General features: G+C 38.9%; 1 protein-coding gene and 2 pseudogenes across 3 annotated transcripts; 2 read left to right on the top strand and 1 right to left on the bottom strand.

The window, feature by feature from the left end:
- Window positions 1-15,993: 15,993 nt before the first annotated feature.
- On the top strand, window positions 15,994-108,061 carry Tnpo1 (transportin 1). Of its 3 annotated transcripts, none has more exons than XM_090331810.1 (25): window positions 15,996-16,120; window positions 47,633-47,746; window positions 50,488-50,563; window positions 52,710-52,859; window positions 58,383-58,489; window positions 62,577-62,710; window positions 68,637-68,718; window positions 70,970-71,092; window positions 72,968-73,086; window positions 77,162-77,222; window positions 78,163-78,331; window positions 80,731-80,883; window positions 81,864-82,089; window positions 84,045-84,216; window positions 86,462-86,548; window positions 87,619-87,726; window positions 88,057-88,215; window positions 88,296-88,383; window positions 92,375-92,473; window positions 92,655-92,750; window positions 95,490-95,565; window positions 96,417-96,516; window positions 98,908-98,982; window positions 100,056-100,198; window positions 102,533-108,061. In XM_090331810.1, the coding sequence occupies exons 1-24, from the start codon at window positions 16,106-16,108 to the stop codon at window positions 100,161-100,163; spliced, it is 2,697 nt and encodes an 898-aa protein (XP_090187936.1). In that variant the 5' UTR covers window positions 15,996-16,105; the 3' UTR covers window positions 100,164-100,198; window positions 102,533-108,061. The 3 variants fall into 3 exon arrangements, with proteins under 3 accessions (XP_090187939.1, XP_090187936.1, XP_090187937.1); XM_090331811.1 differs by lacking the exon at window positions 15,996-16,120 and adding an exon at window positions 47,458-47,519; XM_090331813.1 differs by lacking the exons at window positions 95,490-95,565; window positions 98,908-98,982; window positions 100,056-100,198; window positions 102,533-108,061 and having other exon boundaries at window positions 15,994-16,120; window positions 96,417-96,511.
- On the top strand, window positions 103,993-121,148 carry LOC150064383 (peptide chain release factor 1-like, mitochondrial; annotated as a pseudogene).
- A 2,530-nt stretch (window positions 121,149-123,678) lies between these two features.
- On the bottom strand, window positions 123,679-124,127 carry LOC150064384 (ORM1-like protein 2 pseudogene; annotated as a pseudogene).
- Window positions 124,128-134,325: the final 10,198 nt, after the last annotated feature.

The raw sequence follows: 134,325 nt of genomic DNA on the forward strand, positions 1-134,325 counted from the left end.
TATTTAAAAACATATTTCTTTTTCACTGGGAAAAAATGCAAACTTGAAGAAAAGTGCAGCTGAGTGATAAGATCATATGAATTCAGTGAAAAAAAGATATATAGCTGCGTGTGGTGGTGTATATATTTAATCCCAGCATTCAGTAGGTTGATGCAGAAGGATTAAGAATCAAAGAGGCAAGGTTTCAAAAGCTTCAACAGACTTTAAATTTTCTTGGTGCTCAAGCTATTTCTTGAATCCTTAACATATCAATTATTATTAGAAAATAGAATTGGTTACTGTTTGCTATTTTGTCACCTAATTATTAAGACCTTCTTCTCAAAGACATTTAGTTAAAGATTTGGATAGTTTTAAGAAAACAGACTTCATGAAGGCTTTCAGGTTGGTCCCTAGACTGATACTTTTTAGGTATATATGTATATATTATTGGTACATATATATTATTGCTTAATAAAGTTGGTATGCACAGGGGTCGTAGACTAATACTTTTTTTTATTGTTTTTGGTGTGTTGTTTTTTTTGAACAATCGACTACTGATCACACCATTAGTCCTCAAGGCTAGCTTCATGGGCTTAGAACTTATCAGGTCTTTGCTTCCACATGTCCTGAACGGAACACTCCTTACTTGTGCAATAAAAGTGTGCAGCTAAGGAATAAATGAAATAAGGCCTTATACATAAAAACTAACAGCAGCAAAAGTAAGGGCAAGAAAGGAGAAAATAGGCAGGCTAAAAGCTCAAAAAGTATCAAATGGCTTACTTCTGAAATAAATGATCTAGCGGCCTTTTTCAAAGATTTAGATCTACTTATTTACCATACAGTATATCTTTTTGTTATTGTTGTCCATGGGGCTTAAACTCTGGGCCTGGGCACTGTCCCTGAGTCTTTTTGTTCTCAAGGCTAACAGCCTACTACTTCAGCCACAGCACCACTCCTGGTTTTTGAGTGGTTAATTGGAGATAAGAGTCTCACAGGGCCTTTCTGCCCTGGCTGGCTTGGAATTGCAATCCTCTGATCCCAGCTTCCCGAGTGGCTAGAATTATAGGCGTGAGCCACCACCGGCACCCAGCTAATATCTTTAAACCAAAAGGTCCAATTGTTTTATACAAAACCTAAATCTATACAAACACTTATTTGGCTACAAGTCCTAGAATAACATATTCAGCAATAAGAATCCAGTGAAAGTAGCAGAGATCAGATTATTATTGAGCCAACTCCACCGGATGGTGTACTAAAAGGTAAACAGAATTCTGGGACAAAGTGCCAGTGAGTGCACCTGTTGACCTAATGGCTCCCTGGCATACTGCCAACTGAAAGCCTTCAAAACAACCTTAGTGGAACTTTTATAACTGTCACAAGACAAAGAGACCATTATTCAGTATCTTAAATAAAAAGGCAACAGTAAGTTGTTGTTTGTTCTAGAAAGAGATGCAACTCAGACAAAATCTTTTCAAGCAGAACAAACAGCTGAGCTTACATTGTGCTTCAGGGAAACCTGGAGTTGGCTCTCATAAATATAAGTGGGATGACATCATCTCTAGAAGTAAGGTTACTCAGGTGAGACCATTGCTTCCTGGAGTGAGTCTGTCCCTGACCGGTTGCCTTTTAGAAGTGAGAGGTTGACATTGATTGGCTGCCTTGTAAAATTGTGTTTACTGAAGCGAGTTGTTGTTTGATTTGAGCAGGTTTAAAATCGGTGATATTGGCTACTTGTTGTCATGGCTTCAGAATAATCTTTTCCTATGTCTGTAGAGTTTTTGTAACTCTCAATCTCAGGAATAAGGAAAAAATAGGAAAGATTAGAAGATAGTCATGGCAGAGCATAGAGAAGGTCTGTGAAATATGTTCCAGCTTACCATTCTGGAACAGTGCTCACCTTTGAGTTAGATGGTAAAATCTTCAGCCTGAATGACTGGCCTGAGTGGAAGGTTGTGCTTATATGATTGAGCCATTAGAAGGAAAAAGGGGACCTTTTAAGAAAATCTGTAGCTGAAATCATTACATATTTAAGTATTTTTAACCTTTTATTCCCTTCTGGCATTAATGCTTATTATATATAATATCCCCTCTTAAGGAAATGCTTGTCAAACATAGAATTTTATTAAGAGGGTGTTCTGGGCCTAGAGTTTGGCCTAGTGGTAAGAGTGTTTACCTGGCATGCACAAAGACTCGGGTTCGATTCTTTGGTACAATATATATAGAAAAGGGCTGGAAGTGTTGCAGCGGCTCCAGTGGTAGAGCACTAGCCTTGAGAAAGCCCAAGGACAGTGTTCAGGCCCTGAGCTCAAGACCCAGGACTGGCAAAACAAAACAAAACAAAGAATCCACAAATCTCTCATACAGCAAAGCTCAATTCTTCTGATGAGGTTGTGCATGCTGACACAGGCAGTACAGGAAAGTACGGTGACATGTCCATTTTGGGGCAGGATTGCCTAATCCTTATAAATGAATCAAATATGTAAGAAGGTAGAGAGGAATGCAAAAAAGACAACAAGACAACACTTTGGTGAAGCATCCGGACCTTACCACTGCTAATGAGAAGACAAAATTTCTGAATAGCTCTGGTTGAATAATTGCCAATGGTATGAATAAACAATACATTCAGCATGTCCTCCAATGGAATATGCCATCCCCCCATATTTCTTTATGTTTACATTATAAATTATGAGGTCTCCTGCATTTTTATGCAGAGAACATTCCCTTCCTCTGAAGCAGCCTCGTACAATGAGACTAACATTTAAAAGATCAACATGCACAAGACTAACATTCAAAATTCAATTATGTTGTCAGGTTGACAAGTAATTCCTTGTCTCTTGTTTTCCTCTTTATCTTTTTTTTTTTTTTGCCAATCATGGGGCTTGAACTCAGGGCCTGAGCACTGTCCTTGGGCTTTTTTTTCTCAAGGCTGGAGCTCTACCACTTAAGCCACAGCACTACTTTCAGCTTTTTTCTATCTATGTGGTACCGAGGAATTGAACCGGGTCTTCATGCATGCTAAGCAAGCACTCTACCACTAGGCCAAACTCCTGGCCCTTCTTTACCTTCTTTTTATGTTTTTCACTCTGAGGCTAGTTAGCTTCAAATTCCAGCTCTGACACTGGCCAACCATGTCAAAATAATAAGCAATAGTATTTGATCTTTGTGTACCTCAGTCTGAACTTCATATACTATGAAGATTAAATATGTTCATATATATAAATATATGTAGGAATGTGTTCATTGCATTAGAAAGTACCTGACTTGAGGAACGCATTATAAGAACTACTATGGCAACCCCTCTATACATCAACCTGACATAAAATAAAATTTAATAAAATAAGAATTACTATGGTGAGAAATTTTGATTCAGAAAATATCCTCAGTTGCAAAATGTACATTTGTTTTTATGCTCTTAATATTTAATGATAAGAATACTTTTAAAGATTATTGTATTGCATTCATTTACACTGACAGTAGCAGTACCTGGGTGTTTTTCTTTCCACAGCATCGAAGTTTCATATTTTTAAATTTATTAGATGTGAGATAGTACCTTACTGTTGTTTTAAGGTGGATTTGATTGCTATTGAAGGTAATTGTGCGTGTGTGTGTGTGTGTGTGTGAGAGAGCGCGTGCACGCGTGGGCGTGCACACACAGTCCTGAAGCTTGAACTTAGAGCCTAGGTACTGTTCCTGAACTTATTCATTCAAAGCCAGTGCTCCACCACTTGAGTCACAGTTCCACTTTGACTTTTTGGTCGTGAATTGGGGATAAAAGTGACATGACTTTCCTGTGGCCTGGCTTCCAGCCATGATCCTCAAATCTCACCCTCCTGAGTAGCCAAGATTACAGGTGTGAGCTATCAACCCTCAACTTTGTTGGGAAATTTTAAAGTTAATTGTTTCCCTAGTTGTGTATATTATCATCCTTTATTCTTTGTGATTGGTGTTAGGCTTTTGCTTTAACTAAAGACTGACATTCAAAATGTCATTATTTCAGCTGGGAGTTTGGCCTAGTGGTAGAGTGCTTGCCTAGCATGCACTAAGATTCGGTTCAATTCCTCAGTACCACATACATAGAAAAATCTGAAAGTGATGCTGTGGCTCAAGTGGTAGAGCTCTAGTCTTGAGAAAGCCCAAGGACAGTGCTCAGGCCCCGAGTTCAAGCCACAGGACTGGCAGAAAAAAAAATTCATTATTTCTTCTTACTACAAATAATTCAATTTCTCGATTGCTTTTTTTAGCCTTCTTTTACTGTTTTTCACTAATAAACATTTTAAGTGTCATACTTTAAGACAAGTAACCATTTCCCTTTTTTTCCATTTCCTTTTGCTTTCCTCCCTTTTGTTATTTTCCTACCATTGCATTTGTTAATATTTAACTTTGTATAGTTTTCTCCTAAAGGGAAAAGACCTAGTCATCACTTTATCTATGTGTCCAGCCCTGTACCAGCTGTAAGGAACAGCCAATAAATATTTCAGGCATGAATGAATCAGTGAAGGAATGAGTGAATGAGCTCACACAAATATGGGATGACCTAATTAAGTCACTTTTTCCTTTAATTATTGCATTACAAAAACTTTGAGCCTGAAAACTCATTCTCCCATTGGATTACCCTCCCACAAGCTAATTCTTGTTCTACTAAATGAGTCTTCATGATCATTGGTCATCAGTGCTTGAGTCAGTGAGTCCCTCTTACCATCTCCTAACTGCTTCTCCAAAATGCCATTCTGCCCTGAGCATTTCTATGCAAGCTTGGGCTCAGATCCCTTCCTTAGTTTTCCAAAATGCAGCTAAGAAAAGAATAAAAACGCTCACCAACAATGCACTGCAGATTTGGTGCTGAAAGAACAAAGATTCCCACAGCTGTTGGTAGAAGTTACTTTTGGAACATCTGATGGGGTACTACCCAGTTCATCTCCACCAACAGAAAATCACTTCCACTAGCAATGTAGAACTTAGGCCTGTGGGGAAAGAGACACAGTGGGAATATAAAACCTCCATGAAGGCAAGTACAGTCTGGTACCCAAGGCTCAGAAATTATAAACATCATTTTTTCATTTCCTTTTGCTCTCTGGGAAATACGAAGCATCACATTTTCTAGGTCTAAGTTATTATATCTTAAATTACAATATGAGAAGACACCAGTGGTCTAGTCCAAGCTATATTGAACCAAGCCAGGTCCTTTCAATTTCTGTTTACATGTTTATCTCCAGCATAAAGAGCTTAGATCTATGGTTTTCTTGCCCTGTCCCACCCAGTGTGGCAATCTCCTATAAGCAATTATTTATTTTCTCCCTTTCTCCTTCCCCCTCTTCCTTTCTCCTAACACCCAAAGTAAATAAGCTGTACTTGGGAAGGACAATTCAGCCTAAATCTATATTCCAGACATATACAGATTTATCTATCTATCTACCTACATTGGAGATATTTGGACATAGATTATATACATACATAGGTATATTTCCACACACACATATATATATATACACATATATTTCCCCCTATAATTCCCCCTATAATATAGCTGCCAATAATAATATAGAAAAATACAGAAAAATAATATAGCAGCCAATAAATAATATAGCAAATATATAGATATATTGGTATGTCAATATATGTATATACATATATGTATATATGAATACATTTTTACATGTATACAGAAATATAGAAAAAATAACAGCCACTTCCAAATAAAACATGTCAACTGTATTGGAAGCTTCCATTTCCTCATGAAGTAATAAGTCAATACTTGCTTTACACTTACGTAATTACAAAGATCCTTTCTGGGGACTTTTTCAAAACAAAATAAAACAAAAATGTCATCTTCAAAGATGAACTGATGATCTCTACAGAAAGAAACCAGCTGGCAACATTTAATTTATTGAATAATTTCATGCCAGCTTAAAAAAAAAAAAAAAGGAAAGTCCTGATGGATAGCTTCTTGCAGAATAGAAATGTTCTGGGAGGTAAAGATCTGAGATTGTTTTTCCCCACATGAGCTTCTGTCTTTCATAAATGGTCATTCTTTTTATTGTCATTCATGCTTGCTAGATAGGCTCACTACCACCAAGCCACAACTCCAGCTCTATTTTATGCTGGATATTTTTTAGATAAGGCCTTACTTTCTGCCAGGGAAGGCACCTGGGCCCTATCTACCTATATTACACTTTCTGTCATTGTTGGGACAACTAGTATGCTTCATTACACTCAGCTTCTATGGTTAAGACTAGTCTCTCACAGTCCTCTCCTCTCCTTACCCTGTGGCCAGGCCGAGGATCATGACCCTTCCAAACAAGACATCAGCACCAGATAAGAAATAACACTTGGGGGGCCGGGAGTTTGTCCTAGTGGTTAAAGTGCTTGCCTAGCATGCGTGAAGACCCGGGTTCGATTCCTCGGTACCACATACATACAAAAAAGCTGGAAGTGGTGCTGAGGCTCAAGTGGTAGAGCTCTAGCCTTGAGAAGGTCCAAGAACAGTGCTCAGGCCCTGAGCTCAAGCCCAGGACTGGCAAAAAAAAAAAAAAGAAAAAAAAAGAAATAACACTTGGGGCCAGGAATTTGGCCTAGCGGTAGATTGCTTGCCTAGCATGCACAAAGACCCAGGTTCGATTCCTCAGTACCACATACATAGAAAAAGCTGGGCGTAGTGCTGTGGCTCAAGTGGTAGAACGTTAGCCTTGAGGAAAGCCCAAGGACAATATTGAGGCTGAGTTCAAGCTCCAGGACTGGCCAAAAAAAACAAAAACAAAAACAAAACCCCCAGTTAGGGGGGTGGCAAGATTATTTACCCTCTATGGTCTTCTTTTCTAAGATGATTAAATTTATTGATGTCTTCTAGCTGAAATTCACAATGAATAATTAGAAAATACATATAATTAATAAACTACTCTCTAATATATAAATTGTAAAATAAACTCTGGTAAATTTTTAGAAACTTATACCTCATAAAACTATCATGGGATAGTGGGGTTTTGTATTCAGACATTAAATCATCTATTCTAATTAATTTTTTTTGTCAGTCATGGGGCTTGAACTCTGGGACTGGGTATCCTTGAGCTCTTCAGCTCAAGACTACCATTCTACCCCTGGAGCCACAGCCCCACTTCTTATTTTCTAGTGATTAATTGGAGATAAGAGTCTCAGGGTCTTTTGTGCCCAGGCTGGTTTTGAACCACAAACCTCAGATCTCAACCTACTGAGTAGCTAGGATGGCAGGCGTAAGACGCTGCACCGGACTTCTAACTAAATCTTATGAATCCAATAATTTGAAGAAATACTTCTGCAATAGAAATTTCTCCTTATCTCCTCAGTTGCTCTGCCTCTGCTTAAATAGGAACCTGTGTGTGTGTGTGTGTGTGTGTGTGTGTGTGTGTGTGTGTGTGTGTCGGTCTGTCTGTCTGTCTGTCTCTCTGCCTGTCTGTCCCTGGTTCTCTAAGTCTCTGTGTAGGTCTGTCTATATCTCTTTCTGTATCCTCTTGCTCCTTTTTCTTTTTCTCCTCCTTCTGAAATGCGCTATAATGTGACCCTTTCTTTTAGACATTTTGAGGTCCATGAGTGGGTACCTCAACAGAGGTACCATCCACTCCCAGGAAACGGACTCTCAGGATAGAAAGGTAGAAAGTGAGTTGGTCCCTAATGCCTGAAGTTAGAAGATGCAGACCTTGGGCACACAAGGCAGTGTGTACCCATGGAAAGATTGTCCATAGAAATAAGAGGTAAACAAAGGTTCTGGCATTGCTGATTCCGAGTTAAAGTGCATCTCTATCTCTAGAGTAGGCCATTCAATACTGAGAAATATTTTCAGTAAAGTCTTCTTTTCTTTCAGTAATTGCAGTCCTTTTTTGCTATGCTTTCTTGCCTTCTCCTCTCCTGAACTCCAAAGATATCTAAAGTAATATAACTTGTATCTGAATAAAGTAAACCTGTTCTTTTGGATGATCTCCCCACTAGGAAAATTAGCTTTGAGTTATCTGATCACATTGCTCCTTTCTTTCAAATCAAAAATTTCCTATTAGCATAACTAGTGTAAGATAAACTCTCTGTGGCTAAAGTTGACAAGTTGGGCCAGTCTTTTTCAGATTCTTCTGCACAGGGTGCTCTCGTTTCCCACAAAAGAAAATTCAACCAGTCTACAATCTATGTACAGATTTTGGTTGTACCTATCAAATGAGCCAGAATTGCATCTACTCGGGTCTTGGAATGAGAGAAAAAAAGAACTGAGACAGCTTGTAAGAAACAGTCTTTTTCAACAAACATCTTAAGATATGTAAGAAACATAGCAATTTCTCAGTAGTAATATGGTTCCTGCTTCCTCCACAGCAGACTTCCATTATCACTGGGACTATGCACTTCATATTGAAGAAATTATTTTCGAGAAATCACATTTGAGAAAAATGAGCAAAAACATCACTAGTTTGGAGAAACAAGTTATAAGGAATTTGGGGAAGTGTTAAAGGAGCTATTCTGTAACAATGGGTAGTATTTTCCTTTGTCTTGATTTTTTAACTGTCCCATGGGCCTATATACTCTTCATAACAAAACTACCTCGTGCTTTATCTCTCTAATTTATGTGAATATGTATGCATGCAGAAAATTCATTTCAAGACTAGAGAGCTTTCTTTCCCAGCCCCAAGGGATTCCGAAGTATGTTTTCCCTCGAAGGCAACACAAGCCTGTGAAGTGGAGGCAGTGTCAATGTCTCAAATTTACTTTCTGACAAGTATCACTAGCCTAAGCAAAGGAAACCCAAATTGTTACTTCCACTCAGGCCAACTAGAGAAAGGATAGCTCTCATTTTAAGTATTCTTTAAGTCTTCTCTGACAGAAGTGCTGAGGAATGCATCCATCTGAAATCATAAACTGGTCTATGACAAACTGCCATTCTATTGACTCTAAAAGGAGGAATAGCAGTGAATTCTAAGAGCAGAACTAAAGAAGAGCTGAGAAGCACAGTTGAAAATGTGGGCTGAAAGATGAAGAAAAAAGAAATTAGAAAAAGGAGCCAGGGCAGCTTACACATGTAACTTCAGAGCGCGGAGGAATCTTTTTTTTTTTTTTTTTTGCCGGTCCTGGACTTGAGCTCAGGGCCTGAGCACTGTCCTTGGACTTTCTCAAGGCTAGAGCTCTACCACTTGAGCCTCAGCACCACTTCTAGCTTTTTTCTATGTATGTGGTACCGAGGAATTGAACCCAGGTCTTCGTGCATGCTAGGCAAGCACTCTACCACTAGGCCAAACTCGCAGCCCCTAAAGGAATCTTTTATTACTTTGAATAAATATACATTGATTTATATATAGCAGAAGAGCCCATGGTTTGGTGAAATGAATGGGATGCTACAATATTGAAACCCCAGAATTTCTGGCACAGAGTAAAATTTAAAAACACAACCTTCCTAAAATCTTTGTCTTCTATCTTCAGGCTTTATCTATTTTAAATAATAGTAATAACTGTAGACATCTGTCAAGAACTTTACAACTATAGGCTTATCTAATCCACTGTTATTCTTATCATACTAATAAGGAAACTAAGGCTTTCCAAAGCTTCATTGACATTTCCAAAACGTGAAGGAAGGATTTGAACCTACAGGAACCTGGCATTAAAGCTTTGGGTAAAGGGAATCCAAGTTTTATTGTGAGGATACAAGATAAAGTTTATCAAATGGTAAACTGGTAATATGTGTCCCTTGAAAGATGAGTTCCTCAAAAGTTTTCTGCATTAAAATTAAACTTATAGAGGGATTAGAGGTGTTCTAGACAGAAACTCATGCAAGATGTTGACTTTGATAAGAATCCATGGTTGGACTAATGATATTTAACTACTTTTTTTTGTATCCTTACTGATCATATGTCTTCTCTGGAGAATTTTTTGCCTATATTTTATTAGATTAACGTGAATGTGTATATATGCTCGTCCTGAGCTTTAACCTCAGGGCCTAGGCACTGTCCTTGAACTTTTTTGCTCAAGTTTAGCACTCTAATCACTTGACCCAGAGCTCCAATTCAGACTTTTTGGTGGTTAAAAGGAGATAAAAGCCCTTCATGGCAGTGGCTCATGCCTGTAATCCTGTAATCTCAGGGGATCTAAGGATCAAGGTTCAAAGCAAGGAATCGAACCCAGGTCTATCATGCATGCTAGGCAAGCACTTTAACCACTAGGCCAAACTCCCAGCCCAAGGTCCTGAGACTCTTATCTTCAATTAACCTCTACAAAATGGTAAGTGGGGCTTGGCTCAGGGTAGGGTGGCAGTCTAGAGCTGAAGAGCTCAGGGACAGTACCCAGGCCAAGTTCAAGCCCCATGACCACCAAAAAAAAAAAAAAATGGGGATAAAAACATGAGAAAGGGTATCACTGTTTGTTTGTGAAGTAATGCACCTCCTATCTGGCGAATATAATATAACCCTTTTATTAATTACAATAAAAATATATTTGAAAAAAAGAAATAAAAATAAAAATATATTAAAAAAGAAAATAAAAGGAGATAATAGTCTCCAGAACTTTCCTGCTAGCACTGGCTTCCAATGGCAATCCTTAGATCTCAGCCTCTTTCATTAGCTAGGATTTACAGGTGCCCAGCTTTTCATTTTCTTAATGGTACTCTTTGAAGCACAAAGTTTCTAATTTTTAATGAGGTCCAATTTTCTTAGTTTTTCTTTTGTTGCTGTGGTTTTTGGTGTCACATCTAAGGAGTCTTCTCATAATTCAAGGTCACAAAAATTTACGTCCACATTTATCCTTATCAAAGTGATTCATATAAGAAAATGAGTTCAAAGTATAAATACTTTGCATATAGTGTGAGATACATATAAAACTTCATTCTGCATGTACTCAGTTGTTAGTGTTGAAAATAACTATTTTTTTAAGCCTTTGTTGAAAATGTATGCAGTTTTGGCATCCCATTACCAGGGACCGCCTATTCTACTAGTTTGGCAAAGAAGCCCGAATTCCCTATTTGGCCATCTTTGATACCCAAGATGGGAGGCCCCTCATCATCATCTAAGTATGATGAGATCTTGGACGTCTACCTTTTTTGACATACTGGAGGAAACAAATTTGGGGTGACTGGGCATACAACTGTGGCCTACTGGTAAGAGTGCTTGCCTGACATGCACAAAGCCCTGGGTTCGGTTCCTCAGTACAGCATACACTGAAAAAAGTTGTGGTGCTGTGGCTCAAGTAGGAGAGCAACAGCCTTGAGAAAGCTCAAGAACAGTGACCAGGCCCTAAGTTAAAGCCCCAGGACTGGCACAAAAATAAAATTGGGAGTGATTTGTTACAGATTAGTGAGGGTAGAGATCTAAGCTCTCCTCCAAAAGCACTTTGCTAGCTAGAGTGGGTTAGGATCACTTTTTTTTCTTTTTGCTTTTTAGCTGGTGTAAACATTTATTATCTAAAAGTTTTCTGTCTGTTATACTGTCTCTTTTGTGGGCCTTTTGCTGGAGATATCCTTGTTGGTTTGTTGAGGTTTTTTTGCTGGTCCTGGGACTTGAACTCAGAGCCTAGGTGCTATTTCTTTTTTTTTTTTTTTTTGCCAGTCCTGGGCTTGAGCTCAGGGCCTGAGCACTGTCCTTGGACTTTCTCAAGGCTAGAGCTCTACCACTTGAGCCTCAGCACCACTTCTGGCTTTTTTTTTTCTATGTATGTGGTACCGAGGAATCGACCCCGGGTCTTCATGCATGCTAGGCAAGCACTTTAACCACTAGGCCAAACTCCCGGCCCCCTAGGTGCTATTTCTTAGATGTGTTTGCTCAAAGCTAGTGCTCCACCACTTGAGTCTCATCGCCACTTCATCTGAGTAGTTTATTGGACATGAGAGTCTTCTGGATTCTTCTTCCCTGGACTGGCTTTTAACCACAAACCTCAGGTGTCAGCCTCTTGAATAGTAGGATTATAGACATGAGCAATTGATGCCCAGCTAAGATCCTTAGGGTTTTGTTTTGTTTTGCTTTGTTGTTGTTGTTGTTTGTTTGTTTGTTTTATGCTAGTCCTGGGGACTGAACTCAGAACCTGGGCATTGTTCTTGAGTTTTTTCTCAAGCCTAGTACTTACCCTTGAGCCACAGCTCCGCTTCCTGACCTTTTCTGTGCATGTGGTACTGAGGAATTGAACCCAGGCTTTGTGCATGCCAGGCAAGCACTCTACCACTAGGCCGTGCACCCTAGCCCCTGAGATGCTTGTTTTGTTGGAGACTTTTTTCTGTACCAGTGCTATTTCTAGGTTGCTGGTTAAGTTTGGTATCTTTTGAGATAGGACAGAATATGAGACCAGAAAAAGAAACCTCAGGAAATTAACTATCCTGTTGTTCATTTGGTTCCAGGGTCCTAACTGGTATGTTTCTTCTCTACGTCCTGGCATCTTCCTAGGCCTGTTTTACATGTAGTGTTAGGACTTAAAGCCGTACTTATTGAGAAGAACAGGAAGAGTCCTGTCTATTCCTGCTTTCTACAAGTGGAAGTCTGAGTAGATCCTTTTATAAATAGAATCATATGTTAATCACTAGGAGGTATTAATAGTAAAAGAAAACTTTGAAATTAATCTTCTCCTGGTTAATAATAACACCTTGATTTATCACTTTATAAATAGATGTAATCAAAGGAGAAATATCTATAGATTAATTACACACTTTGGGATATTGACTATGCCTATCATGTTTCAATATTTGAATTAAAATTCTTCTAAATAATTACTTCAAAAATATTTTTTCCTTAATGGCAACCTAAAGATGTTTCCAAGGTAAGGCAATTACTTAAAGTGTCCAGTCTTAAAACTAAAATTTCTGTCATTCCAGAAGTACACATGGAAACAATACTTTTGAGAACTATTCTATCCTAACAGCTTGCCAATATCTAAAGAAATTATTTCACTTACCGAGTTTCTATATCTCACTTGTAACTGCCTATTATGAATATTTTATTTGACTTGATTTCTTCTGGTCCTGAAGAACCAATCAAATTTCTTGCCAACTGAATTTCTCTTGTCACCTCCCAAATTAAAGAGGACTTTCAGCACAAAGCAGATATAGAAGATGTACCATTGACCTTTTAAGATTAAAGGAGACCATGGGCATTTGGGGGGGGGACAAGACAGATTAAGAGACAGGAAAGTTACATTATTTTTAATAAATATTAAAATGACCAGACTCAGAAGCTAAAAATCAGGAAAACAACTGAAAAATCAGATCAGCTCCTAGCATGATTGGGCAAGCACTTTATAACTAGACCACACTCCCAGCCCTGAAATTTTTCAAAAGAATATTTATTCAGGGCTGAGAATGTGGCTTAGTGGTAGACAAAGGACTGGTAGGAAAAAAAATTCAATAAATTCTTAACTTCCAAACTTGGGGGAGAAGGGAAGTCAATACTAGGATTTGAACTTGTCCCTTGAGCTTGTAAAGCAAGTTCTTTTACCATTCAAGTCACATCTTATCCCCTTTTAGTGTCAGGTATTTTTCTTTTTTTCAATTTTTCAATTTTTATTTTTTTGCCAGTCCTGGGCTTGAACTCAGGGCCTGAACACTGTCCTTGGACTTTTTCAAGTCTAGAGCTCTACCACTTGAGCTTCAACACCACTTCCAGCTTATTTCTATGTATGTGGTACCTAGAAATCAAACCCTGGTCTTCGTGCATGCTAGGCAAGCACTCTACCACTAGGCCAAACTCCTGGCCCCTCTTTTCTTTTTCTTTTTTCTTTTTTTTCCTTTTGATAGTCTCTGAGCACTTTTGCTCGATGCTAGTGCTCTACCACTTTGAGCCACAGCTGCACTTCTAGTTTTTCCTGGGTTTAATAGGAAATAAAAGTGCCAGGGACTTTTTTTTACCTGGGCTAGCTTTGAATCTTGATCCTCACACCTCAGCCATCCTGAGTAGCTAAAATTACAGGTGTGAGCCACCAATGTCTGGTTATGGCAGCTATTTTTTTCTAAAACTCTTTTGTTTGTTTGTTTATGTGGTACTAAGGAATCGAACCCAAGGCCTCATGCATGCTAGGCAAGTATTCTACCACTAAGCCGTATTCCCAGCCTTTCTGTCAGCGTTTTTTTTATTTTTGGCCAGTCCTGGAACTTGAACTTAGGGCCTGGGCATTGTCCCTGAGCATGCTTTGCTCCAGGTTACTATTCTACCACTTGAGCCACAATACCACTTCCAGCCTTTTCTCTGCTTTTGTGGTACTGAGGAATAGAACCCAGGGCTTCACGCATGCTAGGAAGCCCTCTACCACTAAGCCACATTTCTAGACCTTGCGTCAGCTATTTTTAGAGTACAGTTTTGCTTTATTCCTGAGCTGACCCTGATCTATTCAACCCAAAACTATTTTATATTAGCATTCCCAATCACTTTCATTTAGGTTTATAAAAGAATAAGTTTATTTGCCTAGTCTCAATTTTATGAAAATCAACATTTCTTTTAAAAAATTTGCTTGAGCTAAATAATTTTTTGACCAATTCATTTGAACTGTTTCCAAATTATTATTAATTCAGATTACTTTATTAGGGGAATTTCTTTTTTTTTTTTTTTTCGCCAGTCCTGGGCTTGAGCTCAAGGCTTGAGCACTGTCCTTGGACTTTCTCAAGGCCAGAGCTCTACCACTTGAGCCTCAGCACCACTTTTTTCTGTGTATGTAGTACCGAGGAATCAAACCTGGGTCTTTGTGCAAGCTAGGCAAGCGCTCTACCATTAGACCAAACTCTCGGCCTATTAAGTGAATTTCGTACTAATTGGTTAGCAGCCCTTTACATCTGCCATTACTTGCTGTTTCTGGAGGTTCTGTAAATATTTCTTTTACAAAATGTGTGTGTGTGTGTGTGTGTAAAACACGAAGTTGTGCTTGGGACAAGGGTAGGGCGGTAGCCTTGAGCTGAAGAGCTCAGGGATAGCACCCAGGCCAAGTTCAAGCCCCATGACCCACACACACACAAAAAAAAAGATAATGAAACTATATTTATATAAAATATTTTATTTTACGTGTTTAATGGATTAATATGGTCATTTAGTTTCAAATTTTAAACTAAATAAACCAGATGCTTCTGCAAAATGATTGCTATTACAAATATAACTATTAACAAATAAGCTCTTTGTAAAAGCTTAACAGCACTTTGAAATAGTGTCTTGTAATCTAGAAAGTATGAGAAGGCAACATTTCCAAAATGAGTGCACTTTAAAAAAGATAGTTGAATAGCGGTCATTTTTACACAAATTATTTTATGTGAGGAATATGCTCACGTCATCTTAGGAAATGACCACGTTGCTACGCAAACTAAATAGTCATGTACAGTAAACTTTTATAAGAATAATCGGGAAGCTGATATGAACTCAGGAGCATCCTCCGACTTAGGTATAAAATGTCTACCGCTCTCCCATTTTGTGTTATTTTGTTTGAAATTAGAATCTCACTTTTCCCACTACGGCTGGTTAAGGAGATAAAGACACTAGTTTATATAAGACACATACCTGACAATGTAGTTTTGTAAGTCGTTTGATTTTAACTATGTAGCTGTTTTCTGCTAGATACACCATCCTTGCCCTAAGCGGCCAGCTGTCCTCCCCACGGCCATCTCCGCTGCCATTTCTGTTCTCCCCGACACCTCCCGCCCAAGTTGCAATTGAGTGACCTGCGATCGGCGGCGTGCTCGCTACTGAACCGGCTCCCAGGGCCGGCTGTCACCCGGGGTCGCGGCCCGGCGGTCCCTACGCGATCGCACTCGCGGACCACTTGGCTCGGGTGTGAGGCCCACTGCGGCGGGGCCGGGCTGGAAGCCATAGGCTCGGGGCCGGGGTGCCGCCCGCAGGAGGCGCGAGCCTCCGAAAGCCCAGCTCAGGGTCGAGGCCCGCCGCGGCAAGCCGGCTGGGAAACCGCTGCCGCGCGCCGCCTCACGCCCGACGCACACCCGCAGGCCCGGGCCAACCCAGGCCGCGGTTTCCCCCAGCCCGAGCCCTCGCTCAGCTCCGGCCCCGCCGCCGTCGCCAAGGCGACCGCCGCCGAATGTTCCCGCGGCGGGCTCCGCCCCCTGGCCAATCGGACCGACGCTTGCCCGAGCCCAGATTCTCTTTGTTCCGCAGCCATTTCAGGCCCCGGACTGGAGGCAGCGACGCTACGGCGGAAGGCCCGAGCGCCGGAGGCCTCTGGGATGGTGTGGGACCGGGTAGGTGGCGTGAGGGTGCGCAGCCGGGGCCTGCAGGGGCGGGAGCGGAGGCTGGGGAGTTCCAAAGCCGCCGGAGGAGTAGCGCCGGCCCGGCCCGGCCTCCCGGGGCCCGCCCGGCCGTTTGGAGCCCGGCGGCGGCTGCGGCGCGGTTCGAAGCCCAACAGCTGCCGCTCCGGGCGCCCCTGCGGGGCCCGGTAGGGACCGCATCGGGTCCTTCGGGTGCGCTGGGTCGGCGCCCAGAGCCCGTTAGGGGCGACGGGAAGGAAAGGCCGCCGCTCGAGCGGGCTGGCCTGGCCCCCACGCCCGCCGGGGAGCCGCGGCGGACGGCCTCTGGGTCCCGGCCTGCTGCCGGCGGTGCGCCGGGCTTTGACCCGTCGCGGCTTGGCCTGTCTACGCCGGCCTCGCCCCCGTGGGGCCTGCGGGCCACACGCCGTGTTTCCATGACAGTTCGTGTGTGTGGTCTGTGTGTGTGTGTGGATGTGGATGTGGTTGTTCGTGTCGAGGGCCGTGCTCTTCCCCCGCTCCGAGCGCCGCCCGTCGCCCGGAACCGCGGCGGGGCCGTCAGTCGCCGCCGCCGCCGCCGCCGCCGCCCCCTCCGCCGCTGTTCTTCAGATTCGCTATGGGAATGGCTTTTCTCCTTTGCAGAACGATCTCGGGTTGTTTACTGATTTAGACAGCAACAGCAACAAAAATGGACGGCTTAAATAATTGTGTGATGGGAGTCACCGATCAGGCTAGGCCGTCCAACTGGAGGTTGGAGGAGGCCCAGGAATTGGCCGGCCGCGTAGCCCGGTTTTCTAGCAGCGATGACTTCACTGATGAGTACCCTCAAAGAAGGGGCACATTGCGACCGCTAGACGTTTAGTGGGACCGACACCTGGAAAGAACCTGAGTGTAAATCAGCCTGCCTGCCTGCCACGCTCGTTGTGTTTTTCCCAAGGATAGCACACGACCCTGACAGGTTTAATTTTTTCATATCGGGTCAAAACCTTGCCGTTTAGAGCTGTAAGGAAATGTAGTGAACTCGAGGATTCAGTCTGGAGAAGGATTCTCTCCCCACCTCCACTTTTCCCCCTTATCTTCATCCCCAGTCGTTACTAGAGAAGGGCTGACTCAAGTTAAAAAACTTGCTCTTTTGCAAGAGAGAAAATGGTGTAGATCTCGTTCCCCTACCCCTCTCTTTCTAAGTGGCGTATGCAGTTCATGCGTTGCATCACGTTATATAAATAAACGTGTAAATTGTTGAGCAGTAGGGTTTTTATTTCTGTGTCTTCACAAGCCTGTTGAAGTGTTAGTGCTCCATTTTCTTTTCCCTAAAAGAGGCTTCCACCTTGGATTAGATTTAGTTGCATCATCCTAGTCAGGATATTTTTTTTTTAAATTGTACTTCTTCCACTAGTGCCAAAAGCCATTTTCTATTGTATAAAATATGAATGGAGTAAGAAGTGAAATTACGATATCCTGGCTGTAATGTTTTTCCAGTGTCAGCACTTATTTACTCGTTTTTAATGGATGTGGTTTTTTTCTTACATGTACAGTGTTAAAGCCGTTGTATGAACAGGTTTTCTAAAAGCTGCAAATAAATTACATTAAAATGTAAAAACTTATATTTAGAAGAATTTCTTGCATTTGTTAGCCATGTTGGATTCTGCAAACTATTTTTTTTCTTTTTAAGAAATCTGGTTATAATAAGAAACCAAAACCAAGCTACATATGTAAGAGATAAATTTATTAAATACAAACTGAAGAGAAAAGCACAGCAGTAGACAGAAGTTATTTTTACTGACTGGTGTAAAAAATTATGAATATTTCTTCCTGTGATTGACATTTGAATACCTCTTTCAAAAGGATCCTGTTACCCCCAAAACAGTTTGAAAAGAAAAAAAAAACTTAAAGCGATTAACTGATGAGGTTTTTGGAAACAATAAAAAGCAATGCCAAAACATTAGAGAGTGAACTTCTCCATGTTGGAAATCTTTCTTGGTCCAGTCATTGAATTGGTAGATATCTGGTGAATGGCAGATGAGGAAAACTCTTGAGTTATAGAGAGGATGAATGTTACCATGCAGACCTATGTTGGTTAAGAGTGGCAACTGTTACTATGTTAAGTACAGGAGGGGATTAATAAGGAAAAATTCTAAAGGCCAGGTTTGGTTGGGTTGTTCTCAGAGTTCCATCCTAGGTAGGGCTTTCTGAAGTTCTGTCAGTTTGTGTAATAAATCAGGATGTTAGCATGTAAAAGTCAGTAGCCTAGGGCCGGGAGTTTGGCCTAGTGGTAGAGAGCTTGCCTAGCATGCACGAAGACCCAGGTTCAATTCCTCGGTACCCCACATACATAGCAAAAAGCCGGAAGTGGTGCTGAGGCTCAAGTGGTAGAGCTCTAGCCTTGAGAAAGTCCAAGGACTGTGCTCAGGCCCTGAGCTCAAGCCCAGGACTGGCAAAAAAAAAAAAAAAAAAAAAAGTCAGTAGCCTGCTGGATGTCCATGGCTGTCCTGTTGGATGTCCTGTAATCCTAACTACTCGGGAAGCTGAGAAGGATCAAAGTTTGAGCCCAGCCTGGGTAAAAAAGCCTGTGAAATGTGTGTGTGTGTGTGTGTGTATTTTGAAAGTCCTGGGAGTTGAACTTAGGGCCTGGGTACTGTTCTTGGACACTTTTTGGTAAAGGCTAGTGCTCTGCCACTTGAGTCACAGAGCCATTTCTGGCTTTTGCTGTGTATATGGTACCAAGGAACTGAACCCAGGGCTTTGTGCATGCTAGGCTAGGCTCCTGGCCCTGTGAAACTCTTATCTCCGATTTACCACCAAAAAGCTGGAAGTAGACCTGTGACTCAAGTAGTAAAGAACTAGCCTTGAGCAAAAAGCTGAGGGACAGTGCCTAGGACCTGAACTGTAGTCCTAGAACACACACACCCACAAACACACACACACACATTAATGGCCAAATGAAATACTGGTATAGGAACTAGTGATGGAAGTTTGCCTTGCAACATTCTCTTATTCCCAAAAGGCAGTCAGTGACAGAGCAGATTTTAAACTGGTAACTTAGAAGACCACAGGGTTTAGATGGATAGATTTTTAATGATTTACTTCATAAATAAAAGCAAACCTTTTCAGTGAAGAGATTAGGAGTTCTAAATAAAGAGTACTGAGATTGAAATTTTCACACCATCTGTAATTATCTGTGTGACCTTGGGCAAGGTGCTTAATCAGACTACCCCAATTTTTTTTAAATCTCATAATATTTAAGGATTAAATAAGATAATTCAGTAATCTCTTAGAACTCTGGCTTGTGTAGTAAAAACTCCATAAATAATAACTTAGAGGGGCCGGGAGTTTGGCCTAGTGGTTAAAGTGCTTGCCTAGCATGCATAAAGACCTGGGTTCAATTCTTCGGTACCACATACATAGAAAAAAAAGCCGGAAGTGGCGCTGAGGCTCAAGTGATAGAGCTGTAGCCTTGAGAAAGTCCAAGGACAGTGCTCAGACCCTGAGCTCAAGCCCAGGACTGGCAAAAAAAAAAAAAAATAATAATAATAACTTAGATTCTCTTCAATGGTATTATCAGGGTTCATTATTTTAGAAAACTATAGGAAGTTTACTATCAATACAATGTAAAAATCTATGAGAGCTGTACAGTAATTACTCAAACCCTTTGGTACATTTCATCCAATATTTTTTTCCTGAGTGTATTTGATTTTTATGCTGTTGAGACTTATGTGAATAACTATATTCTGCTTTTTCTTTTTTAGCCTACTGCCATAATCTTTTATTCTACTATTGAATTTTTTTTGTTTTTTGTCAGTTGTGGACTTGAACTCTAGGCCTCAGCATTGTCCCTGAGCTCTTCAGCTCAAAGCTACCACTCTTCCCCTTGAACTACCGTACCACTTGCAATTTTCTGGTAGTTAATTGGAGATAATAGTCTCAGTGACTTTAGTGCCTGGGCTGGCTTTGAACTTCGGTCCTCAGATCTCAACCTGAGTAGCTAGAATTACATGCGTGAGCCACCACGAACGGCTTTTATTATTAAATTATTTTGTAAAGTACTTTTAATAATTATATGATGCTTATATGAATTTCTCTTGAAAAGTTTCTATTATATTTTCATAGCCAAACTCTACAGTCTCAATATCCTTGTTGAGACAATTTCTGTCTTACATTATTTTCTTAAGATAGAGTTTCCTTGGATGAATGTATTGGATAAAGTATCTGATCATACAAAGCTCACTGTCTAAGTTGTCAAGTTGCCTAAGGGAAGGTTTTTCTTGGTGTTTGGTTTTGTTTGTTTGGTTTTCATGAGATAGTGTCCCAGGCTGCTTTCAGACCTTGATTCTCCTATCTCAGTCTTGCAATTTCTGCTCTGCCCCTCTGGGCTTACTTAAGGGAATTTAACAATAGTGTTAAAATAAATTGCAGCAAGGTAATATTTATTATCCCCTTTGATTGAGATAAAAAGGAAGAAAAAAACAAACATGTTTCTCTTGTAATGTGACAGGCATTATTTGTAGGATATATTACTTTGTAATATACATTTAATATACATAAAATACACTTAATATACATAATAGAAGAGCAACACAGAATGTGTAAATAGAATACACATTTAAAATATATATATGCTTCTATAAATATTTTCATTTATTAACAGTCTTGGGTTATACATGGAAACTAATCCAGTCAGAAACCACATTATTAAGGTGATTAACTGACCTAGAAATAATGAACTAGTAAATTACAAAATGTAGCCATGTAGAGCTTGACTTTCCACATACATTTTTGAAAAGAAAAAAAATATTTATCTGGATGAGGTGTGATTGGTAATGAATGTATAAAGCTGGATTCTAAAGTGAGTGCAGCAAGTTTATGTGATGCAACATTTTTAGTTGCAACACAAATGGGAAGGGAAAAGAAATCCACAAATTTGATTAAATTTTGTAACTAAGAAATTTAAAGGCTCAATAAGTAATTAAACTAAGAAATACACTTGGTAAAAAAAAAAAAAAAACCCTAGTAAGGTAAATGAAAGTCTCATCCACCTTAGGGTCTTAAGTTTTTTGTTTGGGGCAGGCCTGTGACCCTACATACATGGGATGACAGTTGTATGTCACTGCATCTGCGATGTTGATGGAGATGAAATCTCACTAACTTTGTCTGTATTGGCCTTGAACCACATATCTTATCTCTTCCTCCCAAGTAGCTAGAATTATATACATGCACCACTGTACCCAGGTCTTGTAAATGAAATTCATTTAAGTAAAGAAATCAGCCCGGTGCCAGTGACTCATTCAGGAGACTGTGATCTGAGAATCGAGGTTCAAAGCCAATCTGGGCCTGAAAGTCCAGTTAATGACCAGAAAACTGGAAGTGGCACTGTGGCTCAAATTGGTAGATTAGTATCCTTGAGTTGAAGAGCTCAGGGACAGTGCCCAGACCCAGAGTTCAACCCCCATGACCTGGCAAAAAAAGAAAGAAATCATAGAGGTATTTTAGATGAGATTAAAATCATCTATACAAGTAGAAGGTAACTTTAGACTGAAGATCCAACTCGAATGTGTGTACTTTTTTGGTTTCATTTTTGAGTTGACTGAAGATGCTGCAATTATTGCAGCCCCTTTATTCTAACTATATAAATTACTATCATTAATCAAAGAGTTATTCCAGAAAGCATGCACTTCCATTGCTTAGGTCTTTAAACAAGGAATTAAGGAACAGAAGCTGTTTAGCAAATTGTGAATATACTAAATAAATGATTAGGAATAAGTGGTATACATCAAATTTTAAAGAAATGAACCTGAAGTTCATTTTTAGAACTATACTTGAAAAATCCAAAATAGAGTAGTTCATTTTGGCCAAAGCATAAGAGAATAGGGAAATAATGAGAAAGATAACAAATTATTAGAGACTTAGTGTACTTTTTATCTAGGATTATCTTTTGTATGTGATAGTGCAAGGAATGTAGTTAAAGATTTTATGATGTATATATAAAGTGTAGTAATACACTATTTGCAGCAAGTAGAGGAATGGCTGGGGTGTCTGGGAAAATAGAAGCCCCGTTTCAGTGTATCAGCCAAAGTGAGAACATGATATATTCTTGGAATTCTAAGCAAGTTCAGGAACCTGAAATGTATAAAGTAGAAATCTGTACTTTTTCTGTAGAGGAACAGAAAATTAATACTCTTAACTTTAGCCTACTACCTCTGCCATTGTAGTGCAAAGTGGACCAAAGGTGAGACCAGATTTGCCTCAAGGGCTTTACTAGACAGTCTTTAAAATACAGCACAGGGGAAACACTTGGGTTACCCAGTATGAACAACTGTAAACTTGAACTGAGTATCAGTGGCTCATACCTGTAATTGTAGCTACTCAAGAGCTAGATCTGTGGATAGGGATTCGAAGCCACCCTGGGCAGGACACTCTTTAATCTCCAATAAACTACTCCAAAAAAGCCAGAAGTAATGCTTGGCTCAAGTGGTAGAGCACTAGCCTTGAGCAAAAGCAGGTCAGGGACAATGCCCAGATGCAGAGTTCAGGCTTCAGAAATGGAAAAGGAAAGAAGGGAGGGAAATAAATTTGAACTTAGGAATGACTATTGTGTGACCCATTAAGAACAGAATAAATAGTCTTTAAAGGTATTGTAAATAAGAAAGAGGAAAACAGTTCGGTTTTTTAAAGTGGGCATAAACATTAAATAATATTCTACTTTCCAGTAGAAAACTGGAAAGTAAAGCATTTTTTTCCCCCCATGTCATCCTATTAGCAAAAACAAACTAGTTTAAAGTAAAACATGTTTTTACTTGTGGGATTCTGGGATTTGAACTTGGGGCCTTGCACTTGTGGACAGGTGTATCCCGTGAGCCACAGCCCCAGGCCTACTAAAAGTATTCTTGATGCAGCATTGGAAAACACTAATGGATATGAGGAGTTATGTATGGATGAGGAAGGAGTATGTGTGCTTGGATATCGTCACTAACCACTAAATATCTCATTCAGTCCCATGGCTAAATATATCCCAACTCCTAGCTTTAGATTGTTAGCCTCTTGCCCAGATTCCAATATATTTATAATTACCTGTTCAGTAACTCTCCCTAAAAGACTGATTATAGATGTCAAATTAGACATGTCCAAGCTCATTTTCTACATTTCCCAATGCCTTTCTACCCTTTTCAATTTCTGTAAATAACAATGTCATCTGTAGCCAGGCCAAAACCTTGAAGTTACTCTTGCCTTTACTTTCTCTTCACTCTTCAAATTCATTCCTCTTCCTCCTCTTCCTCCTGCTCCTCCTGCTTCCCTTCCCCTTCTCTCCTCCTCCTGCTCCCCCTGCTCCTGTTCCTCCTCCTGGTTGGTTTGTGGGGCTTGAACTCTGGGCCTGGGCAATATTATTATCCCCTGGTCTCCCTATTCTACCCAAGCTGTTCTAAGTAGTGTTAGGACAGCAATCAGAGACAGACCCCATTACTTTTCCATTGAAGATCCAATAGTGGTTCCTACACAGTGGCCTTCTCTTCAAATGGCTATCGTAACATCCAAGTGATAATATTAGAATATGGGAACTTTGGGAGTGATTAGATCATAGAGGTGAAATAAACTTTATAAGAGACCTTGTAAAAGATGCTTTGTCCCTTAAGGACACAGTAAGCAGGCCCTGTCCAAGTTCCACATATGCCTGGATGTCCCCAGCCTCTAGTACAATAATTTCATTATGTATAAGCTGTCTAATTTATGATACTTCATTAGATCATAAGCCTGAATAGACTAAAACATTTCCTCTTTTACTTAGAGAAAAGCTACTCTTACAATGGCCTATGAGAGCTCTCTGTGCAGCCTACTTCCTTTTCTCTTTTGCCCCCAGACCTCATTTCCTAACAGCACTTTGTCTCCTTTCTCACATGAGTCCTTGCTGTATCTGCACTATTTGTTGTGTACTTCTCTCAAAATTCCTGCTTGAGTCTGGCCACCCCTCCAACTCTGCTCAGATCTTACTTTTTGTAAACACGTTTATTATGTCCTACTTTGGCCACCTCACTCCTCCTGCCTGCATTTTTTTTTTTTCACAGCATCCACCACCTTCTCACGTACTTCCAGGTCAGGATACTGAAGTTCCATAACCCTCTGGCCTGTTTTATGTAGCCCACGAACAAAGAACAGTTTTTGCATTTTTAAATATTGTAAAACAGACTGCAAGATACACACACACACACACACTGCAAATCTTAAGGGCTTCCCCTCCCTTCCTGCCTCCCTTTCTTTCTCTTCCTTCCTTTTTTTGTAATGTGTGGGATCAAACCCAGGGCCTTGCACAAACTAGGCCATCACTCTATTCTACCACTGAGCCACACACCCAGCCCCACTCTGCTAAAATTTTCCCCCCTCTCCCTCCTTTCCTCCCTTCTTTTTTTCCTCTCCCTTTTATATAGTACTGGTAACTGAATTCAAGTCCTTGTACTTGCTGTACACTCTGCCACTTAAATCACACCTCCAAGTCTTGTTATTTTTCAGATAGAGACTTATGTTGTTGCCCCGGTTGTCCTCATAGTTCACACCTCCTGCCTATGCCTCCCTTATAGCTGGGATCACAGGCATGGAGCACAGTGACCAGTTCATTAATTGCTTGAGTTATTATAATCCCAGTCTCCAAATGCTGAAAAGCAAGGCTTACAGACTTGAGCTACTGCATTAAGCCTTTTCCTATTTTCTATCTGCCTCCTTTCAGGAAAGGTTTTATGTTGTGTATTTTTTTATTCTTGAAGAGTCTGTTTCAAGAGGATAAACAAATATTTGTATCTGCAGCAATAACCAGCAGTCCTATTGGCCAATTGGTAAATCTTTGTTAAAGGAGCTATGTGAAAAACAGTAAATAAGTTAAGTATCAAAAAAATGTGAAATACTTAGTAATGGAGGTAGATCTCCATATAATGACTAAGAGAAGCATATATTTGCATATATGGTGCCCGTCTTGGGGCTTAATCTCAAGGCATGGATGCTGTCTCTGAGGTTTTTTTGCCCAAAGCAGAAAAGTGCTCTCTACCACTTGATCAACGGCTATACGTTTGGTTTTTTGGTGGTTAATTGGAAATAGAGTCTCAGTGGACTTTCCTGCCCAGGCTTCCTTCAAACCATGATAATCAGATCTTCCCTCCTGAGTAACTACAATTGCAGGCGTAAGCTACCAGTTTCTGAAATGTACCTAAGCAGAAATAAAATACTCTGCATATTTCTGTATATTTAAATGCACAAAAAAATGAGTTCCTATGTGAGTACATATCAAATTAATATCTCTGTGAACGGAACTAGGATTAGGAGAGGTAGTTGGAAGAAGGTTGACTTTTTTGGGGGGCCAGTTCTGGGGGTTGAACTCAGGTCCTAGACACTGTCCTTGGGCTTTCTCAAGGCTAGTACTCTACAACTTGAGCCACAGCATCATTTCCAGTTTTTTCTGTGTATGTGGTAATAAGGAATCGAACCCAGGGCTTCATGAATGTCACACAAGCACTCAGCCACTAGGCCATGCTCCCAGCCCAGTCTGGCAGTATTGGGGCTTGAATTGGGGCAGCCACTCTACCACTCCAGCTACAACCCCAGCCATCTTTTTTTTTGCTGGTTTTGCTCATGAACTTTTCTGCTTGGACTAACCTAAGTAGCTAAATTAATACTTAGGAATTACTACTTAGGCGAGCTTAATTTTCTTTTTTGGCAATGGAAACTATTTTTTTATTTGAAGATTTTCTTTAATGGAACAAAAGGGGAAAACAAGTTAGGTATTTAAAAAAAAAAACTGCCAGGCAAATTGCCTCACACCTGTAATCCTAGCTTCCCAGGAGGCTGAAATCTGAGGAGCAAGATTCAGAGCCAGCCCAGGCACAAAAGGACCTGAGACTCTTATCTCCAATTAACCTCTAGAAAACGGGAAGTGGGGCTTGGCTCAAGGGTAGAGTGATAGCCTTAAGCTGAAGAGCTCAGGGATAATGCCATGCCCAGGGGTAGGGAAGTAGCCTTGAACTGTAGAGCTCAGGGACCATGCCCAGGCCAAGCCCCATGACCCTCCAAAAAAACAAAAACAAAAAACAAAACAAAGAGAAGAAATACAGAGCAATGAGATAGAGAGGAAAGGAAGAAAGGACATGGTCTTCCTAAAATGTGACATTTGTCCAGGAATCTGAACAAAGGAAAGAAGTGAGCACTATAGATATGTGGAGAGAGAATGTGGAATAATGAGGGGACTGCAAGAAAACTGGTGTGATTGGATGATGAGCACAGAGGGGAGACTATTGGAAGGAGATAGCTTGGAGAGAGAGGCCCAGGCTCACATTAGGTATGTTTTCCTTTACTCAAGACAGAACTTTTGTATTTTACCCTCATAGCAACCCCATGAGATGAGAAATAGACACTGTTGATCATTTTATAGATCATGGATGATTATTTCTGTAGCTGCTACAGTGATAGAGCAAGAACTCAAAGTCCCACAGAGACACTGCAAGGCTTGCCGTCTTCAGTATTGTACTGTAATCTTTCCACATAGTACATGAGAAAGTATGGAATTCTTTGTTTGATGTGGACAAAGAAGTAAAATAATTAGAACAGAGACAATATCTACACGTTAAGAATAATTAACTTGTAGGGTGTAGAATAAGTGATTTACAATAGGATTTATTTAATGTTATCATTATAAGCATTAAGATAAAAGGAAGAGCAAACTTTGTATGTAAAGTGATGACATTAAAACTTTATATGTAGGTCGGGAGTTTGACCTGGTGGTAGAGTGCTTACCTAGCGTGCACAAAGACCTGGGTTCAATTCCTCTGTACCACGTACATAGAAAAAGCCAGAAATGGTGCTGTGGCTCAAGTGGTATAGAGCCTTAGCCTTGAGAAAGCCCAAGGACAGTGCTGAGGCCCTGAGTTCAAGTCCTAGGACTGAACTGGGAAAAAAAATTGTATGTAAAGCTGTCGGACTTTGGCATAAATTGTAATGGTATTCTGATTGTTTACAAAGGTAAAATAGTTAAATTCTTTTGTGGTAGGCTTAAATTAAAAGTACTTGGACAGGGTCAAAAGAGTTGGTCTGTTGTAGAATGTTTTTCTGCTCCTAAAACTGCAGGTGCCCTAAAATAAGAATTAGAATACTCAATTGGATTTGAGGACTGAATAATGCTTTCTGTTTTTGCTCACACAGATTTAAAGGGATAATGAGAAAAGATTTAGGTAGAAGCACAGTGAAGAGGAAAAAAAATTGTAACATTTTCAACCCAAAGTAATTTCTTGGTACTGAATATGACTTCTATGAGAAATGACCTAAAGTAGGCATGGCACTGGGCTCTTCCACAGGAGCTCCCATATTTGACAAAAGAATCAGGTGACATGTAGCTCTCAACCAGTAACTTAGTAGTCCCAGAACTACACTGGAACAATTGACTTGAATACAAGTCTCCCTGAAGGATAGGAGGGGTTTGAAGACTTTAGGTAGCAAGTCTAAAAGAAAAGAAATAAGGCTGGCTTTGTACATGGAATATGATCTTATTTACAACCAACTCAATGTTTTCTAAAAACTGAAAGGAACATAGTTTTTAACTGCTTTATAGGTGAGGAAATAAACCAAATGCGTTTTAATGATTTGCCCCCCTGGTTAGTCTTTGTGCAGAGATCCGAGAGTAGAATCGCAAAACCTTAATGCCCATTCCCTTTTTTTTCCCCCTAGTGTTTTTTTGACTGTTCATGACACAAAAGATTTAAAGACCAAATAAGAAGCATTTTGTCTTAAAGTCTCATGAAGTTACACTAGGCTTTTAATGCTAAGAAGGCTGTGGCAGCTTCTGTCCTTAAATGCCAGCCTTCTGTTGGCCTCACTCCTTGTTCAAAAAAAGTAGAGAATAAAACAGTGCAATAGTGTTAAGATGTGTGGTACACATCTGTCTATAATGCAGGCTACTCACATCTGGACAGAAGTTGGGATGGGGCCGGGAGTTTGGCCTAGTGGTAGAGTGCTTGCTTAGCATGTGTGAAGAACCGGGTTCAATTCCTTGGTACTAAGGGAAGTGGTGCTGAGGCTCAAGTGGTAGAGCTCTAGCCTTGGGAAAGTCCAAGGACAGTGCTCAGGGCCTGAGCTCAAGCCCAGGACTGGCTTTAAAAAAAAAAAAAATTGGGATGATTTTTTTCTCTAAAACAAGCTAGGTATGCTGGCTAGTGGCTCACACTGCCCTAATCCTAGCTACTTAGAGGCTGTGATCTGAGGATCACAATTCAAAGTCAGTCTTAGTAGGAAAGTCCTTGACACTTTTTTTGTTGTTGTCTTTATTTTTTGTTGGAGGTGGGGCTTGAATTCAGGGCCTGGGTGCTCCCCTGAGTTATTTTGCTCTACCACTGAGCCACAGTGCCACTTCTGATTTTCTGGTGATTAATTTGGAGATTAGAGTCTCCTGGACTTTTTTGCCTGGGCTAGCTTTGAACCATGATACTGGGATCTCAGCCTCCTGAGTAGCTAGGATTACAGACATAACTCAGTGGTGCCCATCTCTGAGACTCTTCTAATTTACCACCAAAAAGCCAGAAGTAGATTTGTGTCTCAAAGTGGTAGACCATTTACCTTGAGCACAAAAGCTCAGAGACAGCTGTTAGGCCCTTGAGTTCAAGCTCAGGGACCAGCATCAAAACAAACAACAACTCACTAAATTATATGATACACACCCTAATCCCAGCTGCTTAGAATATAGAGATAGAAGGATTGCTTCTGAAGCCAGGCTGGAAAAACTTAGCTACATAGCTAAACAAATTAAAAGCAAAAAAAAACCTAGAGTATAGTGCAAGTTGCCAAGGCCCTGAGTTAGAGTGCTCAATTGAATTTTTTATTCAATAATGTTTACAGCTTTCAGTCATCCTCAGTAACACCAAAAGTAAAACACAGTGGAGGCACTGTAAGTTGAGGCTGTTACGGGAATCTTATTTTAGCATTCCTAGGAAGCTCTGAATCAAGAGACTGATTGAGCTTAAGATTTGATGAAGAAGCATTAAGAGTCAATAGCAGGGGCTGGGAGTTTGGCCTAGTAGTAGAGTGCTTGCCTGGCATGCATGAAGATCCAGGTTCGATTCCTCAGTACCACATACATAGAAAAAAAACAGAAGTGGTGCTGAGGCTCAAGTGGTAGAGCACTAAAGCACTAGCTTTGAGAAAGTCCAAGTTCAGTGCTCAGGCCCTGAGCTCAAAGCCCAGGACTGGCCAAAAAAAAAAAAAAAAAAGTCAATAGCAAAATAAAGGAACGAGGCATAAAAAGGGAAAGTTTTATTTTATTTTTTTGTGGGTCATAAGGCTTGAACTCTGGGCCTGGGTGTTGACCCTGTGCTCTTCAGCTCAAGGCTACCACCATACCCCCTGAGCCACAGTCCCATTTCCCATTTTTTTAGTGAGTAATTGGAGATAAGAGTCTCACAGTCTTTAGTGCCCTGGCTGGCTTTGAATCTCGATATTCAGATCTCAGCCTTCTACATAGCTAGGATTACAGGTGTGAGCCACAGCACCCAGCCGGAAAGTCTAATTTTTAAAAGTTAGCATTATTACACTTCATCTTTTATGAGAAGAGACTTTTGGTTAAGAACTGGTACTTACACATAAAGTACGCAGAGGGCAATTTTGATGTGTAAAACAGTATCAGACAACATTCTAGTGGAGCTAAATTGTCTAGAAGTGAGAACAAAATGGTGATTTCTAGTAAAGTTATCATGTTCTGGTTGTGGGAAATACCTTAAATGTTTTTGAGCTAACTTCACCAAATGTCTTAGTCACATTTTGAATCCTTTAATTTAACAAAGTTTAAGATGACTGAAGAATTCCTAGCTTATCCCTTATTCAGATGTTTTGTTTTGTTTTTTGTTGGTTGGGGGACTTGAACTCTGGGCCTTGGCACTGAGCTAGGATTACAGGCCCCACCTATCTTTTTTTTAACAGATAATTTAAACTTCTCATGACCTAGTCATAGTTTTGAGTCACAACTTTGTACCATGAAATAGTAACAGTTTTTCTTTTCATTTCCTAAGTGTAAATACAGTGTCATTACAGAAATTAACCATCTTTTTTTTTTTTTTTTTTTTTTTTTTTTGCCAGTCCTGGCCTTGAGCTCAGGGGCTGAACACTGTCCTTGGACTTTCTCAAGGTTAGAGCTCTACCACTTGAGCCTCAGCACCATTTCTGGCTTTTTTCTATGTATATGTTACTAATGAATCAAACCCTGGTCTTCGTGCATGCTAGGCAAGCACACTACAACTAGACCAAACTGCCAGCCCATTAACCATCTTTTGATTGTTGTGAAGTAGCCATGTATTTAATCCTGTGCTATTTACCCAACTATTTATTGATATTAGAAATATCCTGATTAAAAAATCTTTGAACTAACTCCTTTTCTGTATTCAGAGTTCTTAGGATATAGTATCAGAAATGTGAAGACAAGGGAAGAGTGTAAAAAAATGTGTGTGGCTATATGGATTGCCAAGTTAATTTCCAACTGTTGTATTAGTTTCATCTGCCATCAATAATTTCTTGAAGTTGATTCATCCTGATCTCAGCAGCATGGGTTATTATACTTGCAAAATTATCTTCACTGCTAAAACTACAAAGATTATTATTATATTTATTGGTCAATAGTGAAGTTTAAGCATTTCCCCATGTTTCATGTATTTTCACTTGTGTATTCTCTTTCAAGTGTTATCTTTGGGTTTTAAATTTGTTTTTTAGATAGTTGTGTATTATTACTATCTTACTAGAACATCTAACTTTGTATTACTCTAATATGCTAGTGAGCTTTTTCCCATACTTGTCCAAATAAAGTATATATTTACCACATTTGTAAGCCATGCTGTTTCCTAGAAATGCATGGTGATTGTAGGTTTTGTGAGAAGTAGAGTGTCTTGTGAAACAAATATTGCCTGAAAGGTAGCAGCTTGCTGAGGGTAAAAGTACAACTGCACTATTTCACTGGTATAATTTTTGTTTGTTTGTTTGTTTGTTTTGGACAGTCCTGAGGCTTGAACTCAGGGACTAGGCACTGTCCCTGAGCTACTTTTGCCCAATGCTAGTGTTCTACCAATGGAGCTATAGCGCTAAAATTCCAGTTTTTTTCTGTGTATGTGGTACTGACTAGGCACTGTCCCTGAGCTACTTTTGCCCAATGCTAGTGTTCTACCAATGGAGCCATAGCGCTAAAATTCCAGTTTTTTTCTGTGTATGTGGTACTGAGGAATCGAACCCAGGGCTTCATGCATGCTAGGCAAGGACCCTACCACTAAGCCACATTCCCAGCCCTGGCATAACATTTTAATCAAAGGAATATTGTGAGATGATTTCCCCTCAAGGTATCATTCCTTAAAACCAAAATAGTGTAAGAATTTGGAAAGGCAAAGTAGTGATAGAAAATAGATGAGAAAAGAAGTCTGTTGTTTATAAAGAAGGTGCACACCAATCTATGTGCCAGTGATTATACAGAGAGAATCCCTTCTTGAATACTTGTTTGTTAAACATGACATTTGAAATAGTATGTAAAAAAATGTTAATAAAATCTTTAAAAAAAAAAAAAAGGTATACACCTGTCCTAGCTGCTGACTTCGTTTTTTTATTTTCCCTCTTCCTACTCATTTTACTCTCTTTCTTTCTGGGTATGTTTATTATATGCAGTACCTGTTGGATTTATGTAAGCTTGCAAATGTACATTGGTATTCATGTTAGTAAAATTAATTCCCATGATTGTCAGCCTTCTTTATACCACCCCAACTGTCCTAGAGAACTGAAGAAATTTTCATTTAAAGCAAAAACCTTTTGGAAAATTTGTTATAATAGTACATAATTGTGTAGTACTTAATCATATGGATATATTTGAGTAGTTATTTAATATTCCTATTCTGATTAAGCTCTTGATTACAAGGAAGAGAGACTTGTTGGGGTTATCTCAAAAGCAAGAGAGTGGTGGCGGTGTTTAAGGCATTGGTGGCTTAGAAAGCCAATAAGGCAGCCCAGAAGCAGTCACTCTGGTGGACCCTGTGATCTAGCTCAGCACTTCCTTTCATCCTTCTGTGCCTGTTCATTCTCCCTGCTAAGTGAGAATTTGTGTTCTGCATAATTTTATCTTGTGTATAGGATCTAATGATGGCTACCTAGCTACAGATCATGACCTTTTAGCTTTTTTTTAGAATTGGTAAATAGTGAACTATCTTAGTTCTCTTGGTTCATGCTTCCTGGAAAGGAAATTGAACTGATTTAGCTCATCTGTTTTTGCACCAGGATTTTCATATGAAGAGTTAAGTAACCCTAGGTTAGTCATTTGTGTTTAGGAAATTTCCCTGAGACATAGGCTATACATGTCTAATATATTTTAATTGTATAATTGTCAGTGCCCTTTTTATTCTAATAGTCAGATACTGTAATTACTCCATTAAAACTTAAATTGTTAAATTTGTTTTGTGCTGATGAGGGGAAGAAATGGTGATAACATGATATTCAGCTGGCTATTTAGTATCTCTTCGTGTGAAACCATAATTAGGTTTTTAACCCAGTATTTTGTTTTAAGCGTATATGCTTATAACCAAACACTTTGCTAGTATCTATAGTAAATAAGTATTATACTTTGTGACCAGTATAATTTTAGAACTTCTCTTACATTTGATTCTTTTTTGTTAGCTGACTTTCTTTTTTTTTACTATGGCAATGTTGTTTGTGAAGTCCATCATTATATATATAATATATATTATATATAATAGATAGATAGGTAATTGTTCGTTTGTTTTGGTAGTACTAGGGTTTGAGGTCTGGATTGCTTACTTTCTTGCTAGTCAGGTACTCTACCACTTGGACACACCCTAGTATTTTTGGTATCAATGAGTTAATTTTAAGGCAGAATCTTTCAGGGAGAATGTCAGACCAAATCCTCCCAATTCCAACTCCTGTCTGTAGCAGGAATCACAAGTATGAGCTGCCACACCTAGGTTATAGATTGAGATTGGAGGCTTGCTAACATTCTGCCTGGCTGCCCTCAAACTGAAGTACTCCTGATCTCTAATTCCTTTTTTTTTTTTTTTGCCAGTTCTGGAACTTGAACTCAGGGCCTGAGCACTGTTGTTAGGCTTTCTCAAGATTAGAGCTCTGTCACTTGATCCACAGCACCACTTCCAGCTTTTTCTATATATGTGGTACTGAGAAATCGAGCGCAGGTCTTCGTGCAAGCACTCTACCACTAGACCAAACTCTCGGCCCTCTCTACTTCTAAAGTAGCTGAGATTACAAGCATGAGCCATGGAGCTTAGCCTTGCTCAATTTTTTTGTGTGTGTGTCATTAATTTTAGTTGATTTTCACTGTTTCATTGTCACAGAGAAAGAAAAACACCTTTGAGCACTAATAAAATATATAGCATTGTTTTTTACACATAAGCTTAGGTATGTACTACCATTTAATTATTTCCTGAAATTTATTTTTCATTTTTGGCCTGTTTCTATATAAAGTTTCTTGTGATTTTTTTTTTTTGCATCCCATGAGGATTACCATCAATCAACTACTGAAATTTTCCTGAATTTTTGCAGATTTATTGAATTCATATCTTAGTTAATATTCATCACTGGAGTTCCATTAATTTTCTTATTCTTATTTCAGCCAACTCACCACTTGCCTTTTTTGTTTTGTTTTATATTTTCCTTCTTATGGTAGGACATGTTACTTGTTCTTAATTTCACAGTTCTACAGAGACAATTTCTACAGAATATTTTGTTTTCTAGTGGAAGTTTGTTAGAGTTGCTTGCAGGTAAAATCATTAGTATAACACAGATAATGAACATGAAGTCCACTTACAATTAATTAATTAAGGTGGTTCTAGGTTGTCTTTTTTTAACCTCTATTTCATTGTTTAAATTGCTTTTGCATCCTTTTTTTTTTTTTTTTTTGTGGTGCCAACCCTGGAGCAGGGCCTGAGCTTGGCTTTTTAAAGGCTAGAGCTCTACCACTTGAGTCACAGCACCACTTCTGGCTTTTTTCTACGTATGTAGTACCGAGGAATTGAACCCGGATCTTCGTGCATGCAAGGCAAGCACTCTACGACTAGACCAAGCTCCCAAACTTGGACCCTTTTCTAATTCAGCTCCACAATAAAGTGCTATCTTCACTTGAAATCATGAATGTTACATCAGCACATTGTAACTTTAGAGACAAATGAGAAATGCCAGGGTACTCTCATTCAGAACTTTGGGAGCAATCTAACTCAAGGGAATAATGTTCTTGTTGCCACTACAATAATCATCTTGTCCTTTGTGCTAGCTAGTCATTATTTTGTGTGTTGGTTTTTGTTTTTAACATCAGCTTAGCTAGGCACTCATGTCTTACATTTATATAATCTTAGCTCCTCAGGAGGCTGAGATCTGAGGATCTCAGTTAGAAGATAGTCTACTTAGAAAAGCTGTGAGACTGTTATCGCCAGTTAATTTCCAAAAAAGCCAGGAATTGTGGCCCAAGGGGTAGAGTTCTACCTTTGGATGAAAAATGCCAGAGATAATGCCCGGGTTCTAAGTTCAAACTCCACGATCCACACACAAAAACAATAACAAAAAACATCAGCTTGCTCCCTGTCAACTATCAATTTCAGCTCACTTTACAAATGCAATGGGTTTTAAAATATTGAATCATTTTATTGTTTTACATTTTTAAATATATTTCATATAAAATATTTGTCTAGTTTATCATAGTCCTTTTTTCTACCTAATCTTTAAATTCATTGAGAACAGCTGTAGACAGTAGCTTGTCTGATACCAGGGTGTGTATGTATCTATGTATCTGTGTGTGTGTATGTATGTATGTATGTATGAATGTATATATGTATGTATATATGTATGTATGCATGTATTTAACACCAGTACTTTCTGAGCTCGGCCATAGTATTGTGAGAGTATTACAGATTTGTCTCCTTTTATGCATTCCAACATACAAATCAGCAAGGAAATAATGTTACTTGTTTAGGTGTTGCTTTAAGCTAAGCTCCATTTACTAAGTGGCTTTTGGCAATTTACTTAAATTCACTGAGACTATTCTTTCAGTTTTCAGGGTATTTTGAAAATTAAATAATATAAAATATGAAAGTGTACTAGGGTCTGCTGGCTCACACCTGTATTCTAGCTGAGGCTCAGGAGGCTCAGAAGGCTGAGATTTGAGGGGATCACAATCCAAAGCCAGTCTGAGCAGAAAAGTACTTAAGACATATCTCTAATTACCTGCTGAAATCTAGAAGTGGAGCTGTGATTCCAAATGGTAGAGTACTAGCCTTAAGCACAAAACCTCAAGGACAGCACCTGCCCAGCCCCTGAGTTCAAACTCCAGTACTAGCACACCAAAAAAAGTACCTTGAAAATTATTAAGCACTATATTTACTTAAAATCTTGGTAGAAATGAGATCATACTTTAGTATTTGGAAATCTGACATTAAAAGCGCTTCTTTTCCTTTAATCTGTGCTGCAGACTTGAAAGTTATTTAAGGAAGTTTGTCATAGTTGTATGACAGTAGTTCAATGAACTTTCTTTGTTGTTGTTGTTGGTGGTGGTGGTGGTGGTGGTGGTGGTGGTGGTGATGGTGATGGTGGTGATGGTGGTCTTGGTGGTCTTGGTCATGGTGGTCATGGGACTTGTTGAACTCTGGGCCTGTGTGTTGGCCCCGAGCTCACAGCTTCCGCCCTACCCCTGGAGCCACAGTGCCATTTCTGGTTTTCTGGTGGTTTATTAGAGATAAGAGTCTCCCATTCTTTAGTGTCTGGGCTGGCTTTGAACCACAATCCTCAGATCTCAGCTTCCTGAGTAGCTAGGATTATAGGTAAGAGCCACCACGCCCAGCTTCAGTGAACTATTTTAAAGAAATAACTCTCCAGTTGAATAAGGAAGGGAAGATCCCAAGTACAATGGCTAGGATGTCAAAAGAATAGAGAAGCTGATTGTATATTTGGATTTTAAAGATAGTCTTACTTTTAGCATTATGAATGGGGTTAATACTGCAGTATTAACAAAAATGTGGGATATTTTGTTCAGTTAAATTTTTCACTTAAAATATTTGTTCACAAATTTAAATTGTATTTTGCTAAGCAAAGAACATAATTTTGTATTTGTTTTATTTATACTTTATTGAAAGTAAGCACAGGTTCCCACAAATCTCAGCTTTCCCTATTTCATTTTATTTTCTTTTCTGTTCTTTTTTTTTTCTTTTCTTTCTTGAGTCTTGATCTCAGGGCCTGGGCACTGTCCCTAGACACTTTTTGCCCAAGGCTAGCACTGTCACTTGAGCCACAGCACTACTTCTGGCCTTTTCTCTGTATGTGTTATAGGCATGGAACCCAGAGCTTTGTGAATGCTCAGCAAGCACTTTACCACTATGTCAGACTCCTGCCTATTTTCTTTTCTGTCATCCAACTTAAGGGCAACTCCTTACCTAGTCTGTCTGATAGATTGGTGAGTAGATGAACAGTGTTTAGTAGCTCTGACAGCTCCTTACTAAGTAGTATAAATTATTAACTTTAAAGTATGTATTTTTAGGTTTGGGGTTTTGTTAGAGGCTTTTTTTTACTCATCAATTATGTATGTTTCCATTCAGTGCCATCTACATTCTGTTCCTTTTTGTCCTGTATTTTGTCATTTCTACTATAACTAGGGCAAGCACTGAAGTGCATTAGGGTAAGAAATAATGAAAAATTTGAGGAGCAGGTAGATCAAGTTACTGAAGTGTTTCTCATCTGGTTAGGTTCCCAGTGGCTGGCTGTAATGTGCAGTGAAAGTTGAGTACCACTGTCTTTAAGTTGCTTAAGCATATACGGAAAGTGAGATCAACTGTGAAAGCTGTTAATCCAGAGTAGGACTCAATAGGAAGCTAGTTCTTTTGAAAGAGACAAGAGTGACATCAAAAGTTACCTATGGGACTGAAGGAAATGTATATCTCTCAAGAGAGCTATTGAATTCTTGTTGCTGCATGGAATAAAGGAGAAAAGGAGTGTATCAAAGAGCACTCCTTGCTTTTGCCCATTTTGAAGTTGTGTGGAGGGTGAGTGATTCAGTGCATTTGGCTCTGAAGTCCAGAGCATCTAGGCTTCAGCTCTGCTCATTACTGTCTGTGTGACCTTGGACATTGCTTAAGTTCTCTTAAGCCTATCTTCTTCTGAAAAATAGAGATAATAATAGTACATACTCATAGAATTAAATGAGATCATTCATTTAAAGAACTTAGTATAATAACTGACACGTAGAAGCACCTCATTAGTGATAGCAGGGTTCCTGCAGTTTCAGACGTTTGGTATCACACAGATTTGGAATTGAATGTCCTCAAAGGCTACAGACAATCTGAGCAGACTACTTAACCTTTTCAGACTTCTGTAACTATAAATTGGAGTTAATATCTATCTTATAGTACTGTTGTGACTATTAAATGAGTTGAAGTACAAGAAGTGCTTGGTTGTAGTCTGGATTGAATTTTGAGATCAAGTTTTTTCTTATCACCTACTAACTTTGATACCAGATCAGATTTTATTTTTAAAAAATATTTGTTGGAATCAGGAGTTTGGCCTAGTGGTAGAGTGCTTGCCTAGCATGCATGAAGAACCGGGTTCAATTCCTCATATAGTTGGACATGATGGTGTGGCTCAAGTGGTAGAGTTCTAGCTTTGGGGGGGAGGGGAAACAAGCCCAAGGACAGTGCTCAGACCTATGACTGGCCAAAAAAAAAAAAAAAAAATTGTTAATAAACCTTAGCGACTGAGAAGCATGTCTAGTAATCTTCCAAGGTTTCCTTGAACTTCTAAGAATTTATTAAAATTTCCTTTTGAACCTACTTCTCATTTATTCTTTGTTCTGTTAATCTCTCAGCTGTTAGATAGCAATAAGTTTGTGTGCCAGAAAATTAAAATTTTAACTTCTTAGTGTAATTCTTTTAAGAGGTAAATTGAACCATTTGCCCTAATCAGTCAGTCAAGAGTGATTTAAAACACACATGTCTCATACCATGTAACATATGTCTTTCCTGTTCTAATCTAATTGTGCTCATTTCCTACACTAGTATGGGCTCTCACCAGTTTTACTTTTTCCCTTTTCTATGTTGATCAAACCCCAGATTACTCTGTAAAATCTCTTCAAGAACTTTCTGGTTGTACTGACAGATATGATTTAACAGGCTTCTCTGTATTTTGAATCTTTGATATTTTAAAATTTTTCTTTTTTAGGGCTAGGAGCATGGCCTACTGGTAGAGTGCTTGCCTAGCATACACAAAGACACAGGGTTCAATTCCTTGGTACCATATACACAGAAAAAGCCAGAAGTGGTGCTGTGGCTCAAGTGGTAGAGTGCTATCCTTGAGAAAGCCCTAGAACAGTGCCCAGGCCCTGAGTTCAAGCCCCAGGACTAGCAAAAAAAAAAAAATCCTTTTTAAAGTTATTAGTCTATTGATTTTTCCCTTTATACCCGAATTTAGGTTCAATTTTCAACTAAGTTTCATTAAATAATTGTTTTCCCTAACTAGTACATTCTTTTTTTATTATTGAAAGATTTTATTAACACTGATTTTTACATCATATTTCAAATGTCATGTTAAACAAGTATTCAAAAAGGGAATCTCTATGTGCAATCATTGGCACATACATTTTAGAATATAATTAAAATTAAGCTGAGAGTTTGTATGCCATATATTCTTTAAATTATATTTCTGATTTTGCTTTTTCCTTGCTTATTAGCTTTTTATTTATTTATTTATTTATTTTGGTCATGGGACTTGTCCCTGAGCTCTTCAGCTCAAAGCTATTGCCCTGCCCCTTGAGCCACAGCACCACTTCTGGTTTTCTGGTGCCTAATTGGAGGTACGAGTCTAATAGACTTTAGTGCCCAAGCTCGCTTTGAACTGCGATCCTCATATCTCAGCCTCCTGAGTAGATAGGATTCCCGGTGTGAGCCACTGGCACCTGGCTTAGAGCATCTTTTTATAAAAACATTGAATAAGAGACATTTACTATGAAAAGTCTACATATCTGACTGTCATTCAACAAATGATTCAAGATATTTTTTGTTATTGTTGTTGTTGTTTTTGCCAGTCCTGGGGCTTGAACTCAGGGCCTGAACACTCTCCTTGGGCTTTTTCTTCAAGGCTAGCACTCTGCCACTTGAGCCACAGCACCATTTCTGGCTTTTTCTATGTATGTGGTACTGAGAAATCAAACCCTGGTCTTTGTGCATGCTAGGCAAGCATTCTACCACTACCACTAGGCCAAACTCCTGGCCCGATTCAAGATATTTTAAGCTCTATATTTATCTTTGTTAAAATAAAATAATACTTGGATGCCTACTCAAAACAAGGGAATATTGTGAATATTGGATTTTTATATTTTGATATTACGTCTGTACTGATGTTTTAAATTTATTGTTATTTTTATAGTAGTAAAAATAAGGTTTCTTTTTGTCTACTAAAATCAAATATGTGACTTCTGTTTTGGCAGAATGGGGCCGAGCTCAGGACTTCTTTCTCACTTGACCTGCTCCACCACTCAAGCCACACTTCAAGCCCTTCTTTTTACTGTTTGTTTTTGTTATTATCTCTTTTCTGCCTTGGGAGAATTGTGATGCTTGGAATTTCAGCCTCCTGGGTAGCTAGGATTACAGGTTTGAGTTATCAGGACCTAGCTTGTGATTTCTTTAGTATGTAAAAGCATTTGTATGATTAGTTACCAGTTTACAGAAATTGATGTTTCTCTTGAAAAAGCTTAGAGAAAGAAGTCTGGTTTCTTTTGTTGTTTGTTTTGGTGTTTTAAAGTCCAGGCTGGCATTAAACTTAAGATCCTCTTCTGTCTCATCCTTTTCCTAAGTGCTAGGATTGCTGGTAGGTACTACCAAGGTAGTAAGAGTAGACTCAGGAATTAGATTAGTTGGATCTGAATCATAGCTGTGTCATCTGCTAGCTCATGATGCAGTCAGTGTACCTTTATTTAAAATGTGGTTAACAGTAATAACTCATTGAGTTGTGAAGTTATGAATGCTTAGAACCTGCTGCATACTCAAAACTATGTGTTACCAAAATTATTGACAAAAGAGTAGAATGTTGAAGGTTTTTTGTTTTTGTTTTGTGGGTCATGGGGCTTAAACTCTGGGCCTGGGTGCAATCCCTGAGCTCTTCAGCTCCAGGCTACTTCCTTACCCCTTGAGCCACTTCCCTTTTCTAGTGATTAATTGAAGATGATAATCTCACATCCCATAATCCTTAGATCTCAGCCCCCTAGGATTACAGGCATGAGCCACTGCACCTGCAGTGCCTGGCTTATTTTTATTTTTTGTCCATTGTGGGGGCCTGGGCCCTGTTTCTGAGCTCTTTAGCTCAAGGCTACTGCCCTACTTCTTGAGCTACCGCACCACTTCCAATTTTCTGATGGTTAATTGGAGATGAGAGTCTCATGGACTTTAGTGCCTGAGCTGGCTTTGAATGGTGACCCTCAAATCTCAGCCACCTGAGTAGCTAGGATTACAGGCATGAGCCATTGCACCTGGCTCTTGTTTTTGTTTTTGTTGTCCTGGTATGGGGACTTAAACTCAGGATCTGGGTGCTGTCCCTTAGCTTTGTCACTCAAGAATGGTGCTCTACCTCTTGATCCATGGTTCTACTTCTGACTCTTTGATGGTTAATTGGAGAGAAAAGTCTCATGGCCTTTCCATACAGATTGGCACAGACAGGTCTTTGGAACTGTAGTCCTCAGATCTTGGCCTCCTGAGTAACTAGGATTACAGTTGGTTTGAGCCAACAAGTCTAAAAATTAAGGACCAGAGTTTTGGATAATATTTTCTCTTTTTATGAAATATGACTACTACTCCTCAGGGTCAAGTTGGGCAGTTAGGTTATCCTATGGTTTCTCCTGTCCTTATTGCAGTCTGATGAGCTTTCAGAATCATATTTATTATTGAAAATAAATGTAGGAAGTGGTACTGGGGCTCAAACTGGTTGAGCTCTAGCCTTGAGGTAAGGAGCTCAGGGACAGTGCCCAGGTCTACAGTTCAAGCCCGAGGACTGACAGAAAAATAAATAAATATAACACTGAAATTATAGAGGTGAAGATGAACTTGTCCTTCTCAAAGTCTGCTCCCTAGCAGGATTAATCCTGGTCAGAGTTTTTAATTGGATCATATCTTTTCTATTAGATTTACATTCCAGTTTATAAGCTTTCATCATGGACTGTCCTTAAAATCCAGATTTCTTAACATGTCTATGAAGTCCTCCTTGTCTCTGCCTTCCTGTTGGATTTGCTTTTGCTTTTTGGTAATTTCTAGTAGGTCTCAGATGAAAAGCCACTTCCTCAATGAAGTCTTTTCTTGGTCTCCTTACTCCATTAGCACAATGCCCTTCTAGTGTCTAATATTTCCCAGGGCCATAGCCCCTCCACTGAGGCACTGCTGCTCTCCAGCAGAGACCTTATGGCTGCAAGTGCTCTTTTTATTTACAAGGTAAGATGTTCACAATGGAGAATTGTCCTCAGCCTCTCACTCATGAATGTCCTTATAGGTCACATAAGTGAAAAGCATATGTTTATAGATTTCACAGTCAAAGCCTTAGTATATGTATTTATACACACACAACATTTGGCAAGGTAATAGGATTTTCCCATAATAAAACAATTTAAAAAAAAAAAAACCTATTGCGTTACTGAAGAACAGTTGGACGTTGTTTTGTTTGGAACTCTACCATGAGTTATTTACCATTTGGGGAAATCATGTTACTGGTGGCAACATTTATTCATAGTGATTCAATATAGAGCTAGAAACACCTGATTGTCTGACAGATATTTGTTTGCATTTAATTGAAATTAGAAGTAAATATTAAAATACTGGCCCAGATGAAAAAAAACAATTCTCCTTTTCCTAATAATATGTTTTTCTCTCATTACTCTTCCTATATACTTCATTCATAGACAATTTCTCTCTTGCATTAAGAACATAGTGTGAGACAAAAACTTGTATTTACCCTGGAATTTCCAGTGCACATTACCATGCACATTAATTACTTAATATTTAATCAATTGAATTAGTCACAAAACGGTAGTAGTATTTATTTAACACATGTTTATTGAATCGGACTCTGCTAGTCAAAGAGTACAAAAAGACAGTGTCCTTGCTTTCCAGGAACACATGATCTATTGCTGATATCTTTAAGTAAATAAAATATAATATGATGCTTTTGAGAATGGAATTTGCGGTGAACTAAGTTTACAATGAAAAACACTTAAGTCTTGTGGGGAAATTCTGGAAAAATCACAGGAGGGAAATTTGTATTTAGTGTCAATCATAGTAACAAGGCAGACTGAATAAATATTTGGAAACCAGGCATGATGTTACATGCCTCTGTAATCTACTTTCTTGGGAAGTGGATTAGGAGGCTCCCATTTCAAGACCTACTGGGGCAAAAGTTAGTACTATCTTATCTCAGAAACAAGTCTGATGTGATAAGGCATTTATGTAATCCCAGCTACTCAGTAGGCAGAGGTAGATGGATCACAGTCCAATGCTGACCCTTGCAAAAGCTGGAGACACTATGTAACACAAGCCAAAAGAACTGGGGTCATGGTTCAGTTGGTAGAGCCTTTGCTAAGCAACTACTACCAAAATAAATGAATATTTGGGAACTCAGTGAAGGGTAGCTCAACAGAGTGAAAAAAGAGGTTGCAAATGGTCAAGTTTAGAGAGGACATACTAAACCCTGTAAGTAAAGAGCCATTTCATAGAGTCTAGCTTTTATCTCCCAATGGTAGAAAACCATTAGTTTATTAGAGGTACCTAACACAAAGTCATTACAGCACCATTTTATAGTTGGAAATGGAGGCTGTAGGGATTAATTTACTTGCCCAGATTTTTATAGCTACTGAGAAGACAACTTTAAGATTCAAACTCAAGTCAGCTGAGACTTCATCTCCTGTCCTTCCAACAGATAAGAGACATTGTCATAAGGCACAATTTTCAGAGAGCCTGGCTTCTCTGCCTGTACATATTCTCAACAATAACAGATTCAAAATGTGTTTGTAAATTTAACATTAACAAGTTGGGACCTGATATGATTTGCTTTTTACAGGGTATTTTTTAATATTGGTACCAGAGTCTCTCCTTGGGGTTTCTCAAGGCTAGTGCTCTTACCACTTGAGCCACAGTGCCACTTTGGCTTTTTCTATGTACCTAGCACCAAGGAATCAAACCCAGGGCTTCCTGAATGCTAGACAGGCACTCTACCACTAGGCCATGCTCCCCTTAAAGGAGAAAATTTTAAAGTACTACTTTTTGTTTGTTTTGCCAAGTCCCGGGGCTTGAACTAAGGGCCTGAGCACTGTCCTTGGGCTTTCTCACAGCTAGAGCTCTACCACTTGAGCCACAGCACCATTATTGGCTTTGTCTATGTACGTGGTACTGAGGAATCAAACCTGGGTTTTTGTGCATGCTAAGCAAGCACTCTTATCACTAGGCCAAACTCCCAGCCCCAGTACTACCTTTTTTGAAGACATTTATTCCAAAAAGAATAGCTCAAGTAGTTCAAATAGCTCAAGAATAGCTCAATTAACTTTGGTAAGAAAATCAGTATTAGGGCTGGGAGTTTAGCTTAATGATAGAGTGCTTGCCTAGCATGCATGAAGACCTGGGTTCGATTCACCGCATACATAGAAAAAAGCAAGAAGTGGTGCTGTGGCTCAAGTGATAGAGCTCTAGCGTTGAGAAAGCCCAAGGGCAGTGCCCATGCCCTGAGTTCAAAGTCCAGGACTGGCAAAAAAAAAAAAAGAAAAAGAAAATCAGTATTAATCTTGATATTTTATTTAACTAACACAAATGTTATTTAAGTAAATGATCTCTGCCTCATATGATTCTAGCCTGTGTGGTTACCTTGAAATAATACTTCAGATATTATCTATTTAACCAATGAATGACTACTCTGGGGTAAGATTCTTCCCAACTTTAATGGCTATTAAATGTGGTAAGTTCTGGACGTAGATGGTGGTAATGGTTGTATAACATGACAGTGTGTGTGTGTGTGTGTGTGTGTGTGTGTGTGTGTGTGTGTGTAAATAATATATATATAGTTTGTTTGTTTGTTTGTTTTACCAGTCCTGTGGCTTGAACCCAGGTCCTGGGCACTGTCCTTGAGCTTTCTCAAAGGTAGTAGCACTCTACCATTTGAGCCACAGTACCACTTCCAGTTTTTTTTCCCCTGTGTATGTGGTACTGAGGAATCAAACCCAACACTTCATGAATGCTAGGCAAAAACTCTACCACTAGGCCACCCTTCCAGCCCACAGTGAGATTACACTTAATGTCACTGAACTGTACACTAAAAATGATTATGCTGATAAATTTTACTTAAGTATATTTTGCCACAGTTTAAAAGAAAAATGATGTATGCAAGTTGAGTGCCCTGATAACTCTTACCCCAAGAAATTATCAGTCAAATATTTTTGAGAGCCTTTTGTTACAAAGGTATTGAGGAACATCTCAAGCAACATTTTCTAATCAGACATTCTGAACACTGAACAGTTTGAAAAAAAAAAACTTATTTGAGTGCAGGCTAAAGAAAGAAGGTTGGTAATGACTTGATATTATGGGAGGACATCCTTAAGGGGGGTGTGGTGATGAAGATGCTTTTTACCGTAGACCACTGTTGGCCTTAGCTTTAGTTCCTTATGTAGAAGGGTACCTGAAGGGTTAAGTGGACACCGGAGGAGTTAATACATAATGGCAGATCAGCTCAGAACTAAAACTTAACATGCAATATTCATATTGTTGACAAGTATGCTGCATAACATTTTGGAAAGTAATATTAACTATTAGTGTTGACTATAAAGTAGTATTAACCATTAGATTAGCCTAATAATTCCTCTGCTGTCCTACTAACGTTATGGGACATTGGCATGAAGGTCTTTGTAGGGTTTTCTTTGGTGATATTTGTAATGGCAAAGAATTAGTAACTGTGGAAGTCAAACAGTAAATAATTGGACAAATATGTGCTATCCATTTGAAAGACAAATGTATTTATTAAAAGATTTACATTCCCATATTTTGGCCTGGAATGGTGGTCATGCTAGATTATGAGTTAAAAGTTGTAGAATGGGGGCCGGGAGTTTGGCCTAGTGGTAGAGTGCTTGCCTAGCATGCATGAAGACCCGGGTTTGATTCCTTGGTACCACATACTTAGAAAAAGCCGGAAGTGGTGCTGAGGCTCAAGTGGTAGAGTTCTAGCCTTGAGAAAAATCCAAGGACAGTGCTCAGGCCCTGAGCTTAAGCCCAGGACTGGTAAAAAAAAAAAAAAAAAAAAGTTGTAGAATGGATCACATGTAGTGGCACATACCTGTAAATAACCAGCTGTCAAAAAGGGAGAGGTAGGGGGAATGAAGGTAGTAAAAGGCTGGCCCAGAGCAAAAGTGGATGGCCTTATCTCAAAAATCAGCTAAAGCAAAAAGGACTAAAAGTATGGCTCAATTAGTAGTGTCCTTGCCGACCAAGCACAAGACCCTAAGATCAGATTTAGTATTGTTCGCCCAAAGAAGAGAAAAGTGATATTATAAAAGTATATGCTGCATATAAGTAAATACCAAGTATGTTGGGACTGTAGGAAGGTGTAGAAAGATTCGTGTCAAACTTAAAACTGATTCACGGAAGTAAGCTTGGTGAAAAAATTAATTTTCCTTATATAACCATATTTATTATGGTAATATACTTCATTCAGTTTCTTCTTGAGTTCCTTCAGATTTGAAGAGAAGGAAAGAGAAATCTCTAATAGAAATTCTACTAGGTTAATTGGAGGGTTGATAGCTGTGTGTGGGCAGCAGTGATCTCCATCTTATTTGGGTACACAGCTGCGTTCGCTTCAACTGTAATATAAAAAGCACAAAACAACTCTTACATTATAAAATTGAATGTACATAAACAGAATGAAGGCTGGAATAAAAACACCAATATTTCATAGGGGTTATGTTCAGAGAACATTTATGGGGGTTTTTTGTTGTTTAGGAAGTCAGTTGAAGGGGGAGAGCAAAGTCTGATTAGAGGATATAAAGAGAAAATAAAAGTGGAGAAGAGAGAATGAAGCATTTTATGTTTTGGGGGTTTTGGAGGGGGGATTTTTTAACTAGTCCTGAGGCTTGAACTCGGGGATCTAGGCTCTGTCCCTGAGCCCTCTCTGTGCTCAAGGCTAATGCTTTACCACTTGAACCAAAGTGCCACCTCTGGCTTTTTCTATGTATTTGGTACTGAGGAATCAAACCCAGAGCTTCATACATGCTAGACATGCACTCTACCACTAAGCCATGTTCCCAGCTGGAAAAAGCATTTTAAAAGGAAAGAAAAACAAGCCTAACTAGAGAGGTTTAATAATGTCAGGGGGGGGGGGGGGAAATTAACACCTACTAGGAAAGGAGTTTTTGCTATAGTTGTCAAAACCGTCATCTAATAATGGAGTCCTGGTTAAAATCCTCTTCTTTATCAAGATGTCTTCTCTTTTATAGGTTTTGTTGTTTTGTTCAAGAATTTAGTTTTAATAGGACCATCATTGACCTAATAATCTCAATTGGCTATACCAGATGCAATTTAAGAAACCTTGTCTTCTGTGTCTTCTCGGACTAATTCAAGTCATTTGCTCGGCCTTTTTTCCTCCTCGGTTGCCAAGAAGGGGCAAATAATGTATCTCACTAGGTTTCAGAGAAAGTAAAATGAAAGAAATGTGAGAGTAACAGAATTCAACACTACTCAATTGTGAAAAATATTGGTCTTGATTTTCCTTCAATCTAAATTCTGTAGTTGTAGAATGTAATTCTTTCATGATAGAATGTATCTAATTTATTGAGTCCAACAGTTGAAGCTTATGAAAGAATGCATTTTTTTTCAGCCAGTTTCAACATAGGTTTCATTTACCATCTTATGGAGTATGTATTGACTTCACTGAGTCGTGGATATTTTAGCTCGCATATCAATACTGCTTTATCAAACTGAAGTGTAAACCGTTTTCTAAATATTGTTTGGAAGTGGGGAATTATATCTTCCCCCCATTCCAGTCCTTCATCGCTTACCCCTCCCCCTGTGTTTGCTTAAAATAATGGCCCAAATTAGGTTTCTCTGGGTGATTTGATGAGGACTTGACTTGATGACCCCTCCCGCCCGCCCGCCCGGGGTGAGCCAGCGGCCTGGAGGTTGGGCCGGGAAGCTCGGTGGCACTAGGACCCAGGGGGCTCCCGTGAGCGGATCTTGGGGCCAGATTGCAAATTCGCGGTGACTCAGTCTGGTCGGCTTCTCGCGCTCGGCGGCCGCGGCGGCAGCAGCAGCAGCGGCGGCGGCGGCGGCAGACGTTGGCGGCCGAGCTGCTGCGCGCAGTTGTGCGGAGCCTCACCGTCCGAGCTTCCACCGGCCACCGCGGCGGGCAGGTCGGGCGGCGGGGCGCGCGGGGGCCCGGCGGAGGCGGGGGCGCGGGGCGCGCGGGCCTGTGCACGGGGAGTAACCCTGGCTCCTCTCTTCCTGTGTCTGGCTTTATTTGCAGCAAACCAAGATGGAGTATGAGTGGAAACCTGACGAGCAAGGACTTCAGCAAATCCTGCAGCTGCTGAAGGAGTCCCAGTCCCCGGACACCACCATTCAGAGGACCGTGCAACAAGTATCCTTCCCGAGGCCAGGCCCAGCCGCCGCCCGCGCCGCGCGCTCGGCTCCCTCGGGCTCCCCCTCCCCCCGGCCGGCCGGCCGGCCCGCCCGCGCGCCCGCGCGCCCGCGCGCCAAGGCCCCGCCGCCCCTCCGGGCCGGGCCGGGCGGGCCTGGGCGCACGCGGTCCTAAGCCCCGCCACCCTCTCCTGGTGCCCCAGCCTAGGGCTCTCGGCCTCCGCTGCCGGCTTCCGGGCCGGCCGCCGCGGGAGATCCCGACATGTGCGCGGCGAGCCGCACCGCGCCCGCCACGTCCCCGCCCGCCGGACCTGCCGAGGGGGTGGGGAGCGGAGCTGATCCGGGCGGCGCGCGGCGAGAGTGGCGGGCCCACACAATGCGCCCCGGGCGGCGGCGGGCCTCGTGCGGCCCTGCAGACCGGAGCGCGAGGCCTGCCGGCCCGCGGCCCAGCCCGGCTAGGCGGCGGCGCAGGACTCCCGCCAGGCCCCGCCCTCGGGGCAGGACGTGGGGGTCTCACCCGGGGCCGCGCCGGGGAACACCTGTTGCAAGCTCTGGCATGCAAGGGAGATTTTCTTTTTAAAGCCTTGGCCCAAGGCTGACCACACAGTTGCCTAAGTGGTTACGGAGCGTGTTGTGTAGCGGTTTTTCTGCTAGTTGTAGCTGGGAAAGGTAAGAGTCCAGTGTCTGCTGTAGGCGTCCCCTCAGTGGCCTGGACTGTACTCCCACAGGCTCCAGCAGAGGACAAGGGACCTTTTTAACTCTGGTTCTCTTAAGCCTCAAGAAGTTCACTCTCTCCAAACGAGTCTGCTGTTTTTGCAGCAGATTTTTTAGCGGTGTTTGCCACATAAAATTTCAAACACTATACACTATAAAGGTGAAATTACTTACTGCACTGCATTACTGCTTCAATAGGTGACTAATAAGTACGCAGCTTCTTGGTTAATGCAACACTGCCCCTTAAAAAAAGGAGGAGGAGTAATGATTTCGATCTGCTTGGATTATTTATAAGACATTTTGTTTAGAATACTGTTGGTACTGAGGGGGGAAAATACAGTAGTGGGTGGGGGTCGTGTTGAAGCTTTTATCTGGAACTGACATGGTTTAATCTTATTTTTGTTGCAGTTCTGTGAGTGCCAGAAGCTGGTGATTAATTACAGATACTGTGTGGTACAATTATTAGTTCTTAATTTAAGCCAGCCCAGAATTGCATTGTAATTTTTTTTTGTGCTTACTGTGTATTAAGTACATTTTTGGTACCATGCTTGGAACAGTTCAGTAGTTAGATAAATACTTTATTGCATACCTGGAGCATGCATACATCCTTTGAGTAAGAACAAATGACACTGATGTTTCTGAGAGGGAAAAACCATATTTTAAGACTAAAAAAGGTGTATTGCTTTGTATTTTTAGAGTGCTAATGTTGACTGTGTTTTTTTGTGTCTCCTTAGGATAAAATATATTTAATTGTTGTTTTGTATATTCTTGAATACTTTTGGAGAGAGAATAGAAGAATAGAAGTAGAGATTGAAGTTGTAAGAAAGTAAGCCTTGGGAAATGAGGAAATATTTATAAACTTACTAGCATATCACCACACTAGTAATCTTAACCATTCACTAAAACATGATCCTTGTCTGGCTATTTCTTGGTTGGAGGAAAAAAGGTTACACCTTGGAATTTTAATAGAAAGTATACTAGATTATAATTTTATAAGTATACTAGTTTTAATAGGAAGTATCCAAAATACCGTATAGTTTGCTAAAATTTATGTTCTGACCTTAAACATAGGAGCCTCTGTAATAAATAACTCATTCTGTATATGGCATTTATATCATGGATATAATCATAAATTCAGATCTATTTAGCTAAAAGAAATCTTTTTGTGTTAGTAGAATGCGGTTACATGTATAATAAAGGTTGAGAGTTAGGACTTAAATGATTGAGAGACTGATTGAGAGACATTATTACATCAGTATTGCCTGCCATCCCCAGTGAAATACCTATATCAGTAGATGTGTAAGATCTTGGGTGGGGAGAAGATTGTAGAATTATTGTACATATCACCCCCTTTGTAGGCATGAATAGCATTTTATTTTATTTTTGTGTGTTGTAAAATAGAAATGAGTTTAATTTTCAAATCATCTTTTTATGTTAAAAAGTATTTCAAGTTTATTTTTCTAGACCTTTAAAATGCTTGTTTTTATTTTTTTGGGATGCTTTCATTTTTAATAGTTGAGCATATTTTTGGTTAGGGTGCTTGAAAGTTGTCAGGTCTCTTTAAAATGTTTTTGTTGTTGTGCATGCTGCAACTGGGTTTTCCTTTTGTTGTATTGAATGTGATTGATAGAATATTTCAGCATAAAGTACTGAAGAGACCTACTGAGCACTAGTGTGTTTTTGAATAGTTTATCAATTAATAAGCCAGCCACAGGATTTTTTATTATTGTGCTTTAAAGTGCTTAATTCTGTGGCTGGGAGTTTGTCCTAGTGGTACAATGCTTGCCTAGCATGCACGAAGACCCGCATTCCACTCCTCGGTGCCACATACATAGAAAAAGCTGGAAGTATGGAAGTGGTGCTATGGCTCAAGTGGTAGAGCTCTAGCCTTGAGAAAAGTCCAAGGACAGTGCTCAGGCCCTGAGTTCAAGCCCCACGACTAGCAAAAAAAAAAAAATAGAAATAAAAAAATTAAAATGCTTAATTCTTTTTCATTAGAGAACTTTCCTTAACTACTGTTTGTTCTAGAAACTGGAACAACTCAATCAATATCCAGATTTTAACAACTACCTGATTTTTGTTCTTACAAAATTAAAATCTGAAGGTAAGTAGGGTTTGTATTGATAATTAGTTGTCTTTAAAACTGAACATATGCTGGGAATTACTTACGATTTCATTTTGTAGTAACCATGTGCTTAATCTACGTGGGATATGCAGTATCACTACTCCCCTAAGCATTCAGCTGCGTAAGTGTTAACTGGGGGTTAATATACACAGTTCTCAACTTCACAAATGAAAACTGAGTCACATGCAAAATTTGCTTTTGTGTTTTGCTTCATTACTTGTACATGAATACAGGACTGGTTTTTTTGAATACAGAGATCAAACCTAAAGAAAAGTTGTTAGTCTTTTGAACTGTGTAGTTCTACGTTTTTAAAGTATACATGAAACTTGCTCGAAATACACATTTTAAATTTTAATTTTATGGCACTTGGAGGCCTAACTAATCTGACTTTCAACTTATTTGTTTCTAATAACTATGTTCTACTAGACTTTCACAAATAATTTATTGAGTACCACCTCTTTGTTTCCAAGGGCCTGTAAAGTACCTGTTAAATAAAAGAAAGCTCTCCCCTTCAAGGAGCTTATATAGCACAGTGAGAAGTGTTAAGTATTACTTGAGCATTGAATATTCCCTACCTGGAACACTGTCACATTGAAGATATTCAATACTTACTGACGGCTGGCCTCTAAATGGAATTCCCTTTTCAGTGACTTTGAGAAGCTATATTAAAAACACTACTTAGAGTAGTAAACTAACAAGGTTGATTGATTTAGACTGACTCTTGAGTCATTTAACCTTTCTTGCTTCTTTCAGCTATAAAATGCCCATGTTAGACAACCAGACCATCCGTAAGATTTCTGCTCCAACCTCTAGCAGGTTAATGATAGTAAAGTCTTACAAATCTTTATAGACATTTACTTTTTGATTATTCATACACACTATGGTGATTTTTATTGAATTCTTTTCAAATGATTTTCTACTTAATTTTGTGGGTTTTCATTTGTGGTTGAGGGACATGTTAGAAAATAGGTTTTAAAACTTAGAATTCTTTCAGCATATCTTTAAATCAACAGTAAATATTCTAGGTTAGTAAATATTTGATACATTATTTCTCAATATAGACTTTTTGGGCACAATAATTTGCAATCAGTAATCCATACTAAGCACTGTAAGTATAGCTCATTGGTTGAGGGCTTACCAGACATGAATAAAGAAAATCCTGGTCTCATCCCGAGCGCTGCGTAAACCAAAATGACAAAAATTTCACACTATTTTTTAAAGAATAAAACATTTAGTAAAGGAAATGTTCTAATCTGTAATTAGACATTTTTTGAAAATTTCAATTATATTTAATAATCTTTGTAATCATGTTTTTACCCTAGATTCCAAGTATTAAATTGTTACAGTATTATACTCACTAAAGCATTCACATAGCAACAAGAGTTTAGGAGTCCTTACACGTAGACTTACTAATTACAAAACCATGTACTTGTGATTATTCAGATCATCTTCACCCTGTTATGCATGGTCCTCAGATACGCTTTTTCAAAGGACATAATAGGAGTTTCATATTTGGGGAGTTTTATATATATTATTTCTTCTTGACTGACTCCTTACTTTTCTCCACTAGACTACATGTCTAGTTTCTCATTTAAGAATTGACATTGCTGGGTACTGGTAGAGGGGGCTGAGATTTTAGGATCAAAATTCAAAGCCTGGTCTGGCAGGAAAGTCTGAGTGACTCTTAACCTCCAACTAACTACTGCTAGAAAAGCCAAAAGTAGAGCATTATTAACTCTGAAATAAATTGTACTGTTAGCTAGGTGCAGTGTCTCACATCTGTAATCATAGCTACTCTTAGGATTGAAGTTAATAGCCAGCCCAGGCACTAAAGAGGGTAATATTCTTATCTCCCATTAGCCACCAGAAAACCAGATGTGGTGCTGTGGCTCCAGGGATAGGGCGATAGCCTTGAGCTCAGGGACAGCGCCCAGGCCCAGAGTTCAAGTCCCATGACCCACAAAAAAAATTTTTTTTTAATTGTAATGTTATTTTTTAATAATCATTTGCCTTTTTATAGTACAAAATAAATTGTATTGTTGCAATCAGCTATTGAATAGAAGTAGTACTATTGGCATATTTTTAAACTGCTTTGAAACTCAATACTGGTGTTACTTTATTGCAGATGAACCCACAAGATCATTGAGTGGTCTCATCTTAAAGAATAATGTGAAAGCACACTTTCAGAACTTCCCAAATGGAGTTACAGACTTTATTAAAAGTGAATGCTTAAATAACATTGGTGATTCTTCTCCTCTGATCAGAGCCACTGTTGGTAAGTTATAATACTTAGTTTATTCTATTTATAATGGAATATTTATAGTGATGGTATATTTTGTAGCAAATTTTATTGTTTGTGATTAGTGATAGAAGGGACATTTTCATTGACATTTATGTGTTTATGAAAGTGTTAACAGTTAAGGTAAAAAGCTCTTTTACCCAATGTAATGTAACTGAGTCACTGGTAGTTAGTTGGTTAATAAAAATTCAAGCAATGGTATTTTGAACCAATGTTTTCTTTGATTATGCAGCTGAAGTTCCTATTACCTGTCTTCAAACTTGTGTAATGCTTGGAGTGTAATTTCCAGTGTAACTTTTACATGTCAAGCAACCTTTTTGTTTTATAGAAAACAATGTTCTTTTTTTTGTGGGGGGGGGGCAGTCTTGGGCTTAAGCACTGTCCTTGGGCTTTCTCAAGGCTAGAGCTCTACCACTTGAGCTTTAGCACCACTTCCGGCTTTTTTCTATGTACAGAGGAATTGACCCAGGTCTTCGTGCATGCTAGGCAAGCACTCTACCACTAGGCTAAACTCCTGGCCCGAAACAATGTTCTTTAATAAGGGATTTTCCCCTTGATTGTTATTAGCCTTGCCTTACACTTAAGTGAGTAGCAGATTATTTAGTTTTTTTCCAGAGTGTTTAACGTGCTTCTAAAACAAGAATAACTTAATAATCAATTAAATTTCTTAGTTATAATGTTAGGTACATATATCAGTGAGTGGCAACAGATAGGCAGTTCTCATGCCTTGTAAATTAAAAGCTCTGTGATTTCTCTGCAGAATTTTTTTTTTTTTGTGGTCAGGGCTTGAACTCTAGGCCTGGGTGTTGTCCTGAAGCTCTTGAGCTCAAGGCCTAGTGCTCTACCACTTTGAGCCATAACACTTCTGGTTTTCTGGTGGTTAACTGGAGATAAGAGTCTCACAAACATTTCTGTACCCAGACTGGCACTGAACCATAATTCTCATATCTCAAACTCCTGAGTAGCTAAAATTACAGGTGTGAGCCACTAACCTGTTCCTGGCTTACACCTATCTTTTTATAGTACTATTTCGTATAAGCTATAGTTCTTTATATCCTAAATTTAAAAGATTAGAAGTAATAGTATTGGAGAACAGAGTGTGGTGGTACTTACCTAAAATTCCAGCACTTATAGCTGGAGCAAGAATTTTGAGGTAATACATAGTGATATCCTGTTTTAAGTACTAGTAGTAGCTGGGCACTGATAGCTCACCCCTATATAATCTTAGCTACTTAGGAGCATCAAGGTTTGAAACCTGCCTGACCAGGAAAAGTCTATGAAACTCTTCTTCAATTTACCACCCTACTCCCCCCCCCCAAAAACAAAACAAAACAAAACAAAACCTGAAGTGGAGCAGTGGCTCAAGTGGATAGATAACCGACCTTAAGCATAATGGCAGAGGACAGTGCCCAGCCTTTGAGTTTCAAGTCCTAGCTAGGACTACCAACCAAAAAAAAAAAAAAAATGTAGTAGTATGGTAATAGTATTGGAGAAAAGAAATGGTGTAATCTTCCAGGTACTACTGGACTTCTTTCTCCTTTGTAAATGTTTTCAAACATTTGGAAGCTCTTATGTTTTTACATCTTGATAACTTGTTTGTAGAAGATAAAAGGTCATTCATTGAATTTAGTTCTATTTCCCCAGATATCCTAATTTTGAGGAGTCTCAGAAGTTTTCAATGTAGAAACAAATCAAGAATTTTTGCTTCAGTCAAGGAAGCTTCAGACATTAATTCAGCATATTGCCAAATAGCATTTAGAATTCAATCAAAAACATTTGGGAATGTGAAAAGATATGTGGGTAGAAATACAGATGAAACAATTGACAATTATGATGGCTGAACTTTCATATACACATTGAGTGTCCCTTATCAGAAATGTTTGGAGTTGGGGCCAGGAGTATGGCCTAGTGGTAGAGTGCTTGCCTAGCATACACAAGCGGCCCTGGGTTTGATTCCTCAGTATCTTTTTCTGTGTAGAAAAAGCTGAAAGTGATGCTGTGACTCAAATGGTAGAGCACTAGCACTAGCTCAAGGACAGTGCCCGGGCCCTGAGTTCAAGCCTCAGGACTACCCCCACCCCCCAAAAAAAGAAAAAAAAAGATTTGTTTGGGGTTTTCTATTTATATAGAAATTAAAACTTAAGCCTCTGTTACCAAAAATATGAACTGTCCTGAAATCTGAATCTTTTGATTGAAGGTCTTCCTCCTGCCTCTTCTCTCAGATCTCTTTCTTCCATACTGATTGAACTCAGGGATTCATACTTGCTAGGCTGTGTGAGCCATGACCATCCAGTCCCACTTTTGGTTATTTTGGAAATGGAGTCTACTGAATTTTTTGCTAGTCCTATCCTTGAATCACCATTCCCCAAACCTTAACCTTCTGAATAGCTGAGATTGTAGATATGAACTACTTAGTACCTAACAAAAATGTTTAAATTTTCTATAAAAGTCTATAATATTTTAATGTTAATTAGCTAAAGCTATCAGTTTGAAATAAGTTACAGATTGGATAGTTAAATTGACATATGTGGCTAATTAAGATAAAAGTATTGGCCGGTTGCTCATTGGTTCATGCCTATAATCCTAGCTACTCAGGAGGCTTAAGATCTGAGGATTGCAGTTCACAACCAGCTCAGGCGGGAAAGTCAGTGAGACTTTAAAGAAAACTGGAAGTGGAGCTGTGGCTCAAAGTGGTAGAAGGTTAGCCATGAGCAGAAAAACAGTGCAGGGACAACACCCAAGCTCTGAGTTCAAGCCCCACCACTGGTTTAATAATATTATAAAGTACTGTATCCACAGAATCCAAAATAAAAGCAAAAACTAAAAATTTTACTTTTGTCTTGATCTTCCTCTACTATGAATTAGATGAGTTAAGTTTAGAATTTGTTAACACATCAACATTCTTCAGTACTTTGTCTTGGGGTACTAGGATTTGAACTCGGAGCTTCAAGTCTCCCAAACTCTACCACTCAGCCATGCCTCCAGCCTCCATTGAAAGCATATCCAAAGCTTTCTCTTTATTTTTAAGCTTAGGAAAGAATAATTGGCAAGAAGCAGGCCATGCTGCTTTCAAATCTTTTTGAGAACCATCTTACTGTAAAGGTTATATCTTAAAGACGCTGTCAGTAAATCTGATGAATAGTTAATCATGCCTATAAACCTAGCTACTTAGGAGACCGAGATGTTCTCAGATGGAGGCATTCTTGGGCAAAAACGTAAGTTGGACTGTAGGGGCCGAGAGTTTGGCCTAGTGGTAGAGTGCTTGCCTAGCATGCACAAAGACCTGAGTTCGATTCCTTTGTATAACGTATACATAGACATGGTGGAAATGGTGCTGTAGCTCAAGTGGTAGAGCTTTAGCCTTGAGAAAGCCCAAGGACAGCACTCAGGCCCTGCCTGAGTTCAAACCTCAGGACTGGCAAAAAAAAAAGTTTTACTTTAGACATGATTGGGGGAAGAAGAACTTTCCAAGTCCCATGACTGACAAAAATAAATAAATAAATTTTTCCAGTAGCTTTGTTCAGTAAAATTTTGTTTGTTTGTTTCCCTCTCACTGTTGAGAGCAATGTTCTCAAAACTTAGAAGTGGAAATTCAAACAAAGTTTATCCACACTGTTTAATTTCTATTCTGAAGTAATTAAATACATCTCACTGATTTTTCAAGGTAACTCTGTAGTTTCCTTTTTCCATTTTTGCAGGATAGTAATACAGCTTAGCAAACATATAATTTGTGAAATGTCAGAGTTTATGCTCTAACATTACTTAAAGGTACAGAATTACCGACATGTTACTTTTTTTTCTCTTCATTGAATCTTTTTTTTTATTGTAATTAATAGAAGGGTTACATTATATTCGCCAGATAGATCATAATTACTTCTTTTTTTCTTTTCTTTTTTCGCCAGTCCTGGGTCTCGAGCACAGGGCCCAGGCACTGTCCTTGAGCTTTTTCATGAATGGCATTCTACACTTAAGCCATGAACTACAGCACCACTTCTGGCCTTCTCTGTGTATGTGGTACCAAGGAATCAAACCTAGGACTTTGTGCCAATCATGACACTGGGAATTTGGCTTAGTAATATAGTGCTTGCCTATCATGCATGAAGCCTTGGGTCAATTCCTCAGTACCACATAAACAGAAAAGGCCAAAATTGGTACTTTGGCTCAAGTGATAGAGTATAAGTCTTGAGCAAAAGAATTGGTCAGGCCCAGGCCCTGAATTCAAGCTCCCAGGACTGGCAAAGAAAAAGAAAAACAATGTGTACCACCCAGCTTCCAAATTCCAAGACTGCCTTTCTGGCCATTGATGGGAATTCTTAAAGGAGTGCATAGCCTTGTCCACATGAAAGGTAGTGTTACAGAGCAAATAAACATGTAGGATCATTCTTACCTACTTTATTTTTCTGTATCTCATTCCTGGCTATGATTCAAGACTAAATAGGGGAACTGTTCTTACCTTCTTGATGTATCTTTTATTGTCAATTGTAGAGTTTAAAGAATTGAATTCTGAGCCTGAGCACTATCCCTGAGCTCTTCAGCTCAAGACTACCACATTGAGTCACAATGCCACTTTGGAGATAACAAGGACTTTCATGCCCAGGCTGGCTTTAAACACCGATCCTCCTCCTGAGTAACTAGGATTATAGGCATAAGCCACCTGCGCTGGCTTAATGTATTTTTTATCCAAGCCCAACAGACTCATAAACTCATCAACCAGTGATAAGAGCTAATAGAATTTTGGTATTTTTTTTCCCTGTTCTTTTTTGGTTTTGTTTTTGCCGGTCCTAGGGCTAGAACTCGGCCTGGGCACTGTCTTTGGGCTTTCTGAAGGCTAGCCCTCTACCTCTCAAACCACAGCACCATTATTGGCTTTTTCTGGGTATGTTGTACTTAGGAATGCATGCTAGGCAAGCACTCTACCACTAGGCTATGCCCTTAGTCCTTCTCTGTTTTTCTTTAGGTAGGTTGTATAAAACAGGAGTTCATAGTTTTTAGTAATTCTAAAATGTGAATTGATTTTAATGTGAGGATATCTTTAGTTTTTAAGAAAAAAAAAATCTGTTTTACTGAGCCAGGTACTGGTAGCTCATGTCTGTAACTTTCAGCAATTCAGTAGAGTGAGACCTTAGGATGTAGATTTTAAGCTAGGCCAGAGTGCTTCCCCCTCTCCCTCCCCCCAACCCTGCAAAAAAAAAGGAAGTCTATAAAACTCCAGTTAACTAACAAAAAGCCTGTCCTTGAATCAAAAGGCCAAGTGGGGGGTCTGAGGTACTGATTTCAGGCTACACACAGACAAAATAATCTGTTGTACTGATACTTAGTAGATTCTTTTAATGAAAAACTGGTGTGAAGATTAGAATTTGCTGTGGGACTTTTCCATATATATATATATATATATATATTGGCTGTGGCATTTATAAATGTGGGTCAGTGAATGCTTTGGAAAAGGTAAGCTGAATGTGGCTGCAGCTGACTTTTCTAAAATGCATGTTGTCTTTCAAGGTATTTTGATTACAACCATAGCCTCCAAGGGAGAATTGCAGAATTGGCCTGACCTTTTACCGAAACTCTGTAGCCTGTTGGATTCTGAAGATTATAACACCTGTGAGGTAAGGATACTTGCCTCTTAGACTTTTTTGTTTTTCTTGCAATACTGTATAACCACAACTTTTTCAAAAACATTTCATCCAAAATATACAACTTCAAAATTCAGAAACCCAGAGTTACTCTTATGCTTGTGATAATTTATCTTCATTGTTTTCTATGAAGAATATAACATAGGCTGTGAAAAATTCTAGCTAATCAGGTGACTAAGACTTGGCGGTTGAGATTTTGAAGAAGTCTCTGAGATTCTATCATTAGTTAAGTGTCGACTAACTAGAGAGTTAAGGTGTGCCATCTGTGAGCTCACAAGCCCTATGTTCAGTCCCAAGAATGGAGAAAAGTACATAACATTAAACAATTCTATCTATCCTACAAGAAATTACCTCCAGTTTTCTCTTTTAAAATTGTTCTTGGGACCCTGCTAATATTAATTTGCATACTTAAGTTTTACTGTCTTGATCTTCTTACCTTCAAAATGTGACTTATTGGGCCAGGAGTTTGGCCTAGTGGTAGAGTGCTTGCCTAGCATGAACGAAGACCCAGGTTCAATTCCTCGGTACCACATACATAGCAAAAAGCCGGAAGTGGTGCTGAGGCTCAAGTGGTAGAGTGCTAGCCTTGAGAAAGTCCAAGGACAGTGCTCGGGCCCTGAGCCCAAGCCCAGGACTGGCAAAAAAAAAAAAGGCAAAATGTGACTTATTTCATTCAATTTTGTGAATGTTAGTTTCTCTAAACAGTTTTTATGCTTGTTGTTGAATAGCATTTTTTTTTTTTTTTGGCCAGTTGTGGGGCTTGAACTCAGGGCCTGAGCACTGTCCTTGGACTTTCTCAAGGCTAGAGCTCTACCACTTGAGCTACAGCACTACTTCCAACTTTGTTTTCTATGGATGTGGTACCAAGGAATCAAACCCGAGTCTTTGTGCGTGGTAGGCAAGCACTCTACCACTAGGCAAAACTCCCAGCCCCAAGAACAGCATTTTTTTTAAATAACATTTCATGTGTATCTATCTTGTCAATTTTTTTTTCATTTACCACAAGATAAATAGAAACTTCTATTTGAAGAAGAGAGGAGTGTCTATAGATTTTGCTTTTTCTACAGTTTGTCAGTGTTGAATAGTAAAAGTCTCCTAAAAATGAGACTTGAGACTAATTCCTTCGAACCCTTGTAATAATCTTTTAGAATTACATTGATAAAATTAGAACTTACTCATTCATTAACAGTTGAAAACTTTTTAAAAATGCTTTGTGATGGAAAACAAAAGGTGGAAATTTAAATGGGCACTGCTCAAGAATAAAAAGTTTAAACTGCTTTAATAAAAAATTATATGACAGTATTCTCATCTCAACTACATATGTAGGCTTTACAGGTATTGATAGAGAATGGTTGCTGAATGTTGATTTCATTGAGTTATATTTTCTCTGGGCAGGGTTTGTTTGAATATAATTGATACAAGGAAGGAGAAAAAGAATAGAGAGGAAAACATTTCCTGTTCCTCATGCAGAAAATAAGTATTTAGACACAAATTCTCTACCAGCTTTTATTTTTTTTTAATTTTTTTATTGTATTTAATAAAAGGGTTACATGATATTTGCCAGATAGAGGTGCATTAGTTCACATACATTGATACCCTTCCACATATCATGGTCCCCATTACCCTCTCCCCACCCCCTTTACCAGCTTTTATAAACTGAGCAAATACATATAGTGCAAGGGTCTCAAAGTTGTGCTGGTAAGGGAACTACCTGCTTTTTTAGCTTATTACCTGGTTTTAAGTTCTATGTCTGGCTCTTCTTTATATTTCTTGAAAACAGTATTATTTCTCCATCTCCTCATATATTCACCCTGCCTGTTACTCCCCCCCAAACTGACTCTGGTCCCTTCAATTTTGAAAGGAGTAGCAGAGGGTCAGTAATCGGTCTTCTATAGCTTCTTTATATTATCTGAGTGGCCTTGGCCCTGCTGCGAAAGAGGCATTAAAAAGCCATTTCTTTAGTTTAGAAGATAGCAAGGGAAATTCAAATGTCAGGATTCATTGGATCATAAGAAGCAAATTTACATATAATTTGATTTTAATACTGACTTTTAAACTTTTTTGGGAGGAGGGCCCTCACTTGGGGCTTCCAGGTTCTTAGTGCTGTCCCTGAGCTGTTTTTGGCTCAGGGTTAGTGCTCTACTACGTGTGCCACAATTTTGCTTTCCACTTTTTGGCACTTAATGGGGAGATAGGAGTTCGGTGGACTTTCCTGCCTAGTCTGGCTTTGAATAATGATCCTCAGATCCCAGCTTCCTGAGTAGGTAGGATTACAGCTATGGACCATTGTTGCCTGACTAGAGCTAAAACCTTTTTTAAGACTTTGTATTCAGGCTGGAAGTTTTGCCTAGTGGTAGAGTGCTTGCCTAGCATGCACGAAGACCCGGAAGTGGCGCTGAGGCTCAAGTGGTAGAGTGCTAGCCTTGAGCAAAATAAAGTCCAAGGACAATGCTCAGACTGTGAGCTCAAGCCCAGGACTGGCAAAAAAAAAAGACTTCATCTTCAAATATAGTGATTTCAATATGACCATTAAAATCTCTAATAGTTAATATTGTGTTGGATTTCTTTTAATTAAATGTACATTTCTATATTTAATAGATTTGAGGCATTATAAACTTAAATACTGAGTAATTGCCTTAAAACTATCTTTGGCTAGACTTTTTTTTTTTTTTGCCAGTCCTGGGCTTGAGCTCAGGGCCTGAGCACTGTCCTTGGACTTTCTCAAGGCTAGAGCTCTACCACTTGAGCCTCAGCACCACTTCCAGCTTTTTTCTATGTATGTGGTACTGAGGAATCGAACCCGGGTCTTCATGCATGCTAGGCAAGCACTTTAACCACTAGGCCAAACTCCCGGCCCCCCCCTTTTTTTTTTTTTGGTTGATCATGGTGCTTGAACTCTGGGCCTAGGCGTTGTCTCTAAGCTCTTCAGCTCAAAGCTAGCACTCTACTGTTTGACCCACAGCGCCACTTCCTGTATCTTTGTTTAGGCACTTTTAAGATCGACTTTATAGAGAAAAGGCACTGAGGTGGTTATGGTGCATAGAATTTCTGTATAGTATGCAACAACTCTGGCTTATGCCTTTGGGGATAAAAATGACTATAAGGAAGTAGTTGTGGATTTTGATTACCTGCCCTTTTAACAGATTTTTATCACTAGCTACTCATGCATGTGTGTGTGCGTGCATTCCTGGGTGGGTGAGTGTGTGTGTGTGTGTGTGTGTGTGGATGTGTATGAGCTTGGTGCTAGTCCTAGGGCATGAACTTGGAGCCAGAGCTTTTTTGTTCAAAGTCAATGCTTTGTCACTTGAGCTCCACTTTGAGCTTTTTTGGTAGTTAATTTGGAGATCAGAGCATCAGGGACTTTACTTTGTGGTCTGGCTTTGAATGGTGATCCTCAGATCTCATCAGAGTATTTAAGGCATGAGCCACCAGCACCAGCATTATAATTGTCTCTTAATGATATTAATACTGTATACTTAAAGGGCCTAGAGTTTGGCCTAGTGATAGAGTGCTTGCCTAGCATGCACAAAAGATCTGGGTTCCATTCCTAGGTACCATATACATAGAAAAGCCAGAAGTGATGCTGTGGCTCAAGTGGTGGAGACTAGCCTGAATGAAAAATCACAAGGACAGTGCCCAAGCCCTGAGTTCAAGCCCCGGGACTGACAAAAAAAATTAACAAGAATATTATAGAAGTCAAGCTTATAGATTAGACACTGTGCTATATTTGTACCAACTTGATGCTAAAATTAAAGCATAACAACTGAGAGTTTAGAAACTCCATGGTATAATAATTTCTGTTTTCATTTGAATTATTTAGTTTAAGGAGTTTAGAAGGCATTTTATATAAGCTGAAAAATCCATATAATTAGTCTTTGTTTCCTTATACATGCCTTTTGTTTGCTTTGTGGGACAAGATCTTGCTGTGTAGAGCACACTGGCCACTCACAGTTTTTCCTGATTAGTCTCTAGTGCTGGGATTTCAGGCATGCACCACACTGAACTAGGCTATATGCCTTTGTTTTTAGTCATCCTAATAATTTAAACATGTTCTTTACAGGGAGCATTTGGTGCACTTCAGAAGATATGTGAAGATTCTGCTGAAATTTTAGATAGTGATGTGCTAGATCGTCCTCTCAACATTATGATTCCCAAATTTTTACAGTTCTTCAAGCACAGTAGCCCCAAAATAAGGTATTTATGTAGCAATTTTAAGTTGTAAACTCTTGACACAAGCCTAATCCCTGCCCTTTCTTGCAGTGATTACTCAATGTTTTTATAATTAGTAAAGTTCCATAAAGGTGAGCTTAGATATTTGAAATTATTTATTGTTTTAATAATCCCACAAAATATTGACTCTTCCTGATGAAACTTTTATTGCACTTAACATAGTTTTGTACATCCTACGTGTTTAATTACTTTCAAAGTAGCTATTATTCATATTCATACTATGTAACTTCTTAGCCATGAATAAGAAAGGGAGTGGGATATTTTCAAATGACCAGTTTTGTCAAGTTCAAACAGTTACATTTGTGTCTATATAATATTTACATGTATTTATGTTGTCTAATGTAATACTGTGAATTTGAACTTTTAAACAAAAGGTATCTTCTTATTTTCTAAACCCCTATTTTCAGGTCCTATGCTCATCTATCCTTTGCCTTTATCGTATGATAAGTAAATTGAATTTTAATGAAATATCTTCCCATTAAGTTACTACTTCAGTTTTAAGAGTTTTGCATTCACTTATGAGGGAAGATCTTTAAAAGCACAATGGTAGCAGAACATTTTACATGACCTGAGATCACCTGATGTCCTAGTACTTGGCTAATCCTAACCTAGAATTATACCTAGCATACTGTTAATGAAATTGAATATTTACAATATTAACTTAGCAGTGGACTAAGTAACCTTAGGATACTATACTTGTTCTACCACTTAGAGCCACAGCTGTACTCCCAGATTTCCCGTGATTAATTGGAGCTAAGTCTCATAGGGACTTTTATGCTGGGGCTGGCTTCTAACCATGGTTCTCAGATCTTAGCCTCCTGAGTAGCTAGTATTACAAGTGTGAGCCACTGGCACCTGTCTAATTCAACTTTTTTAAATCCATTTTCCACATGTGAGGGGAAAATAGGAAGTATTTGTTTTCTGAGTCTGGCTTTCACTTAATGATCTCTATATATAGTATGTCTATTCTCTACAAATGACATAATTTCATTTTTTCTTTAGGGCTAAATAATAAAGACTCCATCATTTCTATCACATTTTCATTACCCATTCATCAGTTAATGGTGACCTTGGCTGATTCTGTAGAGAATCAGCTGCCTGTAGGCATTATTTTATGCCAGAGTCTTCTGTTGGTCTTTGTTCTGTTTTCAGGCCAGTGCCATGATGCTGTAAAAAAACAAAAAACAAAAACAAAAATAAACTATGGTTCTGTAGTATAATTGGAGCTCAGGATTGCCCAACTGTCTTCTTTGTTTTTATGTGAAGCTTATGGTTGATTTTTTCTGTTTCTGTGAAGAATCACATCAGCATTTTGATGGGCATTACAGTACATATACAGATCTCTTCAGTTGTTTAGCTATGAGGTTAGGGAGCCTTTCCATCTTTTAGTGTATTCAGTTTCTCTTTTCAGTGTTTTAGTTTTCGTAGTAAAAAGTCTTTCACCTCCAAATTGTTCCTGTAAGGTTTGCCAAAAGGAAACTCCACACTGTTTAGGAGAAGAGGGTTTATTGTGTGAGGAAAGAGCAGATTCCTGCCCCCCAAGATGGAGTCTGGCAAGCAAGGGCTTATGGCGGGAAGTGAGAGATTACATAGGGGGAGCGGTGTGGCCACAGTGGAAGTGGATGTGATCTCAGAGGATGGGGAAATACCTCAGACTGGGGGGCCTCCCACTGCCCCCAGGCATGCCAGTTGCCAGGGTAACAGGTGCTGGGTGAGGATTGGGGAGGGGGACGGAGGGAAGGGAAGAAGTCATTTCTTCCAGGCGGACCTAACAGTTCCTACTTCTTTCTGGAGGGTATTATGAATGGAATTGTTTTTCTGATTCTAATTTCTTTTCTGAGCATTTGTTTTTAGTATGTGGATAGCTGTTGGGTGTTTTTTTTTTTTTTTACTTTGCTAAAATGTTTATCAGATTTAGGAGGCTTTTTAAGACATAGGATCATATCTGCTAATAGGGATAATTTGACTTGCCTTTTAATATCCCTTTTATTTCTTTCTCTGGCTTTATTCTAAGGAATCAGTCTACTACATAATTTACCTTTGTGAAGTGAATGTGAAGTGAAGGTATTGCTCAAGTGGTAGAATGAGGGGAAAAGCTATGAGAGTGAGGCACTGAGTTCAAACTTCAATACGAGGACAAGAGAAGAAAATGTTGCTATATGTATTGCCGACTTTAGCTCAGCTAGGTGTTGTCCCTGAGCTTCTTTTACTCAAGACTAGTATTTACCACTTGAGCCACTTCCAGCTTTCTCTGAACCCAGAGCTCTGTGCGTGCTAGCCAAGCTCTCTTCCAGGAGGCCACACTGCCAGCCCCTTCCTTAATTTTTTTAATGAGTTATTTGTATTCTGACTTTACAGGATTTCTTAAATTGGGGCTTTGCTATTTAGTAGTTTAATCATCTATTTTTTGTGTAGGGCTTGAACTCGGGGCCTAGGCATTGTCCCTGAATTCTTTTTGCTCAAGTCTAGCACTCTTACCACTTGAACCACAGTTCTACTTCTGACTTTTTGCTGGTTAATTGAAGAGTCTTAGATTTTCTTCTCTGGCTGGCTTTGAACCTTAACCCTTAGATCCCAATACTCAGATCCTGAGTAGCTAGGATTATAGATATGAGCCACTGGTACCTGGCTTGTATCTCTCCTCTCTTAAGCAGGATCACCCTGTGTTTCCCAGACTAATCTCGAAGTTTGACCTTTGACGCTGTAGGGAAATTGCTCTTCTGTAAAACTGATACTGAAATTAATCATTACACAATGAGGAAAAAATCTGAGCAAATTAAATGAGAACTCAATCTGTATGAGGATAATCTACTTACATTTTGCAGTACTAGGGTTTGAACTCGTGGCCTCACTCTTGCTAGGAAGGTTCTTTACTACTGTGCCATACCTCTTGTCTTTTTATGTGTGGGGGGAGGGGTTCTTGGGGCTTGAACTCCCTGGGCATTGTTCCTATACTCTTCAGTTCAAGGCTACTATCCTAACCCAGGGCCTGGGTGTTGTCCCTGAGGCTCTTCAGCTCAAGGCTGCCACCCTATCCTTGAGCCAAGCACCACTTCCGGTTTTCTAGAAATTAATTGGAGATCAGAGTCTCAGGGTCTTTTGTGCCCTTTTGTGCCCAGGCTGGCTTTGAACCTTGATCCTCAGATCTCAAGCCTCCTGAGTAGCTAGGATTACTGGCTTGGGCCACTGTGCCCCTGGCTTTCTTGTCCTTTTTTGTGCTATTTTTCAGTTAGGGTCTCACTTCCTGCCCAGAAATATGTTTAGGTCATATCACCCTATTATCAGCTTGCTGTTGTAACTAGTTAGGCTTAGGACAGTTCAACTAATGTTTGTTGAGAAGTCTAGAAAACACCTCTGTCCATGTTGGCCTCAGTAGTCCTTCCAGTTGTAGCTTTCCAAGTAGCTATGATTATAGGCTTGGTCTACCATTACCCAGCTTCAAATTTTTAATTATATCCTGATATGTCACAGTTCGAAAGTTTTTTTGGATTTGGTTTTTATTTTTTGGTTGGTTGTAGAGCTTGAACTCTGGACCTGGGCACTGTCCCCGAGCTCTTCAGCTCAAGGCTAACACTCTATCTAACTTGAGCCACAGTACCACTTTGAAAAAAGGTTTTTGATACTATAGTAAGGTCAGTTTATACATTGTCCCAAATGGAATGGGATGAAGATAATAAAGCCTACAACTAGCCTACTGCTAATCATCAGGTAACCATTTACGAGAAGTTTCTTTTCTTGTTTGTTTTTTGTTCTGTTTTGTTCTTATTATTTCCTCTTCTTATAGTACTAGATATTCAACTCTGGACATCTGGCATGCAAAGAAAGTACTATATGATGCCAGCTCCGCCCTTTTTGTTTATTGTACAGACTTGGTCTTGTTACTTTTTTTGTCCAGGCTGGCTGCAAACTCAGGCTACTCCTGCCACCTTTTCCAAAATAGCTAAGACTACAGGCATGCACCGTCAAGCTTGGCTTCAAAGAAGTATTCTTTTAATCTCTATATAGGATTCAAGATTTGTTGTCTGCATTTCTGGCCTAAATTAAATGATTTTTAGAGTTTGCAACTTTTTTCTTCTATCTGAACTCTAGAATTATCAGGTTTCATGAAAACATTGCTAAAATTTATTAGTTCTAAGTGTTTTGTTAAATGTATTCCTGTGTGCTGAATGTTAGTTAAATAGTACCATTTAAAGTTAAATGATCTAGTATTTTTTTTATTGGTATGTGAAGAAAACTCTATTGGGCAAATTTTAAACAATAAAAATACAAGGCAAAAGAAACTTGATTCTTGAGCTGATTGATTTAAGAATGTAAATAAATAAGTCTGTCTGTTCCTAAGTGTGTAAAATTTATTTGGAAATGGCACTGTTACTCAACATGGTAGAGCACTAGCTCTTGAGCTGAAGAGCTTGGGCACAGCGCTCAGGTCCAGGTATGGTTCAAGCCCCACATCCAACAAACAACAACAACAAATTATTTAGGAAATGCTGGGAGATGTTATGTGGCCCATGAGCACACAAATAGATGTTCTAGATTTAAAAGCATCTAAATAATGCCTTATACCCTTCTTTCTCATTGGCTTACTACACCAAATGTATAAAATGTATCTTGCTTAGTTTCATCTTTAAAATGGATAAATTTTGTTATTCTTATTTTCTAGGTTAGACAGACTTAAATTTAAAACAACTTACCTTGTGCTCCACACTTATTGTGGGTTGGTTGTCTATTATGTGCTTTTTTTTCCACTTTGTTTTATCATGGATACTTGGTCACTGGCAAATTGAATTTTAGGTATGCCAGAACACAAACTGTTCTCCATTTTCAGTTTTAAAAGAATGTATACCAGGCCTAGCATGCACAAAGACCCAGGTTCAATTCCTGGGTACCACATACATAGAAAAAAGCCAGAAGTGGTGCTGAGGCTCAATGGTAGAGCCCTAGCCTTGAGAAAGTCCAAGGACAGTGCTCAGGCCTTGAACTCATGCTCAGGACTGGCAAAAACAAAAACAAAAAAAAAAGAATGCATACCTATTAAAAGTTCTAGCACTGGACATTTTATTTAACTTTCTGTCGTGCTGTCCACATTGAAAATTGACAGTTTCGGATATTTTAACTTTTTAAAGGGTATCTTAACTTTCTTCTTTTTTTCCTTTATTTTTTTTTTTACACAAAAGAAAAATTTTATTATCTTACTAGTCGATATCCCTGGATGAAAAGTGGGTACAGCACAAAACTGTGTTCACAGTTCAACTTAGACTTTCAGGAAGCTGTTTTAGTGACTGGCTAGCAGCTCTCCCCCCTGGGCCCTAACTACCTTGGCAGATGAAGAAACTATGGTTCAGGGACACTCAACTGGGCGTCTGGATTGGTCTATCCCAGAGAGACATTGGAAAAGTGCTATTCTGGAGAAGGCAAACACAGAACAAATGAGCATTTCTAAGCCCCTCTCTGGAACCCCATCCAGAATCCTTGGGGCTAGTCACACATTCCAGAAGCAGCAGCACAGCTTCAGGCACAGTTGTCAGGAAGGGGCCAGAGCTGCCTTGGAGAAAGGGATAGGGCAGAGGCCCTAGGGCTCCTTCAGGGCCCCTGAGTGAGCTCACCCCCACCCTCACACCACTGACTTCATCCTTCAATGCCTCCTGGCCAATGTCCCAAGCTGAAAGGTATCTTTCTTTAAAGCACTAACACTACTCATCAATTTGTGTTTTTCGTTCAATATGTTATTCACTTTCCCTATTGATCTATAGTGATTTGACACAGTTTTTAGTGGACATATGTAGCTGTGTACATATATCATGTTTTTATGAAGCCATATAGAATTTGTACTAGATTTTTGTAGACAAGTAGCTACAATGAGCATTTATTAAATTTCAAACTTTGTTTCTAGGTCTCACGCTGTTGCATGTGTCAATCAGTTTATTATCAGTAGGACTCAAGCTCTGATGTTGCACATTGATTCTTTTATTGAGGTAAGATTTATCACCACCTTCTATATTTTTGAGCTTAAATAACTAACTGTATATGCTTTTATTGTACAATAATTTCTATCAGCATTCAGTTATTCTGATAGTGCTAAAATTGAATATGGTACACGTTTGTCTTTGCTAGCTAAAATTAAAAGTCCTTTTAATTTTTCTACTTAAGTGATGATATAAACGTGGATTATGCAATATTCATGTTTGCCGGTTTAATATTTGATTAAGTATTTTCCCCCCCTCGGACTGTTCAAATTTTGTATAAAAATTGAATCCCCCAGCTCGTGTGGTTTTGAAACATGAAAAGTTGGCGAAGTTGAATCAAGTTAACTCACTTAAGAATCTGAAGTATATATGTGAGCATTGGTGGCTTAAACCTCTAGCTGCTTAGGTGGCTGATTCTCAGAGGCTCTCTCTCTTTGGAGCCAGGCTTGGCCAAAAAGTCTATAAGACTGGCTATAGTCAATCATCAGGAAGTTGTGTTGGAGGGATGGCTTATAGGGTACCTGGCTAGCAAGCCAAGTGAATGTGAACCCCAAGTTCAGACTTAGTACTGAAAAATAAGAAAAGATGAGCTGAAAAGAAGCTTCAATTTTATTTCAGTTAATAAAATAGAAGTGTAAGAAGTGCTTAAGGAGTCTTCACTGCTTCACTGCACTTTTTTTTTCTAGCCATGGGGCTTGAACTCAGGGCCTGAGCACTGTCTTTGGACTTTTGTCAAGGCTAGCACTCTGCCACTTGAGCCACAGCACTGCTTCCAGCTTTTTCTTATGTATGTGGTACCAAGGAATCAAATCTGAGTCTTTGTGCTTGCTAGGCAAGCACTCTACCAGTAGGCCAAACTCCCAGCCCCTTCACAGCACTTTTAATTGTTAATAGGCTGCATGGTTTTGTTGTGCTGGGGCATTCAGCCTTTCAGAAAGTGGAAATCGAACATGACTTTTGGGTGGTCCCCTTTTCCCATGGGAGCTTAGAACCGCTTTCTCACCCTTCAGCCCTCAAAGTACAGCTCGGTGTATACTGTATATAATATGATACACTCAGTGTGCTTTTTTTTTTTTTTTTTTTTGCTAGTCCTAGGCTTAAGCTCAGGGCCTGAGGACTGTCCTTGGATTTTTCTCAAGGCTAGAACTCTACCACTTGAGCCTCAGCACCACTTCTGGCTTTTTCTAAGTATGTGGTACCAAGAGTCTTCATGCATGCTAGGCAAGCACTCTACCACTAGGCCAAACTCCCGGCTTTTTTTAACTTTAAAATATACTTTTAATTTTTTTTTTTTAGTTTTATTGTCACGGTGATGTATAGAGATTACAGTTACATTTTTAAGTTAGTGAGAACATTACTTCCTGAACATTGTTACCCCTCCCATGTTTTTCCTGCACTTTCTCTCTCCTACCCCCTCCCAAGTTGTAAAGTTCATTTCCAATATATTACCTTGCGAATATCACTGGTTCACCCTTTGTCTGTCTCATCATCTTGTTTTTCCCCTTCCCTAATTCATATAAACAAATAAATGTTTATACAGTGCACCACATACCAAAGTCAGGTAAAGCAACAACAGGGGATAAACTATGATGGGAAACAAAGAAGTAACTTGACATAGCACATTAAAAACAACTAAAATGTAGTTTTAAATTAACTTTAAATTGTGGCACAAAAGGGTTTCAAATTAATGCTAGTTTATGATGCGGTGTATCTTGATCACACAAAAAAGGCTTTTCACCTTGTTTCAAAATCATAGTCTTTAGATGCTCCACATTGAGTTATCTTATTACTTATTATTTTAAGCCAATTTAGTCTTCCTGTTTTATACAGTTTTAGATTAAAAAAGTATCTCGCTTGAGCTGGGTGAGGTGGCTCATGTCTATAATCCTAACTACTCAGCAGGCTGAGATCTGAGAATCGAGGTTCAAAGCCAGCCAGGGTACTAAAGACCTTGAGACTCTCCAATTAATCACTAGAAAAGGGGAAGTAGGGCTGTGGCTCAAGGGGTAGGGTGGTAGCCTTGAGCTGAAGAGCTCAGGAACAATACCCAGGCCCAGGGGTAGGGTGGTAGCCTTCAGCTGAGGAGCTCAGAGACAGCACCCAGGCCCCGAGTTCAAGCCTCATGACCCACCAAAAAAAATTAATAATAATATATATATATATCCCTTAAACAATACTTTTATAACTATAAATAGTATAAATCTTTCTAATACATTGGAATTTTTGAACTAGAAAAATAATTGTGTTTCTTGTGCAATAGAATCTCTTTGCATTGGCTGGTGATGAAGAGCCAGAGGTACGGAAAAATGTGTGTCGGGCACTTGTGATGTTGCTTGAAGTTCGAATGGATCGTCTCCTTCCTCACATGCACAATATTGTTGAGGTAACACAGTATTTTCATCCTTTTTTTTGTCCTCCTAGGAAAATATAAAACACAAAATGTATAATGTAAAAATTGCAATACTTTTAGAATGCATTTAGAGGAATATAAAAATAATTGTGGTTGTCTTAAAGTTATAAATTACCTTATTGTGATTCTTTTGTGAGGTTTAAGATACTGGGGGCTGGGCACTGATGGTTCATGCCTATAATCCTAGTTCCTCAGTAGACTGAAATTTAGAAGACCAATCTTTGATGCCAGCTCAAGCAGAAAAAAGTGTGTGGGATACTGTCTCCAAAACCAGCAAAAAGCAGGGCTAGAGGCGTGATTTAAGTGGTAAAGTCAGCTGAAAAAGCCGGCTGAACAAGTGCAAGGCTGAGTTCAAACCCAGTATGATATTACTAGAAGAAATTAATTTGGGGGAAGCAGATTATTTTTAGTTTAAAAAAAAAAACTAGGGATGGGGCCCGGAGTTTGGCTTAGTGGTATAGTGCTTGCCTAGCATGCATGGAGACCAGGTTCTTTTCTTTGCTACCATATACATAGAAAAGCCAGAAGTGGTGCCGAGGCTCAAGTGGTAGAGCTCTAGCCTTGAGAAAGCCCAAGGACAGTGCTCAGGCCCTGAGGTCAAACCCCAGGATTGGAGGGAAAAAAAAACAAAACCCTAGGGAATACTTGGATTTTTGTGTTTTTAAGTGGTATAGAAAATATTTGAAGCCAGGCACAGTGGTCTGTAAATCCCAGCTGCTCAGGAGGCTGAGAGCTGAGGATCAAGCTTCAAAGCCAGCCCGGGCACAAAAGGACCTGAGACTCTCCAGTTACCCTCTAGATAATGGGAAGTGAGGCTTGGCTCAAGGGTATGGTGGGACAACTATCCAGGTTGAATTCAAGCCCCATGACCCACCCAAAAAAAAAAAAAAGAAAAGAACACTAAAAAAAGAAAATCAGTATTAAAGGCTGTCATGCAGTTGACTGACCTATTTAGCCATATTTAAAAGAAAGGATACATAAAATATTATTGGAACAAAATTATTGTTTAGGCTAACAGTCCAACTTTATCATGTTTCATATTACTGAGCCACACACTAGTATTAAGTGGCTTTGCAAATAGTACACATCTCTGAAGTTCTGTGTTATGTGGACAGGGAGGAGCTTTAAAGAATGGTGGCTAAGATGTAGTAGGAGGTTAACAGCTTTTGTTCATAGGACAAAGATACGTTGCACCATATAGTGGAGATAAATGTGATTTTCCTGATAGCATGGCTGTTCTCTTTGAAGTCATATGGGATTGATAGAGATTTTACTGAAACAGTTTGGAACTGGGCAAAGTTTAAGAATTCTGTCAGTTTTTCAGGTCACAGCTAGGAAGCCATATTGCTGTCTTTTATTCAACAATACACAGTAGTGTTAGGAATATGACATGATATGGTACAGTGTGTAGTAAATTGTAATCACCAAAAATGTTACTACTTATTCCCAGTTTAAAGGATTAGTTTGTACAGGTTGAGTGTGTGTGTGTGTTATCAGTAATATTTGAAAGTCGTATATATTAAGAGACAAACTGACTTTCGTTACAGAAAAGGACTACTTTAAGAAATAATGGAGTCCCTAATTTCTGAAGTCTATTGAATTATTAACATTTACCTTGAAACAAATAATTTGTGCATTGAGTTCCTTATTGGCTACATTTTTTATTTAACCTAGGAAACTTTAAAAAAGAAAAATCCAAAAGCCTAGATATAAAGACATGACAAAATACACATAGGATTAAGTTTATGGTGATGTACATATACACATATATATAAATATACACACACATATATATATACATATATATATGTGGCTTCAGCTGATTAATATTAATGTTTTTGTTTATAGTACATGCTACAAAGGACCCAAGACCAAGATGAAAATGTAGCTTTAGAAGCCTGTGAATTTTGGCTCACTTTGGCTGAGCAGCCAATCTGCAAAGATGTACTCATAAGACATCTTCCCAAGTAAGTGTTCCTATTTACAAATTTTGCCTTGTTCTTAAATACCTTAACACAGTGCTTTCTCTTTTTATATGTATAAAATTATTTTCCCTTACCAGAGAATGAAATTTTAAAGAAGCCTTTTTTTGCCAGTCCTGGGCGAGAGCTCAGTCCTTGTGATTTCTCAAGGCTAGAGCTCTACCAGTTGAGCTTCAGCACCACTTCCAGCTTTTTCCAAGTATGTGGTACCGAGGAATCGAACCCGGGTCTTTGTGCATGCTAGGCAGGCACTCCATCACTAGGCCAAACTCCCCCAGACTTAATTTTTTAAATGGTTTAAGTAGAATAATTTTTCAAGAAGCATTTACCTGTTTTAAAACATTGTGACATATGGCCAGGCGCTAGTGGCTCACGCCTGTAATTCTAGCTGAGTATTCAAGAGGCTGAGAGCTGAGCTAAGTCTGTCAGACTCTTACCTCCAATTAATTTCCAAAATGCCCAAGCTCTGAGTTAAAGTCCCATGACTGGCACAAAAGAAAGACAAAAATAAAAGAGGATTAAACTGTCACCACCACACCTCAGTATAGTATCCCTGCCCCCTTCCCCCTCAACCCCAAATACTAGAACTTCAGCTCAGGGCCTCACTCACTTAGCATTTTTTATTCAAAGTTGGCACTCTACCACTTGAGGCACACCTCCACTTTAACCTTTTTGCTACTTAATTGAAGATAAGGATTTGTCTCTTCTAGGATGATTCCAGAACTTTTGGCCAGGTCTGGCCTGGAATTTTGAGCCTCCTAAATAGCTAAGATTACAGGTGTGAACCAGTGAGCCTGGCTTCCAAGCATTCTTAAAGTTAGCAGAACTTAGATAACAGGCTTAAAAGATTAGTATCTCTCATTTTGCTGTGCGCTCACATTAAATAACAGATGCCAGTCATGACTAAATTTATGTCTCCCCATCACTGTGACATGAGATGTAAGCCCTCTGTATACTACTAATAATACCCCTTTTGGGTATTTGTTTTGTTTTTGACAACAGCAAGGTTTGAATGCAGGACTTCATACTGTGAGAGCCTTTTTTTCTTTTTTTTGCCAGCCCTGGGCCTTGAACTCGGCCTGGACACTATCGTTGGGCTTTCTCAATGCTAGAGCTCTACCACCTGAGCCACAGCACCATTTCTGGCTTTTTTCTATGTATGCGGTACCGAGGAATCAAACCTGGGTCTCCATGCATGCTAGGCAAGCACTCTAACACTAGACTAAACTTCTGGCCCCTGAGAGCCTTTTTTGTTTGAATTTGCTGTTTAGTTCTTGAGTGTGAACTGGGCATTGTCTCTGAACTTTGCCTCTTGAGCCACAATACCACTTCTGGTCTTTTTTGGTGATTAATTTTAGATAAGAATCTCAAAGACTTCTCTGTTCAGCCTGAGCCTTTTTTGTCAGTCCTGGGACTTAACTCAGGGCCTGAGCATTGTTCTTGGGCTTTTTCAAAAAAAACCAGAGCTCTACCTCTTAGAGCCACAATACCACTTCTGGCTTTTTCTATGTATGTAATACCGAGAAATCAAACCTCTTTGTGCACGGGTCTTTGTGCATGCTGGACAAGTACTCTACCACTAGGCCAAACTCCCAGCCTGCCAGAGCCATTTTTATATATAAAATATACTGATTTTATCATTTCAGATGATACATTTACATATTAGAGAATGTTATCAGTTACTGTTTTGATTATTGACCATTTAATGTACTTTGTTATATAGTGAAAACCTGTTTCCCCACACATACACACACAAAATTACTTTGGCTTTTTCTTCTCTTTTTAAAAAAAAGGTTTAAGTAGAATGGACAGGTAAGGGGTGTGGGAGACAGTACCAGTACTTAAACATGGGGCTTCATATTCTCAGCCTTTTTTTAAATCACAGCCAGCACTCTGTCACTTGAACCATGCCTACAATTTCAGTTTTTTCAACTAGTTATTATAGATAGATAAGAGTCTGTAGTTTTTCTGGGCTGGCTTCAAACTTTAGTACTCTTCTTATTTAATCTTCTTGAGTAGCTAGGCTTTTATAGCCATGCACCATGATTGCCCCTCTTTGGCTTTTTCTTTATTTTTATACATTAATAACTCACAGCATTTGTATGAACTATCCACATACAAAGTAAACATTTAGGTACAAAGTTCACATTTGTTGTATTTAAAACTTGTTCCTAATGACTGCATAAGGCTCCAGGAGAAAGTTGCTTAATAATTAAACCTGCTCAAAAATGATCTACCTAGTGAATCAGTCCAGCACATGGTAGATTGCCATCATATATTCATAGATTGTCACATCTATCTTACTTTCAAATCTCATTTCCTTTTTTTTCCCCTAGGTAAATAGTCTCTCTAAACCTCCTCCCTTCTTCCCTCTTTCCCTCCCTCCCTCCCTACCCACCCACCCCATTTTTTTGAAATAGGATCTTTTTTTGCCTAGGCCCACACCTGATCCACTTATTTGATATTTCTCATCATAGCTGGTGTGATAGGTATATACCACTACAGCCAGTTTCTTCTTTTGAATAGAAATCTCAGGGGCTTTTCTGCTCATGCTGGCCTGGAAAGATTCTCCCCAACTCAATTTCTCACATAGACAATTCCTTGTCACTCTACCAGCTATTGGTTTTAAAGGGGTCTCTTTCAAGACATAGGCTCTCAAACCATGATTTTTCCCAATCTCAGCTTCCCAAACAGCTACCCTGATGAGTATAGGCCAGTGATTCCCCACTTAATCTTAAGTTCTTATTTGCCTGGCTTTACATGTCCCTTATTTCTCACAAAGTTTAGCGAGCTAATCCACCCTGAGTGAGGAGGACCTTTGATCTTTTTGTTCTATCTCACATGCTTGCTTGCTTGCTTTTCTTTCTTTCTCCCAAATGGCAACTTTCTGCTGCCATGCATCTGTCATTGCTTATCAAGGGGTAGGACAGTAGCCTTGAGCTGAAGAGCTCAGGGACAACATACAGGCCCAGAGTTCAAGTCCCATGACCCATGGAAAAAAAGAAATATATGTTGTGTACTATCTGCCGGTCTTTGTTTCCGATCTACTTTTGCATTCCATTTACTGGATCAGCTTTGTCTTTGGGCATTGTTTTCATTCATTTTGAGCACTTCTGCTTTCTTTAGAAACTGATGGCTTTATCTGGCCCTAAAACTTAGTAGATTTTCTTGTATCATTCCCTGTGCCTAAACAAACAGTCTTGTTACTTTAAATCTTGCTACTTTAATGTAATGATTTTCTGTTTTTTTCTTTCTTTTTTCCAAGGAAGGGGCATTGGTCCATCAGATAGACTTTCAGATTTTTCTCATTACAACTTTTTGATAGATTTAACATATATTTTTTTATTCTCAAAAAAGTATAAAAAAAAATGCTGAACACTGATGGCTCATGCCTGTAGTTGTAGTTACTGAGGAGGCTGAGATATGAAGATTGCAGTTTGAAGCCAGCCTGGGCAGGAAAAGCCAGTTAACCACCAGAAAACCAAAAGTTGCACTGTGGCTCAAAGGTGGTAGAGCCTTGAATTGCAAAAGCTTAGGGACAGTGCTCCAGCTCCGAGTTCAAGCCCCATGACCAATAAAAAAAAAAAGAGAGAAAAAAATAATAATAAAGACTAGATAAGGCTTACTATCTCAAGCCCCGTGTGCTTGTTAAATATTCAGTATCTCATAGTCTGACATTTCCCCCATTTCCCTGAAATTAAACCACTAAACATGACCAATGGTTTGGCTGTTGGTGAACAAAGTAGACTTGAAACTCTTGTACAATATACATAACTCACAAACTATAGTTCTCTGCACTCCCACTAGTGGTATTGTCATATTCTTTCTAAAAGAACTTTGGGCATGAAAATTGGGCTGGCCTATATTTCCTAAACCTAGCTATCATATTTTTCGTCTCACTGCTAATAATGTTGTTCCTTTAGTTAATGAGGGCATGTGTTACTAAATATGTTTAAACAGTGTTTTCAGTGCTTATCTCAATAGTTTTACAATATATAAGGTTTTAAGACTTACTAATTGTTATGTTGAGATCTTTAAGTCTCTTATAATTTCCTTACAGGTTGATTCCTGTGTTAGTGAATGGCATGAAGTACTCAGATATTGATATTATCCTGCTTAAGGTAAGAAAACAACTATAGATAGATACAGAAATGTTACTTACTTTGAATTAAACTTTTATTTATTTTTGTCGTTTTGGTGCCATTTCTGGGTCTTGAACCTCAGGGACTGAACACTGTCCCTGAACTTTTTTTTTTAACTGTTTTATTTATTTTGCTAGTCCTGGGAACTGAACTCAGGGCCAGAGCACTTCCTTTGGCTTTCCTTAAGGATAGTGCTCTACCACTTGAGCCACAGCACCACTTCCGGCTTTTTTTTCCCCTATGTATGTGGTACTGAGGAATCAAACCCAGGTCAAGGGCTTGCTAGTCAAGCACTCTACCACTAGGTCAAACTCCCAATCTGTCTCTGAGCTTTATAGCTCAAGATTAGTACTCCACCACTTTAGCCACAGCACCACTTCTGGACTTTTGCCTAGGTTGACTTCAAATTGTGATTCTCAGATTTCTAGCTTCCTCAATAGCTCGGATTATAAGCATGAATGGCTTAGTAAATCATTTGACCAACATTTGTTTTTAATAGGTTCTACATAAAAGAGCTTTCTATTTTATATAATAAGCTATAAAAGTTACAACAAAGCAAGCTTAATGAACTTGATAATAAATTCTGGCTTAATTGATACTAGACAGGACATTAGTGCTGTCCATGTTATCCTTATTTTCCTTTGACTTAAACTATTTTTTAAATTGACAGATCTGGATATGGTCGTGTATATGTAGGTCCCAGCTAATGGTACATTCGAAAGTGCATGTAATACATGTATAGTAGATTCTCTTTTTCGCGAGGAACTGTTTTTAGCACAGGGTATCCTCAGGAAAAATCCTATACATAGCCCCATTTAATGTTCTGATTCATTTACTTGTGTACATAATGTACATCTTGATCAATGTCAACTCTCCATTGTTTTCTCCATCTAGTTGCTAATTTGTTTTTTCATCATAGGGTGATGTTGAAGAAGATGAAACAATTCCTGATAGTGAACAAGATATAAGGCCACGTTTTCATCGATCAAGAACTGTAGCTCAACAGCATGATGAAGATGGAATTGAAGAGGAAGATGATGAAGATGATGAAATTGATGATGATGATACAATTTCTGACTGGAATCTAAGTATGTCAAGGAAAAACACAGTTGTCCACTTGTAATCCCAGCATTAGGAAGTAGAGGCAGGAAGACAGTGAGTTTTGGATCAGCCTGGGATACATACTGAGACCCTTTCTTACTGAATAAATTTTTTCTTTCTAGTTTTTTATTAAGGCACAATTCTTGGCTAGACATATTAGCACATACCTTTAATCTCAGCACTTGGTAGGGACATGAAAGCTAGAAACATGGCTCAAATAGTAGAGTGCTTACTAGCAAGCAGGAGGCCTTGAATACAACCTCTAATATCACAAAAAGAGGGAATGAGAGACTGGCAACATTTCTCAAGTGGTACAAGAATGGCTTACCATGTACAAGGCCCCTAAGTTCCCTCACCAGTATTGAAAAGCAAAAATGATAACAATTCACGTACTATTCATTCATTTAAGTATGTGTATAATCAGGCTTTAATAAAACATTCACAGAGAGCTAGCCAACCTTCACCATCATCAGTTGTAGGACATTTTTTTCTTATTAACCAAAAAAAGGAAGTTATCACTGTTGTTGCAACTCCCTGATTGATATGCCAGGGACTAGACTAAGGACTTTGCCTACATGTTCCATTTATAGTCATAAGTAGGTAAGGAAACTTGCAAAAAGAAAACTTTTGGGCTGGGAGTTTGGCCTAGTGGTAAGAGTGCTCACCCTACATTCACAAAGACCCAGGTTCGATTCCTAGATACAACATACACAGAAAAAGCAGGAAGTGATACTGTGGCTCAAGTGGTAGAGCACTAGCCTTGAGAAAGCCCAAGGGTAGTGCTCAGGCCCTAAGTTCAAGTCCCAGGACTGGCTAATAATAATAATATAATAAAGTTGCTGAAGTTTAACACAGATACTACTGATGGTACCTCCATTATAGGAACTCAAGTCTCTCATTCAAGAAGATACTCTTAAGATCTTCACTATTATTAATGTAGAAGTATGAATCCCTGTATCTTGCTTTTAGTTTTAAGGAGCAGGAATGATGGTTATGACATTATAGAAGCAATAGTATATATTAAAGGAGGGGCCATTCAAAGATGCCACATCTCTCCATATCCCATTTATCTATATATCGTTCAAAAAATTTTCTGTGCATGTATTGAAAAATACATATATGTATTTATTTAGTGGTAAGGCCTAGTTTCCAAAAATGAAATCAGAATATATGTAATTTGGTGTTGATTTTTTTGTATATCATATCCTTCATCCTATATCAGCACATACAGATTTTATTTTGTTGTGTATCAGTATACATGACATAAATATGCTAAATGGAGGAACTTGTGGCCGTTTTTTTTTTTTCTTTTTTCAGAGTTTTCCGTTGACTAAATTGTTGACCATTTTGCATGCCTAGTTTACACTAGAAAAGTTCCTGTTTTCATTTTTGTTATTGTCTGAATTGTTACATTAATGAAGTCTGAGTCGATTCCTAGGCTCATGGTTAATTGTTTGAGGATGAAGAATATTTTCTTCTGGATGGTACTGAGATTTGAATTCAGGGCCTTCTGTTTGCTATACCACTTCCTCAGCATTTTGTGCTGTAGACACTGTTCAGTTAGGGTCTCACTTTTTGCCTGGGTTGGCTTAGGATTTGTGTTTTCCTACTTCTTGCACAACTGGGATTTGCAGGTATGTTTGTATTGCTATGCCTGCCTTGTTGTTAGACTGGGTCTTACTATATCTTAGGTTGCTCTTATACCATAATTTTTCTAATTTCCATATTCCAAGTAGCTTGAATTATAGATATAACCTATGTGTCTAGTGGTGTAGATTATTTCCTAGCATATTTTGTGCTTCATAACATTGACTTGTTCTAATTTTTGTACCAACCTTCCTGGCCTGTAAGTAATTATGTATTTGATTCTAAGTCATCTACCACTAGAAATACTAAATAGAAATGCATATATTTTGCTATAATATTTCAAATATGTGTATCCATTTTTTGTTGTTGTTGTTTTCTTTTGCCAGTCCTTGGGCTTGAACTCAGAGCCTAGTCACTGCCCTTGAGCTTATTTTGCTCAAGGCTAATAGCACTCTTATAGCACTCTTACCACTTGAGCCATGGTGCTACTTCTCGCCTGTTCTGTTTATGTGGTACTGAGGAGTCAGGCATGCTAAGCAAGCACTGTACCCCAATCCATAATCCCAGCCTGTTTTAATAGTTCCATGTAGGCAAAAGAATTCTAATCTGGTACTACTGTATAGAATATAAAATGTCTTTATACTTAATTTGCTTAATTTTTGTGATGTTTTTAAAAAAGAATTTTTTGTGAAACTGTCTCCTATTGGGTTCTTTCACTAAGACTATTAAAATATTGCTAGAACATTATATCTATGATACTCTTAAATAATTAATATTGCTGAATTAAATATTTTCTTAGGAAAATGTTCTGCCGCTGCCCTAGATGTTCTTGCAAATGTGTATCGTGATGAGCTACTGCCACACATTTTGCCACTTTTGAAAGAATTACTTTTCCACCATGAGTGGGTTGTGAAAGAATCAGGCATTCTGGTTTTAGGAGCAATTGCTGAAGGTAAGTCCAGTAAATTGTGAATTATAAAGTTATAAGACTAGATTACTCCAGATTACTCCAAAGAAATGTCTTCACTCTGAATTCAAATACCATATTGATTTCCCTCTTGTAATGTAAGTATGGGGTAAACAAGACTATCATCCGTTACGAAGGATGACTAAATCCAAAAACTGACGTGAGATAGATTGCTACCACGAACTGATATTATTTATTTATTTATTTTTGACAGTCATGGGGCTTGAACTCAGGGCCTGAGCACTGCCCTTAGGCTCTCCTAGGGCTAGAGCTCTACCACTTGAGCCACAGCACCATTTCCGGCTTTTTCTATATATATGTGGTACCAAGGACTTGAACCCAGCCCCTCTATCCCTGAACTTTTTCACTCAAAGTTAGTGCTCTATGTTTTGTGCCACAGCACCACTTTTGGTTTTCTTGTGGTTAATTGGAGGTAAGGATTTCACAACCTTTTCTTCCCAGTTGGCTTTGAACCACAATCCTTAGATCTCAGCCTCCTGAGTAGCTAGATTACAGGTATTAACCATGAAGCAATTGAATGGCTGTTAAGCTTCTAATCCCAGCCGGATATTTTTCTTAGACTAAAGAGAACAGAATGAGATAACTGATACCTGAAGCATCCCTGACAGAAAATAGGTTTATTCCCTTGGTTAGTTCAGGAAATAGAGCACAAGAGTGACACTATGTTCTATAAAAGGTTATTATTTGTCCTGCATTTTATTGGCTTTTCTGAACATTTGCAGCAAAGGTAAAAATTGCTGTAAGATACTAAGGAGTACAGTTAAGTTTAATTTCAATTACTCTTCAGTTTTTGTACCAGAATATTATAGTGTATTTACAGATGTGTGACTGTACTGAATATTTTTCATAAATGTATATGTCATTTTGTTTTCAACAACTGTTTCAGTTGTGCTTTAGCCATATTTAGCACCTTGGGAAGATTTATGTTATTTTACTTTTTCTAGGTTGCATGCAGGGCATGATTCCATATCTACCAGAGCTCATTCCTCACCTTATCCAGTGCCTCTCTGATAAAAAGGCTCTTGTGCGTTCTATAACATGCTGGACTCTTAGCCGCTATGCGCACTGGGTAGTCAGCCAGCCACCAGATACTTACCTGAAGCCATTAATGACAGAATTGCTAAAACGTATCCTGGATAGCAACAAGAGAGTGCAAGAAGCTGCCTGCAGGTGGGAAAAATTCATAACACTGTTCACTATGAGAATTGGTAATTCAGTGAGAAACTAATCTTCATTCTGATACAATGTTGATAATAAACCATTACTGAAATGTTTTGTTTTTGTTTTAACAAAATTGGCAATCTATGAAAGGTAGTTTTAATTTTCTGTGCTTTTTCATGGCTTTTTCAGGACTAATCTGCAATTTACACATTAGCATATTCTGCACATTTTGATTTGTTAGGAACTTTATCACTTTTATCTGATTTTGTAACTCAAAATATTACTGTTAACCTTTGTTCCTCAGCTCATTCCTTTTTTTGCTCAATGAACTTACCAATAGAAATATAGAAAAAGCTTGCTTTTTTTTATTTTTTGCTAGTCCTGGGTCTTGAACTCAGGGCCTGAGCACTGTCCTTGGGCTTTCTCAAGGCTAGAGCTCTACCACTTGAGCCATAGCACCACTTCCAGCTTTTTTCTATGTATGTGTTACTGAGAAATAGACCTGGGGCTTCCTGCATGCTAGGCAAGCACTCAACCACTAGGCCAAACTCCCAGCCCCTAAAAATACCGATTTATCTCAGACAACAGAGGATGACAGAGTTTGAACAAATTCGCATCCTTAGTTGAACTACAGACTCCACAGAAAGTACTACAGACTTAAGTTTTAGCACTTTCTACTAAGCACCATTGGTGTTTAGAGAATTTGTACCAGAAGCTGTTCTTTAGGGCAGGTTTGAAGCTATTTCTTTTTGTGTAAGAATTATAATTGCTTTCATTACTTGTTTCTTGGAGCAAGCTTTTATATTCTAAAAGGGCCTGGTACTTTCTGTAATGTTTTTCAAATAGAAGAATTGCCTTAGATTGGCTTGAAATTGAGGCTTCTTGGTCTTGATCAGCCACTATTGATTGATTGACTTTTTAAATGGGAATAAATGACCATTGAAAAGAAGGAAAAAGTAAATTGCAGATCTAAAGCAATAATATCAAGAAGAGTTAAAATTTTAAATAAGGTGCAGGAAAGTTGATCAAGAAAGTAGTTGACAACACTAATTTTTTTTTTTTTTTTTTTTTTTGCCAGTCCTGGGCTTAAGCTCAGGGCTTGAGCACTGTCCTTGGATTTTTCTCAAGGCTAGAGCTCTACCACTTGAGCCTCAGCACCACTTCCGGCTTTTTCTAAGTATATGGTACCAAGGAATTGAACCCGGGTCTTCGTGCATGCTAGGCAAGCACTCTACCACTAGGCCAAACTCCCGGCCCCGACAACACTAATTTTTTTTTAATATTGCAGGATATAGATTGTTTTGTGTGGTTTATTCAATAGTTCTAAATTTCTGTTTTCTGCTAATCGTTAAGGACATAATAAATTTGAGGGTGTTGTACTGAAATGCAATGACTAGTTAGAAATACTAAAGAACTCTATGTACTATAGTACATATAGCAGTATGAAGAAAATGAACTAAAGATTCAGAATGTTAGTGAACAGAATTTTTATTAATTTGCCGTAAGCCTGCCTGTTTTGGAAAATGCCAAATTAAGTAGAACAAAATACATAGACATATTCTAGAAATTTAAGAACTAGAAGACTCAAGAAACATTATTTGTCTGAATAGTCATGCATAGCACTTTTATAGTATCAAATGGATTGTGAACTGAGGCCTAGAGAAACATCTAAGGAGTATCTTATTCTGATGTGTTCCTAGTTATACACTAAACATGAAAGTGTTTCTGTTGTTTTGAAAGACTTTTATGCATGTTGAAGGTAAGATATAAAATGGAATACAGCTGTTATAATTCTATTTCATAATCTAGAACAGTCTAAACTCTAAGACTGGACACATGCTATTTTTCTCAGCACATGGGCATGATATAAAATGATATTCTATAGACTTATTTTAGGTCTGTTAGTTGTCTGTGTTAGATACCTTACACAACAATAAAATATTTTTCTTTTAAAAAAATTTTAGTGCCTTTGCTACACTAGAAGAGGAAGCTTGTACAGAACTTGTTCCTTACCTTGCTTATATTCTTGATACCCTGGTCTTCGCGTTTAGTAAATACCAGCATAAAAACCTGCTTATCCTCTATGATGCCATAGGAACATTAGCAGACTCAGTGGGACATCATTTAAATAAACCAGTAAGTATCTGTAAACAGCCACTATGAAAAAGATATATGTGGCATAAGCTACAAACAATAGATAAAGCATGTATGTTTTTAAAAAACAACAACAAAAAAAAGCAAACTGACTAATGGACAGACATCTCTCTCTCTCTTTTTTTTTTTTTTTTTTTGCCAGTCCTGGGCTTAAGCTCACGGCCTAAGCACTGTCCTTGGATTTTTCTCAAAGCTAGAGCTCTACCACTTGAGCCTCAGCACCACTTCCAGCTTTTTCTAAGTATGTGGTACCAAGGAATCAAACCCAGGTGCGTGCTAGGCAAGCACTCTACCACTAGGTCAAACTCCCGGCCCCACATCTCTCATTTTTTAAGTCATTCAGTACAACTGTTGCTGGAGTGCTCCAGTGTTATAAAGATATTGCAGGGGCCAGGAGTGTGGCCTAGTGATAGAATGCTAGCCTAGCATGCATGAAGCCCTAGGTTCGATTCCTCAGTACTATGTACACAGAAAAGGCCAGATGTAGTGCTGTGGCTCAAGTGGTAGAGGGCTAGCCTTGAGGAATGCCAAAGGACAGTGTGCAGCCCTGAGTTCAAGCCCCAGGACTGGCAAGAAATTAAATAAATAAGATATTACAGTGTGATGCTTCTAAAGCCAAGTATTTTAGTGGGGTTTTTTTGTTGGTGGTGGTGGTGGTGGGTTTTTTTTGTATATTACTACCTAAACCTGTAGAAATAGAGTGATTTGAAATTTTAAATATATGTACTCAGCAAGTTGAGATCTGAGGATTGCAATTCAAAATCAAATCTAGGCAGGAAGGTTCATGAGACTTACCTCTTATTAAGCCCCTAAAAAAAGCCAGGAATAGGGTTTTGACCCAAGCAGTAGAAGGCTAGCTTTGAGAAAAAAAAGCTCAGGAACAGTGCCAATACCCTGAGTTCAAGTCCCATGATCAAAGTATATGCTTAGTGTAGAAATTACAGCAACATCTGAAATGAATACACCAACACTTCCCAGAGAGTAGAGGAACCTGTATAATAAGATTTTATACTCGGGATTTCTTCATTCCAAGTGCTTTTTGTATCTACCACTTCAAAAACATTTTTTATACCCCTCTAGACATTTTGCTTTCTGTTTAGAATGCATGTTTTTATGGGAAATGCACTAAACAATTACTTATTGGGGCAGAAGGTTAAGAATGCTAAGGCTGGGCAAGGTGGCTGGCACCTGTAATCCTAGCTACTCAGGAGGCTGAGATGTTAGGTCAAGGTCCGAAGCCAGCCTGGGCAGTAAAGAATGTGAGACTCCAGTTAATCACTAGAAAACGGGAAGTGGGGCTGCAACTCTAGAGGTAGGATGGTAACCTTGAGCTGAGCTCAGGGACAGCGCCCAGGCCCCAGAGTTCAAGCCCCATGACCCACCAGAACATATATGGTAATAGGATTTTAATATAGTTTACAATGGTATGCTGAAGAATGCAAAAATGTTTTAAGAGATATGAGTATGAAAGTCCTAAATTGTATTTATACTTAAAATTTTGTATCAGACGGTTTGTAGGTTTGTTTTCTTGATCGGGCTTAGTTTGAAGAATGGGTTATGTTTTTAAAGTTTATGCTGCTTGTTTCCATAACTATTGATTACTTGGTTTTGTGGATTTTAAGTTATCATGTACTATAAAGCAACAGCCATTTTACATTGTGACAAAATCTGTCACTGGCAAATAAAATTTACATAGATATTGTGATTTAACAAGCAGTACATTATTCATGTAATAACATAATTTTCAAAAAACTACCAAGGTCATGTAGCTTGTAGTTATTTTGTTCTGTATTAGGACTTGAACTCAAGAATTGGTACTTTTTTTTAGCATTTTTCACTCAAGACACTTGAACCACATCTTGACTACCAGCTTTTTGCTAATTAAAAATAAGAGTCTCAAATGTGAGTATGCAAACTTCTTTCAGATCTCAGTCCTCAGATCTCAGCCTCCTGAGAAGCTAGGATTACAGGTGTGAGCCACTGGTACCTGGCTAGGGCATGTTTGGTTTTGGTAGTACTAAGGGCTTTGAACTTGCTAGATGGGCACTTTACTACTTGGGCCAGCTCAGGATAGGGAAATTTTAGAAGGGACTGAAAAGCAAAGAATAGGTCTCACTATGCCTTCTATAAAAGACTTTTCTACAACCGTTGTAAACGGATTTTAGTTTTCCTAGATCCAAAATGAACTTCTTTACACATGAGTTTTATTTCTTTTCATTGTAAATAGGAATATATTCAGATGCTAATGCCTCCACTCATCCAGAAATGGAACATGTTAAAGGATGAAGATAAAGATCTTTTCCCTTTACTTGAGGTATTCTAATCTACTAATGTTTGCTTAATCTGATAGCATTTTTTGCCAAAAACATGCCTTCTACTCCAAAGTTAATATATGTATATATGTCTATATTCAGAAACCTTTTTTTTTAAACATTAAATACTTGAAGCTTCAGATACATCTATACTAAGAAAAACTGTTGAGTAGAGAGGAGGTATACTGCATATGTAGTTTCTTAAATAGTATATAAAGGATTGTATTTTATATGTGGTTCTCTGTCCTCTGCTTATAATAAATGTCTAGTTACTATTTAAAGTGAAAAATGTTATTGTATATGAAATGTGACAAAGCTACTTGAATTGAATTGACAAAGTGATAGGCCAGTTGTTGCATCTTTATATCCCTATTTATTTCAAGGGTCACCAAGTTATGCCATGGATTTGTCCCTAGCCAGAGAAATGAAACTAAGTTCAAGGAAATAAGAATTATGGCTCATTTTATTTATGCTATCTCTTGGTATCTGCAGGATTAGTCCTGCCCCTCCCCTCAGTGAGTGCTTAAGTTTCTGACATATAATAGCATAGTATTTCCATGTTTATATATCCTCTAGCATACTTGCAATCATTTCTAGATTACTGCATAATACAATATAAGTACTATGTAAATAGGTGCTATGCTGTATTAAGTAATTAACACCTCTGCTGTATTTAGTTTAACTGAATTGAGGGGAAAAAAAAAAAACATGAAAACTATCCTTGAGCATAAAATTCACTGTAGAAACTTTTAAATTTTTTTTCTCAACGAACTTTTACTGATTGACAAGATAGTGATATCCAAAGGAGAAGTTGGAAAAGATAAAACCTCTACTTTTAAGAGTAATAGAGTGGGGGGGAAACACAGGAAGGGATAACAGTATTCAAGAAGTAATGTACTCACTACCTTCCAAATGTAACTGTAACCCCTTTATACATCACCTTGATATTAAAAGTTAAAAAAAAAGTAGTAGAAATCAAGCTCATAAATGAATGATTGGGATCTTTTAGCATAGTTTTGACTTTCTTATCTTAAATATACTCAGAAAATTTAGCATGTTCAATTCTTCCTAGTGCCTATCTTCAGTTGCCACAGCCCTGCAGTCCGGCTTTCTTCCCTACTGTGAACCTGTGTATCAGCGTTGTGTAAACCTAGTACAGAAGACTCTTGCTCAAGCCATGGTATTTTTCTAAATATCTTTACCGTCCTAAAATTTTTCTAAAGATGGGCATAATGGGGCTGGGAGTTTGGCCTAGTGGTAGAGTGTTTGCCTAGCATGCACGAAGACCCGGGTTCGATTCCTCAGTACCACATACGTAGAAAAAGCCAGAAATGGTGCAGTGGCTCAGAGTAGAACACTAGCCTTGAGGAAAGCCCAAAGACAATGCTCAGGCCCTGAGCTCAAGCCCAGGACTGGCAAAAAAAAAAAAAAAAAAAAAAGATGGGCATAATATCTATAATTTTTTTAATTATTAAAAGCAACATGCAATTTTGACTTTTTTTTTTTTCAGCTGAATAATGCTCAACCAGATCAATATGAGGCTCCAGATAAAGATTTTATGATCGTGGCCCTTGATTTACTTAGTGGCCTGGCTGAAGGCCTAGGAGGCAACATTGAACAGCTAGTAGCTCGAAGTAATATTCTAACACTAATGTATCAGTGCATGCAGGTAAGACATACAAGATTTAAATGAACTGAAACCTTATTCTTTATGTCATGTTAGAGTTAATTTCTTCTTATTTCTTGTAGGATAAAATGCCTGAAGTTCGGCAGAGTTCCTTTGCCCTTTTAGGTGACCTGACTAAAGCTTGCTTTCAGCATGTTAAGCCTTGTATAGGTATGAGTATTTTCAGTATGGTTATTAAAAGTTATTTTTGTTTCACATCTGTCTGTATCACATTTCTAGCTAAATTTTATTTAAAAATAAATTTGAAAGAATCCTAACATTGATAGTGGTACAGTTTTAAGAGTGTACATTTTATTGCTTGTTAAAGTTGCTGTAATTGAAGCAAGTAGAATGTTTAGACTCCTGAGCTCACTATCCTTTTTTTTTTTTTTAATTTGTTGATTGATTGATTTATTGCCAGTCTTGGGCTTGATCTCAGGGCCTGAGCACGTCCTTGGACTTTTACTCAAGGCTAGAGCTCTACCACTTGAACCTCAGCAGCGCTTCCGGCTTTTTTCTATGTATGTGGTACCGAGGAATCAAACCCCAGGTCTTTGTGCATGCTAGGCAAGCACTCTACCACTAGGCCAAACTCCCGGCCCCCTGACTATCCCTTTTAATGGCTCTTCAGGCACTGCTTGTTAGAGGGAAGTTTCCAGTGTAGGGTATGCTCAGTACAGGGGACCTTAGTATTATATGCTGGCTCCTTTTCAGTAGAAGTACCTGGGTATAGTAGTAGCCAAGTTTTCTTTACTGTGCCAGCATTCACTTTCATGAGTGTTACTAATATTCAACAGTAGTGGAAAAAAATATGTGGCCAACTATCCTATAATATATGAGCTAGAAATCCTAGCATATATCCTTTTACCCACAACAAATACTGTCACTTTTTTACAAACTAATACTGCAAAGATTCAGAGAAACCCATCCTAAATCCACATTTAGCACTTTTTACACTTTAACAGAATACTACAGACCAGGAAAATTAAAAGCAATGAAGTTTTGGAGGCTGGCAAGTTGAGATCAGGGGCCACACCTGGTGAGGTTCTTCTTCCTGCGTCCTAACATGGTAGAAGGTGTCACACGGGGCCCTGGTAATTTTCATCCTTTTATCAAAAATTTACTGTGGAGGGACCAGGAGTTTGACCTAGTGGTAGAGTGCTTGCCTAGCATGCACAGAGACCGGGATTCATTCATAAATAAAAGCTGGAAGTGGTGCTGTGGCTCAAGTGGTAGAGTGCTGGCCTTGAGATAGCCCAAAGACAGTGCTCAGGCCCTGAGCTCAAGCCCTAGGACTGGCAAAAAAAATTTTTTTTTTTTTTTACTGTGTAAACAGCGGTATTAATATTGGCAAAGCCATATAACTCATACGATTAGGAGGTGATGACCTTCAGACCGTAGCAATCCACTGATTACCAAAGGTTAAATGTATGGTACTCTTAACTCATTTAAGAGAAAACTTAAAGCAAGTAATTTTGCATGTTGATATTGTTACCTTTAGGAACAAGTCATATGAGATGCATAATGACTAAATGCTTCTTTCTGGCTATTTATCACATTTTTTGAAAAGAGAAGTTGATTTTCTAGCCTCATCCAGAGATTTTTTTTGTGTGTTTCAGAGGTTAATGTTTGTGTTGTATCATTGCTATACTGCTAGTAATAGCTTAAGTCAAGTTGGCTTCCGAGTTCTTTCTGCTATGACAAGATACCGTCAGTTTGTGCACATTGCTGGCCCTTATCCTATTGGGTAACAGTTCTGCTTGAAGTTGGATTTCTTTTTTCTTGCTGATCCTGGGGCTTGAACTCTTAAGCCCAGGTACAGTCCCTGAGCTCCTTTTTGCTTAAGACTAGTGCTCTTCCATTTGAGCCATAATGTTACTTACAGCTTTTTCTGTGCTTAATTCCTACTCAAGGCTGACTTTGGCCTCTTGAGTACCTAGCATTACAGGCATGAGTCTCTTGTAGCCGGCTGAGACCAATTTTCTTTTAATGGAAAGTTAAATTTATAGAGTACAGCGTGAGTGCTAGAATGAATATTACTTCAAAAACTAAGACCAGTAGTGGTTTTTTTTTCCTTGCATAGCCTAGGGTGCATAGTCTGTCCATGTGAGCGGCTATGCAAAGCATAAAAAACTGTAGGATCATTCTCATCTACTTTATTTGTCTGTATCAAAGTCCTTGACTATGATTCAATATTAAATAAGAGAATCACTCCTAATGTATCTTGTATCCAAACCCATCAGACTTATGAACTCATCAATCAGTGATAAGAGCTAATAGCATTTGGTATTTTTTTTTCCCCCGTTTTTGTTTTTGCTGGTCCTAGGGCTTGAACTCAGAGTCTGGGCACTGTCTTTCAGTTTTCTCAAGGCTAGTGTTCTATACTACTTGAGCCACAGCGACACTTCTGACTCAAGACTATTCATTTTCTTGTTGTTTTTGCTGGTCCTGGAGCCTAGACTCAGGGTCTGGATACTTGAGTTTTCTCAAGGCTTATGCTCTACCACTGGAGCCATTGCATCATTTCTGGCTTTTTCTGTGTATGTGGTGCCAATGACTTGTACCTAGGGTTTTGTGCATGCTAGGCAAACACTCTATCACAAGGCCATACTCCTGACTAGTAGTTTAAAAGTATTTTTCTATGTTTTTTTTTTTAAAAAGGCTAGTTTTAAGGAAAATTCAATTTATTTAATTTGTAATTTGAATTTTTCTTATTCTGATGAGAAATTACTCTATCTAAAGACACCTAAAGTAGTTTCAGATCTATTTCATGTAAAAATTTGATGAGGTATTCCAGCTTCTTGGGAAATAGAGATCAGGAGGCTTGTGGTTCAAAGCCACTTTGATCTACTTATTATAGGATACCTAGTCTGTTTGCATAACCTGGCTGTTGGGAACAGTATAGCAGTGAACATGGATGTGTAAGTGTCTTTATGTTATCCCAGCTTGTGATATTCTGGGTAGATACTTGTTTTGGGTTTGTTTGTTTATTTTGTCTGTTTTGTTGTTGTTGTTGTTGTTTGTGGGTCATGGAGCTGGAACTCTGGGCCTGGGTGCTGTCCCTGAGCTCTTCGGCTCAAGGCTACTTCCCTACCCCTTGAGCCACAGCACCATGTCTGGTTTTCTAGTGGCTAATTCAAGATAAAAGTCTCATGGGCTTTAGTGCCCGGGCTGACTTTGAACTGCAATCCTTAGATCTCAACCTGATGAGTAGCTAGGATTACAGGCATGAGCCACCACACCGTACTGATGTTTAGTTTTTGGAGGAACGGCCAAACTGCTTCCAGGGTGGTTATACCAATAGAGTTTATTTTTCCTCACCCTCCCCTCTAACATTTGTTGTTTGAGTTTATGGTGTTGGCCAATCTAATCTGAGATGCAATCTCAGAGTTGCTTTGATTGCATTTCCTTTATGATCTTTACCATTCTTACCTCTTCCTTTTTCCTTTGTTTTGTTTGTCAGGAGGATCGACCTCAGGGCTGGAGTTTGCTGCCCCTGAGCCTCTTTGTGCTACCACTTGTGCTACTGAGCTACTGTGCCACTTGCAGCTTTTTTATTCTTGTTTTTCTTCCTGACTCCCACTTCCAGTTTTTGAGTAGTTAATTGGAGATAAGAGTCTCATAGGGACTTTTCTGCCCATGCCTTCTTCAAACCACAGTCCTCAGATCTCAGCCTCCTGAATAGCTAGGATTATAGGCATAGCCACTGACACCCAGCTTCTTACCTCTTCTAACTAATTTCCCCTTACCTACTTTGTTCATTTAGTGATTAATTTATTAGTTTGGAGAGAGGTTAGTTTCTTGAGCTCCTTGTATTATATCGTGGATATTAGGTCTTTGTTGAATGTACTGCTGCTAAAGATCTTATCCAAGTCTGTTGACTTTTCTTTGCTTTTGATGATATTGAAGCTTTAATTCAGAGCTTCACACTGCCAGGCAAGGACTCTTCTTCCACTTGAACAATGTCCCTAGTCAGTATAATAATAGTATGACAATATGTTTGTTTGTTTTTTGATAAAATGTTTATAATAGTATAACAATGTTTTTTGATAAAATTTATTATTTTTTGCTTATATTTCTCCCTAGTAGATTTCCTTTGAAATTCCTTCAGTAAAATGATAGCTACAGTGTCATACATTGTTTTAATTTTTTTTTTTCTTAGCTGATTTCATGCCAATATTGGGAACCAATCTAAATCCAGAGTTCATTTCAGTTTGCAACAATGCCACATGGGCAATTGGAGAAATCTCCATTCAAATGGGTAAGATTTTTCCCTCTGGAAAAGTGCAATTAAGTGGCTTGGTGAAGTTCGTTTTTTGTATTTAAAAAAAAAATTTGTATGTATATGTGACTTACATCACAGTTAATAAAAGCAAAATGCTTCACAAATGTTTTAACATTGAATTTCTCTCTTTTATTTCTCTTTTTGTGGGATGATCTAGGTATAGAGATGCAGCCTTATATTCCTATGGTGTTGCACCAGCTTGTAGAAATCATTAACAGACCCAACACACCAAAGACGTTGTTAGAGAACACAGGTACCATATGACTGAACTGTTATGGTGAAAAGAAAATTAGTTGCCTTAAGATTTTTTAATTAAGATGCGTAGAGAAACCAAAGCAAAGCTAGCTTTAGCAAACCCAACTTATTATTATTTATTTTGGATTTTTGCTAATGAATTATTTTAGCTTCATTTCATAACTAGTTTATAGAAATACCAGAAAAACACTTTTCTCCCCATTCCCATGTTTTAATATTCCTTAAAACGGATTCTAGCTAAGACAACCATTAAACCATATAAGAGAGTAACTGGGAAGTAAGAAGTATTAAGTTTTTTAATCTATAAAAATGTGGCCAAAAATACATTGTAATTCAGTGACTGATTGGCTAACAGTGGCCTACATACCATGAAATTTCCTGCAATTGGGAACTTACCTAGGAGGCTTGTTTCTCTTTTGCATTTATAGAGAGCATGTTGATATTAAAGAATACCTTCCATACTATAGAAAACATTTAGGGGTGATAGAGTCCTTTTCTTTCCACCTTCCCCTGATTGTGAAAGACTTATTGTTTTCTTTTCATTCAGCTAGATCCCTTTATGTTCTAAGATAACTTTGAGTCACTTACTCATAGTCAGTGAGGGTTTTGCCAACTACTGGACAAAGATTATTAAGGCTTTCCAAATAATAAATTTAGTTTTCCTCAGTGACATTTTCATTTGATATTTTTAAATTATAGTGAGTTTATCATAATGTGATTTAAAATCGATCATGTTTACTGGTATGGAAGGAAGTCTTTTAATTATGAAACAGTTTTCTGTTTGGCTGTATGGGTACTGTATGGGTACACAAAGTGAATTAGGTTTTCCTGCTGAAAAAATATGAAAGTCTATATGAAATGTTTTGAAATCTTACCAGATTTTTATCTCTGTATAATGCAGTACCTATACATGACATTCAGATTAGAGATACTTGCCTTTAAAATAACTTATTGAACCTAAAGAAACCTTCCTATTTATCTTTAAATGTGAATGCATAACTGCAAATAAATGTTGAGTGTATTGTATATGAAAGTTTTTTGTGGGATATCTGCTAGTGAAATTGTTAATGTTGCTTTTGAAAATTGGCTTTATTTATAAGATTATACTCCTAGTGTGAGTATATTGTAATTAAATAATAAAATAGTTGATAATTTCCTGCCAGTTGGTATATTGAATCAGACTGAAAAACACTTGGAATGCAATAAATCACTTCTATAACATGGTTACATAAAATACTGTTTTCTTTATTCCTTACCCAAAAGAATGGGCTTGTTTGTTTTTTATTAAGACCATTATGGGTGTTAGCACTTTTATTGCTGTTATTACAATACTTCATAAAGCCAATTCTGTAGTACACAGTTATTCTTTTTCTAATTAGTATATCCTGCACTGAACTTTTTCAATGGACCATCATCTGCTTTATCGCATGTTTCATTGGATTGTTCATACTTGCCTGTTTAATGAGAATGTTGCATAGTTTGTGTCTTTTTGAACATAGGTTTTCTTTCTCTTGCTTCATATGAATCTGCTGAATTTTAGTATTATCTGTGTAGTTTGCTTCAAGTAATCCTTAAACATTTTTCTTTACTCCCACCCCCACCCTTTTTTTATGAAAGGTTAACTTGTAAGTTTTTGAGAGAACACCATTAAAGTACCTCACAGTTTGTTTTCTGTTTGTTCCCTCCCTCCTCCTCCTCCTCCCCTTGTGTATAAGTGTATTTATATGTATGTACCTTTGAATTGCAGAATGCAGTTCTGAGTTGGAATTGTTTTAGCTCTTCATAAATTTAAGGATTTCCTGAATTTTGATGGTGAATCTATGCTTGTCCACTTCAAAATTTTTAAAAACCAAATTAGTGTGCAATTGATATAATGTACTTTCATCTATTTTGTGTTACACCTTTTATAGTAAAGACAAAATATATTTTCCGATGGTCCATGTATCACATGTCATGAGAGTGGACTGTCTAAATTTCCTGTTTTATTTCACATGGTTTGAAGTTAGTAGACAATTACATAAGTTATCAGGTTTGTCAGAATGGGATCTAATGTAACACAACAATATTCAGTCTATTCAGTGGGCACCATAAATACTTAAAAATTAATATTGATGTAAAATAACAAGTGTCCACTGGTTTGTTTTTGGAAATTAACTTAAAATGTAAACTTAGCAAAATTTAGATTAGCGTTTCCAGAAAATTTTAAAGGAACAAAATCATTACAAAAAGAAAAATATGTAAAGAAGTAATTCTGAACTGTTACACCTATAGAGATAGATGAGTGTTTATACAAGCAATTCACAGATCACATAATTCTTGGGAAAAATTAAATTCATAATAAATTTATCTTAAATTCTGAAATTTTTGCTGCTTTGAAGATTCTCTAAATCAATTTCTTTTATCATCTTTTTAAACATTTAATGTTTTTTAAGCATTTAACATTTGAATGAGCAAGAAAAGCAATTCATGGTTTTTGGTGTTCTCTCAATCTTAGAGTTTTTTTATTCCTTTTGTTTTTCTTTTTCCAAGAGTATGCCATATATGTTGCTGCCCCTTATTTTAGGGGGTGGTAATAAACAGCACTGGTGAAATCTTATGTTTATTATCATACACAAATTCTGTTGGTTTCTGTTTCTGAGTTATTTGTTGTTTTTTCTTTATTTTTTCTCCTTCCCCCTCATTTGCTCATGTCTTGGTTGGCGTTTGGTGGTGTATAACCGTGATTGCGTTACCTTAGCAATAACAATTGGTCGTCTTGGTTACGTTTGTCCTCAAGAGGTGGCCCCCATGCTACAGCAGTTTATAAGACCCTGGTGTGTATTATTCAATCTTTTTTTTTAATTCATTTTTCTTCACTCTTTCTTTCTCTATCTCACTTTTAGATATATTTTCAGTTGGTTACAAAAATCACAATCCTTAATCATTGCCAACCATGTGACTAATCTTGTCCTATCAGGTTTGTGAGGTTTTTCAGTAGCATCGTCATGTATATTTATTTTATGTTGTGGCTAACGACTAATTGATGCATGGGATAAGATTGTCACATGCTTGCTGTGTTAAAAAGCTTGATTATACATAAAGCATTTAAATATCCACCAGAAAAATTAAGATGCATGCAAATTTTATAAATTTAGGTTTTTGCATTATGTTTCTGTTTTAGAATTAATTTGGAAACATGGATTGCATTAAATATATGTTTAAATTTATGTACAATTGTCAGAGTTAAACATCTACACCATAAATTGTATAGTAGTAGTTTATATTGTGGCAGTATATCCTATGTTCTGCTTCTTTCAATTGATAATCTTAATTCAAACCCATTTTAGTGTTTAATGGAATACAAGTTGTAATGCAAGTTTTAAAACTAATTTGGTAATTTACTCTTTCTTGGCTCAGGCTCATTAGTAGTTTAAATGAGGGAGTCAAATCAGTTGTCTACTTTTATAGATAGTCTTTAAACAAAAATGTGGCTTTTTACTGTTTCTACTATATTCAGATGAGATGGGCCCATCATACAGGAAGTGTAAGAAGTGGAAAGTTAAGCTTCCTAAAAACTCTTTAATCATTATTCTGTGGTGCCTATTCCATTAAATACTGTCTATTAGTATTGTAATTCATTCTGCCTTTTTACTTAAATGCTAAACTCAGTTTTATAATTTAATAGGTGTACCTCTTTAAGAAATATAAGAGACAATGAAGAAAAAGATTCAGCATTCCGAGGGATTTGTACCATGATCAGTGTGAATCCCAGTGGCGTAATCCAAGTAAGATCTTCTAAATTTTGTTTTTAAATTAAAATAAGTAGAATAATAAAATTCTAGAAGAAGAAATCTTTTATGGCCAGAACTTTACTTAATTTTTTTTTTAATCTACTTGTTTGTTTATTGTGCTAGTCCTTTGGCATGAACTTAAGGCCTGGCCACTGCCCCTGAGCTTTTTTATTTTTTGCTCACAGCTAGAACTGTACCACCAGCTTTTTGGTTGTTAATTGGAGATGAGAACCCTTATAGACTTTCTTAACCAGCTGGCTTTGAACCATGATTTTTTCAAATCTCAGCCTCCTGAATAGCTAGGATTACAGGTGTGAGCCACCAGCACTCGGCTTAAAATGTTTTGGTTTTTTGGTTTTTTGTTTTTATGGGTCATAGGGCTTGCACTCTGCCTGTGTGCTGTGTGTGCTGTCCCTGAGCTCCTCAGCTCCAGGCTACCTTCCTACCCTTGAGCCAAGCCCCACTTCCTGTTTTCTAGACGTTAATTGGAGATAAAGAGTCCTTTTGTGCTGGGCTGGCCTTGAACCTTGATACTCAGATCCTCCTGAATAGCTAAGATTACAGGCGTGAGCCACCACTACCTAGCAAAATGTTTCTTAATACCTAGAAATGGCAATGCTTGTTTCTTTCATTCTAAATCTTTTTGTCATTAAATTTAATAACAATACTACATTGTAAGAGTAAGGTTAGATTCTTTTTTAAATTAAGCCAGGCCTTTTATTCATCTGCATTCAAACCTTAAATACTTGTTACATACATGCCTGCTGCCTATGCATCCTATTTTCTGAACTGGAGGATATCTATTGAGAGTGTACTACTTGATGTTACATCTAATGAAAATCAAATCTATCGCAAAATACAATACTGAGTTAGCAATTGAAATTTCTTTACTTTTGAGAGGGGATTGTTCGTTCATTTTTGTCTTGTTTCCTGAGTTTACATTATCTTTAGACATTTTAGTTTGGCCACAGAAATTCATGAGTCCAGTCAAATCTGGATCAGTTGCCACTTGGACAAAATAGGACCTGTTGAGCTACAATGTGTGTACAAAACAGAGACTGCATCATAGATTCTTTTTTGGTGGTTGGTGACCTCTGTCTTCTTCCTCCCTTTTTTTTTCTTGCTGTGCTTGAATTTGATCTTATATTTGTTAGGCAAGCATGATTCTGCTGAGCTATGCTTCCATCCCTGTTTTTCACTGGTGCATACTTCAACAGCTGCAATCTGCCTTTTTATAGGCTTGCTGTGTCGCTGAGTTCACAGGTGTACACCACCACATCCAGTCTCCCATACACAGAGGCTGAATTTGAGTTTTCTGCCTGACTAGCCTGAAGCTATGATCCTTGAAATCAGCCTTCCACAGAGCTTGAGATAACAGGCTTAAATCATTGTGCCACACTTTGGGTTGAGGAAAGGCATTTGTGAAATTCTCTGCCTAGTCTGGCGTCTAACTGCCATCCTTTTCAGTCTTCCAGGTAGTCCTCTCAGCCTCCCAAGTAGCAAAGATAGACATGAGCCATTGGCACTTTGACTGCATTTTACCTTAGAACCAGAAATCTTAGGCAATGTCAGATCTGGGTATTTGATAGATATAAAGTCTTATTAATATGGCAAGGTATAGTGGGTCAGGCCTACTTGAAAGTTGGAAATTATGAAGCAGAGAGAGATCAGATTTCACAATTCAAGGCAAGCCCAAAGACTCCATCTGTGCCTGTCATCTCATTGGTAAAAGAAAGCACAAATAGGAAGGTCAAAGTTCAGGCCACCCCACACATAAAATAAACTTTGTTTTAAAGGTAACCAACACAAACAGGACTGGTCAAGTGGCTTCACTGGTAATGTCTATTTAAGCAAGAAGGATTCCCTTAGTTCAAACCACCAAAATAAAAAGAATCCAAATCCTTTGTAGTTTAAATAAACTACAATTTAAGCAAATGGCATTTTGTTTGCTTATTTATATAAGAATTGTTCTATGTGTTGAATTAATGTTGAATTGTTAATATTTGAGAATAGAGGTTTATATTTATGTTGGTTGTTTAGGTTAGGTGTTTGTGACTATTTAATGCCAAAACTGTAAGAAAAACTAGTTTTTGATGGTACTGGACTTGAACTCTGGGCCCAATGCTTACTAAACAAGTGCTCAAACATTTGAATCATGCCCCTATCCCTGTGTGCTTTTTGTAACTTAATCTTTAAAGGCTGACTTTAGACTATGGTCTTTCTCATCTCCATCTTCCAAGTAGCTAGGATCATAGGCAGGCCCCAATACCCTGGCCTACCCTAATGATTTTTAATGTTTTCTCTTTTTTTAACTAAAAAGTTTGCATAGGTCTTTCACTGAGTTTGTTAAATGTGATACCATCTAAGATGTGTTTCTTGTTACAGGATTTTATATTTTTTTGTGATGCTGTTGCATCCTGGATTAACCCAAAAGATGACCTCAGAGACATGTTCTGTAAGGTAATTAATGAGTCTTTATAATGTACCAGTCAGCATAAGGGAAGACTTAGAATTTTTTTTCTACTTAATTTTTATACTTAAGTTCTTCAAATTGCTATTGCTAAACTATGTGACCGTTGTTCTTAGTTAAGAACATGATTACAGGGGCCGGGAGTTTGGCCTAGTGGTAGAGTGCTTGCCTAGCACTCACAAAGACCCGGGTTCGATTCCTCGGTACCCCACATATATATAGCAAAAGGCTGGAAGTGGTGCTGAGGCTCAAGTGGTAGAGTGCTAGCCTTGAGAAAGTCCGAGGACAGTGCTCAGGCCCTGAGCCCAAGCCCAGGACTGGCAAAAAAAAAAAAAAAAAAAACATGATTACAGCTGAAATAACTCAGTTGGGAGAGCATTAGACTGAAGAACATGAAATCCAGTAATTATTCTGTCAGTACTTAATGCTCTTTTCAGTCAGTACTACTGATTCACATTGCCTCCTTATTCCACCTAAGGATCCAAGAGGGATGACTAAAAGAGTGGGAATGTAAGAATCTGCTGACCAATTGTCCTCCCCAGGGATGGATCCTAGATAGTTCTTGGCTTTTTTTTCGCCCCCTTTTGGTTAATTCTAGTCAGCATTCAGCTATAATAGGAAAGCAATGCAGAAACAGTTAAAACACCTAAACTGAAATTAGTGAGTTATTGTATACCAGAAATTGCTTAGAAAGTATATCAGTTATTAGGGCATTTGCAGAATTTTAAATTTCTCACAAATGTTTGGTTTCAGAAGCTATTCAGATCTGAGGTTTTGTTTTGTTTTTTGTCAGTTGAGGGGCTTGAACTCTGGGCCTGGATGCTATTCCTAAGCTCTTCAGCTCAAGGCTACCGCCCTATCCCTTGAGCCACAGCACCACTTCCAATTTTCTGGTGATTAATTGGAGAAAAGAGTCTCATAAACTTTAGTGCCTGGGCTGACTTTGCACCTTAATCCTCATGTCTCAGCGTCCTGAGTAACTAGGATTACAGGCGTGAGCCACAGTACCCAGCTAAGATTTCTTTTTCTTATTGATAAACTAATGATATTTTATTATTTACAGATCCTTCATGGATTTAAAAATCAAGTTGGAGATGAAAATTGGAGGCGTTTCTCTGACCAGTTTCCTCTTCCTTTAAAAGAGCGTCTTGCAGCTTTTTATGGTGTTTAATCTAATACACTTTAGCTGCAATCCCAAAATTAGGGGTAAGTTACATAAGTTTAGAAATTTTCAGGATGAAAATTGAGTTTAGGGCTGAAATCTCACATAGTCTTATGTCATGTTTTATTAAATAGAAATTAAAGTTGAAAGCTAGAACAGTTTCCTTTTTTTTAAGAACCACCATGCAAGATGAAATGTATGCATGTATCTACCTCCTTCCCCAATCTTAAGAGAAATCCATTAGACTTTCACATTGCTTCATCTTTCTGCCTCCCCGCCAGGTAACATCAGAATTCACAGCATTGGAGTAAGAATTGTCCGGTTCTGTTTTAAAATGCAAATTTATTGTTTCTGAGATATGTAGCAAGAGCTTTGGCTAACTTGAGCATTCCATTTGGAATTCAAACTGAGTTCTGGCTTAGATGACAACCTTTGTCTTGCTAAGCTCCCGTATGCCTAGCACTGTTTTAAAATTGTCTGTGAAGAATTCATTTTAGATTTGGGGTGATAGAGGCCTAAGTTTACTTTGATTTTATTTCATGAGGTTCTCAGTACTTGTGAGGTCAGCAATTCTGATCTCTTAACTTTAGTTCTCATTGAGTTGTGTTGAGGGTTAAATACTATGTGATGTATAATACCAGCTTTAGTATATTGTCTAGCACACTGTTAGGATCACTGATAGACCAGTGTAGTGAACCAGTATTTTGACATTTGTAAGGTTTTGAACTTGAATTGAGACAAATTTGGCTGAAAGCCCAGTATAGTTGTATACCTAATTGAATTACTTTTTATATTGTAGTTCTCTTTCTTGCTGCTTGTTTAATCTGAGCAAGATTTAAACCTGAAGAGATGTGACTATATGTTTATCTAATCAGGAAGGTAGTGAAAATGACTTTCAGCCTCTGGAATGTTTCCAGTGTTTGAGACATTTTGTTCTACTGTAGTCTCTGGCCCTCAGAGCATTTTTTGGCTCAGCATTTTATAAAAGTATTAATACTAAATTTTTTAATTAGATCTAAAAATGAGTCAATATCGCTCATTCTTGCCTTTTTCTACTCCTTCCATTCTTCAGACCCAAGAGAAAAGGAGATTGTATTTCTTTACAAATGAACTAAACATTCTGAATTCACATGAATGCTTACAAATGTTCACAATTTGGATAATAGAGTTTGTAGCAAATGGACCACTAATTAATATTCTAATAATTTTACCTAATTTCTTGTTTTTCTTTCTTTTGTTGTTTTTGTGGTGGAGCTTGGGCACTGTCCTTGGACACTTTTTGCCCAAGGCTAGTACCCTTTCACTTTGAGCCAAAACACCACTTCCAGTTTTCTGGTTAATTGGAGATAAGAGCCTTATTGACATTTATGCCCAAGCTGGCTTTGAACCTTGATCCTCAGATCTTGGTCTCCTGAGTAACTAGGATTACAGGTGTGAACCACCAGCACCCAGCAATCTTAGCTACTTTCTTTCTTACTGTTCTTTAAACCATTAAATTGTGTTAAGATTGAAAAGATTCCTTATCAAGAAAATCAAATGGCTGAAAGTACAGAGTACAGAAGATTCCCAAATGAAAGGGTTCAAAGGATAACCAAGTAAGAACATCAGTGAAACAGGAATTAAATTTTACTTTTGGATGGGGCCAGAACTGGGGACCTGGGCACTGTCTTTGGACACTTTTGCTCAAGGCTACTCTGCCACTTGAGCCACAATACCATGTTAGCCAGCATTTTTATTGCCTATACTAAAAAGCATCTCACAACCAAAAGAAGCTGATGCCTTTTGGTGTTTAATTAAATTATACCTTTAATATATAGTGTGAACTAGAAAAATACATGGTGCTTTGACTCTCTGTAAGGAAAGGTACTACGGTTGTTTGTTTGTTTGTTTATTTATTTTTGCCAGTCCTAGGGCTGAGCACTGTCCTTGGAAGCTTTCTCAAGGCTAGAGCTCTACCACTTGAGCCATAGCACCATTTCTGGCTTTTTTCTATGTAGTTGTACTGAAGAATCGAACCGGGGTCTTCATGCATGCTAGGCAAACACTAGGCCAAACTCCTGGCCCCCTACTGTTTAATTTTTAAGAAAGGTTACGTGTTATTGTAAGACATACCAGTTGCCATGGAGGTCCATAAAGCAATAACAGATAAAGAATTATGCTGATAGCATGACCCAGGCAATTTCATCTGAACAAAGACTACCCATCTCCATATATGTCTCCAATTTGGCCTCATTTTCAGGCCTGATGTAGGCGACAATTGAGATGGTAGGAAAAGAGTGCAGCATGATTGAGATTCACATGAGCTTGCTATTTGAATAATTTTATGTTCTGGTGGCTGAGAATAAAATGTTAAACATTTTTGTTATTTTTTCTTACAGGTCCTTCAGTGTTGGAGACTATGAGGGAGCCTCTGCACCCAGGGAAAATGTTACCCTTTACAGGGGGGAAGGGTAAACCAGTAGGGAATACAGTACAATCCCAACCCTACTGGGAGGGGCGGGAGGGAGGTGTTGCCGTCACTGTATTAAGTCGATGTTGGGAAATGTTTTAACATCTGGAGCCTTTGTGGGTGGAAATCTGTCTCCAATTACAACTCTGCACTGGATGTGAAGAAGCAAAAAAATAATAATAATTTCAGAAATTCAGTCTACTCACAAAACAGTACATTCTGGAATATTATGGGGAATTGTACCAAAACAAGAACCGTATAAATGATGCATAGGGACAAGAAAGAGGGAAAATTCCATAGCGCACAATAAAGAAAACTTAAGAATGGGGGTTACAAACAGTGAAGAAGGTTTTTTCTTTTTTTACTTAGAAAGTTTTTTATATAAACTTTCCATATATGGGGCCTTGTTTTGCATGCTGATGAAGAACTACACACACAAAAAAAAAAACTAGTAGAGTTAAAATCAGCTTGCCTTCCCATAGCAGAAGCAGGTTCTTGGAAGTTAACAATTTAAGGTACCCCCCCAAAAAAGTTGGAAATAAAACAAAACAAATTTAAACAATGAAGCACCCTGTGAAATGCCAAATGAGTCACTCCTTTTACCTTTGTGGGCTGGGCAGGGGGGGAGGAATAAATGGGATTGGGCATATCATAACTAAAGATAAAATCTTAATTTTACATTAAACATTAGTGGATATAATTTGATGGTTGTACTTCATTAGATTTAATTTCTAGGCCAATGCAATACTTTAAAGTGCAGTTTAAGATTCAGGCATGCATTCTGGCTCATAGTGATTGAAAGTAATTTAAATTAGTGGGGAAGTAGCATGCCTGCGTCACATAGAGTGAGATTGGTATTCATTTACCTATGTTGCGCCAGTTTGTGTTGCAGTTTACCAATTCAATATTGCCCTGCATTTAAAATTCCTTTTAAAATTTGTGGATTTTATTTTTATTAAGAATATAGATATATAAAGTACTGTAGTTTACAACTAGGCCTTGAAGTATCTCTTTAGGAACTGTTAGGAATAAGATTGATATTGTATTGTGTGTAACCTGCACAATGTGGAAAGCTGATATACCTGTGCAAAATCTTTGCCTCTGTGCTGTCAGTGTGATGTGCTTTCTGCATGGTTATATACTACTAGTGATTTTATCAAAACTTCAAAAGTTTAAATTACATGGTAAAAGATCTGTAAAAGGCTGCATAAATGTTAGTTGGCACATAAAGACAATTGTAGAAGTTGAAAAATGATTGCTATATTTCAGTGTTTATTCCCACCCAACATAATGCCTTCTAAGCTTTTCCCCTTTTTTGTTCAAAGCATGATCTTAAAGATATGTTTAAGTTAATGGATGTAATGCAGGGTTCCTACACTGTATTGGCGCATGTTGGTGGCCCTCTGTGCCCTAGATACACGCACACAGGGTACAAGTCAAAAGCTACAGAGTGAAAGTGGGTTTGGATCCTTTTCATTTCATTTGTTTAGCTTTTCTGTTATTTTTCTCTACTTACTTGTATTCCTGTGAATAAATCCTTGTTAAGTTAACCCTTTACTTTTCCTTCCATGTGTATTTTCTTATACTGTGAATGTGAAAACCTAACTGGTACACTTGATCTTATGTCCATATGAAAGTGCAAGTCTTTATTAATTTGGATTGCCTGAGCAGTGTATCCCATGATGATGAAGGAAAATGGAGAGATTTTTCTTTTTAACTCTGCTGGTCAGAGATGAAGCCACGCCTTTCCATTTTTCAATGCTGCATATTTAATCTGCAACAAAAATATTAAGCCATAACAGCCTTTTTATATTTGAGTTTGTCACCTTTGCATTGCAGAATAAGTACTGAATAACCATTTTTATAAGCAGTTGCTCCTCTTTGCATGGTTCTGTTCTCCACATGTTGAATGATACAGCCATTGCACTGAAGTTCGAGCTGTGTGTGACTTTATAAATACCATTTCAAAAAATTTCAAATGCATGATAGCATGCAAAAAGGTTTTTGTTGTGTATGTGTTGTGTGTGTTTTAACATGTTCTTTTACCTTCTTTCCTCTACTTTGGCTTTGCAAATTTCAGTCTATAGAACTTAAATAATTTTATAATGCTTTTTTTTTAATTATAAATTAGATTCAAAGGTATGTGGCATTTTGCTTTCTAGTATGTTGCTTCTCTGGGAGCTCAAAATTTACTATTTAAGTCTTTGAAACCTAAGTAGATGCTATTTTATTCTTAAATTATAGTGGTACCCTCTAGTGCTTTACATACTTTTTAGAATTTAATATGGGGATATTTTAATATTCAGGAATAAGTAATAAATATTTTAAATTGGAAGGCCAGGTACTTCTTTAAAGATAGTAAAAACAAGTATATAAAACCTTTTCAATAAAATTATCTGAGTCTGATTGACAGTTGTATACTAACTAAAAGCAGTGTTGTCACCTGTCTGATTAGAAATTAATTTGTGGTTCTGCAGATACTCATTTTAGTAATCACTTAACCTGTTTCTAAATTGAATGAAAAAGTTAAGTACATAGGACTGGCCACCTGAAATTAGGTTGAATTAGGGGAGGGGACATTTCTCCATTAAGGCTATTGTTTCTTCCTAATTTGCATATAATATACAATAAAGTAGTCTAGGAATTTGCAGAAGCCATTTAAGTTATCTTTTGAGGTAAGCTCTGATTTAGCATTTATTCTGGAAAAAAAAAACCTAATACATCATGGGATATATATATATATAAAGCAACTTCTTGTGGTGTAGTCTTAATAGTTTTGAATGTTGAGTGACTGTCTAGGAGGTTGTTTGTCTTTGTTACATTCCAGTGTTTCCACCTCTTGGCATGCTTAGAGCACGGCTTACTTCATCTGCTCCTTCCACACTAAAATGCTGTTAGTGTGCTCAACTAAGATAGGCAGCCGCTGCTAAGTGATGTAGATTTTCTACTTGAATATTTTTATGTTGTAGGAACCTCAGGAGGTCAGTGTTTACTGTTTTATATATGCCTTCTTTCCCCTGTTTGAGCTTCTCTCTTCGAAGGATTCTAACAGAATAAAAGCTGCTGATCAACCTAAGTTGGAAACAGAAAGTCTTTTATCACTTAAATGCATACTTGGCAGTTCCATGTTACAGTAGTCCATTAGTGAGTGAACTTAGTGCCGCAGATATATTCATTTATTCAGGAAATTTGCTTTTTGTATTGTCTAATCTCTTTAATGACTTCATACTGTGTTTTAAAAAAATCACTTTTATATATATTTTGGTTGGTTATTTCTAAAATAATCAACATGTAAATATCTTTGAAAGCCAGTTCTGATGCTTTACATTTTTGCTACTTCGTTTTGTTATGCAGATTAGATTTCAGAAGGATAAATTTAAAACACTTAACCAAGCCATTACATCTTACAGACAAAACAAGTAGCATACATTTTATAACTAACATTGATAAACACTGTGATTTTTTTTTTTGGTTAAGACTTTTTCATTGATCTGAATTGCTTAAATTGCATATATTGTAAAATAGAATCAGATGTATATTTTAAAATAGTTTCAACTGACTTCTAAATGCTTTGTCTACTCAGTTATGAAATATTCAGATACAAGTTTTATCTCAGGTGAATATCCTTGTATCGTTTTTGCTTTGGTGACATATGCTTGTAAAAGGTCATCATACAGTCTTAGTTTTTTGTTGTTGTGGTTGAGTTTTTTAGTGTACTTCACTGAGAATCTTCCCATTTTTCCAATTGTAGTAGATTAGAGTGATATAAAATCTTCCCAAACCATTTTCACATGAAGGTTCACCTGAAAGTGAATTCCTCCTCCAAACCTACAAAAATAGGAAAGTGGAAAATTTTCTCTCTTATATAAAATTTCTCTGCGTAGCTGCATTGCCAGACTTAATTTAACTAAACTTGAGTCTAAATTTAAGAACTTTGCCATGAGAAAAAAAGTGAGTTTTTTGCTTTATGACCTGTATTATTCATATTGAATGTATTAACAGTTAGCAAAGCAAAACATTCTTTCCAAGAGAAGAGTGTGTTGTGTATAACCAGTTTTAGTCCATTCTTTGGTAGTACTTCAAAACACAGCTGTGCTTGTGGTATTACTTTTGCAAATATTACAAGGGGTGGGGAACATATTACCACTAATATTGTTAGGCATTGAACAAGCATTGAAGTCAAGAAAACTGTGGCCATCTAATAGTTAAGGGCTTGGGATAATCCAGATGAAAAATGAGAATGAGATAAGCTGTGTTAATAGTATCATTTAGTATTAATACCATGCAGTGACATTGTATGCCTACCAGCCTAGTGCACTTTGTACTATACTAAGTATGGCAGTGCTTCTAACGTCTCTTTAATTCACATGAATGTTAGCTTCATTTACCTCTGTATACTTTTTGGGGTGACTTGTGATCTTTTCCCCCAATGGCATTACATGTATGTAGGTAGTTCTCTATACCTAATTATTATACATGCTATTTTAAGGTATACATTTAAACTACAGCTACTTTATTGTGATTTATATCCCTGAATGTATGCATGATTTTGAGGGAAGTTAAAAATGGTGATTTTTTTTCCATCTCTTGTACATTTTAAAAACTAAGCCAGATTTATTTGCCAAGCAGAATGTCACTACATTTAAAATAATAGAAAAAAAAAACAGTGGTTTTCTTTTTTTTAAAAAAAAAAAAAAGTTCCCTTACTCTGTGGCTTGGCATTATGCAGAATTGCTTATTTTATTGATCTTAATTATCTTGCTACAAAAGCCTGCTTAAACATGGTAGCCTGTAAGGCAGTTTTGATCCCTCCTAATGTCAGTCTTATAAGGATTCCAATATCCTCTTGTTCCTTCATTGTTTTGTTTTGTGGACATATATAACCAGTTTGAGATTCATTGATTTTTATGGAGATAATAATTAGACAATACTATATAATTAATTTTACTCAGTACATTGTCATCTTGAGACGAGATGTTTTTATGTGGTAAATCACTTCATATTTAAAAGTTTTACACTTAATATTCATGTTAACATTGGGTGCAATAATTTAGTAGTATTAGCTTTAGTTATAAATAACTGGATATTTCTGCTGACAACTTAGGTTGTATGAGTTATGCTTAAAAGCTTTAAATCTGATGTTTCCTGTACCTGCCACACTATGTTAGAATGTGTCCTTCAAACATATCCTCCTGCAATTTCTCAAACTGTACTACATTGATATTTCTTGAAGTCTAACTCTGTGCTAACAGATCTTCATTTTAAATAGAATACGGTTTTAATTTTTGATAAGCTGCTGAATTTTAAAGAGAGTTTTTTGGGGCCACCAAATATTTTGGATCATGCAGAGAATATATATTGTACTGTAGTAATTTTGTATTTACATTTGTATGATGTGACATAATAGATGTGAATGTTAATCACTGCTTGACTATGTTAATAAAGTTGTTTAACTATAGATGTTGCACTCTGATTTTTAATGGAAGGATAAACTTTGTCACCCTCATTCATTTTGGGTCTGATAGTCTTATGGTTTTGTTTGCTTTCTGGCAAAAGTTTATTTTCCTCAGCATACTCATTAGTGTGCATTTGTAAGTCAGAAACTTTATTTAGTAAAATAAAAAAAACCATCCTTTCCCCTACATTTTAAATAAGGTAAACACTGTGAATGTAAGATGTATGTCCCATTAAGTTTTTCTATTCAAAAAGTTAAGGCTATAATTTTGGAAGTTAACAAAAAATATTACTCTTGAGTTTGTAATTTTAATAGCTTCTTGTTACTATAGGACATTTCAGAGACATAACTGTTACATGGTCTTTTATTAGTAAAGTACAGCCAAAAATGAAAGAAGTGAGACTTGGGGGTTTTTTTTATGGGTAAATCACTTCATACACAGGTATGGAAATGTTACAATGAAACTTATGCACAACTAAAATACTAGTAAAAGTGTTCAAAATTATCTTTTTAAAATCTTTCATTATGCCTGACACGGTGGCTCATACCTGTAATCCTAACTGCTCTGGAGGCTGAGATCAGAGGATCAGGGTTCAAAGCCAGCCCAGGCACTAAAGAACATGAAACTTATCTCCAACTAATCACTAGAAACCAGGAAGTGGGGCTATGGCTCAAGGGCTAGGCCAGTAGCCTTGGAGCTGAAGAGCTCAGGGACAGCACCCAGGCTCCACAACTGACAAAATAAATTATTGTCAGATAGTTGTACAAAGGAGTTTCCATGCAATAAATCATTTTATAAGTATAATGTATCTTGGTTGTCACTTTCATCATTCAAGAAAATTAATTTAGATCCAACTGATTAAGTGCATCCTTGTGGCAAAGGTAAGACAAATCTTCCTTGGTTTTTCTAATTCCAGTCTCCCACAAGTACTGCCTTTTTCAAAACATATTCTTATAGACTTATTTGTATGCGTACAGGCATAGGCAGAAGTTGAAATTACACCAACAAAGTATATGAAAAGGAAAAGGAGGGGCCAGGAGTTTGACCTAGCGGTAGAGTGCTTGCCTAGCATGCACAAAGACCCACATACATAGAAAAGTCCAGAACTGGTTCTGTGGCTCAAGTGGTAGAACACCAACCTTGAGGAAAGCCCAAGGACAGTGCTCAGGCCCTGAGTTAAGTCCCCAGGACTGGCCAAAAAAAAAAGGAACTTCATTCTGTGAAAGCTCAAAGTGGTTTATAGCCGTGGTACAAATTGGCATCCCTTTCTAGGGGCTATAAGACATGGAGAGTTTTAAGGGGATCAGTGCTCAGATTCATAGATACACTACTAAAACTCAGTCCTAGAAAAGTTGGTGAAACACCCATAAAGCATCCCAAGTCTTGCATATGGGTTGGAACTAGGGAAACTCTTGAGCTTCCAACAAGGGGAAGCTTCCTGTTAAAACCACTAAAGCAGGATATCTGAGCCAGTGGTACTTCCTGTGTATTCCTGAAAGTTGGTGCTTTGAGCCAATTATGCTCAGATTCAGACACAGGAAGAGTGAGACTTGGGTTTCTTTTATCTATGTGTAAAAATATTCCCTTGACAAATGTCAGGAAAGAAATTTAATATTCAAAATAAGACTTAGCTTTTGAGAGGAAATGGTTAAGCCCATTTGCTCAAGATTCTGATTTGTTGCAATCATCTTGAAAAACAGCCAGACAGGTATAAATTGACCTGTTGTCCTAGCTCTTGAGGCTATAAGTATTAGAGGACTGCACTTTGAAGCCAATCCTAAGCAAACAAATCCAAGAGAAATACCTCCTATTAGCCAACAAAAAGCTGGAAATAGAAGGGTGACTTACATTGTAGAGTACCAGACTTTATCCAAAAAAAAGCCAAATGAGCATTGAACTGAACTGGTGTAGTTTTATTTGGTAGTGAATTAATACTCTGACTAATTGCTTATATTTAGTATGATTAGGAATGTTTGGGAGAACTGGCAACTTTGAGTTTGGATTTTCTGGGTGTTATGCCATTGAAAATAGAAATCACTAATTGTGACTGTCATTTTGTGTTAACATCAAAAAAGAACCTATCCAGTGTTAATGGCATGCTGCGAAGTCACAATCTGGGAGTTTAACATACATCCATTGGCAGTAGTAATCAGGAGATGGCTATTTTAGTGTTCTGCTAATCACTTGATGTAATGCATTCTATACATTTTACCAATATTACTTTGAAATTTGAAATTTATTTTTCATTTATTCACTTTAAGGACATCATGAAAAAATTAGAATAAGTGAATGATTCTAAATGAATGTTAATACAACTACCCAGTGATATAACATGATTGTGTATGGATATATAATTTCTACACTGTTTTTAGTTGTTAGATTGTATCTAAATCTATCATCACTGAAAGATTGACACAGCTACACAGTAAAGTATGAGCACCTTACAAAACTGCCCTAGCCAGGTGCCAGAGACTCATGCCTGCAATAGTTGCTACTCAGGAGGATTTGAGGCAGCCATCCCTGGTAGAAAAGTCCCTGTAAGACTTCTCTCTAAGGGGCCGGGAGTTTGGCCTAGTGGTTAAAGTGCTTGCCTAGCATGCATGAAGACCCGGGTTCGATTCCTTGGTACCACATACATAGAAAAAAGCCGGAAGTGGTGCTGAGGACAGTGCTCAGGCCCTGAGCTCAAGCCCAGGACTGGCAAAAAAAAAAAAGACTTCTCTCTAATTAGCCGCTCAAAAACTGGAAGTAATGCTGTGGCTCAGAGTGGTAGAGCATATGGCCGGGAGTTTAGCCTTATGGTAGAGTGCTTGCCTAGCATGCATGAACACCCGGTTCGATTCCTCGGTACTACAATCGTCATTAAAAAAAAAAAAAAGCCGGAAGTGATACTGAGGCTCAAGTGATAGAGCTCCAGCCTTGAGAAAGTCCAAGGACGGTATTTAGGCTGTGAGCTCAAAAAAAAAAAAAAAAAAAAAAAAAAAAAAACTCGTGCTGGATTTCTCAGTACCACAAATATAGAAAAAGTCAGAAGTGGTGCTATAGCTCAAGTGGTAAAGCTCTGGCCTTGAGAAAGCCCAGGGATAATGCTCAGGCCCTGAATTCAAGCCCCCAGACTGCCCCCCCCCAAAAAAAAGAAAGAAAAAGAAAAAGAACGATATTTATTATTGCAATGATATGTATACCCTGCAACTCAAAGGGTGCTATCATGTTCTGCCTTTTAGTTTAATCGTGTGTTTTTCCGATTTAGGAGATTTTTATGTTAAAAGCTTGTATGTTTTCAAAGCACATATTTAACATGGGCCTTACATTGCAGGCATTATTCCCTTTTTTCATGTCAGATAGTTATATAGTCTTGCCCTTGGATTTTGCATGTCAGAGGGATATGACATGAATGCTCAGAACAAGAGACAGCAAAGAGTGGTAGATGATATCTGAGAAGTATCTGAAGGCTGCATAGTGTCGAGCTACTTATAGGGGTTATAGTAGAGGTTCTGTTGTTAGTATCTGAAGAGTTAAGGCAACTTCGATCAGGGTGGTAGTAGAGAAGGTGAAAAATGTTTAGGGTGTTTGAAGGAGTAACCTAGGGTGCAAAAGTAGTGTATATGTGGTTTGTGGGAAGGGGGTTGGAATTACTAGTTGCGCTGAAGAATGGTGAAGTAGGGCTGGGAGTGTGGTTTAGTAGTAGAGTTCTTGGCTAGCATGTATGAAGCTTGATTCCTCAGTACCACATAAACAAAGCTAGAACTGGTACTGCTTCAAGTGGCAGTGTGCTAGCCTTGAGCAAAAGCTCAGGAACAGAGTCTGTGCCCTGAGTTCAAGCCCCAAGATTAGCAACAGAAAAAAGAATGGTGCTGGTGGCTCATGCCTGTAATTCTAGCTACTCAGGAAACTGAAATCTGAGGATCATGATTCAAAGCTAGCCAGGGCACAATAGTCCTCATGAGACTCTCAAAAACTGGAAGTGGCCCTGTAGTTCAAAGTGATAGAGGGCTAGCTTTGAGCAAAAGAGCTCCTGGACTGTGTTCAAGCCCTAAATTCATGCCTCAAAACAGAGAGAGGGAAAGAATGGTTTGGGCCAAAAAGTCAATTGCCTTAACTAGAATGGAAAAGCTCTAGTATTTGAGTTATCTATGAGATGGATTTGGCCATTGGGGTTTTATGAAATAATCTGGATGGAGATGGAGTGTTTATGTAAATAGTTGAAACTATGATGCTGGGAAATACTGAAGACTAGAGAAGTGAGAAATTTCTGGGACAAAACCTGAAGCATGAGAAAGAAAAAAAAACCTGAAGCAGTCCACAAGGTGACTAAGAATTTACTTGATTTACCCGTGGAGGTTTTTGGTTTTAACTAGCTATAGACACATCAAAATAATGCTTCAACCACCTATCTTCAAGAGTGTCTAGAGACCTTGGACTTTCATATTCTCATTGTCACAGTGGATGACTTTAAATTCCTGAAAACTGAAGGAGAAACTTATGAAAACTGAACTGCCACAGTAACCCTGTGTGGGTTACATCTCTAAATGGCCTCCAGCTTCTAGTATCTAGACTTAAATGCCATGCTGAAAAGAATAGTAATCTGTTTATAGAAGCCTATGTTTGTAGGAGACTAGGAAGTGCTTTTGGTAGGGTTTGGTTTTGTGGAATTTTGGCTGTTTTGGATTTTATAGTGATGGGGTTTTTTTGTGTAAGAAGAAGCAAGGGAGGTGCCTGGGGCTAGAGGTCAAGTACTAAGCAATGACCCTGCGCTTTTGTGCCGAGGGCTAGTACTCTACCATTTGAGCCACAGCTCTAATTCCAGCTTTTTGAGGTAACAGATTTTCATATCAGGGATGACTTTGAGCAATGATCCTCAGATCTCAACTTCATGAGTAGCTAGGATTATAGCATGAGCCAACCAAATATTTTTTTTTAATCAATCATGGAACTTCTCAGGTCGTAGGCACTGTCCCTGAGCTCAACAGCTCAAGGCTAGCGTTCTACCACTTTGAACCACAGTTCCATTTACAGTCCCAGTTTTTAAGTGATTAATAATAGATAAGAGTGTCACAAGGACTTTTTTTTGTGGATCATGGGGCTTGAACTTGGCCTGGGTACTGTCCCTGAGCTCAACAGCTCACACTACCACCTGCTCTTGAGCCAAGCCCCATTTCCCATTTTCTAGAGGTTAATTGGAGATAAGAGTCTCAGGTCCTTTTGTGCCGGGGTTGGCTTTGAACCTTGATCCTCAGATCTCAGTCTCCTGAGTAGCTAAGATTATAGTCCCAGCTCACAAGGACATTTCTACCCAGACTGGCTTCAAAGCAGAATCATCAGATCTCAGCCTCTTGAGGAGTTAGGTACAGGTATGAGCCACCATAAAGATAAAAATCTCAATCTGATGTTTTCAAAAACTATACTTTCAGGAAATAAACTATTGATGTTGAGCTGGGAGCATGGCCTAGATAGTAGAGTGCTTGCCTCGCATGCACAATCTCTGGGTTCAATTCCTGGGTATCACATACACAGAATAAGCCAGAGTGGCATTGCAGCTCAAGTGGTAGAGCACTAGCCTTGAGAAAGCCCAAGCACAGGGGCTGGGAGTTTGGCCTATTAGTAAAGTGCTTGCCCAGCATGCACAAAGACCATGGTTCAATTCCTCCATACCACATACAAATAAAAACCTGGAAGTGATGTGTGGCTCAAGTGTTAGCCTTGAGAAAGCCCAAGGACATTGCCCAGGTCCTGAGTTCAAGCTCCAGGACTGGCAAAAAATCCTAGTGATGTTTGAATGCAGCTTTAAAAGAACTTAGCCCAGAAACATCTAATGCTCATGAATCTAGCATGCTAGAGTCAATTGCAAAGTTAGATTGAAGCTCAGGAGCTAGACTAGTGTTCACCTAGCATGCACAAAGCCCTGGGATGGATTCCTTGTTACCACATACACAGAAAAAGCTGGAAGTGGTGCTGTGGCTGACATGATAGGGTGCTAGCCTTGAGCAAAAAGTGTCCAAGGACAATGCCCAGGCCCTGAGTTCAAGCCCCAGGCAGGACTGACAAAAAAAAAAAAGATGGATTACTCCACAAATGTTGTGAAAACAATAGCTATTTGCAAAGAAAATTGAATCCAAAGCTCATATGTGTATATATATATATATATATATATATACACCAGAAAGAATTCAAAGTACAACAAAGATCAACCTAGAAATTGTCATATACACAGGCATTTGTGCTTAACAGGTAGGTTCAAATTTTATTATTTGAACATGATGGTATATTTATACAAACTGTATAATATGTCATTACTGAATATGGACAATTGTAGCACAATGGTATTTAAACAAAAAATGAAGGTAATGAAAACTTTTCAGCTGTTGATCTGAAAAGAAGCACATAATTATATTCTCTGAAACAATAAGTCTCCTAAATATTTATGACAATAATAAGGAAAGGTGCTAGCTTTACATTCACTAAATTGGAAACTAAGGCTGCATGAATTGTTAATGAAGGCAGCAGAGGAACCTATAATCCTGACTTAATGCCACTGTTTCAGACACTAGTTTGTCATTGCCCAATAAAACTGAAAACTTTAAAGCCAGCCTGAGCACAAAAGAACCTGAGATTCTTATTTCCATCTAACCTCCAGAAAACAGAAAGTGGGGCTTAGCTCAAGGGTAGGGTGGTAGCCTTGAGTTGAGGAGTTCAGGGACAACTCCCAGGCCTAGGGGTAGGGCGGCAGCCTTGAGCTGAAGAGCTCAAGGACAGTGTGAAGGCCAGAGTTGGAGTTCCATGACCCACACACACAAAAAAAGCACCCTTGAAACCTTAATCAGGAGCTGGTTGCTCACGCCTGTAATCTTAGCTGTTTAGGAGCTTGACATCAGAGGATCATGGTTCAAAGTCAGCTTGGGCAGGACAGTCTGTGACATTCTTATCTCCAATTAACCACTAGAAAACCAGAAGTGGAGCTATGGCTAAAAGTGGCAGAGAATTAATTTTAAGCAAAAGGGCTCAGGGACATCTAGGCCCTGAGTTCAAGATCCATAAAAGGATTGAGAGTTACTAAATGTTTTCTTCCATATGTCCTAGGATTTTATAAGTATCAACATGTCAGTTTATGAGTATAATGCATCTTGACACAGCTCAGCCCTTCTTCATACCTATTACTTTTCAATTGTAGGTACGTGGTTTGTCTTATGATGAGCTCAGTTTTCTTAGGACTCTAGGTTGAAATTGTATATAAGTAAAAACATTTCCACTAGAGGGTGCCGTTCACCTGGATTAACCTTAGAATGTTGTTAGAGTATTTTGTAGGAATGTAAGTGATATGCCTGGGATGAGAGCGGATTTCCAACCCTTTCGTGCATGCTAGGCAAGCACTCTACTGCTAGGCCAAACTCCTGGTCATGATGGTGCTTGTTTTTGCACCATGTAAGTGATCAAGGATCTAAGAGTTCTGGGGAACCTAAAGTTCCTATGACAACAGAAACTCTAAATAGTTAATACATAAATGCCAAGAGTACATGTTCATGTATTTGCAGTGCCCTGAAAAATTTCCAGGAGATAATAAGTGCTCAATAAATATTTGTTGAATGAATGAAAGAGGGCAGTTTCAGAGCGCCCATGGGCACTAGCTCATTTGATCTTGACAGCCTCTGAGGTCAGCTCTATTGTTCCTTTTCCACAGAAAACAAGTACATCATAGGTTGTGGGACATGATATGATTCAGAATGATGGAATTCCTCCTATATAATTCTGGAGCCCATGCTTCAGGGAAAATACTATCCTGCCATTTTTTACATGTCACCAGCAGACAGGTGAAGACTCTGCTATAGGCGATTATTGTGCAAAAGCGGATGGATGCATCTGTTCCTGAGAACTTGTAGCTGTCAGTCTGTAGGGCTTGGTGTGTCCCCTGGGACCACACACTGGCCTTGGAGAACATTCACTTCCCCTCTGTAAGAGATGCAAAGGGAAGAAACACATTTACCATACAGCCAGAGTTATGAACAGTACAACTAGTCCTTACCCCACCATCTACTTGACTTTAATTTCATCTACTAAAAGAATGAAAGGTCATGATCCCAGATTAGAGAAGAATGATGAATAAATGCAATCATCTCAATCCTTGGCATTTATCTCCCAGCAGGTCTTGTGCTAGGTAAGCCTATTGGCAATTGGCATTTTGAAATTTTTGTTTTACTTCATTGCTTTTTCTGCTCAAGCTACCACTTGGTTGCAAATCTAGCAAAAAAAAAATTTTTTTTTGCCAGTCCTGAGCTTGAGCTCAGGGCTGCCCTTGGACTTTCTCAAGGCTAGAGCTCTACCACTTGAGCCTCAGCACCACTTCCGGCTTTTTTCTATGTATGTGGTACTGAGGAGTCGAACCCGGGTCTTCATGCATGCTAGGCAAGCACTTTAACCACTAGGCCAAACTCCCAGCCTTGAATTTTTTTTTCTATCTACTAGAAGTTACATTACTTAAATAGTGGTAGATTGAGCTGTATTTCAAAAGTTACTTTCTGAATGAGTAATCCATTTCTTAACTACAACAAATGACATGCTGTGTCTGTGAGTGTGTGTGTGTGTGTGTGTGTGTGTGTGTGTGTGTGTATGTGTGTGTGTACACAAGCAAATAGTATTCTGTAACATCTCTATTTTGCTGCTGGAGCTGCTGTTTGGGTAAAGTAATCCAGGTTTAAAGCTGCCCAGGGCAGGAAAAGTCCATGAGACTCCAATTTAACCAGCAAGAAACTGCAAGTGGGGCTATGATGCAAGTGGTAGAGAACCAGCCTTGAGAAAAGAGAAGCTCAGAGACAATGCCCAAACCCTGTGTTCAAACTCCAACAACCGCATAAAACAAACAAGCAAAAAACACAAGGTCACAGGAAAACCACTGGTCCGGGGAGGGAAGTTGAAACCTAAGAGGAAGTAACATCTGATGAAAACAAGTTAAGGCACGAAATAGGACTTCCTCTTTCCCTTCCTTTCTCCAAATTCCATGGAAATCACAAAGAACAATTTTTTAATGTACTCAAGATAGCACAGTAAAAACAAAACAGCAACAACATAAGTAAAAGGTTACAAAACAGAACTGATTGACAGAAAAATTTAGCAGAACCGAAGAAATAAACCATTATGGATATTGAACATTCAGTTAACTAAAGCAATGAATAACAGAGCTACCCACTTGAGAACCTGCAGCCCTTGGAGGTGCTTCTGGAAGAACTCCCTGCATTATATAAGTGGCTGAAGATAAAGGTCAACACTACTGCCCCCAGAGGATGCAGTACTTGGAAAAAGGAAGCCAGGCTGAGAGCTTGCTGAGCTCCTCTCTTCCCATCCCACTCAGTTCTGTCACTTGGCAGAAGACAGGCAGGCAGAAAGACAGAGAAAGGAATAATTTGAAAAGGATGAAATTATTGAAGAAATTTTAAAAATATTTCCCAGAACTAAAGAGGGACTTAGATTCAAAGAGTTTACTAAATGCCAGGCAAAATTAACAAAATCATCTTCTAAAAAGATGCTGAGGTATTACATGACAAAGAATGCATGTAGTATCCAGGGTGGGGAGCATAGCCTAGTGGTAGAGTGCTTGTCCAGCATTTATGAAGCCCTGGGTTCGATTCCTCAGTACCACATACACAGCAAAAGCTGAAAGTGATGCTGTGGCTCAGGTGGCAGAGTGCTAGCCTTGCATAAAAAGTGTCCAAGGACAGTCCCCAGTCCCCAGGACTAGCCAAAAAAAAAAAGCCATTAAAAAAAAGAATGCATACAGCATCCAAATAAATGATCATGTTTTGTCTTTCCTTTTAGAAACTACCTAAAATTAAGAGTGAACTGAGTGCCAGTTCAATTCCTAATATGGGGAAAGGAGAGGAAAAAAGGGCAAAGAAGCAGTAATAGCAGCTGTGTATTAGATGAACCTAGAATAGAAAGGACTGTAAGAGGAAAGTCAAAGATTTAGGGAGGCTTAGAGCCCAGGTCAATCAGCTTCTAAAAAGACAGGGGAAACCATGTATCAGTGGCTCATGTCTGTAACTCTAGCTGCTCAGGAGGCTGAGACCTGAAGATCCTGGGTGGAAGCCAGCCCAGGCTAGAAAAATCCATGAGACTCTTATCTCTAATAAACCAGCAAGAAATCCGGAAGTGGAGCCAGGTGTGGTGGCTCCCGCCTGTAATCCTAGCTACTCAGGAGGCTGAGATCTGAGGATCATGGTTCAAAGTTAGCCCAGGCACTAAAATCCGTGATACTCTTATCTCCAATTAACCATCGGAAAAAGCTGGAAAGCAGGAAGTGGTGCTGTGGCTCAAGGGGTAGGATGGTAGCCTTGAGCTGAAGAGCTCAGGAACAGTGGCCAGGCCCAGAGTACAAGTCCCATGACCACCACCAACAACAACAAAAAAGCCAGAAACGGTAGAGTGCTAATCTTGAGCAAAAATCTCAGTGACAGCCTCCCTGCTCTGAGTTCAAGCCTCATAGGCAGGCACACACACACACACACACAGAAGCCAGCTGAGTATATGACTGTAAAGGATATCACATAGCCTAACATGAAAACCCAGTAATTCCTGTTCTTGTAATAACAGAATGAAGTTCTTTAGTAAAGACTTTCCTGGCATCATTTGGTCCGAGAAAAAGCTGAGGAAGTAGATTTGAACAAGAAATATCACAAATTAATCATATTTTTCAGGAAGTAGTCTGCAGTTAAGGAAACAGAGAAGGAAGACTGGGTTGTGACATCCCTTTGGTGCTGACCTCAAGTGGGTTGCAGAGATGCAAAATCGAAAGGATGTGATCACACAGAAAACACCGTGGTGTGAGGAGGGTCTCTGATGTCTGGGTGAGCAACCTGACTTCTCTCAGAACCCGCATTTTATTTCAGATTAACTTCTTTGTTGTTGGTTGTGGTTGTGGGACTTGAACTAAGGGCCAGAATGCTGTTCCTGAGCTCTTCATCTTAAGGCTAGTGCTCTACCACTTTGAGCCACTGAGCCATTTCTGTTTTTCTGGTGGTGAATTGGAGATAGAGTCTCTTGGGCTTTCATGCCCAGGCTAGCTTTGAACCTTGATCCTCAGATCTCAGCCTCCTGAGCAGCTAGGATTACAGGGGTGAACCACTGGCAACTGGCTCTATCATTTGCTATCTTTAAACACAATATTATATTGTTCCTGTACTGCTTTGTATTTTGAATATAAGACTAGTTACTTCCCTATGTACTTACTTACCAGACAGCACACCAGATAAGTAGGTGTTTATTTTTGTCTGTCATCCCCCCTGACTAAGATTTCTGAGACCAGGGTCACTCATTTTTGTTATGATTGTATAACCCACATCTAAAACTACCAGTACACATGCATGTCCATGGGAGGGTGGGAGAGGGCACCGAATCAGAAGAAAAAAGGGTGAAAAATGCAGCAAGGGAGGGCACTGGACAGGATGAAATTGGACTATGCAACTCATGGGTGGAGATAGAAGGGAGGGCCTGGGAGAGAATGAGAGAACAGATGACATTGTGTGAAAGGAAATGTACTTAGTACCTGATGTATACAAAGGTAAATGTGCTGTATATCCCTTAAAACAATAAAGTAACTTAGGGGTTTTTTGTTGTCGTTTTGGGTTTTTTTTTTCTTTTCTTTCTTTTTTTTTTTTCTTTTGCTTTTGTGGTTTCTTTTGTCAGTTGTGGGGCTTGAACTCTGGGCTTGGGTGCTATCCTTGAGCTCTTCAGTTCAAGGCTATCACTCTACCCCTTGAGCCACAGTGTTACTTCTTAATAAAGTAAACTAGAAAAACAAGGGTTCAGAGCAAGGCCTGTTGGTACAAGTGCTTGCCTAGCATGCATGAACCCCTGGGTTTGGTTCTTTGATACCACATACACAGAAAAAGCTGGAAGTGCTGCTGAGTCTCAAGTGGTAGAGAGCTAGCCTTGAGAATGTCCAAGAATGGTGCTCAGGCCTTGAGTTCAAGCCCCGGGACTAGCCAAGAGGAAAAAAAAGACCCACAAAAAACAAAGCCAGAGGGCCGGGAGTTTGGCCTAGTGGTAGAGTGCTTGCCTAGCATGCATGAAGACCCGGGTTCGATTCCTCGGTACCACATACATAGAAAAAAGCCGGAAGTGGTGCTGAGGCTCAAGTGGTAGAGCTCTAGCCTTGAGAAAGTCCAAGGACAGTGCTCAGGCCCTGAGCTCAAGCCCAGGACTGGCAAAAAAAAACAAAACAAAAAAAAAAAAAAAACAAAGCCAGACACTGGTGGCTCCCTCGTGCTACTCACGAGGCTGAGATCTGAGAATCTCGGTTCAAAACCAGCCCAGGCACCTAAAGTTCATGAGACTCTTGTCTCCAATTAACCACCAGGAAATCAGAAGGGCTCAAGGTGGTTCAGTGGTAGCCTTGAGCTGAAGAGCTCAGGGACAGAGCTAGGCCCGATCAACTTAAAAAAAAATTAATTTAAATTAAAAAAAGAAGAAGATTTGAGGAAACTTGTGGAGAATGAAGTAGCCTTGTGTCAAGAAGAAATAAGTCAGTTGAAACATCAGATTGTTTTAAACTTTTCATTCCCTCAGAAGAAACAGATAAAAATGATTTGATCCCGAAAGTAACTACAGGAGGCAAAGGCACTGAGTTTTTGGAGTTGTTTTGTTTTGTTTTAATTTTCTGTGTTGTGTGTGTGTGTATGTGTGTGTGTGTGTGTGTGTGTGTTTACTTTAGAGATATTTAACATGTACCAACAATACACTACATTTCAAAACAGGCATTTTGAAATTCTAGAATATTTTCCAAGTGAAAAAGGTGGCCTTAAATGTGTATCTGCCAGTGTTGGTGATTCAGATGCCAATACATATATTTGAAGGAGGAATGCAAAATAGAGCAAGGACACATCCATTCTACAACGTGACTGTGGCAATATTACACTAACCTATGGAGATTAATCTGGTGATTGATCCTAAACATTTGAAAATTAATACTGAATGAGCCAGTAGAGCTGGGGTCAGTACATAAATACCACAGACAGTGCTGTTCTGATAGTTTATTGGGTTTCTGAGTGTCAAGAAGATCTCAAGTGGTTGGGTGTTTGGCCTAGTGGTAGAGTGTTTACTTAGCATGCATGAAACCCTGGATCAATCAATATCACATACGCCAGAAGTGGTGCTGTGGTTCAAGTGGTAGAGCAGCAGTGTTGAGAAAGCTCAAGGCCCTGAGTTCAAGGACTGGCAAAGGAGAAGAGGAAAAGAAGAAGGAGGAGGAGGAGGAGGAGGAAGAGGAGGAGGAGGAGGAGGAGATGGAGGAGGAGGTTCTCAAGTGAAAAATAGATGGCTTAGAAAAAATTGTGTGCAAAGCTGTATAGCATTGGATCTAGAAGAAACAAATAAAAGACAATGCTAGAAAAATCTAGATTGGAACATAAGAACATTAAAGAAAATAATATACAATTTTCCATAGAACCAGGTCACAGATCACCAAATAAACAAATCATTGCGTGATCTAGAAGCTACACAGGGAGACCATCTACTGGGTGAATTTAGGCTATCACTGAAGGACTATGCGGATTATGAATCCAGCAGAAGTTATTTTCAAAAGGAGACTTAAGTCAATATGTTATTCAAGCCTTATTTCATATAGGTCAGGAAAAGTTTACAACAGCAAGTTGAGCTGTGTGTAAATACTTGCCAGTATAGCATTCTATTGAAAAATATGAACAGGTAAATAATTCAATAGAAACAGATTCTGGTAAAAATAAATAAATAAATAAATAAAATGAAGTAATATTGCTGGAAGTAGTACAGACATTCTTAGGTTATTTTATTGGCAGTACAGTGATTTGAACTCAGGGCCTTAAACTTCCTATGCCCACACTTCTTTATTTTAGGTATACCCCTCAGCCCTTTTTATATTTTTGTCTAGGTTGTCCTCAGATTCCTATCTTACAGCTTCCACATAGCTGGAATCACAGAAGTAAACTTCCACCCTGGCATGTTCCTTAAGATAGGATCTCTCTTAACTTTTGCCTTGTCTGGCTTAGAACTGTGGTCCTCTCCACCTCCCCAATAGTTGAGATTATAGTATGTACCAGGATTGTTTTTTTGTTTTGCCAGTCCTGCGCTTGGACTTATTTTTGTGACAAAAATAAACCAATAATTTTAAAGAATGCATTTATCAGGGGCCAGGAGTTTGGCCTAGTGGAAGAGTGCTTGCCTAGCATTCACAAAGATCCAAGTTCGATTTCTTGGTACCACATACATAGAAAAGAAGCCAGAAATGGTGCTGACCCTCAAGTGGTAGAACTCTAGCCTTGAGAAAAAGAACCCAAGGACAGTGCTCAGGCCCTGAGTTCAAGCCTAAGACTAGCAAAATATATAAATAAATATAAATGAAGAATGCATCTATCAGTAAATATGGAGAAAAAAAGCAATGTTTCAGTATCTCTATTTTTGGAGGACATATTTGAAGGCAGCTTAGAATATAGAAAAGAAATTGTTCAAGTGGCCTGTGGGAGGTGAGAAAATACAAATAACATACATTTTCTGGACATAAATTTAAAAAGTACTAATTAGTGACAATTTGTTCTTGAAACACTGATATATATATATATCAGTGATATGCTGATGTCATCCAATGACTCCTTTTTTTTTGTGGGTCATTGGGCTTGAACTTGGCCTGGGCTCTGTCCCTGAGCTCTTTAGCTCAAGGTTCCCACCCTACCCTTGAGCCAAGCCCTACTTCCCATTTTTTTCTAGAGGTTAATTGGAGATAAGAGTCTCAGGTCCTTTTGTGGCCAGGTTGGCTTTGAACCTTGATCCTCAGATCTCAGTCTCCTGAGTAGTTATAGGCATAAACCACCTCATCTGGCTTCCAATGACATTTTAAGACAAGAGACAAATATGTGATTTCCCTGCCTGTGGGAGTGGGGGGAGAGAGCTTAGCACCTTGAGCATGTTGAAGCCATTGAGCTATTTTGTAGTCATTTTTAAGGACTTTGATAAGAGGCCACTACAGCAATGCCTATAGGCTGATTTGGTTTTTAGTTCCTTTTTGCTTATAAAAGAAAACTGTATTTTACTTCCCCCCCCCCCACCCCTCCCCAGTGCCAGGGATGGAGCATAGACCTTTGAACATGTTAAATACCTGCTCTACCACTGAGTTACATCCCCTGCTCAAAGAGACTGGGCTGTAATACAATGACCAGATGTCCTGTTTAGGGTGGGTCAGCCCTTGATTTTGATTAGAATCTGAGCTTTTGAACCATCTTATTTTCTTGCTTTTTCTGGACCAACTGGAGAGAAAAAAAACTTTTTTTTGCAGCTGAAAAAAATTATTTTTTATTATGAGGAAAACACACAGCAAAACAGAACTAGAAGTTGGTAGGAATCAGGGAAAAAATGTAATCTCCAAACAAGCTGCCCAAACATCGATGGCTTCCTGTTACACAAGGTAATTTGGCCCTTAATCTCATCTGTCTTTCCTGACTCAAACAATCTTGTCTTTAACAGGAGCATCAATTTCTTATTTTGTTGCTTTCTGGGAGCTTGGGAAAGGTTCTATAGTTCTCAGAATGGAGAAGGGAAAAAAATGTTAGTCTTTGTTCCAGTGTCTTCTCTGTGCCTATGGAGTTGTCTTCAACCCAGCCTTCAGTTATCTGTTGATGCCAAAGAGACAAACCCCATGGAATTGTGGTAACGTAGGCAGCAGCACATTGAGCCATGAGGCAGTGTTGATGAGGAAATGAGCAGCATCATATTTGGCGTAAAAACTGGCCAGTAGGTAGAGTACAATAGGAGAGACGCTGAGGAACTTACGGGAAGTAAACTGGAGCCCATAGTCCATCTGTTTCTAGTGTGCCAAAAGTTGAGCTTCTCCTTGGTCAGGGGTTTCAAAGGGTGTCCTTTTCACTGTATGTAGGAAGACATACATTGTCAGTTGTGAACGACGTTGGTCAGGGTCCAGACAACAGGAATGCCGAAGAAAGGGATGCTGAGTAGAACCACATGCTGCAGTCCTACCAAGATGATGAAGGCCAGCCAGATTCCCGGACTATTCATCACTCGTGTGTTGGGATTTACTTCACTGTGTGCCACCCCCATGTTCACCCTGCCATCTGGGAGCCATCCGGCTAGGGGCGCGGTACTGGGCTCTCCTGAGAAAAACACTTTTTAAACAAAGAGGCTACATATAATTTTCCCTGAAAATTTTTATGGCTATTAGATTATCTGTAGAGTACCTGGATTAGGAGAAGTTTACCCAGAAATGGATTTACAGTGAGTGTAGAAGGGACTAGTCTTAGAATGCTTGCCTAGCATGCACAAAGCCCTGGGTTTGATTCCTTAGTACCACATATACAGAAAAAGCCATGAGTGGTGCTGTGGCTCAAGTGGTAGAATGCTAGCCTTGAGAAAGCTCAAGGACAGTGTCCAGGCCTGAGTTCAAGCCTCAGGACTGGCCTGTGTGCACACATACACACACACACACACACACACACACACACACACACACACACACACACACACAGAGGCTGTAGACATGGTTAAGTACCACATCCTTCAGTTTAAAATCAAATTAAAAATATAAACATAAATAAATCAAAACCAAATCACTGAGTAGGAGTTTAACTTTCACCATTCTCTTCTTCTTGTTCTTTTTTATTTTTTGACAGAACTGAGGTTGAACTCAGAGCATTCCAACATTTCTAAGATGGCACAATACCACTAAGTCATGCCTTCAGGGCCTGTTTTCAAAGGTTATTTGTAGGATAAGGTCTTGCTTCCTGTATAGGCAGCTACCCAAGCTGCTTCCCATGTGTCTGGAATTACAGGCATGAGCTTCTATTTCTAGCATTCCTTCTGGGGAAACAGAGTCTCATAGACATTTTTTTTTTCGGTTATGGAGCTTGAACTCTAGGCCTGGGTTCTGTCCCTGACCACTTCAGCTCAAGGCCACCACCCTACTACTGGAGCCACAGTGCCACTTCGATTTTTCTAGTGGTTAATTGGAGTAAGAGTCTCTCGTGCCTAAGTTGGCTTTGAACCTCGATTCTCGGATCTCAGCCCCCTGGGTAGCTAGGATTACAGATGTGAGCCACCACACCTGGTTCTTTTTTTTTTTTTTTCCTTTTGTGCCAGTATTGAGGCTTGAACTCAGGGCACTGTCCCTGACCTTCTTTGCTCAAGGCTAGTGCTGTACCACTTGAGCCATACCCCTGCTTTTGGCATTTTGGGGGTTCATTAGCCATGAGAGTTTCACAGACTTTCCTGCTATAGCTGACTTTGAACTTTAATCCTCAGGTGTTAGCCTCCTGCATAGCTAGGATTACAGGTGTGAGCCACCAGTGCCCAGTTTTCTGGACTCTTTTTTTTTTTTTTTTGCCAGGACTGGGAATTGAACTCAGGGCCTGAACACTGTCCATGGGCTTTCCTCAAAGCTAGCACTCTACCACTTGAGCCACAGCACCACTTCCCGCTTTTTCTAGACATGTGGTACCAAGGAATTGAACCTGGGTCTTCATGCATGCTAGGCAAGCACTCTACCACTAGGCTAAACTCCCGGCCCCAGAAGATGCTTTTAATGTGCAAAATTAAATGAACTGCTTTTCTTCCTGGTCAAGACTCTTGCTAGACTTATTAGTAGACATTCCATGTCCTCTCCTCACCTCTCCTCACCCTCTTGATCTCCCAGTGTGCTTGTTACCTTGTACTCGGCCCATCTTACTGCTTCTTCCCTTTCACCCAGTTCCCTTTAACAGCTGCCTATTTCATCCCCATCACTGCAAAGCTTCCTGAGGGAGCCGTCTATGCTTCCTGCCTTTACTTCCTTTTTCCTTTTAAACCCACTTCAATCAGATATCTGTCTCCATCATTTCAAAGACTCCAAATTTGCCAATGTTACTTCCATCTGGCTAAATCCAAAGGTCATTTCTCAATATCCATTGTCTGTTGGCAACTTAAAAAATGTTTTTCTGGAGGCCAGAAGTTTGGCCTAGTGGTAGAGTGCTTGCCTAACATGCATGAAGACCGGGGTTTGATTCCTCAGTACCACATACACAGAAAAAGCCAGAAATGGTGCTGTGACTCAAGTGGTAGAATGCTGGTGTTGAGAAATCTCAGCGACAGTGCTCATGCACTAACTTCAAGCTCCAGGACTGGCAAAAATAATAAATGTTTTCTGCTTTGGACCTCAGTTACTTTTTCCCTGGTGCTGCTTCTACTTTACATTAATCTCTTTTGTGAATTCCTCTTCTTCCTCTACATCATTCTTCTTCTCCTCCTCCTCCTCCCCCCTTCCTCTTCACCCACCCTCCTCCTCCTTCTTCATCTTCTTCTTGCCAGTCATGGGGTTTGAACTCAGGGCTGGAGCACTGTTCCTGAGCTTCTTTTTGTTCAAGACTAGCACTCTACCACTTGAGCCACAGCACCACTTCCAGCTTTTTCTGTTTATGTGATGGTGAGGAACTGAGCCCAAGGTTTTGAGCATGCTAGGCAAGCACTCTTCCACTAAGCCACATTCCCAGACCTCTTTCTTTTTTCTTTGTTTTCCTATGTAGTCCATGAGGCTAACCTTGAACTCATGATCATCCTACCTCTGTCTCTGATTGCTAGAATTATAGGTGTGTATCACCATTGGATTATAGATGTGTACCAAGCTGGCTTGTTCACGTCTAACTTCTAAATGCAGGAATCCCCTTGGTGCTAGAAATTGAACCCAGAATCTGTGAATTCTTTTTTTTGGGGGGGGGGGGGCGGTCATGGGGCTCGAACTCGGCCTGGGCTTTGTCCCTGAGCTCTTCAGCTTGAGGCTACCCTTGAACCAAGCCCCACTTCCCGTTTTCTTAATTTTAATTGGAGATAAGAGTCTCAGGTTCTTTTGTGCCTGGGCTGGCTTTGAACCTTGATCCTCAGATGTCAGCCTCCTGAGTAGCTAAAATTACAAGGGTGAGCCACTATGCCTTGCTAGAATCTGTGAATTCTAAGCACACTAACATGTGTGTAATCTTATCATCTGTCATCTACATATGCTGATAAGCCTTCAATTTATGTCTTGTGAGCTCCAGAATCATAAACTAAAACACATGATACATATTTCCATTTTGATTTTCAAAAACACCTCACATGGTGCTATGGCTCAAGTGGTAAAGTACTACCTTGAGCCGAAGAGCTCAGAGACAGTGCCCAGGTCCAGAGTTCAAGCCCTACACTAGACAAACAAACAAACAAAAACACCTCAAACAACAGAGCCTAGAGGCCAGGAGTTTGGCCCAGTGGTAGAGTGCTTGCCTAGCATGCTTGAACACCTGGGTTCGATTACTTGGTACCACATAAATAGAAAAGGACAGAAGTGGTGCTGTAGCTCAAGAGGTAGAGTTCTGGCCTTGAGAAAGCCCAAGGACAGTGCTCAGGCCCTGAGTTCAAGCCCTAGGACTGGCAAAAAAAAAAACCCAAAACATCAACAACAAAAAACAAAACAAACAAGCAAACAAACAGAGCCTAAGCCAGGTGCTTGTGGTTGACCCCTGTAATCCTAGCTACTCAAGAGGCTGAATCTGAGGATCTCTGCTCAAAGCCAGCCCAACAGGAAAACCTATCTCCAAATAACCACCAAAAAGCCAGAAGTAGATCTGTAGTCCATCAAAAAACCAACCTTGAGCAAAACAATAGGTCAGGGACAGCACCCAGGCCCTGAGTTCAACCTCTTGACTGACAAAAGCAAAAACAAAACACAGCCTGGAATTATCTTCCTTTCATCTATTCACATAGTTTCTCAGCCACAACTTAAAGATCATCCTTAGTTTCTTTCCTCCTTTCATACCAGTGTCCAATTCATTACTAAGCTCTGTCAGCTTTGCCCTGTAAATCCATCTGGAATCTAATCACTCCTTATTTCTTTCTTGCTGTCACTGTTGCCTGCTAGGGCTATTTTTTTTTTTTTTTTGCCAGTCCTGTGGCTTGAACTCAGGGCCTGAGCACTGTCCTTGAGCTTTCTGAAGGTTAGAGCTCTACCACTTGAGCCACAGCACCACTTCTTGCTTTTCTATATATGTGGTACTAAGGAAGCGAACCCAGGTCTTCATGCCTGCTAGGTAAACACTCTACCACTAGGCCAAACTCCCAGTCCCTCCTTTAGCTTATTCAAGTCTGCTCAAATGCTAGGTCCTCAGAGAGGTCTTTTTGACAACTGTAACTAGAGAAGATATTTCCTCTTTCTATACCAATTGACCTCAGGTATACATCATAGTATGAATCCCCATCCACAAAGGCCTCCCTTTTGTGCTGTCTTTTCACAATAAGTGCTAGGAGAGCAACAAAAATGACTTGTCTTGTTCACCATTGACTCTACAGTGTCCAAAAGATGGCCTAGCCGGGAGTTTGGCCTAATGGTAGAGTGCTTGCCTAGCATGCACGAAGACCTGGGTTCAATTCCCTGGTACCACCTACATAGAAAAAGCAGAAATGGTGCTGTGGCTCAAATGGCAGGACACTAGCCTTCAGAAAGCCCGAGGACAGTGCTCAGGCCCTGAGTTCAAGCCCTAGAACTGGCAAAAAAAATGTTTACCTCGGCACAGGTACTTGCTAAATAAACAGATGAGTTCACTGGAACAAGGTGTTACTGCTGAATCCTGCAGCTAAGTGGAAGAACAGAAAGTACTGGTATGTTTGTGTTCTGCTGCTATTACAAAATATCTGAAACTGGGTACTTTATAAAGAAGCAGGTTTACTCAGTTTGTGGTTTGGGAGGTTCAAGCATGATGGCATAGGAATCTGTTCAGCTGGTGTGGGCCAGAGGCAGATGGTATCATGATGGAGAGTCTCAGCTCAGGAGGAAGAGGGATTCATGGGAAGTGTCAGACTCCTTTATAACAATCTATCCTTTCAGGACTGAATCTGGTCTCAGTGAAAACTGTATTAATCCTCGCAAGGGTGGTACCCCATGACTTAATTATTTCCAGTAGGCTCCGCCTCTTACAGATTCCACTACCTCAACACCAGACACTGCCGAACAAATATCCACCATGTGAACCTCAGGAAACCAATCATAGCAATTGTCCCAGAGCTTTGCCTGCTTAGGCTTCAGGGCATCTTCAAAGGCGACCAGGTATATGTCCTCCATGTTTATCTTAGCCAAGGGTGCTTCTTGCTTAGTGCCTATGATACAATTCTTTGTTTTCTTTCTCTTTCTTCCTTTCTTTCTTTTCTTTCTTTCTTTCCTTCTTTCTTTCTTTCTTTTTTTCTTTCCTTCTTTCTTCCTTCCTTCCTTTCTTCCTTCCTTCCTTCCTTCCTTTCTTTCTTTCTTTCTTTCTTTCTTTCTTTCTTTCTTTCTTTCTTTCTTTCTTTCTTTCTTTCTTTCTTTCTTTTTTTGTCGGTTCTGTGGCTTGAACATTGTCCCTGAGTTCTTCAGCTCAGGGGGCTACCGCCCTACCTCTTGAGCCACAGGGGCTCTTTCCAGTTTTCTGTTAGTTAAGTGGAAATAAGAATCTCATGGACTTTGGTACCTGGACTATCTTTGAACTGTGAGTCTCAGATCTCAGCCTCCTGAGTAGTTAGGATTACAGGCATGAGCCTCTGCACCCAGCCCTTATTAGCTTTTCTTCCAGTGCCTACAGCAGCCCATAGCCAGGGACTAGGTAGATCCAAGACTGTCCTAGAAGTTGCTCTAGACTCCAGTAGTCCATGGGTTCCTTCAGATTACTTCATTAAAGGTGGGCACTCCTGGTAAATGCAGTGCCTATGGCATTTTCCTGTTAACTTTCCTTTGGAAAGAAAGAAAGGAGAAGGGCTGTAATCCTGTAATCCTAGAAACTTAGGAGGCTGAGATGTAAGGATCCTGGTTCAAAGCCAACTAGGGCACTAAAAGACTGTGGAAGCTCTTATCTCCAATTAACCACTAGGAAAGCACTCAAGGAGTAAAGCACTAGCCTTGACCTGAAGAGTTCAGGGACATCTCTCAGGCCCAGCATTCAAGCCAAGCCCCATAAGCAACAAAAATTTAAAAAAAAAGAGAGAGGAAGGAAGAAATTGAATTTCTATTGAGTTACCCTTCTGGAACAGTGATTCCTTACTTTACTCATTTCACAAATATTCATAGTTGGTTGATAACTATGTGAAAAGCATTTTCCATGTCCATTATTATAACTGTCATGATCTATATCAAATTCATGATGACTATGAAATTAGAACTTTTTTTTTGTGGGTCACGGGGCTTGTCCCTTGGGCACTGTCCCTGAGCTCTTCGGCTCAAGGCTACTGCCCTACCCTTGAGCCAAGCCCCACTTCCCATTTTCTAGAGGTTAATTGGAGATAAGAGTCTCAGGTTCTTTTGTGCCAGGGCTGGCTTTGAACCTTCACCTTCAGATCTCAGCCTCCTGAGTAGCTAGGATTTATAAGTGTGAGCCACTGTGCCCAGAGAAATTAGAACTTTCTTAAAAGCAAAGACAAGCACATGATAAATGTTTACTACTAAAATGAAAGAGAGAGCTAATGAAATATGTTAAAGATTAGTTCCATGTACTTAAAAATAATAAAAGAAAAAAATTAAAAAAGATTAGTCCCAATTAACCTGTACATATATCTAGAATTGCTCTTGAAATTTTATTCTAGGTCAACATTTGACATTTGTAAAAAATGTTTAGCAATTACAAATTAACCATTTATGCATTGCATCATTTTCCCTCTTTTCCTTTATTTTATTTTTTATTTTTTGGTCAGATGTGGGGCTTGAACTCAGGGCTCGGGCCCTGTTCCTGAGTTGTTGTGAGCAAGGGTAGCGCTCTTACCCCTTCAGTTTTTCTGGTGGCTAATTGGAAATAAGGGTCTCATAGATTTTCCTGCCTGAGCTGACTTAACTGATCCTCAGATCTCAGCCTCTTGAGAAGGTAGGATTACAGGCATGAGCCACTGAAGTCTGGTTTTGTTTCGTTTCGTTTCGTTTCCTTTTCTTTTTTGCCAGTCCTGGGTTGAGCTCAGGGCCTGAGCAGTGTCCTTGGACTTTCTCAAGGACAGAGCTCTACCACTTGAGCTTCGGCACCACTTCTGGTTTTTTCTATGTTTGTGGTACTGAGGAATGAAACCTGGGTTTTCATGCATGCTAGGCAAGCACTCTACCACTAGGCCAAACTCCTGGCGCTGGTTTCCTTTTCTTTATAGGTATTTACAAGCACATTTTTAGTATTCATGATATATATATATATATATATATATATATATATATATATGTTTTACTCAAACAAAGTGTGTGTGTGTGTGTGTGTGTGTGTGTGTGTGCGCGCGCGCGCGCATGAGTGTACTGAGGTTTAAAACTCAGGGCTTGGGCACTATTCCTTAGCTTTTTCACTCAATTTTGGTGCTCTAACCACTTGAGCCACATCTCTACTTCTGGCTTTTTGCTGGCTAATTGTAGATAAAAGTCTCATAGACTTTTCTGCCTAAAGTGATTTCAAGCCACAGTCCTCAGATCTCAGCCTCCCAAGTAGCTAGGATTACAGGTGTAAGTCACCAGTATCCAGTTAATATTATCTATGGTCTTCTGTAATTTGTAATCTCTCCTTATTTATTTACTTTTTTGTTTATTCATTTGTTTGTTTAGTCAAGTTGCAGGGCTTGACTCAGGGCCTGGGTACTGTCCCTGAGCTTCTTTTGCTCAATACTAGCACTCTACCACTTCAGCCACAGTGCCACTTCCAGCTTTTTCTGTGTATGTGGTACTGAGGAATCAAACTCAGGGCTTCATGCATGCTAGACAAACAATCTACCACTAAGCCAATTCCCAGCCCTCCTTTCTTATTTTGGAATCCCGCCCCCCACCCCCCCCACCCCATTAGTTTCCCTCTTAACTATTTGTCAGAGGTTTTGTGCATCCTCCATAGAAAGTAACCCATAACTGACAGAAAAAAAAAGAAAGAATTACCAAAAGCAAGGCCAGGGAACCCACCTGACGAGTCCCTGGAGGAAAGGATGGTGCCACTTCAGAGAGCAGGCAGTCCCAGAAGCATTGAAGCATTTAGAAGAAAGGTGCCCAGGGAGCTGCTCTGGACCAAGAAAGTTGTATGCAGAGTCACGCTCAGCACATTCTGTAGTTCAGTTAACATGTTTCTACCTCTTGGTTTCCCATTGAAGCCTGCCTGGTTACCATCTGCCAAGCTTTTCCTTTTTTTTTTTCCTGTTGCACAAACGGTTTGCATTTATTATGCTGCTTTTGCATGAGGAAAAGCCAGGTAATTCCTGACTTTGGAGAGCTGCCTGTTTCTCTCCTGCTTTTTTTTTTTTTTTTTTTGCCAGTCCTGGGACCTGAACCTGGGGCCTGGGCACTGTCCTTGGACACTTTTTGCTCAAGGCTAGCACCCTGCCACTTGAACAACACTACTTCTGGCTTTTTCTGAGTATGTGGTACTGTGGAATCAAACCCAGGGCTTTGTGCATGCTAGGTGAGCACTCTACCACTAGCCCCCTTCTCTCCTGCCTTTTAACAGAGTTTAGTCCTTTTACTATTTGCTTTTCATCAGGCATCTGAGTACTGAGAAGGACGACTCTACTTGATAAAAGATGCTACTCTTGACAGTAATAGACAAAGTGTACAGGAGCTTTACCTCTGCTGCTCTTATCCTGGGAACAAGTAGAAGTTGCCAAATTATATTGAAAACAAATGGGGACATGTGTTTTACTATATAGCTAAACTTTCTGAAATGAAACTAGTTGTCAGTGCAGTTATGAGGAAAGCAATTTTTGGGTATGTTATCTCAGAGACCAGACTTTTTAAAAAAATCTTTTAAAATTTGATCATCAGGGTAATGTATAGAGGGATTACAGTTACATTCGCCAGGTAGTAGGTGCTTTACTTCTAACACATTGATACCCCTTCTCATGTTTTTGTCCCAGTTACCCCCCCCAACCCCCCCCTGCCCAGGCCAAACTTATATTTTGTAAGGCAAAGGATCGAGATTTTATGTAAATGGTCTTATGTGCTACCTATTCATCAAGCTATGTCCTAATAGTCTAGGACTACTTTGGGTTATGATATATATGTTTGGGTAGGAATTTAATGAGGACCAAGAGCATCTTTTGGAAGCCACCATGTTAATGGCTAATGTGACTAGAAAGATTCTAAGGGGATAGTGAATCTAGTAGTGCAGCCACTCAAAATGAAAGGGCAATTTTTTTGGTGCTATTACTGGGGACTTGAAACTCAGGGCCTGGGTGCTCTCCCTTAGCTTTTGTGCTCCAATATGGCTCTCCAGAATGTGGCACTATTTGAGCCACACCCTCAAGTCTGACTTTTTTCCCTCTCAGTCATGGGGCTTGAACTCTGGGCCTGGGCATTGTCCCTGAGCTCTTCAGCTCAAGCCTAGAGCCCTACCCCTTGAGCCACAGCACCACTTTCGGTTTTCTGGTGGTTAATTTGTCTTTAGTGCCTGGGCTGGCTTTGAACCTCAATCCTCAGATCTCAGCCTCCTGAGCAGCTAGGATTACAGGGTTGAGCAACTGCGAGGGGCTCAATTCTGACTTTTTGTTGCTTACTTGTAGATAAGTTTCTCATTAGCTTTCATGCCTGATCTGGCTTTGAGCCATGATTCTTAGGTCTCAGCCTCTAGGGTTACAGGTGTGAGCCACCAGCACCACCAAAAGACATTTGGGACCTAATGGTAGAGCTGTTGCCTAGACCCAGGTTCAATTCCTTGGTACCACATATATAGAAAAAGCCAGAAGTGGTGCTGTGGCTCAAGGGGTAGAACTCTAGACTCAAGAAAGCCCAAGGATAGTGCTCAGGCCCTGAGTTGAAGCTCCAGAACTGGCACACACACAAAAAGATATTTGAATAGTTAAAAAGTAATGGAATAAAATTAAGTAGGGCTTAAAGAATGGCATTTTCTGTGAGCCCTAGGATCTAGCACAAACTAAAGAACATGTTAAGAGAATGGAGTTATTACTTAGCAAAGGACAAATCCACTTTGATATTTGACAGGCTTAGTTGTTCATTCATCCACAGCACATTTACTACATGATTATTAGGTGATAGGCAGACAGTTTATTGTACTCTGCTATTATCTAGGTCAGTTTTTCTTAAGTTTACAGGGTATTTGTATGAAAAGGCTAAGGGTGTGTGGCAGGTTGCCTATTTAGGCCCTTATCTCTGCTTTGCCAGAGGATCTGTGCATCTCTGGAAACCTCACTGGAGAGAGGACAAAAGGTGGCTGATACCACTCACATTCTTCCAATCTTATACCATCTTATCTGGAATTTAGTCACCCTAATCACTGTTTATGAAGTTTTACAATGTAAATACCAAGTAATTACAACAGAG

This window comes from Megascapheus bottae, chromosome 4, assembly GCF_031878675.1.
Source record: "Megascapheus bottae isolate mThoBot1 chromosome 4, mThoBot2.hap1, whole genome shotgun sequence".
Lineage (NCBI taxonomy): Eukaryota > Metazoa > Chordata > Mammalia > Rodentia > Geomyidae > Megascapheus > Megascapheus bottae.

What these genes read in the sequence shown, in the direction of transcription:
- Tnpo1 (XM_090331810.1), top strand. An exon ending in ACATGCACAATATTGTTGAG is followed by an intron (nt 71,093 to 72,967) that starts GTAACACAGTAT and finishes TTTTGTTTATAG; the next exon opens with TACATGCTACAAAGGACCCA. An exon ending in GTGCAAGAAGCTGCCTGCAG is followed by an intron (nt 82,090 to 84,044) that starts GTGGGAAAAATT and finishes AAAAAATTTTAG; the next exon opens with TGCCTTTGCTACACTAGAAG.